This window comes from Botryllus schlosseri, chromosome 13, assembly GCF_051294905.1.
Source record: "Botryllus schlosseri isolate E-star chromosome 13, Bs_hap1, whole genome shotgun sequence".
NCBI lineage: Eukaryota > Metazoa > Chordata > Ascidiacea > Stolidobranchia > Styelidae > Botryllus > Botryllus schlosseri.
The window spans coordinates 8407535-8551713 of NC_137248.1; the positions used below are offsets into that span (position 1 = coordinate 8407535).

General features: G+C 39.9%; 12 protein-coding genes and 1 long non-coding RNA gene across 17 annotated transcripts; 5 read left to right on the top strand and 8 right to left on the bottom strand.

Moving 5' to 3' along the window:
- Positions 1-2075: 2075 nt before the first annotated feature.
- LOC145453852 (dnaJ homolog subfamily B member 13-like) lies at positions 2076-3169 on the bottom strand. The gene has a single exon (XM_080331830.1). It carries the CDS (start codon positions 3093-3095, stop codon positions 2160-2162), a length of 936 nt encoding a protein of 311 aa, XP_080187956.1. The 5' UTR covers positions 3096-3169; the 3' UTR covers positions 2076-2159.
- A 544-nt stretch (positions 3170-3713) lies between these two features.
- On the top strand, positions 3714-9404 carry LOC145453851 (wolframin-like). Its single transcript, XM_080331829.1, has 5 exons — positions 3714-4456; positions 4639-4708; positions 5720-5882; positions 6014-6254; positions 7063-9404. The coding sequence occupies exons 1-5, from the start codon at positions 4288-4290 to the stop codon at positions 8586-8588; spliced, it is 2169 nt and encodes a 722-aa protein (XP_080187955.1). The 5' UTR covers positions 3714-4287; the 3' UTR covers positions 8589-9404.
- A 2639-nt stretch (positions 9405-12043) lies between these two features.
- On the bottom strand, positions 12044-22737 carry LOC145454312 (serine/threonine-protein phosphatase 2A 55 kDa regulatory subunit B delta isoform-like). 2 transcript variants are annotated; one of them, XM_080332306.1, is made up of 10 exons: positions 22577-22737; positions 19671-19763; positions 19360-19457; positions 19134-19299; positions 17485-17766; positions 17262-17426; positions 15273-15442; positions 14060-14151; positions 13832-13955; positions 12044-13122 (listed from the first exon to the last, which is right to left on the bottom strand). In XM_080332306.1, exons 1-10 carry the CDS (start codon positions 22581-22583, stop codon positions 12955-12957), a joined length of 1365 nt encoding a protein of 454 aa, XP_080188432.1. In that variant the 5' UTR covers positions 22584-22737; the 3' UTR covers positions 12044-12954. The 2 variants fall into 2 exon arrangements, with proteins under 2 accessions (XP_080188432.1, XP_080188431.1); XM_080332305.1 differs by lacking the exon at positions 22577-22737 and adding an exon at positions 20452-20608.
- Positions 22738-23510: 773 nt separating this feature from the next.
- On the bottom strand, positions 23511-25117 carry LOC145454314 (LIX1-like protein). The gene has a single exon (XM_080332308.1). The coding sequence runs from the start codon at positions 24834-24836 to the stop codon at positions 23949-23951; it is 888 nt and encodes a 295-aa protein (XP_080188434.1). The 5' UTR covers positions 24837-25117; the 3' UTR covers positions 23511-23948.
- Positions 25118-25599: 482 nt separating this feature from the next.
- On the bottom strand, positions 25600-48715 carry LOC145454308 (Fanconi anemia group I protein-like). The gene is made up of 28 exons (XM_080332301.1): positions 48317-48715; positions 47408-47538; positions 47243-47350; positions 46603-46754; positions 41286-41494; positions 40285-40433; positions 38468-38592; positions 38318-38411; positions 37820-37910; positions 37202-37390; positions 36111-36312; positions 35920-36049; positions 34783-35000; positions 33251-33386; positions 32288-32422; positions 32102-32223; positions 30582-30727; positions 30376-30519; positions 29947-30100; positions 29779-29880; positions 29260-29480; positions 28861-29027; positions 27875-27952; positions 27642-27813; positions 27364-27506; positions 26422-26625; positions 25817-26023; positions 25600-25736 (listed from the first exon to the last, which is right to left on the bottom strand). The coding sequence occupies exons 1-28, from the start codon at positions 48483-48485 to the stop codon at positions 25665-25667; spliced, it is 4170 nt and encodes a 1389-aa protein (XP_080188427.1). The 5' UTR covers positions 48486-48715; the 3' UTR covers positions 25600-25664.
- On the top strand, positions 44203-46512 carry LOC145454313 (uncharacterized). Its single transcript, XM_080332307.1, has 2 exons — positions 44203-44372; positions 45243-46512. The coding sequence occupies exons 1-2, from the start codon at positions 44213-44215 to the stop codon at positions 46013-46015; spliced, it is 933 nt and encodes a 310-aa protein (XP_080188433.1). The 5' UTR covers positions 44203-44212; the 3' UTR covers positions 46016-46512.
- A 3485-nt stretch (positions 48716-52200) lies between the features above and the next one.
- On the bottom strand, positions 52201-77586 carry LOC145454793 (Fanconi anemia group I protein-like). Of its 3 annotated transcripts, XR_013920230.1 has the most exons (10): positions 77046-77329; positions 76127-76257; positions 75962-76069; positions 71541-71692; positions 64714-64922; positions 64183-64331; positions 54192-54302; positions 54050-54128; positions 53103-53218; positions 52201-52957 (listed from the first exon to the last, which is right to left on the bottom strand). XR_013920230.1 is itself a non-coding variant. In XM_080332778.1 (8 exons), exons 2-8 carry the CDS (start codon positions 77212-77214, stop codon positions 63219-63221), a joined length of 1062 nt encoding a protein of 353 aa, XP_080188904.1. In that variant the 5' UTR covers position 77215; positions 77454-77586; the 3' UTR covers positions 63204-63218. The 3 variants fall into 3 exon arrangements, 1 of the variants encoding a protein (XP_080188904.1); XM_080332778.1 differs by lacking the exons at positions 52201-52957; positions 53103-53218; positions 54050-54128; positions 54192-54302 and adding exons at positions 63204-63362; positions 77454-77586 and having other exon boundaries at positions 77046-77215; XR_013920231.1 differs by lacking the exons at positions 64183-64331; positions 64714-64922; positions 71541-71692; ... (1 more) ...; positions 76127-76257; positions 77046-77329 and adding an exon at positions 56008-56196.
- Positions 68882-71534, top strand: LOC145454794 (uncharacterized). The gene is made up of 3 exons (XM_080332779.1): positions 68882-68987; positions 69049-69208; positions 70211-71534. Exons 1-3 carry the CDS (start codon positions 68913-68915, stop codon positions 70981-70983), a joined length of 1008 nt encoding a protein of 335 aa, XP_080188905.1. The 5' UTR covers positions 68882-68912; the 3' UTR covers positions 70984-71534.
- Positions 77587-79778: 2192 nt separating the features above from the next.
- Positions 79779-92810, bottom strand: LOC145454795 (uncharacterized). The gene is made up of 15 exons (XM_080332780.1): positions 92655-92810; positions 91680-91760; positions 88861-89145; positions 87494-87602; positions 87248-87434; positions 85234-85324; positions 84998-85168; positions 83230-83315; positions 83030-83135; positions 82553-82696; positions 82149-82267; positions 81175-81285; positions 81033-81111; positions 80093-80208; positions 79779-79947 (listed from the first exon to the last, which is right to left on the bottom strand). The coding sequence occupies exons 1-15, from the start codon at positions 92709-92711 to the stop codon at positions 79929-79931; spliced, it is 1761 nt and encodes a 586-aa protein (XP_080188906.1). The 5' UTR covers positions 92712-92810; the 3' UTR covers positions 79779-79928.
- A 3411-nt stretch (positions 92811-96221) lies between these two features.
- Positions 96222-113932, bottom strand: LOC145453704 (alpha-adducin-like). 2 transcript variants are annotated; one of them, XM_080331683.1, is made up of 18 exons: positions 113746-113932; positions 111862-112008; positions 111453-111564; positions 110704-110730; positions 109197-109348; positions 107890-107976; positions 106720-106863; positions 106109-106252; positions 105222-105320; positions 104975-105154; positions 102231-102354; positions 101719-101867; positions 101041-101151; positions 100883-100978; positions 99904-100069; positions 99524-99589; positions 98330-98535; positions 96222-97606 (listed from the first exon to the last, which is right to left on the bottom strand). In XM_080331683.1, exons 1-18 carry the CDS (start codon positions 113788-113790, stop codon positions 97400-97402), a joined length of 2262 nt encoding a protein of 753 aa, XP_080187809.1. In that variant the 5' UTR covers positions 113791-113932; the 3' UTR covers positions 96222-97399. The 2 variants fall into 2 exon arrangements, with proteins under 2 accessions (XP_080187809.1, XP_080187810.1); XM_080331684.1 differs by lacking the exon at positions 110704-110730.
- A 4735-nt stretch (positions 113933-118667) lies between these two features.
- On the bottom strand, positions 118668-120927 carry LOC145454600 (uncharacterized). The gene is made up of 3 exons (XR_013920175.1): positions 120663-120927; positions 120150-120194; positions 118668-119185 (listed from the first exon to the last, which is right to left on the bottom strand). It is a non-coding gene; the product is annotated as an uncharacterized LOC145454600 (long non-coding RNA).
- A 9278-nt stretch (positions 120928-130205) lies between these two features.
- On the top strand, positions 130206-133343 carry LOC145454638 (uncharacterized). Its single transcript, XM_080332626.1, has 6 exons — positions 130206-130396; positions 130971-131153; positions 132709-132765; positions 132826-132948; positions 133025-133138; positions 133205-133343. Exons 1-6 carry the CDS (start codon positions 130322-130324, stop codon positions 133265-133267), a joined length of 615 nt encoding a protein of 204 aa, XP_080188752.1. The 5' UTR covers positions 130206-130321; the 3' UTR covers positions 133268-133343.
- Positions 133344-138648: 5305 nt separating this feature from the next.
- LOC145454754 (uncharacterized) lies at positions 138649-140987 on the top strand. Its single transcript, XM_080332739.1, has 6 exons — positions 138649-138861; positions 139399-139581; positions 140338-140394; positions 140459-140581; positions 140659-140772; positions 140838-140987. The coding sequence occupies exons 1-6, from the start codon at positions 138787-138789 to the stop codon at positions 140844-140846; spliced, it is 561 nt and encodes a 186-aa protein (XP_080188865.1). The 5' UTR covers positions 138649-138786; the 3' UTR covers positions 140847-140987.
- Positions 140988-144179: the final 3192 nt, after the last annotated feature.

A 144179-nucleotide genomic window follows, 5' to 3' on the forward strand; every position in this document is an offset into this window, starting at 1 on the left:
CAATCCAATATGACGTCACAATTGAATATTCGTGACGTCATGACTTAAAAAAACACAATAAAAACATATTTTAAATTAGGGCCTTAGGCCTATTGTTTTAAACATGTTTGTTTTAAACTGATTTTGTTTTGAATGCAACCCTAATCACAGGCCTTTTATCAAGATGTGAAATAAGCATTACTTTTCCTTCAGACATGCCTGGAACACGATGTTTGGTCATACCGAAGTGTCGAAATTTGCCACTGTAAATAGGCTATTATTATTTCAAAAAATGGTCGAAATTTCAATTTAAGATGGCACGGATTTTACTGATCGGAATTGACCCAAATTTGGTGTGTAGCGTTTATTTAGGCAACCTGACAATTTTATCACTAAGCAAATGAAATTTGGAGAGAGAGAGAGAGAGAGAGATCAAAAGGGAGAAATTCGGGGCTGTATTCGCGGAGAGTCCAGTATAGTCGTCATGATGTATACTTATATAGTTTCATCACAGTCTATAGACCTCAGCAAAACAGCAAAACGTTTGGAATTATACGATCTATATACCATATTTTCAGTTGCCCTCCTAATCGTGCAAAGTGGTAATATGACATCTGATACAACTTTTTCGTATCGTTCATCGTATTATTAACTGTACGTAGCCTACCTTGCGATGCAAGGGAGCGCTCCATAGGAATTTTCTGGAAGAGGGCATTGGGATGAAACGGCATAGAACTAATGTTCTATAGCAAAGCTATAACGTTATGACATCATATGATAGAATCCTTTTGTCTTTGAAAATATACATCTCCTGCATAGGATGTAACAACGCAATCTCATATCTCTGCACCTTCCCCACATGTTAGCTTCAAGATTTAGACTAGGGGTCTCAAACTCGAATATGATCGAGGGCCAATTTCTTAGTTTTCGATGACGCCGCGGACCGCAACATCAATAGGGTTATTAAATGTATTTCCAAGTAGGCCATTGGTAGAAGCTAGAAAGTAAGAATAAGTGGTGTTTCATGAGTACAGGGCAGGGTTTTTGGGCAATTTTAGAGTGAATTTTAACTTTTCAAATCTGAAAAAAGATATGCGGCACTTAAATATTGTCAAATAAATGAATTCCGTAATTTCAACGCTGAGAGTGAGAGAGTGTATTTATGACTGATTTTCAAAACTACTTACTTACTTGAGTAGCTTTAAAATACCACAATTACTACATTTACTGGAGGTAGTTCTGGACCGCTTCGAAAAGCACTGCCTTCTAGTACTCACTGCTACTCCTATTACTACTTGAGTAGCTTTCTTGACTACTTTGACCAACTCTGGTTTTCGAAGTGAAATGGTCATTAGAACAGCGTCTGTAACACGGTAACTAAACATATTTTCGAATGCTGTCCTTCCATTTGTAGTATCATAGTCATTTTACGCATCTTGCAATTGCTTAAGTATACGACTAATTGCTATGAGCATGCGACACCTTGACCAAATATACCTTTTGAAACTACTTAATTGGGTCATTTACGAACCATTCATTTTCCACTGCCCCTTGAAGTCTTGGAAATTGGTACGTATGCTTGTGATTGTGTAGAATTTTACAGTGTTACTTCTCTGTATATGTATATTGTATATCTTTGATTATATAGCTCAGTGATACTAAGGACCAGGTCCATGCAGCAGCTACGACAGCTATTGGCAAATGAAAATGTCAACAACAAAGCCAATTTGATGATCAGCCTGCATGATCTCAAATTGTATCGTTTCAATTCGTTCACTGATGAGTGAATACGTTCATGTGATGAGTCTTTGCGTTTCTCTCTCAACGCACATGGCTCTATTTGAGAATCCAAGCCGAGAGCCAGCTTGAAAGTTTTGAAAACTATGAAGTTGAATATGGGTGTTGGATTAGAGATTTCAATCAAGTGTTTATACATCATCTTTGGAAAAAATATATGATTTATTTGAAGGATTTAATAGTAAATAACTTACCAACAAGAAAAATAAATCTTCTGAGTTTAATTTTAGAGGGTTGCATGAGACAATGCCAAAGAATCTATCTTAAGTAACTTCCCACTCTCATTAGTTAAGAACAAGTTTTAATAGTATATATATTATCATGGAAAGAATATCAGAAACGTGATGTATGACAAATACAGGATGCCGACGCTAAAATTCACATTACACCAACAACGCTTGTCTGATAAGCTGCTTTTTCTCAGGCGTGAGCTTGTCCGGGAATTGAATATCGAATTCGATGATCATATCGCCTCTTTGAGTTGGGTTTTTCGACGAGGGCATGCCCTCGCTCGGAACGGTTTTCTTATATTTAGGGTGCACAATGTCATTGATTGGTATGTTGAGAAGACGGCCGTCGAGCGTAGGTACTTCGATGCTGCATCCGATAAGAGCTTTTCCTAACGGGATCTTTGCGACATAAACGAGGTCGTTTTCGCTGCGTTTGTATAGGACGTGTGGCTTGTCTCGTACTACGAATACAATATCGGCTGGGATGTTGTTCGGGCCTTGATCGCCTTCTTGCGGAAAAGTAATTTTGGTACCAGCTTTCCATCCCGGTCTAACGTTGATGGTGAGGATTTTGTCACGAATGCTGGATGTGTGGCCGTCTTCATTCATGACTCGTCTCGATATCTTCATTTTCTTTGTGCAGCCGTGGAATATTTCTTCCAGAGTTAAGTGCAGATCCCTTTCAATAGCAGGGTCTTGCTTCTTTCTGCCCCTGCCGTGGATGCCTCCGAATGCACTCATGATGTCATTCTCTCCGAGTAGATCTGCGAACGGGTTCGATCCTCCGAAAAAATCGCGAAACACTTTCTCTGCATTGCCGTGGAAAACGTATCCTTTTGTGAAACCTCCGTTTTCTGACGGGATGCCGCCTTTGAGGCCTTCCTCTCCATACCTGTCGTAGGTTGCGCGTTTCTTTGCGCATGAGAGTACGTCGTATGCTTCGGATATGTGACGGAATTTTTCTACGGCTCCAGGCTCCTTGTTTTTGTCTGGGTGATATTTCAAAGCCAGTTTTCTGTAGGCCTTTTTAATGTCGCTGTCGCCTGCGTTTCGCGTAATTCCAAGGACGGAGTAGTAATCGACTCCCATATTGAAGATGTAAAATACCTACAGTGTACGCTGTTCGAAATTTTGTGTTAAAAGGTTAAATTGAATTTATTATAAACAATTTTATCGTTTAAAATACACCAAGAGATATGAAGGTGTCGAAACGACTTGAAATCAGGCACCCACCAAAGCGCCTAAGCGAGCCTAGATCATGTAAAGAAAATGCATGCACGCTGAATGAAAAGTGGTAAATTAATGGCAAGGAGAGTTATGGTCCATCGAGATTCCCGTAAAGCAAATTAGTTGTCGCTGTTTCAACTCTATCTGATACATCGAATACTTGCACTAACTAGCCTGCGACGATGAAATGTGTCGTTGTTGGCCACACCGCAACGATCAGATTTCCGTGAAATTTACAAACCTTCCCTGTTGTCAAGGAAACGCGACACCTGGCGGTCATTATGATAATTCAAGCTCAGGTTATATCTATATAGTTTAGGGGAAGCGCCATTATATGAACCATTGTAAAATTATAGATCATTTTCATCGATACCGTTAGATAACCTTCAATCATACAAAAGTTACTTACGTTTCAAAATTATATGTGCGGTCAAAGTGACGACGGAGGCTTTGTGAGCGACGACGCCGACGTATTCGACGAACTTAACAGAAGATATTATAGAAAGCACAGTGCGATGAAAATGACAAGGCGTGAAAGTATGGATCACAAAAAATATAACAGAAAGAGATAAGTGCAACAAAAGCAGTAAATGTGTAAGCTGGTTACTAATGGGGTATGCGTTGGCTTCGTCGATCGCGTCAGTCTTCATCTGCGCTGCCGCTGGCTTATAATCATAATAAGTGGTTTTATTATTTTCATCCGATCAAGACACGTAATGAAGAATGCAGTACTGTTTTTGGCGCTTCATAGCTGTTGTAGGTACTCCACAGTTCACATTTTCGCTGCTGTGTTCAAATTTTCTAGCCCTACCTGTGTTCAATTGTTCCAATAATGCTTCCCTAACAGCTTGCAGTATTTCTCATTGGGCCATGTTGAAGCTGACTCAAAGTCAAGTTGCACTTGTCATATTGGAGGCCTGGAGGTGGAGCGTGACTAGTAAGCTTGCACAGTTGATTGAACTACTGTAATATGATTTTTTTTCTTCTTCATCTTATAATATATGCTACTATTGCTGTTCCATGTACTGTACAGAGTGTACACTAAAGTATTGATATGGAGTCAGTTGAGAATATTCCAAAAGGAACAAAATACAACAATATTGGGGATGATGATGCTGAAGCTTTACAAGCCAGCTCGAAAGCTTTGTACAGGGTTATAAATCCTGCAGATAAGACCGAGTTGGATATTAACGAAGTCCTTGGAAACATTTCAAAGGCTCAAGGTAAATTGCACTTCTAAGGATATGACAATGCCTTTTCGAGTGAACCATATTCTGACTATTTACATACAGTTTGGATTTTAATGAATTAGGTATATGATTTTAATATACCTTGGCGTAATCTAATGGAAATTTTTTTTTAAATATACCGTAGTTCAGGATATGATTTACTGCGCTTTATTTAGATGCTGCCAATGAAGACATTTCTTTGAAAAATGTAGCGCTGGTGCATCGTGTTATTGAAAAGCTCTTAAGGCAGGTGAAAACTAAAAGTTATATAAGTTTTCAATACAACATCCATTGTAATGACCAAGCCTATTTTATGAAGACAGAAAGATTTTCTGTATAACTTACAAATTTCCCACTAATTCATGTTTGTCATTGTTTATTTTCAAATTACGCCGTTACAGCACCGTACATTTCAAAGTTTGTTGTTTTCGCCATTGTTACATTACAGACTTCATGGTATGTTATTCTGATTGTTGCACCATACTTTGCCATTTTGGTTTTGCTTTTCATTCTGTTTAAATCCCTTTAGCATACCGTTAACTCTTGAAAAGAGGCACCCGAAAAGTCTTCGAGTTCAATAAATATTTTTTTACAAGGGATGTTGTATTGGAAGCTATCTCCAAGTTCTGTACCACGAACCAGCTATTTAGTTATCTAAGTATAGTATAATAAGATATTTGTGCCAGCTAGTGAAATGTGTTTTGACAAGTGATTCTGACTGCCTCAATATGGAAAAAGTTATGATTAATTGCAATACATGATTCACTGTTTGTGTACAATTGACTGATGTCAGTTCTGCTAGCTGCTACTATGATATGTTTTGCATTGACTTGACCAACAACAATATTCTAATTTAGAAATAAGATTTATTATGACGATACAACTTCTCTGCTGGCGAAGCCTATTTTTCAAAATATACCTGCAGTGCAGACCACCCAAAGCCATCTTGAGGCCCACACATTTACCGACCACAGCTTAAGAATTGAGTAGGCCTCCAACCTGGCTGAATGTTTTCTTGATGCATATGTTAGTAGTGTGTCCACTTGCTTCTCAGTAATGCAGTTCTATGTGAATATCGTCGTAATATTTCTTTCATAGTATTGCCCAAACACAGTTTTTGATGATAATATTCACCCACTATGCTATTGTTGCGATATTCACCAAACAAATACCTGTAGCTTGGTTTTAGGTATCCGTAACTACAGACTGTTACAATACAGAACATGCTAAAAAATTTATTGATGAAATCCAATTTAGAAGCAAAGGTGGGGAAGGAATTAACGAAAATGACTTGCAGAAATGTAACTGGAGATTTCAAAATGGCAAACTGCCAAGACTGAAGGGTATCAAAGGCGTTGACGGCCCTTTTAAACACACGGAAGAACGTCCATCAACACCTCAGAAGGGGATTAAGAATATGGTGAGACACTAAGACAAGGTTCGATTGTGTGTTGCGCTTGTCCTAAACATCGAAGTGAACACAATGAAAACATGATTATATTGATTATTACTGTTCGGTTCAATCAGACCGCTCTATATGTCTTGTTCCAGCTGATAATGCACACTACGTCGAGTGTATCATACGCGTGGAATTTGGCAGAAAAGGCCGTCTCTAGGACGGGAAGAACCTGGATGTGGACGTTACTGCCGACTGGGCAGATTAGTACTTTGCTATCCTTCTTGCTGTTTTCCTATGTCATTCGTGCTTCCTTCCTGACCTGGTTCCTTCCGCTTGCTTTGCTGGGAATGTCAATCATCGTTATGCTCATATCTACTCTTCGACTCGTTCGCGGTAAGTCTCGATGTTGGTTTTCGATTATGCCGATGTCTACCTCATGAGGACTGTAAATTAATCATTTCTCAGCCAAGCTGTAGGAATTCGAGTCAAATGTAGCTCCATTAGTTATTCACAGATTGGCTCTAAGTAGTCAACATTGGTATTCACATAGATGCAGAAGTAATTCTGTAGAAGTAGCAATTTCCAAGAGATGTCTTAACTACATAGGCTTAGAAAATTATGTACACAAATAACCAGTTTTAAAATGTAGGTTTGGTCGCGGGGTAGGATACTTTTAGTAGTAAATTGGATTTGGAGGTGGCTACTTTGGAAACCTCAAAATGCATGTTAGCCACCAACGCAAAATAACTAATGACAATATATATCAAGTCACCGTTATTCAGAGGCCGTTTCTTCAAGTTCTTATGACATATGTGATAGTGATGTAAGCATATCTTAAAACAACTTTCTACTTCACAAAATCCGAAATATGAAAGACCTTTTACCTTAAACTAGTAGTAAATTTCTACTGAAGTAGAAGTAGCGATTTATGGGTAACTGAAAAGTGAATATTCTATGCCTAATTTTGCCTAAAATAGAACAACTTTTAAGTAGCAGTAGTCTTCAAGCGTAACCACTCGAGTGTGTTGGCGAAACCTACTTGCTACCTGAACCTGAGTATTATAAAATGTAGATTGACTTCGTTACTGACCCCCTCTGATTTGCGGTGAGGCCGCTGGTTCAAAATTCACGTCAAAAAACTGCCTTATGCAAGAATTCTCACGGTATCCCCACAGCTAAAGGCTTGTTCGTTCGCACGCAGGGAGGAAACGCTTCAAGGAATTCAAGGCGTGGGGCAAGTTTCTCAAACTGATATCGTCACAAGAGGAGAAGCACATCGACACCAAGAAAGCCGAAGAGAATTACATCATAAAGCACGTCACCCCGGTCATACATTTCTTCCTGGCCGCAGGGTGCTGCATTATGGGTCTCCACATCGGCGACAAACCGTGGATACCAGCTTCAGAATTGGCGATCTTGTCCTTTCTTATGTACGCCACGGTGATGTACGTGTTCCGTTTCTATGCGGTTACGGCACGTCGCAACGTTCTGGTATTTCAAATCTTGTCGTGGGCTGCTAGAGGTTTTCAGTGCGGTGAAGCTAATCAAGTTTTCGGGGTCTTAACTTCGTTTCGCATACCTCTGTCGGAAGCCGAATTCGTAGTCAGTCTCTCGTCCATCTTCAGGGCTCTTATGGTCGCGCACTTGACGAGAATCGCCACGTCTTGTCGGCCTAATATAAAGGCGAACGTGCATTGTATCAAGTACGTGCTACCTTTGCTGGTAGCCGTGGTTTGGTGGGACTGCGGCGAATTGTTCTTGTGTCACAGCAGTTTGCCGGGAGTCGCGCGAGCTGGCGTGGAATTTGTCATGATTTTGTTTGCGATGCCGCTAGTCTCGGTGTTTGCTCTTTACGGATTGCTACGCGGTATTTTGTCAGTCGGATTCTCGAGAGTAGGTATCACCGCAGCGGTTGTTATGGCGACGACTGTGTACTTCATATTGTGGCACCGTCGAGGTAGTATTTTCAAAAAAGTGTCTACGGTACTGGAGAAGTCTTCCTTGAAACGCTCGATATCAATATTCGCCTTTCTCTCGTTAGGTTACGTCATGCTTTACTACAGACCGTCTGGACTCAAAGTGAAACATTCCGGTTTGGCTTGGTCCGATTACAGTGATCTGTGTCTAAATTCCGGGGCTGTCTCCTGTCACGAATTCAGGGGGTACGACGTGACGTGGGAAGGTAAGGTGGATAGCGTGATTGTCGCAGATATCGAGAACAAGTTCGAAGACCTGCTGAGCGTGTTGCCGAAAAGCCTGGCGTTGTGGAGCAGCTGCAGATACGGGATCCCGTATCCGGACTCCGAATTTTGTTCGAAAACTGATTTGCTGTCTCGGACAGATGTTGATCTATGCAAATTGGCGAAAGTCGCTTCGCGGCCTTGCAGCGTTCGCAATCATAACATTTACAAATTTCAAGTGACAGTCAAAATGTCTTCCGTAGGCGACATCGCTACTTACATGAATTTGGACCTTTCTCACGATTTCGCGGCCATGCTTTTTGAAATGGAAAAAGGAATGACGGTGAAATTCCGAGGCATACTGACCGGTGAGAAGGGCGCTATTTCGGTACATGCGCTGTATTACATCGAGGACGGGGAGACAGCTATTAAAGCTGAGAATCGGGTGCGGGGTGTTGCGAAAACATTGGACGAAATGTTGGATGATGCGGTGCACTCGCTGTTCGGCTTCTTGCTATATCCGTTCATTAGTTTGGGCGACAGTTGAAATGCTAGGTCTTCCTCTTATATGTACTTACACGCCTAACATAGATTGCTGCGCGGGCTTGGAGTGTGAATTTATGAGTGTAACATCTCTGCGTTGGTCGACTAGGCTTAGCCATGGCTTCATCTGATGTCGTGGACGCCTAATATAATTATTTGCGCGTGTGGTGCGGTCTGAATTTCTGTATGGTACTTACACCTTTGTTGATTTGATTATACACATGCTTGGCTATGGATTCATATTGTGTTCTGAATATGCACTTGGGTGGCTAGTATAGTTTGCTGCTTGTACGCAACTTCTATATTTTTGCTTTTATCATACACTAGGCTTGACAACGTATTTGCAATATGTAGTAAATATGCACTTCTACGCCTCGTACAGTTGAGTACATGTGTGGTGTGGTTTGAATTTGAGTGAAACTTACATAATTTTGCTTCGATCATACACTGGGCTCGGCTAATACGGATTTAGATTATGTTTTGAATCTTCTTTCTTTCTCGTTATCATAAAAGGTAAATCCCTTATGCACGTAGGCCTATATTATCCTGTCAAATGTTACTGTTTGCTCTTCCGAAAATGACTGTATTTACAAAGCAGATGTGCCATATATGCAAATGTGCCATTGAGTTGTATCGCATTCTATTTCATTGATCCCTGATCGTCCAACCATTTATATTTGCCGTATTCTAGCAAGCTAATATTACATCCTGTCGTAATTTACTTAAAGTAGAAAATGCCACGATTCGAGAGTATCGAGAAGATTCATTGCTAAACCTTCTTGCAATAACGAAATGAAATATATTTGTATGTCTTGAGTGACATCCGTGATCGCCTACGCCCAGGACAGAACATCCAGGTTAGGTAGACAGTCAGCTAAACCTATAATACTTGTTAGCTGTACTTCAACTCCAGGCATCCCTAAAACCCGCATCATTAACAGGACACCGTTATTTTCCGAGATAGCTGATATTCCTGTGCAGTCTGTACCGATGGTTTCTAAGTCGTACAGCCAGAATTCAGAGAAGATTTCAACAAGCTTCTACAATCACGGATGTCACCGACACTGCATCTATAATCTGCCAGACATTGCTTATTGCTTTCTAATTGCGATCCTGACTTGAAGTTCAAATCCCGTAAAACTATAACTCGTCGAAAGTCGGTGCTACCAGCAGGCGTGTTTGTAGTCCCGCTTTTCAGTTTTGGGTGGTTCATGGTGGAGCCTAAACAGTGCTCTTCTATATTAACGCTATTTGGTCCGTCGCAACCACAAATTGCTTCGAACTCGTGCGCAGAACGTTGGTCAGATTGTAGAAAGAAGCTGATGTACGATTTTTGACGTCATCAATTCGTTTCGATAACGGTCGTGCGGTGTTTTAAACAGATAAATATTTTCATTAACGAAAACCCAAATCCGTCGTGATTCATACGCAGAGGCTGCAAACTTATCGCGGCTTGGCAGAAAGTCGTACGAAGAGGCCACAGTTTACCTTACCTCAGTGGATCTCAACCGGGGTCCGCGAAGCATTTCCAGGAAGTCCGCGAGACCTCGAGATTTGAAAAGGGATCGATAGCCTAATTGGCATTTTTTCAATTAGGCAAATCACGAGACAGATTCGCTTCATAACTGGTAAAACTTCACGACTCACATTACAAAAAGGGCCGTCGAAAATGAAATATGCTACTATGAAAACTCATTTTAATTGATGAACCGAGCGAGATAGTGTAATGGTTATGCGTCCGGCTTCTCGAGCGGTAGGTCGTGGGTTAGATCCCCGGCCGGGTCATACCAAAGACTCGAAAAATGGTATTCGCAGCTAACCTGCTAGGCGCTCAGCAATCACGGATAGCATGGAGGAGAAAAAAAACGGGGGCGCAGACTAGATGATCTCATGGGGCCGTATCGCAACTCCGTCGCCAAAGCATCTCGATGGTGCAGGCTAAAAAGAATATCATATCTCTCAATTGACAACAGCCTAATGATACAAACATATGTTGCTAATTGAAGATGTTTTGTCGGGGTTTGTGAAGAAAATAAGGGAGAATCAGGGTGACTGCGAAATGTTTACAAGTTGTCAGTCTCAGCAAACTAGAGGAGCAGTCGCTAGAAATTAATTTTTTATTTTCCATTTTCTTCTGTAGTATACGTATAACCACTACCACTTCTGCTAGATATGCATGGCTAGCCTGGACGTTATTCATTCAAAAATCTGTTTGTCAATTTTGGTGCCTTACGGTGTCGTCGGAAGCGTTACTAGTTAATATTACATTCGCTTTGAATTGATAAAAATAGATGCAATTTCTACATAATGTGTATTATTTATAACATTAGTCATTTTGTTGCTGTTTATCACTATCCTAGAGTTAAATATTGCATGAGTCATATCACAGTTGCACGATAATTGAGCTAAATTTGAACGAAAACTTCAGGGGGTCCCTGACGACCAAAAGGGATCCGCGAAGACAAAAAGGTTGATAACCACTGCCTTACCTGTACCTTCTTATCACTTGGAGGAGCCATGTCGACGATTTTCAGATGCATAATCAGCAGTTACCAATATTTTTATCCCCGCAACATACACAATTTGGCCTATGCGCTGTAATTATAATGAACAGATAGGAGGATTTCGAAACGACCTAGTATGGTCTTTCAATCCACCTTGGCCTAATGACCGATGTTCGACCTTCATCTTCCTTCTTGGCGCTTCTCATTCGCTTCCTTGTATTTGTCATTCATGCACCGGGTCTTTTTTGTAAAAATGCCGTTTGAGGACTGACGATGGGGATACATACCAGGTAAACCGCACTTTCAAATGGGTTACTGCCGAGACTAGAACCACAGTGCCTTACGTGGGATAATAGACCACCCCTCCCCGTGGTTACATTTATTGCTGCGCGGAAATGGCTTCCCTGTAGTACAATATATTTCTTACGTGTCCTTGTGTAGTAGCGCATTGTACTTTCTATGTACATTCTGTTTGTCTTGGCAGATGAAAATATAATCCGACGAGTATTGATAAACTGTTGCCATCTTTACAATCGATGTTCCCTCTAATTTTTTACGAGACTGCGCGCACTCACCAACTCATTGCTCGGTCTCTTGGACAACAGTGCGTAACTACCCCTGGCCTAGACAAATCTATTCTCTGCAACGTCTCAAATGACCTGCGATTTCCAACTACATGGTCCTTTTTGTGACCGGACCTGTATCCATACGAGACAGATACACACAAGTGTGACAAGTCCATTGCATGGCACCAGTGCCACAAGACCATGGGTGGGCGACTGTGTCTGGTACTTATGCAAGTTTCATGAAGTAGTTATATATGTGACACCGGTCACTAAGACTGGTTCATAAGTAACCCGACAGCCACAAGCCGCACTCAAAGAAAACCAACCTGAATCGTTTTACTACCTTAACAACCTTGCAACTAGTGAAATCCACAAGTACTGCGAGCAGATGCGTTCTGCCTGGATAGATTTACTCTCAACATCCATCGACAATGAAGCACGGAGCTCCTGTACGCGATGAAATTGCCTAAAAGGTAGAACAAAAAATACACAGGCAGAGATAGAACAACTTTATAGCATCTGGGCATAAGTGGTCGCCGGAGAAACCCCGGTGTAAACTACGAGTGAATCACATTTCAAACACTGCGCTCAACCAGCAACAACAGAGTTATTGGTCTCGAGATATAGCATCGTCAGGTCACAAGACAAAGTTAGATTCATCTATTCAGTTGTACACAGCTCAGCAAATTAACGCCAGAGCCGAAATGCTTCGTAATGCAAATCAAATAACACTACTATATGACCGATGTTGCAACAACACACATATAACAAATCGACTAGCACAATGAAATTGCAACTTGAAGAAGTACTGCATCTCCACTTGTAGCAGACCAGACAAGGGCTATCACACCCAGTAGTCAGCGTAGGGGTAAAACGTCACCTAGTCAACTAATGGCACTGAAAATTATGGCAATGGTAAGAAGGCTCGGGATAGTAACCAATGACCTTTATAATTGCGTTCCCACAAAAGCTCAATGTTGCTGAAAAACCTAACATAATAGGGCAGGCGCTTGTTTGATGCAAGTATTCCAGCCTAACATCATATAAAAGTATTGAGTTTCCGGAGCGGGATTTCTCGAAAATACCGGACGGCCTCAGAACTACAGAGCAAGGATTTCGACACGAATGGGACCTTCATCGAGAGCGACAAGATATAGACACAAAGAAATTCGTCACAGTTTTCGATTTCCGTTCCGAAGCACTTCTCGCAGCGGGAGGCGCACGCCGTTTTCGCTGACACACTACTTGGCAACGACACACGTCTGGAATTATTTTTGGTCTCGGCCGCGCGCGACGCGTGCTACCCGGAATTGCCCGCGCCGCAATTGTCAAAGATATAAAGGTTGTTGGTGGCGGCGACGGCGACGATACTGTCGTTCGGGTGCCAGGCCGTGTGCAAAATTTTGCGATTGAAGTCCAAGGAGTCGACGCTAATCTCGTCTTTCTTACGCTTTCCGCCCTGCGTGATCTGGCAAAAAAAAGGGCATAAATACGAATCAGATTGCGAAACTGGGATCCGTCACGGGCATCAGGGGATCTCTGTAGGTCAGAGGCTGTCAACTTTTTGAGACAAAAGTACCAAATTTCGCATTCCCTCCCATAAAATTATAAATAGCGAGCAAGGTGTTTGTAATAAGAACGTATAGTTTCATGACGTGGAAGGCTGTAACTCTAAAAAATATTTTATATTAGACTACAAATAGTAATTATTAGGTAAATCGCGCATAAATCGAACTAATCCCGATTTCAAGTATGCACCATTTCTCTCAAAACGCTTTGCTGCACACCTGGGATCTTTACACAACCTCTGAAGCTGTTTAGGGCAAGTTTAAAACCACATCGTTAATAAACTATTTCCAAAGATACTTTTGGAGGTACAGAACTTAACTTCTGTACTAGGTTGATCAATATATTCATATCGAAATAAACCTGAATATTTTCGGCAGGCATTCGTCACGGTTAATCGTCAGCAACTAATCGAAATCTTCCCTACTAGTTGCTGACGATTACCCCTGACGAGTGTCAGCCGAAAATATCCGTGTTCATTTCAATATGAATATATTGTCACACCATTTTTATTTCAAATACAGTGGCGATAATTCCATTGCGACATAGCTTGCAAGACAACAAAATATACATGCGAATGCGTAAAGCAAGGAGAAAGACAATGCGCGTACCTTTTTAGGTTTCAAAAGTGCACGTTGTTTACTGTGTTCCCTGGACGCCTCCAGCGTGACGTCTTTCTTTGAATTGCAGTCAAACACACGAAAGAAGTTATTATATGAACCCGTCATGATGGCGCTGAAATGTAACATAACGTTTTAAAAGCGCCGCAAGCCCGATAAAGAGCACCGGATGATATTCTGAAATCACGTGGCAGAACTCGGCACCAGGCGTTTACTTACGTGTCGGCGCCATTCCAGCAGCATTCAAACTTGTCGAATATACAATCGTTTTCGTACAGAGAGCACAGCTTGCTACGCAAGTAATCATGCACCTGGAGAGACACAAGTCGAGGTTTTATAATCCGAGAAAAATACCAAGTCGAAGTGGTCGACACATAATTTTCAAGAAGCTTTCATTGAAACAGGGCAGTAATGATCAGTACGTCTGAGCACAACGTATCGAGTGTTAACTGTAATGATTGGAGTCGATTATGTCGCGTTGAAATCATATGTCCTTTGTCACTAACAGTTGATATTAACGAGAATTTGTTACAACGGTTCTCGCCAGTCGCCATCGCGTAAGCCTTGAGACCACGTTTGGTCACATCAGAACCTACGAAATAGTATAAGGCCGCGTATATTCATGGAAACTACATTGGTCTGTCGTCCGTGGACATAATATGAGCATATTATGAGCACGCGACACTTCGACATGAGGGCATGCAACACATGAGCATGTGGACTAAATTACGTGTTAGGGGTAAGTCGGGGTTAGATTTAGGGTTGGGTTAGGGTTAAGGCTGGGTTATAGAATATGTAGCTTTAATGTCAGTGTTATGTTTGCGGTTGGAGTGAGTTTTGGGGTTACAAAGTCGCATGCTTACGTGACGCATGCGTAAGCGTTCGTTGCTCAAATGTCGTTTTTCATTGTCGCATGCGCATTTATGTCGGGCATCCACTACATTTCTGTGAGGCAGTGAGTAATGAAGTAGGGCGAAAAAATATCTTTACTGAGGTGTAACTGGCATCTTTTATGACAGAATAAAAGGTAGGTATTACACGTTTCGGAGTCATTTTTGCTGTTGCGAGCTCATGAGTGGTACACAATCGAAGCATGACACCCGATTAGAAATTAAATCACTCGGTCGCTCGATTTTGCCAAGCCATTAACAAATTTATAGTGTGCGCACAGACGGTTCATAGTTCAGGGCATAAGCATTTCCTATTGACAACGCTACGACCTGCGTTCATGACGTATCACCTAGCTTGAAGCTATCGACGCTAGATTATTTTATATAGAAATCTCGAATAATTCGGTTAGATGCTCTCGAACCGACCAATCAAGCATCCTCCACGCGAGGCAGGACAATTTCGCAGCCCGCGACAGATGTCGAAATTCAATTACAGACACGTTCGGCAGAGAGTCGATAAATCAATACCGGCGCGCGCCCACCTGAAAAGACTGCACCGGTCTGCTCTCCATGTTCAAGTCCCACACCTTCACGGTGAGATAGTCGCGAGTGATCATGTACCGCCCGTTGTGACTAAACTTGACGTCGCTGATCGACGAGATGATTTCGGAAAAGAAAGATCGGCTATTCGGATCTTCGGGTTCTTCGAAAACTGGGAAAAGATGATGTAAATGCCAATCAGTTTGACCACTGCTGCCTATACCAGATTTCCTCCAACCACAAGAATTGAGCATCAAAATGATTACAACCTGATTACACCAGGAAAAGTAGATATACTCTCCATATATACCAATTCCAGAACAAAGTTATCACATCAACTTCCTAGGGATGGTGTGAACCCCTGAAAGGTTCAGGTTTGTGTGAACGCGAACCTTCTTGAAAGGTTCTGTGTGAACGCGAACGTGAACCATATGACGTCACGTGACGTCACATCGCTAATTCTAACCCTACCCTACATTTCAGTGAAGTGATATATTAATGTACACCATACCTAGCAACGACTCAGGCCTCATTATGCCACGACGCTGAAGTACATGCTGACTTTTTAAACATCACCAAATGTATTAACTGAAGCAATGAAATTCTATAATAATCCCCCAAAATACTCATAAAGTCCCCATAAAGTCTATATCTTCCGTCGCTTTCACAACAATTTCGACGAGGCCTTGCAAGAGAACATAAGCTTACGCCTTAACGGTCCAGGCCAGACCGGACATGTATTCGGCGTCTAACTATTGCTCCATAGATATTGAGCAGAGTGTAAAACGGGTGTCTACATACTTGCTACCGATATTGCCCCATCAACAAGTTAAGCAGTAGCCTACACACCAATCGCACAGATTTGGTTCTTATCGCACAATAGACATATCAAATCAAGATGGACCCCGTACGCCTGCTGTATTTTTACATTATACAACGACGTATTCCCTACATAAATTTCAATGATTGGTTGAATAAGCATTATTCGCCGACTACCTGCATGTACTGTATTTCGTTATTGATGTTGTGTTATTGCAAGTCAAGCTCACAGCAGAAAGTCACTAAATATTCACAATGGGCAAGCTGAATATTTCGAATTAACCTCTGTAACAAAGCAAGTCAAATTTTTGAGATTGACAATTAAGGTGCACGCTCGTTTAGTGTTGTTTTTTTATGCTCCCAACGCATTCCATGGAGTGGTCCGAAGTTGAAATGCAAATAATTTAAACCAAGATATTAAAATGACATGAAAAAATGTAATACGTGAAGCAGGTTCACAGTGCAGAACCTACCAAGGTTCGTTTGTGAACGTGAACCTCCAAATTTCTGAGGTTCACACAAAGAACGCGAATGTGAACCTCACGTTCACACCATCCCTACAACTCACAACTGTTCTACCAAACAGCTCGGTGAAAAGATGATTACAGTAGGCCAGTAGCTTGTGTGTTCGAGAAAATGATCTCGGAATTAACACGGAAATTGATACAGAGCTATTCGATTGATTACCGTACTAACGTGCGCATATGGAATGAAAACGCTTCAGACATACGCACGTCATTGGCGGCGTCAACCCTGAAACCAGTCTTATAGCGAGATTACACGATTCTATATTTCATGGGTGTAAGTTGGGAGTGGTGTGAAAAAGACACACAGCACTATCAAGCCATCCTTACGCCACACTGATAAAGTAAATAGCAGTCTTTGTGAACAGTGCAGGATCAAGAACAGGATCACATTTATAACACCTGGAATTATGTAATTCTAGAATTTGCTCAAACCGGATATAATTCCTCTACACGTCCAAGTTTGGATCAACTTCGAAACGTCAATAAAATAATGAGAAAATCAAAACTGAACATGGAAACAAAATCGTTTGGTATATTCAAGACAGCGGCACAAAATCAATCGATCAAATATAATTTCCGGCACAATCACAGGAGACACTAACCAACAATAACAACCTACAGAGACAACTCGTGTAGCCCACTTACTTTTTGAGTGTTGGTCGCAGAGCGCGGCCTGCCTCATGTCGCAAAGCCGAATCGTGCCCTTGCTGCTGCTGTAGACGAACATATTACAGTGGGAGGGATGGTACTCGGCCGCCGTGATCACCTCCGTTAAGTCCTCCATGTTGGTCGGCTTGATGTCGACGATGTCTAAACCGCAAACGATCGTGAAAACAAAAACCTCAATACGTTCGCAAGTCAGGCTCACTGAAGCTCCTGTCGGTGATTTCCAAGTGCCACAAGTTGATGCGGAGATCGTCGGCCGACAAGTACGTCTCGTTGTCGCTGTTCACCGAGATGGAGTTGATGTGATACGTGTGCGCGTTTGAGAAGACTTTTTTCGGTGACGCTTCGATCATCAGCTCCATCGGTTCGTAACGAGGGACGACCAGCCGACCGAACTGCCGTGGCCGGCCGTCTTCCTCCTTTAAATTATACCCGAAAGCCTGCTTCTCCCGTTCCGACACCTTCCATAACTTTATAGTTTTATCTGCAATGCGAGACGGTGAAAAACATCAAGACAAGTCGGTCACAGTAGTCATCGACGGTTTACTTTCATAGCATTAGTGGTGGGAGCTCCACACCAGCATAGACAGAGTAATCAGAGAGAATGGTAAGGCTGTACTGTGGCAGTCGAGAGATGTACATTGTATACCATTGCCACAAGTAAGTACATCGAGGACACATGTGTTTACGTCGACTGCCGAGTTTTCTTTGCAGTGTATCAGGTCCTAAGGCCGTGGCACTTCTTACTAACGAAGAGCATTTTTCAGACTCTGCCCTAGCGTGTTAATTGGGACGAGATATCCAACGATCCAGATTAAACTAATAATGTATAACGCACAAATAATAGGATGGACTACAAACAAACGAGCACAATAGACATGATTAAATTGCAGCAAACAGTCTAATGCAATCAGGAAAGTTTGATCAGAACGTTACAAAATGTGTTTTTACTGTAATTGCCAAGCAACAAAGGTTACCACAGCAGGCGTTAAATAGCGTCCGGCAAGACAAATGTGGATCACTACAGCAATTCACAGGTAAAAGAACACAATAACCGGTAACCTATCACTTCGCAGCGGAATTACAAATGAGATCCGCTACAGTAAACGGAACAAAAGTCAGTACCACTTCTCCAATCCAGTTCTATCGATGTGCTATTGTGCTAGTAAAAGTGACGCAAGCTTATGCTGGAGACAAGTCCCAAACCATGCTCCAATCCCAATCTACTCCAGCAAGGTAGAGTTACCGTCAAAGATTTGAAGGATTCGAAGCAACCAAGTACTATGTGTTTTCAGTTCCAAGTATACGAAAAAATTGTCGGTTAATAATTTGTCAAGGAGAAGTCAATAAAGACACTCGTAATAAGTATGAAACTGATGAAAGGTACATATTTTAATAAGAATGGTTCGAAGGATCGAATTTTCAGTTATTAAATATCTAATGACTGTGCCGATATGGCAAGCCCTAAGGGTAGCGAATCACACGATCACACTAACAAGTAACAATGTCACTTTGTTCCTTGAAAAGGTTTTGAAGTTAACAGCAGCGCGAATCAGAGGAAAGAAGTATCTGTATCAGGCCTATGTGCCAGCCCGCATTTATAAAAGCCTTCCAATTTAATTCCCACTCCTACATATGTAGCAGAGAAAGATAAACAAAGGCACGGCAAATGAAACTGGACTTATTTACCGAGCGTAGCCCCAATGGATACACAGTGATAGCAACGCCATTCGCGAAAGAATTCGTCCTAATACGTAACTTATAAAACATGAAGATGAAACACGAAATCGAACAAAACAAATTGCTTGAAACGGGGATATACTTTATCATCGCGCAAGATCTCAACCCTACCATTCGTCGAAAGTAGAAAGTGGGCCGGGTTTTTCCTTTGTAACCAACGGATCTTGTTGATCTTCTCTTCGATTTCCAAGCTTTTCAAGTAATCGAACTCGGGTTCATGACTTTGGAAAGTACTATATACGTTATACTCGCTCCCGCGTACATCGCTGTTTTTTGTCTGTAACATAGAAGGATTCTCACCATGCCGAACGTCGTTTAAACAAAACTATCAACTCACCGCGGGCTCTCTCTGAAAGATGACGACTCTTCCGCCCTTGTCTCCCGTTGCCAGCAACTCCCCATCGTAGTTGAATTCAACCGTTGAGATGATATCCGCTGTTCAAAACAAGTAGTGAATGTCAAACTAGAGGGAACATAATCAACATCATGAACCGCATGTCAACCAATAAAACATAGCTGTATGTCACTGTCACGCCCAAAAACCCAACTTTATCACCGTCAGTGAATTGATTCCGATCGACTTAATCAACGTTACGAAGTCTTTTCATGCTGGTCACAAAATCAGACCGCTAGTATACTCCATCTTACGCTCAGAGACATCTTCGTCCATTGTTCCCTTGACTTGTGAGAAATACCATTGCAGATCGTTGCCTCCAGATGCTGGAGAGCCGCTCGAGGATCCTGAAATTTGAATACATTAATCAAGTGGCTGGCGCCAAACTCAGGAATATTTGAAAGGTTATTGGATATGACACAACGCAGTGTAGGAGGTTGGATCAAGCAGCTGACTGTAGCTGCGAATATGAATCAGAGATTGTCACTATAAAAAAAGTTGCTAAATCGGTTGCAGGTCTGCCATCGAAATATGTTAATGACAAAAAAATAATAACGAGCTACAGACATAGTATGCCACTACATCAACTCGAACAAAATATGTGCCGAACCGCCACTCCCATAAGCGGTGTCAAAATGCTAGATAATTTGTTAGCAGAGTCATGTAGTTTCGCCAAGTACCAAAAAATCTCATGATTACACATTGCAGTTATTAAGAGGGCAACTTGTAACGACAATCCTGTCTGGGTGAAGATCTACCTGTTTGCAACTGAAAAGCAAAAGAGAACCATGCAACGATACAATTATGCAAATTATTGTGAAATTGAACGCTATACCAAATTAGGGACAGCAGCGAATACAACATTTTGACACTGGTTAAAGCTCAACAAGTCAACAACCATGAACAAAATTATTTCACTATCATCAAGTCAATGTTTGAGATTGCATGTTGAACGGGGGACTGATCAAATATTCGCAGAGGTGCTGAGGAGACAATTATGGCTATGAAAACAATGATTATTATAATCATATTTACCATAAAGTTTCCACATTCCTTTTCATATACTCCAATAAATAATATATATTCCGAGTCTTATCTTATGAAGGTTTTCAATCCTCCAAATACAGTGCCGTAATCGTACAACAGAGCATGTTCAACTAACTAGGCTAGAAAGAGACAAGTAGATAGTCATTGTTATGTTATGGCCAACCAGAATAATTCGGTATAAAACAAAGTCCCATGCTTCGCAGAAAGTGATTACACTAGCGAATAATCGCACTCATCACACACTAAAGCCACAACCTTTCATTATAAAAGTCAAAGTTTACATGCTGATCTCAAGGTAGCAGTAACTCACTTCTAAGATCTGAGTAGCATGTTGCTAAATTGAGTAGAATTTTATCCCTTTACCAATTCAACACAACTCGTACACAGGACAGAACACTAATGGTAAAATTTTGTTAAGTTCACTATATATTTTTGCAATCATGCCAACGAGGAAATGTGCCAATATGCAAAATTTCCAGCTATCATTTCCTGCATAATAAGCACTATTGGTTCACAGTACTATTCATAACATCACAGTAAGTGGCAACACCACAGATTAAATAGTTTCAAAGTGAGCCATATTGGAATGGCACAACACACAAGAAATCTCAAAACGTACCGGACAAAATCAATGTTTAAAGCTATAAATATTGGTACTTGCTGGACATTTTTTATTGCTATAATCTGATTCCGAGTACTCATTTCAACCTACAAAACATGAATCAAAAGATGTAATCACAACTTCTCATCATTTTTTTTACAGTAAAATACCACCAATTCATGACAGAATTATTACCACTTTCAGCCTGCTACTTTTATACACAGTGTATCTCATTTCCAATTCCAGTAAAACATTTGGTCTATTGTTGTTTTGTATAGCAATACATGACCTTATTAGTTTAAAAGTAGTTGTACTGCTATCAAACAAAAGTGGATCCGATATTGCCTTCACACCTTATAAGCAACGACGGGCGCACAACCACGGATGACCAAGAAAATAGGGCACGTTTTTTGGAGACCTTTGACATTTCGATTGAGTCACGATCAGCCCCCTATGGAATCTATTCATTTTTTGAAATAAATCCTGCGTGATGAGAGCTTTTCAGCATAGAATAGTTATGTAATTAGGAAAGTTCTGCGTGACATTGCCACCAAATCCACTCTAGCGATCAGCAATTATATTTTATTCACGTCACATGTAGCGATTGTAACGCTTTCCTTATCGCTGTATCCACATATTGACCATGTAAGATATGTCATCACATCACCAATTATTGCATTAAGCATTACATTTTAGCGCTTAATCGGGAGACCCCCCATAGTCATAAAAGGTATCGTAATTTCTTAGACTCATAGAAATGCTATTGTTATCATCCTGTCAAATGTATTAGTTCATAAAAGCCCAATTTTAATTTCTGGTAGTTTTCTAATATTGTATATACCGGTAACCTATAACTACATTAATTATATATAAACATATAGGAGTTCTTGGTTAATACAGGAATCACAATAACAAAGTACGTTTTGGCTGATTACGATTTTGAATATGATGGAATATTAAAATTCAACACTCCATCAACAACTATACGGTGCCAATCAACATACCGTTGGCTTATATGACGCTACAGTGAGGCAAAAGAGGTGCATATCAACGATATGCTACATAAGACAAGAATATTATATGGATGTAACGGATAATATTATCGGTAAAGAAGTAAAGTAGATTAAATTGAGGAAATTCCTGGTTAGATTGCAGGCGACACATGCAACATCCATAGCGGAGCAGCCAAAAACCACTGACAACTGACAATACCATGCTTACACAAGAGCTAGGTAACAGAATTCGCAATAATTGTGGTAACTGCAACAGGTGAAGTTTGGTAGAAAGACATCACAGAAAATTATTCCTCTATGCATCTACACTCTTGCTAATGACAAAGTTTGGATATTGCTCTTTTACATTACTCCCTTGACAATAAGGATATGACACCTGCACAATTAGCACTCATCACGGGAAGTCTATACGATCAGAAGCGAAGCCCAGTATCCAAGAAGCCATCGAGCTTAGAAGCGCAATAGAGTAATCAATGATAAGTATTTAGCGATTGCCTACCAGCCATTGTGAAAAGACGATCCTCGCTGTTGTGCTACTAAATTCTTAACTGATGATGATTCCTTCCAATTATCCGCCGGATTCCTCCAGATACAGCATCACATCCTCAGAGTCTTCATCCCGCCCTTCGCCGAGTAGCCTAGTGGGTCGATTACTCAGAATAAATAATTAAAGGGTAGTCTCAAAGCAGCCTTTACCGGCTTACTAGATCAATCTCGAAAGCGAATGTCGCAATGGCTCGTAATATTGTAGCTGGAATAAAACATATCTGTTCACTTCGTGTTGACAGATTTATTAACTTACGAAATATTTCTGTTATGGAGCAAAACGGATCTGGAAAAGTTTGCATGTAAGTGTCGATCACAACCGAACTTCGACTGAATAAAATTCCTGACTAGGGAATCTTATAGAGGCTATGATAATAGTTTACAACCGATCATTTACTTCTATGGTGAATCGTAAGTGTTTAGTTCATTCGTATTATGTCTTGCAGTCGCGGACACAAATGTCACATCGTCTGGTGAAGCCTCGATCTTGCCCGCTAATTGTTATGCCGGTCATACATTTTACGGCTGACGATTCCGCGTAGCAAGATTTCCCTTGGCGTCTTATCTCACTAGGTGACTTTGTCCGCTTAATAATTTTGTACGTCTACGTTATCACGATTCAATGAGAAGAGTATCGAAACGACTTCATCAGCTGAATCCATCAAACAACAATCCGTTAAACACACACTTATCAAGGTTTATGCCTTGCCAATGAGTGCAGTCGATCAGCTAAGCTACTGATGACAACAATGATTCTCGTCTGACATTCTGTTACAAGTTAAAATACCTACTCTTTCATACAGGACCTTGATTTTATCTAGATATCTCTGACTGTCCAGATGGAAGCACTTGATTGCCAATTTATGCACCTTCATCCACACACACAATGAGCAGCAGATTTCAATATATTCAAATACTAGACAAAAACATCATAGCAAAAGCATGCTGATAGTGGCAAACAGGAAGCTAGAATGAAACACTGAAAAAAAGAGATACAAGCCATCTCACTAGGAAGTTTCGCAAATGCATCAAACTTGAAACGCAATAATACCTTGACCATTCCGTCAACAGTTGGCACTGGGCAACACTTCTCGGAATGCAAAAACAAAACATCAGCAACAATAACACCAGTACATAGTGTGACTTATTGCACGACCGGTACAAAGCTCCACTGTGTAGAAAGGGTATACAAAACTCGGGTGTATTGCAGAGTTGCAGAGACATGGAACGATGAATGCAAGGGGGAACACCGGCGATTAAAACAGTGAAGGCTAAAAACGATCGCAATACACCAGCAACAATGATTTCATGAGCAAACAATACAGTTAGATAGTTACATTGATGTCGTCTTCGACAACATCCATTACAATTGGTGAGTGGGCATGGAACTTTTCCTTCTGCGATGAATGAACGAGGGATAACTCTGACACGACAAGCTGCAGAATTCTACGCTTTTCTTTGTGAAATCTCAAATCGACACCAATTTCACGGCTGTGGCGCATAGCTTCTTCGGCTTCGGCAAGTTCTGTTAGTACGACACCAGGAAGTTTCAACTCTTTCGATTTCCAATTACGCACCATGGAATCTCTCATGTTCTGGTCCATACTTGTACCAGCATACTTTGCTATTACCTCTTCCCTGCTACATTTCCGTCTCTTCATTTCCTTCAGGTCTCCATTCCAGTGCAATAGTTGGAAAATAATCATCATTTCTTGAAACATTAGTACACTTTTACCCTTGCTAGCAACAAGCATACACTTGAACGAATCAAGGCATGAACGGTACATTTTCTGATTAGGATCTGAACGTTTCGACGCGACATTTGACAAAATACGGTTGATTAAGGAGGAGTTGATTTGACGAGATGGGTGTTCATTGAATACTGAATTCATAAGCGCGACTTTTGCGGCATTTTCTTTGGCAGACTTCTCATCTTTGCACCAACCGGACGAACCAAAACAGCTGCCACCCGGCATAGTAACATAACTGACATAATATGTTTGCCCACGGAGTACCTCTGTCTCGATTTCGTACAATATCGTCGGACTTGACTGTTCATGTGTCCATTTCAAATCCCAGAATTCTTGTAAGGCTTCCGACGCCACAACCAGACCATCCAGTGAGTGTTTTGCGAAGCTTTTCAACACAACGTTGATCGTCTGTTCTAGAACGACGCTTGCAGGAGTGTGCGGGCGTCTTTGGTCCGTTGTCATTTTCAATATGATTCACACACAAATAGTATTCTGATAAAACAAAATCAATATACATATATAATATTTATGGTTCATACCTGAGACGGTGAGCGAACGCGCGTAGAAAACAAACTAAACGAACTGGTTCGAGGCAGCGTACGCGAGCCATTGAAAGACAAAGGGAGAACGCACTCGACATTATTCTCTCTCGTTTGTTTTAACGAGCAACCCTCAGCCATTAGCAATGAACCGGCATAAGTGCCGGATGCAACGTCCGTAATACAATTTGCCTTACTGCCAAACGCCATCCGCAGCGGTGTAAATTCGATGAAGAATATTAAGATGGCCGAAACTCCGACCGACAACAACAAAACGGGATCGAGAAAAAGGTAGACATTCCATTGACGTCACGCGGAAAGTGTAAATACGGAGCAGCGAAGCAGAAAACGGCCGTAACTGCAAGCCAGAAGACGTCGTAGGGAGTTTCTCCCTTCATTGACGACAAGAAATAGGATAGCTTCGAGCGATTGTAACAACAGCAAAGATATTCGATTGCTTGACGTAAACTGCCTGAGCCCTATTCAGCCATAATCTACCACGGCTGGAATTGCTTTTCAATCTGAAATAACACATTCGTCCATGCCGCGCGACGATCAAACCTTGCTTAAACTATGTAAGGCTAAAGTCTAACCTTCACGTCAATTCCTAACGCAGGCCAAGTTGCGAAACGCTGCACCAGAGAAAACAAATCCTAATCAGCTCGCAGCAACATTCAAATCACATGCCACATTGAAAATCAGATATATTAATGCAAAGAACTCAAGAATATTGCGAAAATCAATCAATCAATCAAGTTGGTGAGTCAGCCCTAGCCCTCTTTGATGCATTTGGATCTCCTTCATCGGAATCAGAACTGGAGTCCTAAAAAAATACCAATGTATGCCGTTACCAAGTATGAAGCAGCAAAAGAGACCTACAATTGTACAATGCACTGTATATACCTGTGTTTCTTGCGCGTTTTCATCTTTTCTGGCAAGAGCTTCTTTAAGCACGGCACCCCTGATGCGAAAATCTCTGGAGGTTGGCAGTTTGTGTCCACTCAACAAGTTGATTTTGCATTTCTTACCGAGCGTCATCAGGAATCGTTCCAAATTCTCGATCGCATATATCAACGGGGGAATTGATTTGGTCTCACGCAGTACCTTTTGCTGCAACGGTACGATGGAAGTCGATCATCAAAACAGTATAGTGAATGGGCAATTGGACATGCACCCAGAGGCGGCCAGTAACGGAGTGCAACGCCTTTTTGCAGTATGTTTTCAGACTACCTTCACTTCTAATGAAGATTTGTAAACAAAACTACTTTCATGAGTAAAATTGTAATTATGAATAGCTGCTGTATCGCGGTACCTGATTAAACTAAATATGTTCTCGAAAAATGCACCCTGTGCATTAAAAAGTAGTTGGTAGCTGCCAAAAGTATGACTTGAAGTAGTGAAGTTTTGACATGCTTTGGAAATTTCTACTTCCACTCGATATTGAGTAGAAATGTATGGCGTTACTTTTACAGTACTAAGTTGACTACTTTCACCACCACTCTGTGCACCTTTTCCGCGTTGGTAGCATTTTCTTTCACTTCTTTCCTCCTGCGTTTCTTCGCGGCAGATGCGGTCCTACTGGACTGCAGGCTTTCGATGTGATTGATAAAAGGATACACATATCTGGTCAATTCCGTCCCCATCAGCTTCATAAGCGTCTCGAAACGGGGCATTGGAGCTTTCGTCACGCCTTGCGAGATGATCCATGCGTACTGGGGCACAAATGCAATGATCACCAAGAAACCCAACATTTGGCTGTGTTCAAATCGATACCAACAATATCAAGTAAAAGAAGCATGTTTCAAATAAATCTGATGTAGCCTACTACTGTAGAATGGATTATGTGCGTAAATTTGGTCCTAATGGCGAGAGCCTAGCAACTACAAAGCCTACCTGGGCCTAGGGTCGTCTGCTGATTCATTCTCTCACAAAAGTGATTGGAGTGCATTGAAAAAGTTACTTTCCATTTGACAAAATTAGGAATATGACGTTGTATATTTTTGTCCATGATGTTTCTGCAGAATATACACCGACTCATGATATACATACACACGATCTGTGGACATGAGTTCATGATATGCATATGCCACATAAATAGCCTAGTTAGTCTTTTAAAAGTCTTGCACCACCCCTCCGTGCTATCCCGGTAATTCTGAGCGCCAAGCGGGAAGCCATGGATACCAGTTTTACCAATCAGGTCTTTAGTCTGGCGCGGCCGGGAATTGAACCCATGACTCACCGATCAAGAATCAGAACGCTCCACCATTCCGCTATCATGATTACACAAAAATTGATATTTATGCAACAATACCGTTGCCCCATGCTTTTAGGTATGTGACAAAAACATGTGGAACTTGATGAGGGACATTGAGTTGAAAAAAATGCTTTTGCCAATATTAATTCCTCATCACAGATCTGCCAATTAATGATATAGTAGCGTATGTACTTACGTATTTCGTGAAGTTCGTAAGCAAATTAAAGATCTTTGTCAAACCACGAAAGACCGATTCGGAAGGTGCTCCGAGAGGCAATCCTGACTTAACATGCTCTCTGTATGCAAGCAGCAAACTCCCAAGTCGAGTACACACGGCACCTGTAAATAAATTTACCACATGATTCGACTCTCAAACTTGCAATTTGTAAAGCTTATTCGATCAGCAACACAAATATATTTTATTGGAACATTCGAAGCATGCTAAAAAAAGTAAACAATTTTCGAGTGAATTACTTTCAATTTTCTTCCTCTTTATGTGAAATTTACTTTCTTCACTGGTTTCGGAACAGCTCTGCTGTCGGCAAAACTTTTCCTCCGCAAGAAGCAAGGAAACTTGACCTCTCAACCTCTGCAGCAGCCAATCCGTTTCTTCGACCGCAGCGTCGATATGGCTTATGACGAGAGGCTGGTGAACACATCAGCACTCGATAAGTGGGCGTAAAATGAAAATAAACAAAGCATATTACCACTAAGAAAATGACGTTGCCTTGATCTATTATTGGGTAATTGGATCCTGTCTTTTTGTCTCCATCCATTTGGCTGTCCTGTGTGCAATTATATTTTGTAGATTAGCCACCAAAATTTTACCAATCCAAACTAATCGGATTGTGAATAGAATTGAATGAGTGGCAAGTATCAAAAGATTTCTCGACGATAATATACAATCGGTTTTCGAGAACAACATTATTCGAACATCCAAGAAAACTGCAATAATGCTCTGTATCTGAGTTTGAAATCGTGAATAATGCGGCACAGCTTTGCAAATTTGACTTCCGAGAGCCGTGCTTAGGGTCTGTCCTCATTACCTATAACACAATGAAGGCATCGTTAAAACCAGCAGAGAACATTGTTTAAATACGGCTAGAATCTAAATATCTCCAAGTAAGCCGAGGCGGTCAAAGTGGTAATCGTTGGTACTTAAGCAAAAGTAGATATAGTAGAGGTTCCCAATTAAATAGTAAGTATTCTAGGCTTAGCATAGACAAGGGGTCGCCAACTCAAAAAGAACGGGCCACTTTTCAAATTTTGTAAAGGCCTTGTGCCGCAAGAATTCAACATCGAGACAGAATAGACCACACAGTTTAGCCACCACATTTTAGAACGCTTTCCGTCAGTACAACGCCATAGTGTCTAACATGAGCGAGGGTCATATAATTACAACAAAAGAAGTATTATAATTTTATAAGGGAAATACAAATAGAACAAAATGTATCACAATCATTATTTCATTTATTTTGAACCATGAGCTCTTCACGATACTTGACAACGCCTTTCAGCGACTAATGAATCGATATAGTGCATGACCTCGCGGGCCGCGTGTTAAGCAGAAATGAAAGTACTCTAAAATTGTAACCACTCGAGTATGCAGCGCAAGCAGGCAAAACCTACTTGAGTACTCCTACATATTTACAGATGCAAGGCACAATATCATCTCCGTTATTACGCAGCCCACCTCATCACCGGCATCGATATCGCCAGTCACCAAATGTATATCCGTAGCAATGTCCCGAACGGCGCCTTCCGAGCCTTGCGCAGTGCGATGCGCCCCGGTGCTCGGCCCGCACGCCACGCTCAGTTGAAGGTGCAGAGAAACAAGCGACTTAGTCACGGCGTTATCATCTGTACCAGAACACAAATTCAAGTACCGAAAGTGACCTGGTAACATTTTCTTATCCACATTAAGAAGTGTTCACTGGGACCGTCAACAATCAATGTTCCCCAGAATTCATGTTGTTTTGTGCTCTCCATGAAACTTTATAGTTAGTGGCCAGTGGTCAGTTATATCAGTGAGGAAACACAATATAGTTGGTATGTTCACAGGAAACACTTGTCCAACAACAGTTCCACCGACCTATAACCCTCTCTTTGCAGAGTTTTCCGACCCACTCGTTGACTTGAGATATCCCGTGGGGGTAAGGGGTGGCCGACTGGCTGGACACCTCTTCGTTGTCTTGTTCGCATGTCACGAAAGACAGCGTCTCCAGTATCGATATGAGGATTGTCAAGATTTTTTTCTTCCACGCCGACAGTGGCGTGTCCTCGGACAGGTATGTCATCACAATCCGCTGGAATCTGCGCAAAGATAGTTTGTGTTTCGATGAATGAAGTTTCTATCTGAGAGCACATGACAAAATGACCTAATTGTGGTTTTAATATATACCGGTACCGGAATATGTTGTTGGATTTTTAAGCATTTTTGTTGTTATGGCCACTGTAGAGTTAATAATATATGATACTTACTGGTCTAGTGTCAATGTATCAATGCAGCATTACCATACCAGTGATGATATAATCAAAATCCCATGTAGATCAATAATTGTGTACGATTAAGAGGTAGAATGATAGTGTGCGGCATGATAATTGGCGCCACCTTCGTATGTGTTTGTCTTGTACGTTAACTCCAGTTGAAGTTGAGTCGTCGGTCATGGTAGTTGAAGTAGACGTCAAAAATTCTTCCAGCCGTTTGTTTTTCCTGATAAAAAAAACACAGACATAGGTCAACACACAGGTTACATTTCGCGTCGTCAGCTATCTTTACCTGACGACGATGTACTGAAGCGTAGACCGGAATATTTCGAGACAGTATTGACAGACGGCGGAATCGTACGGTTCGTTTCTGCTCATCATGAACTTTTTAAGGCAAGCTCGTCCGACCGTGATGCACATCTCCCGTATGCACGACTTGTCGAGACCTTTATATAATTATATATAACTGAATATGTACTCATTAACGTTTATTAAGCATCATTACTACCGTATCTTGCCTGTGCAGTAGTTGTTTGTTATAATATTACGCCATACAGACAAAATATTTCCTGCATTTCGAATTTGAATCATCCTATTACTGACGTTCATTACTGATGAGAGTCAGTCGAAAAGTTATTGTTTCGCGTAAAGTATTAGCAGCATAAAATCATAACCACTTGATGTACTTTGTCACGGTCCAACTCTGACAGCCGCAGCATACCTCCGATAGACTTGACCACGCCGTGATCCTTAGCGTGCGTCACGGTGTGCAGTACCGCGTCCATGGCAAACCTCACAAAGTCACCGTCCGTTCTCAACACATTGAGGCCCACTTCGTTATCGGGCGAAACGTCAACGAGTAACCCTGCCAAATCACAGAGCGCGTTTTTTTCGACGGGCGAATGTAACGGAGAAATAGAAGATTACTGTTAGCCATCAACTTCACGAATTCTGGTGATGCCGGGAAACGGACCGGTAACACTTTGGTACTGTCCTTTTTTCCCGAACACACAGCATCGTGAATCTTCTTGTACGAAGAGTGTAGCCGTAAGATCTTGTCGGCCGATTCCTCGCTGCAAAACAGTACGCATATATACAACTAGACCAGTTGGATTCAACCTTTACTAACCAGTGGAACACTTACGCTAATCTACAAGCCTTAGCGGAACCCCAAATGTTTGGCCGAGTCATAAAAAGAAAATTCAAAATACACATCTAATACAATACTTTAGACTACTGGTCCATAGAACGACGTGCGCATCAACTGGGTGCTAAAAGAACAAAACCATTACGGTAGGAGATAATTTTTACACAAAAAAATTATAATAAGGGCGAATTTTTTTGACGTGTCAAAAAAAGTCAAAATATTGTCGAAGTTGTGACGTTAGGCTAAAAATAGTCAAATAGTCAAAATTAATTGAAAAGTCAAAAAAATTTTGTTTGTATTGTAGATGTTTGCTCTGTCGGTGAACTTATCATTTGACATTTTACAGCTTGTAGCCTGCTTTATAGGCCCATTGTCTGCTTATTACGAAGCATAAACGCTCAAATGAAACAAATAGACTGACATGGTGTTATGATCAAGGTACCGCAATATCCTAACTGAAGCAAGACTGCGTGGGCATTGGTTCTAATATCAAGAAGCGCATGATGAGAAATTGTGATGCAGAGAACATTATCGGAATGAAGCAACACGCTGTTTCACCAGCAGTCCACGCACAGCTTCAGTGTTGCCAGCCAACAACTGCTGCTGTTGAACGTTCTTTCTCCATTCTTGGCAAGTTACTTAGTAAGGACAGACACTTTCTACCCGAGAATGTAGGAAAGTGTCTTCCGTTGTACTACAACAAATTTTAATTATTGCTACCATAATGCGTGATGTAACTACGGGTACTGGAATTCTTCATAGTTCCAGATTTCAAGTTTTTTCATGTAAAAATTGGTCAGTTTTTGGTCAAAAAAGTTTTTTTCAGGCCGAACTACTTTGTAGGGACAGACAGTTCCAACCAGTAATGAAGATAAGTAGTGCAATTTTAACATTATGTGCGAAAACACCTAACTTGCATACATGGAGTCAAAATTTTGGTAGAATCAAGTTTTTTAATAATTGTCAAAAAATGTCAAAATTTTGATTTATTATGTCAAAATTTCCCGTTTTTTAGGAAAAAAATCCCCCTAATTATAATAAATATATATTGCAAATAGGTCTGACTTCTGCTATCCCCTTTCAGATACCAGTTCAGAAATGTGTGGAATCGTAGCTTGTAGTTTTGGCTCTACTAGTACAATACCACTTGAGTAGCAATTACGAAGGCAACCTCTCCGGGGCTGCGACCCCAACCGCAAATCAATTTGTGAAACGACTCGATCGATAAAAAGAGCGAGAGAGAGAGAGAGAGATGAACTATTCAAACACACACAAAAATCTCCATGACGAGAGTAGATACCTGATTTGTTCTTGCATTAAGTTATATTCAATCACGGCACGGTAGCACCCCAGCACCAGTCCGGCTGTGAGCAAGTTTTTCTTTCCGACACTCGTAGCCGGAGTGAAATCTGCCGATTTGTCCTGCAGCGTTTGTAAATTATTCGATGAGACGCAAGTGGCGAAATTCAACGTCTCAACTACAGACCAATTCGAAATCGTCCATCTCGGACTTGGCGAGACGATTGGTCAACGATTGAAATATGTCGCGAACACTTGAAATGAGATGCTCGTCAATCAGGTCGTCGTCGTCCAAGCCTCCGAGTTTTTGACAATCTTGTCCCTAAAAGTCAAGCACACTCACGATACGGAAATAAGCAACGATCGCTAATAAAAGACAGTAGGGTCACACGAGTGCCATCGAGACTTCGAGGACTTTGCAAAATCGAATAGAGGAGAGATTTAATTTCAAATCTAGTACACGCCTCGGATTCAAACCAATCACTTCATACGCAAGAAAAAAGCACCTACTGTTCTCTATTTTCTACTTTTAATCCCGACACAAAGAATACAACAGCAATTAGACATTGTCACAACATTTAGCTTCATTTGGTGACTTGTTTTATCATACGGTTGAGAACGAGAAAAAGAGTAAAAATGTTTGCAAAAAGACGCTCAATTCTATCGGTCTACAGACTGTTGGAACAATGCACCGTCGATACTACGGATTGAAATCAGGCTAATATCGACACTTGTCGTGGTTTCATGAATCCACCGTCATAGCTTCTGGCGAGCAATAAGGACCATGGTGAATGTCCTTACTCCTTGACCAACTATAAGTTGCACACATTGCTAATGTTATATCAAGACCGTCGGCATAGTACTATAATAACATTTGACACAAACTTGGTCTGTTCTGTACAGTGTTATTGAACAGATTATTATCAGTGCATCCACAGTAAATAACTACAAAAAGGACTAGGTTTTCCTCTTTGATCCTACAAATGCATCATTCTGCGTATCCATAAACACTTGATAACACTTTTCATAATTTATTCCTGTGATTCATCGATTTTAATATCGAGAAGACAGGTTCAGGTTTAGAGTGTTGTGTAAAATAGATTCATTGTGACAAAAATGTCTCGATTTACCAGCAACACTAACGTCTAACCTTTCTCAAGCACAGAAACAACGCAGACATCGTCAGAGGCAGAGGCTCCATCATTACCGGTTCTCCGTTGACCATTTTAATGCAAGAGTTGATTTTCACGGGCGGGATAATACCGTCGTGATCCTCGTAGAATAATCTGCGCGGCAAACAGCAGGCTTAAGATATCAAATGCAGTTGTGTCACGCAAGTAGGCTCAGTGCCTCCAAAGCTGAAGTGACAAATGGTTGATGACTTCTAAAATATTGACAACGATACAGTTTTCCTGTGGCGTTTTCAGGAAAAACCGGAAATTAGTTTGGAATTAGAGCAAAGTAACATTCCACAACATATATTGTAATTAGATTGCTGGTATTTCGCTCTAATTAGTCTAATTAGGCAACTAGAATTATCTAGTTGTTCAAGTTTGCAATGTAGTCCTGAAAGCAATATTCAAGTTTATTACAGCTAGTCACCTTTCCAATGTTTCGAATATTGTAATAGCTTTTGGATAAATTTGCCATATTCAACAGATGATTTCATTACAATTGTAAAAAATAAGAGCCCATGGTGCTACCAACGGATGCTACCAATGTAAAGAGTAGGCTAAATGGCGTACGTGATTTAGGGCGACATGTAAAAAAAAGTCAAAATTTTTTTGCAACCTGCATTTCGTTTGTGTGGTGGATTTTGCACTGTCGGTGAACTTATCATTTGCCATTTTACAGTTGTAGCCTACTTTATAGGCCTACCGTTGTAGACGCCCCATTGTCTGATCATTGCGAATCATAAACATTCAAATGAAACAAATAGGTTGACATGGTGATATGCTGAACGTACCGCAATATCCTAACTGAAGCAAGCCTGCGTGGCATTGCATGGTTCTTATATCACGAAGCGCATGATGAAAAATTGTGATGTAAACACCATTGTCAGAATGTAGCAACAAGGTGTGTCACCAGTGCTGTCAGCCAACAACTGCTGCTGTTGAACGCTCTTTCTTCATTCTTGGCAAGCTACTTAGTAGGATAGACACTGTCTACCCAAAAATGCAGGAAAGTATCTTTCCTTGTACTACAAAAGTTTTCAATTATTTCTACCACAATATGTGATGTAACTACCGGAATTCTTCATAAGGACGGATCTCGTTAAAAAAAAGTTTTTTCATATAAAAGTTTGTCAGTTTTTGAATGAAAAAAGTTTTTCAGGCCGAACTACTTCGTAAGGACAGACAGTTCCAACCAGAAATGAAGATAAGTAGTACAAATCAAACATTACGAGGGGAAATAACCTAATTTGCATACGTTAGGTAAAAATTTGGTCAAAATTACGTTTTTTAGGGTCAAAAAATGTCAAAACCTTTCGTTTTTAGCTGAAAAATAAATTGCCCTGATGATTACTTTGGTTCATGTAAGCATCAACACACTGCGTGCACCTGCAAAATTCCACGAGTTATCAAAGAAACTCTTTTAGAATTAAAGAAGAATACATATCCAATTAACTGCCCACGCACGACTCAAGTTTCTAACCATGATGAGTAGACAATTATTTCCCACCTAAACTGTCCCAGCAGTTTCTCTATTATGGGGCCGGCGAGGTGCGCGTTACGCACAATAACGTTCCAAAGCCCTTGGTACAATATGGTGCGCACTTCCGACTGCTGCGACAGGCATCGCCTCATAGAAGACAACACTTCCAAACACAACGATTGGTTTTTGTCGTCGCCCGGATTTGATTGGTCGGGAAAAGAAGTACGTTCGCCGCCAAGAGATTGCTGAAAAATAATATTCAAATTTGTATTTGTTTTTCATGCTCTGGTTTCTATCGCGGCAACTCATTTAAAGCATGCACTATATTGCGCAGAGGTGTTCAAAGTAGAGCAGCTTACACATCTCTGATTTTCTACTTCCAATATTACTAGTTTTGACACGTCTTGGAAATCGCTACTCCTAAGAAAAAATTTATGGAGTTGCTTTTACTTCTACTGTCAAACTCTGTCGAAAAATTAATCGTGGCGGTTCATCTAGGGTTGTAATGACTCGAGTCACGATTTTCTGATGACTCAAGTCATTTTCTCAAAATATGGAAATGACTTGACTCGACTCGAGTCAATCTGTGTATTGACTCGACTTGGACTCAAGTCATTGCGCATGACTCGAACCACGTCATATGACTCGAGGACTCAGACGGCCAAGACCGACATTTCATTGTAATTTCGAAGAATAGTAAAGTAACCACACTATTGGGATTTCGTCTATCGGTACTGGTACTCGAAAATGCGACCAGAAACTGCTAAAAGTGGGGAAAATAGTATATTATAAATGCGAACATTTGATTCACCAAACAGAGTTATAAAAAGTGGGTTTAACAAGACTTTAACTGGAAACTGAGCAGTCAACACAATGACTTGGACTCGAACTCGAGTCATAATACCATGACTCGGACTCGACCCTCTGCTCAATGACTTGGACTCGGACTTGACTCGGTGGTCAATTGAAAATGACTCGACTTGACTCGAGTCAAACTATAAAAGTGAAATTGAGTTGTGACTAAGAGCCCTGTGACTTGGTTACAACCCTGGATTCATCAACGGCAATTTGAGTCGCAGCCTCATATGGCATTACATCAAAAACAACGCAAGATTCAATCCCTTCTGCACAATTTCATACATTGAAAACACGTCTTTCACTTACAGACGCAAGAGAAAATATCGACATTGACGATTGGCCGGGCGTTTGACTCAGGGAGACGTAACCCTTGACTTTGAAATTTTGCAGCAAAAGCAGAAATCCGTTGCAGGCGATGATTCTGCCAGTCAGCTGTCTAAAGGGGCGGTAAGCGTTAACGATTATCTAGCATAACACCAAAACTCAGTTAATTATACCCCGTGAATAGTGCTCTGCGGAGCACCAGAATGACTGCATTCTTCAATTCCGTGTTCGTTTTTATGAGAGGCAGCAGGGCTTGGAGTACGCAATCGGCGTTGGTCGTGGATAGGAGACAGATATGATCAAGAAATTCCTTCAATTTGTCCTTGCAGTCCAGCAATGTCTCTGGATATCTCTTCGCCACACCCTTCAATACATCTGCGAGGAACGTTTCATAAAAGTTGCTAGGAAGGTAGAAAAGGCAGTTTACTTAGGAGATGGCAAGGTTTAACTCGCGGGGTGCTCGTCAGCCGTCAATACAAATTCATATTCTACAAGAAGTATTCTCAAATATCAACCGTAACAATCAACTCAAAAGAATATTCCATAAGCATCATCAATATATTTAAGCTATTCAACCACAAGCTCTAGTTGCAGTCACAGATTCCTGAATAAGCAACTGACAGTACTAAGCTTGAAAATTACTTTTAGGACTTCATTCGTTGTAGTATAATTATAAATTTAAAATAATTCATTACCTCAAAGAGTTTCAAGAAGTCTATGGCCCAATAAGAAGCATATAAACATAGACTGGAATGAAAATCAATTTAGCCTATGCAATAATATAACGAACTATGCTGTGGTTAGAACAAAGAATCCTAGAGAAAACCAAATAATGCAATACACCACGGTTTCTCAAACTTTTCCCCATCACGTACCACTTATGGCGTACCACTGATTTGTATTGTCTACACGGTGTAGGCCCTACCACACGAATTATTTATATTACTTGAATGTACTGGTGTTTATTGGTTATTCCTATTAGTACTATACCGCAGCACTAATCGATAGCAAGAAGACACCATTTATTGAGATATTTGCAACTGTTTCTTACGCACAAGCTCGTAAATCTGGGATATAACATTACTCACAGCACTCTTCACGTACCACCTAGAACGCTCACGCGTACCACACTTTGAGAACTACTGCAATACATGGAAAACGTTAGGTTGACATGTAGCAGTATATGTTACTGCTTCTTATTGTGCCGTTAACTCTTGATCAGGGGCACACAAAGATTTAGGCATTCACGGCAACACAGACCTACCGATGTAATGATGAATCGGAGTGGTCGCCTTCGTGATGACTCGGTTCAAAATTTGTTCGATGATCTCAGTCCTGGTTTCCTGATGCTCTCGGAACATGCAAGCGACCAGACGTCCGCCCAGATCCCGACAGGCTTGTTGCGGGCTATCCTCCCGCACGGGCTCTTCCTCGAGCGGCTTTCCGAATGCGCCTTATCAGACGCGAAGAAATGTTAACCTTCGACGGTGTGCCAACGAGAGTTATAGAGCCATAAAATCTCAACACGGGGTTAGTAAAATAGGTTTCATTGCTCATTTGTTATATTCTTTTGATGGTAGGGTAAAAAATATTGCCGAATTTGCTAATAAAGGTTGATCAAATTATCGTGAAATTTATGTATGGTTTACATGAAGCATTTCCCACCTATTTTGAACAGTTACAGCCATGAGTAGAAACCGCATTGACAGTCGGCGCAGGAGTCTAACTTTTCAAATGATCAAAGTCGAGACTCAAGTAGAGTCTGTATATACTAGGAATTGCCAGTAGCATTACACATATTTCCTTTTTTTAAATTATTTTTATTTTGGGGCTGCATAATAAACCTTTGTGGCACTACTTCCTAACCTTGCATCTTACTCACCGCCTCTTGGCGCGTATGCGTCCATCAGGGTGAATCCGAGATGGTAAATTCCAGGAATCGTCTGCTGCCAGCCGTGTTCACACGATTTGATCTGTACAAGAAATCACCTTCACAACGGAATATATTTCACAGCTTAACCAGACTCGTTACACTTTGAAAATCTGTGATTTCGAAATGACTCGACTCGAGTCAAAAGCTGCAGTGACTCGAAAGCGGCGACTTGATACCCACATTGGTATAGATATGCTTTAGTGGTTATTAATTCTGACTAATTCGACGAAAACCCATCATAATCGCTTTCAAAATTTTAATATTGTCATAAAGGGCCGTTCTACTTGTATGTGGGTAGAAATCTACTAATTCTACTACGTATAATATCGTAGATGACTATGACCACTTCTGAGTATACATGAAGTAGATTTTACACTTTTTCAAAACATGTTTTCAAGCTACGTTAATTGCTTAAGTTATAAACTGATGACTTGAATAATATCTTACGATCGTGAGAAACATTCTTCGAAGATCTGGAACCGTTACCAGACGTTCCTTCAACCAGTTACTATGAGCCACCTTGTGTTCGTGAGCAAAGCATCTGAATATAAATCACATTAGACGCACACAGTACAGACTAGGTACACGCAAACAAACCTAAACACAATCCCTTTCAGCACATCTAACACCGAGTCTTGATACGCCTGCATCTGCGCTGCGCACAAGGCCAACCCGATCGACAGACTCGTGACCGAACCTTCCGATATTGCTTCTTTTGCAATCTGAAATAAACACTCCAAAGTATAGCCCGACAGATATCAGATTTTTGAGCCGCTACCCATAAAACCGATAACTAGCAACCTCATCGATACATTCAGCCGACGTACCACCTAGCTTAAGACGCATTTCCAAAACTTCATTCATAGTATTTATCTGAATAGCTTTACGGCCACAATTGACGTGAAATAATCCTAAACCAGAAAGGCTGCATCGAGCAGAGTTCGACAGCTAGAATACATTCAGCTTTCATAATTCGATTCGAGATTCATTACAATTATAGCTACACAGTGTTTTCAAAATTGTACTAGAATTAGACTTGCAGCCACACAATTTTGTCAGTCTAATTCAGGGGTGGGCAAACTTTTGAGCTCGCGGGCCGTACTATATAAAATTTGGATTATAAACCAAAACGCAATATTGATATTAGATTTTATAGTGAGGACATGGAGGTAATATGTGCTTATTTAAAACAAGTCCAACATTGCTTTGATGATATCGTATACACGCGTCATAGAAACATATAGTGGCGAGATTTCAAAGGCTGGCGGTCCTCAATAACCAATTTGTCAAAACTATAGAAATGAAAGTCGGTTGGCCCGATTACTAGAACAGGATTGAAATATAAATCTGTGAGAGCGATCTGTACATAGATTTACTAATTCCACTTTTGGTTCAGTTCCAGGACACACAATGCTGACAGCATCATAACCATGTTAGCTTCAAACACGCTTCTACTATGTGTAGATAAAATATAAATACCCCAATTCTACGCATACAGAAAACGAATCTACCTAAGACACACCCGAATCGTTTTTTATAAGCACAACACTGAAATAATTAAAAATGGAGTGGCCAGTCTGAAATCCCACTCGTTGATCCAAATTATGTCAATCTCGTTGCAGCTATCCAGCTGTGATATCAAGTATTTACCTTAGATCAGTGGTTCTAAAACTTTCCAAGACACGCCCCCCCTATGATTGTGAAAGATTTCGCGCTCCCTTATCGTCATATCACAAAACGCAACCAGGATGCTAGCAAACCTAACGGGTAGTATGATGGCATGGAAGGTTACGACTGTGGATGAGAGATTTTTAGTAATTCAGACTAAATACAGAGCAATAACTTAAAATTGGATGTAAATCGCGCCGAGCGCGAAAAAAATTTGCAGTTGAGCTCAGCTTCGCGCCCCCTTCAGATGCTTTCACGCGCCCACCAGTTTGAGAAGGCCTGTCTTAGAATTATCATGGTGAAATATACTAAGAAAAAGTTAATCAAGTCCCTGCATTAATTCGATTTTTAGTACGCATTTCATCAGTATTTAAAAAAAGTTTTTTTAGACTCTCGCGGGCCGCACAGAACGGTGTTGCGAGCCGCATGCGGCCGGCGGGCCGTAGTTTGCCCACCCCTGGTCTAATTAAACAAATAGAATTATCTAATTGTCCAAGTTTGACATCAGGACACCTGTCTGTATGCTATAAGAAACTCTGGCAGTCGCAGTTTAGAGCTCTCTGACTTTCTACTATCATGGTGTGATGTCACAAAAATTGCTGGTATATTTTACCTCTAATGGCCAGCCCAACCGCAATATTTCTTTACAAGTGTGATATCGACTTGATATTATCGGTGAACTGATGACCGTCCAGGCCCTACTCCTACGTGTGGTGACGTGAAAAATCAGCGCTTGGGAATCTCACCTTCAATATCTTCACAAGAGATTTACCGACGGCTTGATCACGCCTAGACGCGTTGAAAAGATGTTCCAAGACTTCACCGAATATCCGTGTAACGGGATTTTCCGTTTCGTTTTCCGAGTCTGCCCGGAACATCTGACTCCATTCATTGTCTGGAAGACGAGGGTGGGATTAATCACGCCTGGCAGTGATGGAGGCGGATTTTTTTGTGAATATAAACCTGGACTTGACAATTTCAGACGGGTTTGGGGAGGACACTGGTAATGTAGGCTACTTGATAAGAACAAATTTATTACTGAGTACACACAGTCCTGGTCAGCAACGAGTGCTTCTACTAATTCGGAGTACTCAAGCGGATTTTGGCTACTTACACTATTGACTCGAGTGGTTATGATTATAGACTAATTGCAACTCTACCTAACATTTTTCAGTTTTTACGAAAAACTAGGTCAAAAATACTTGGGTACTTGGAAATCGATACTTCTACTTAAGATAGCTACTTTGACCTCTTTCAAGTACAAATAAGTACAGTTTTTGCAATTTTAAACATCATCTCAAAATAGGTTTTAAAGTGATGATAACTGTTTCATCAAGCCCTTCGCAATTTGACGTGTTACAGATATGCGAATTGATCCAAAGATAAATTACTATTTGACCAAATCAAAAACTGAAAAATATGTAATTCGTCTTCAAAACTGTCTCAGCCGAAGTAGTGGTGCAACAGCATGACCAGTTGTGTATAACAGATATGGACAGGACCGAATTGTTATGTATACATTCTGATCCCATGACTCGTATCAGAAGTTCACAACCAAAAATACACACAGATTTGAAAATATCAAATCCAAATCACATGAGCTATGTTCTTGTTATTTGTGTGATCAATAAAATCGTTCAAGGAAAGCTGAAAGTATGAGAATTTTAATCCCATATCAACCACTGTCCACCGTGTAACAAGCCAGGAAATAAAAACAAATAAAAAAGAGGCTAAGAAAAAGTCCTACTTTCTACATTGGTCCCATCACTGTGAGCGTTCTGTATCTTTTCCAGTGTGTTAAATATTCCCCGAAGCAGCGTTTCATGGCTCCCGATTTCCACGATCAAAAGCATCTGCTTTATCACCCCTGGGATCTCTTTGAGTTCCATTGTCTCGAGTTGCTTCAGCGCTTTCGTTAGAAAAAAATTCAACTCCTCCCGATTCATTGAAATAACTCTGCAACGCAACAGAATACATGACAAATATCCAAATACAGGAGTATCATGTATCGGCAATTGAGAGTTTAAGATTAAGTCTGTTGATATGATGGAAACCAGCGTTTGCTGAAGTTTACCATTACATGGATTAGCAAATAAATTTGGTTTGGCGACCCATATACCAGCTGATTTTAGCGCCTGACTAAGAGTGGGTTTTGCCATAACTTAACAGCAGACAAGTTCGATTTTTTCATACTCGAATTATGAACCAGATATGGACAATTTCACACACAGGCATTCAAGAATCTGTGTAACTTGGAACCGTGAAAGGAGTTTTTATAGTCAAAAGCATGATAAATCCCCCTGGTGTAAAAGTTATGAAAGGTAACCAAGTGAATCGAAACTCAAGGTATGTGATCGATATTTTAAATGTAGAAAAAGAGTTGCCCCCTTTCAAAATGTTGATTTTGATGCGTTCTGGATTGATTGCATTTATCTCAACCTTTGTGTTTCAAACCAGTCCCTTCAGATTGCTTGAATTGAAGTGTCTCCGTGCTGTGCTGATGCATTTTCTGTTGCTGTTGATCAAAAGGCGGATAATGGAAGAAGTCAAAGGAGACTTGGTTTGTTTATTCGCTGGAATGGTACTCCTAATGACGGATTTGGTTGAAGTAAGCAGTGTCAACCACCCTACCAAAGTATTATGCTCTATTTTTAACTTGAATATTAGATTTGCGTATTCACTTATCACGCCAGAACATACCAGTGATGAGACATTGTCCTCCAACTAATTTCGTTCAAGCAATGCAAATAATACATACTTCAGACACATTAAGAAGAGATGTAGTGTAAACTGCCCCTTCAACAAATTTTATCATTATTCAGTGCTCAATATTACAGTAACGGAATATCATTCAGAAAGTTTTTCCAATTAGATGTTTTGAGTTAGTTGCAGAAATTCTTCACTCCATTGCTGATGACAGCTTTCAAACAAAAAATTGCGCATCCCAAACTAATTCGTAGAAGTACTCGGGTACTTTTCCTCCCATAAATTTTGTCATAGTTTTGGTGTGTCGTGAAAATTATTACTTCTATTTTTAATTAGAATTACAAAATTCCCACATCTACTGAGTAGCATCGAAGACTACTTCAACGCTTGTTTTAAATCCATAGTAACAGCAAGTAACAAATTTGCTAAAATTCTTTGTCAAAATCAACTCATTGTGCTGTGTGAAGGAATATAGTAATGAGGTTTTCTCGAACTTCTACAACCATATATTAGCCATATTAGGTATTGTAGCAGCTGTCCCAGCCGGGTGCCAATAATCTTGATGCGTACCCCTGCACTTAACCTCAATTCCCACGACCTTAAATCTTTATGATAAAGAAGTCTGCGAAGCACATGATTTGAGAGATCACCAGGTGTGGAGGGTGTGCTCGCGCTTCAGTTGCAGAGACGTACATGAACAATTAGATTTATTTCATAGTGTTATTTCTATATTTGCTAATACATTGCAGTATGATTTGATCCTGCTAAATCGACAAATTTCTGACCACTACTTGCTACTATTTGGCTGTTCTGTGTTATCAATCAGTTCTATTAATATTTTCAATATTTTGTCGAAACGAGTTGTCTTTGAGATCAGACATCCATCCTGGTCTAGGCGAAGTAAAGAAGATGCATGCACACGCACAGTGCACACTGGATGAAAAGTAAAACAGAAAATATATAAGGCAAGCGACAAAATGAGGTGGCATGCGGCGTAAGGCGAGATCGATGTTATGTCGTGGTCCGGTATTCCTGAAGGCTGACTAGTATTCATTTAGAAGAAATTGCCTGTATTTCGACTTGAATGCGAACATACTCAACCACCGTCGGATAGCCGGCGAGATGCTGTTCCACAATTGGGGTCCGGCATACTTGACAGAGCAATGCATTTTCTCGTATTCCGCCCTGATCATATGGTAGTTGTTATTCGTTGACACGCGTGTGCCGTCCTTAAACGCTTTTGACTCCGAGGTGAAGTTGTCGTTGAAATTTGAGGGACATTGACCGCAATGGAACTGATACATAAACTTTTCTTTCTGATATCTTCTATGTTTAGAACACTAAATCTTTTGCGTAACGATTTATCAGTTGCACATCCAGGCCCCGTGGGGCTTTGGCAATGATACGAATGATCCGATGTTGCAGTTTTTGCAGTGGGTCAATCGTATTCTTGCAGGCAGCACCCCAACAAAGAATTCCGTATTGCAACTTTGATAGGAATAGAGTGTTGAAGAGTATCAACAGAACCCAAACTGGCACTGTGTAGATAAGGCTAAGAAAGCTCCTTGGATCTGTGTGTGCGATCAAGAATGCAGGGAACTAGAGCGGTCATTAGTCAGTCTGCTAGTACGTACAAAAGGAACTTTAGCATCGACTCCAATCGAGCACTATACCAGCGTGTCTTGCAACAAGTCCTTGCATCGATCGCTACAGGTATCATTAATTCAGCCTTTCATCGGAACTCAATTTGTGGGAGGATATGAGCTGTTTCCTGTTTGTAAGTTCTTATAAATATGCACAGCTACGGAATTGTCTGAAAGTCCAAACGAGGAGTAGTTGAGATAATGAGCTGTCATGACCTCATCTGGTCACAGCCAGGGTCAGATTAGGGCTGGATTATCCACAGCCACACAATACAGTAACCTATGTGTCAGTAGTTTAAACTATCAATTATTATGTTGATTGCAGATGCTGGTATTTCAAAAAAATAGAGGATTAGCTTTTATCAAATCAGTTTTTCAACATGCCGTGATTCGGAATAAAATGGATATAACAACTAATGAAACATCAACCACAATCATATTGAAGCATCTTGACGTCTCCAGTGTCCTGACAGGGGGAGCCACAGGTAATATGCAGTGTTTCTCAACCCTTCGAAATCTACAAATACTGCCGTTCTTGAATCAACGATATGTGCGTTAATGCATCAACTCAATATTGGGTCAAAATGTAAATTTTGAGAGGCAAATGTAAATAACAGATCAATTGTTTCACTATAAACGCTGAAAGGTGAAATAACAAAACATTGTACTTGTTTCAAGTGTGTGTTTCTAACTTGATACAAACCAAGTAGCACCGTACATCCAGACATAGCACTAGTACAGCAATTTGGCCAACATTATGAGTGTATTTTCACTTGAAACAAGTGGTTTAAAAAGACGTTCGTAAGCAACCCCTGACCAGCTTGAGAACCACAGAGGACTAGATTACTCGATTGCAAAGCCGTAAATCAGTGGTTCTTACACTGGGGGTGCAAAGCAGCGGTCAGCTGAAAAAAAAAATTCGCGCACTGCGCCATTTACCTCCGATTCATACTCATTTCTCTATATATAGTCCGAATTTCATATTCTAAAAATTCTCTCATCAACAGTCCTTCCATGCCACCAAACTATCCGTTGGGGTTGCAGGCTTCCCTGATGGATTTTGTGATATGACGGTTAGGGGGACGCGAAATATTTCACTATCATTGCTATAAATGGTTTTCTGAATAGTGAATACACATTTGAAGGAAATCCCGAAAAAAAACATTGGTAATATTAGTATATAGTTGCATCATCAAGGTCATAGTTACCCTATTTTCTGACGCAATATTTCAGCATCCTCGTAAACACTGTCAACAACAGCGGTGTTAAAAAAATCCGAGTTATGGCCTTTTGATCTGCGTTCGATTTATTTTTAAATAATTTGTCACCTTTGACAATGATTATCTTGTATTCAGTCACTCTCAATCCGGCATCAATGCTAACACTCACCTATTTGACTTACTGGAAAAATCAATCATCGATGGAGGATGTTTTGAATCATTCAAAAAGTACTGAATCTCGTCGCTTTGGAAAATGGATACAACTTCAGTGTTATCCGAGCCTATATAAAAAGGCTCAATCACAATCTCCAATGATTGAATTTGTCAACCGAGAAATAAAGATTGCCACCTTTGCGCAGCCTATCAAAGATAAATCGCAGGAAATTTACACCGTCGTGGAAGACTTGGAGACAAGCGGTATTTTGTTTTCCTCGAGGCTACTCACAGTGAATGTTGATATGAGTACAAGGAGGCCAGCACCTTTCAATGATGATTTAAAACAAATATACAGTCCGGAAAACTGCACCAGAGGTCCAGATATTGAGAGCGAAATTGAAAAGCGATGTCTTGATGTTTGCGATCTTCCTCGAAAAATATTCCATGAAAAACGTAGCGTCGTCAACGCCCGGCAAGTTGACTACAATGGACATGTCGCCATGGCGCACTATGTTGATTTTGTATTTGACTGTCTCGCTGAAGGAATTTTCAAAGGCGGCGTTGCAAACTGTTCATCGATATTCTCACGGAACATCAAGCTGGTCTCACTTCTATTTCTGAGAGAATGTCAGTTGGGCGACGAAATTCTCACAACGGCATGTCAGGATGAGTCAAATCCACGAATTTACAGGTTTCATCTGAGTCAGAGGGACAAACTCATATGTCAGGCTGAATTATCGTTCTTTGAATAAGACTATAATGTGTTAAATTTGAGTGTAAATCGATTGCGACTCATTAGCGGATTTGCTAAAGATTTAATGTACTATGTGAACAATTGTAAAACAGACAAGGTTCAATTACTCTTGTAACTGAAACACACCGAGAAAAGGCATGTTAAGTATTCATTGTGTGCTAGTTTGGTACAGGTAGAAGATTGTCAATGCATTTGTCGGTGTGAATATTTGGGCAGAGTTTTTTGCGCCAACTGACATGATGTATCCTATTTATTCATTTATTATATCCAGAAGTGTTTTCAACTTACTGTGGCATCACCATGGTACTTACTAAGCAAGTTGTACAATATTATACATATTCATGCAAAAATAATACAAGATATGTGAATGCCCATTTTTTCGTGTGACCATATTAATTGGACGGTAGGTTACCGAATGATGTACCCTTTTGATGTACCCTTCTTCATAAAAATGATGCTATACAATGCCAATACAATTTGAGCTGGACACTGGCACTACATTTGTCGCGAATAATCACAGGCACGAGTACATGGGTACGTAGCCTACTTACTAAATCACAAGCTATAAATGATACAAAAACATACCTGAAGACTTTAATGAGTTGCAAAACGCTCTTATTAGACCATTTGCCGGAGAAAAGGTTGTTCAAGACGTGTTTCCTATATTCGTATCCCACCATAGAACCTTGACCTGCACCAAGATGAACCTCAGGCTTCTGCTCGATCAAAGAGAGAAGCTGTAATATAATTTTCTTTATATTTAATATGAATTGATACTTAATCGACCATATCAAAGGTTGTAATCAGTATCAGTTTATTAATATTTTCATCATTTCAAAACACCGCAAAAACTGCTATACAATGAAAATATAGGAAGGTGTCGAAACGACTTGCAGTATTCTTTGAGATCAGAAATTCACCTTGGCCTAGGCGAAATAGAGAAGAGGCATGCACACAGAATGAAAAGTAAAGCAGCTAATATAAAAGGCAAGCGACAAAATGAGGTGGCATGTGACATGAGGCAAGATCGATATGTTAGGTCGTGGTCCGATGATCCTGAAGGCTGACTAGTAATCATTTAGAAGAGATTGCTTGTATTTCGACTTGAATAACGCAAGATTTGCTATCAGTTACGATAAACCCTTATTATTTGGAAAGATGCCTTGACTTACAAGGCATAACAACGTTTACTCCAATTGCATATTGCCATTAATATAGTATATACCTTTGGGAAAACTTCAATTGCGTACCCATTCCCAGTATCCCCAGAGCGTATCATCTGAATTAACAACTTTGACATGTCCACAATTCCACCTGTCGACAGCTGAGCTACCTACAAACACATAAAAGTAATCAATAAGAGATCGTATCTCCCAATCCGGGATGATACCTCAAGAAGCAAAACCGCAAGTACTTCTTCGCAAACTTCCTTAGCAATTTCATCACTCGACAACAGCTTCAAGCAATGGGTGTAGGCAGCATGAGCATGACAAGATAAGTTGTTCTTGTCTTCACTACAGCCTGCGAAACAAAAATGAGCGTTGATTATTGGATTGATGTTTTCAGTACACCAGCATTGCATTGGTAGACTAACATCTAGGAGAGATGGGATTATAATGAGCTTTTCAGAAATATTCTGAAGGAATCTAAAAATATATACCAATAATACAAAATTCCATTTCAACTAATAATTAGCCTACTGCATGAATCAGATAGGAATAAGGTAGAAAATTATATTAAGGTTTATCAGTATTAGTGTCATTTTATTATTATTTTCATCGATTCAAGATTCGTTATTTCATTAAAACTTTTATCAAATAAATACACCTCAAGATAGCGATATGATGAAAAGATTGGAGGATGCCGAAACGACTTGAAGTAGTAGTTTAAGTAACTCATTCTCGACCAGTCGCCTTGGAAAGCTAATGTTTGAATTGGATTTGATCGTAAAAATGGAGCCAATCAAACAGTCAACAGTCTTCATCATGAATGGACACTGGATTTTGACGGGTCCCCAAAAAAATACAATTGAAGCGCCTCTACAGATCATCGCATATAGAGTCTGAAAGGATTTGTGAGCTAAAATTGCCTCATCTCATGCAGCTCCGTTACCGCAGTTATGATGGGAGTGAGAGGTGTAAATCAAAACCGCTCTGCCAACAATGTTGTAATTTCTGTTGAGTCGATTCCACATGCCTGATTCAATCCATACAGCATAAAAATAATTCGATTTCAAATCACTAATTCATTCTGCTCATCCCTAATGGCTATAATGATGATACAGTCACTCACGACTCACCTTTGAAGATAGCATTAAGAAGTTGCGTTGCTTCGTCAGATTTGGCTTGTGCCGTGTGGTTGTCGATCCACTCACGAAGCTTATCAAAGCTAGATTGCTTCAACAAACCCACCAATTGTTCCAACTCATCTTTTTCATAGGCATCAATAATGTCTTTGTCACCGGCCATGCTACGAATCAGGTCAGTAGCCAAGCAATAAGTATAGTAGAATTCGAATATCTAGACAATGGAGGATATGAGACGAATGCAAATTTGCATGAAATGCATGTCTGTGACGCGTGACCAAGATCGACTGACAATCCAAAGCCGCAACCAAAGAGCTTTTCGGGATACACTGGCTCTTGGCTATACTTCATTGCTTACTAATACTTCGTTGCTTGCATAATCAAACCGATCGACCGACCCATGCATATATATTATGCCAATTGACAACAAGACATATTCTACCCAGTGTTGGGATGACTCGAGTCATGACTTGACTCGAGTCACTTTGCTAAAATGACTTGACTTGACTTGACTCGGCGTATCAGAAATGCGGATTGACTCGTGACTCGGAGCAAAATTCACGAGTCAATTTCAAGTCATCAAGTAATCGGTGTCGATAAAAACCACTGTATCTTACATATGTTCGGAGTGTTCGCGCAACGCTGGTGTAACAATGATCGTGCGTTTTACTGAGCCTCCATTGTTCTCTCACAAATATATTGATCGCAAACAAAGTGATCGAAGCTGACAGCATACATTATCGTAAAATATAGTATAGTAAAGTAATTTAATAGCACAATGTCTATTTCTGTTCTGTGTTAACAACCAAACCTCTTGTTTTATTGAAATTGAAGTTGCAAATAGTTTATATAGTCCTAGCCATTGGCGCTGGCTCGAATTGTATCATATCAATTTGCAAAAGGCTAATGCATTGCATCTTATCAATTCGTTTCTCTATTCTCTATTTGGCTGGTAACTATAAACTGAGGCTGTGCAATTACTTACGTAGTTTATTAGTTCTACTTATACGTGAGCGATACAGCGCCTTACTTGCGCGTATGTTTAACTCTATATCCGTTCATCGGTTCAAAATCAATGACCACTCAATCTGTATTTCAGACAGCTAGCACAATACAATGGCGTAATCACGCCTCATACCTTGAAAAGGCAATTTGACTTGAATTGTGACTTGACTCGTGACTTGACTTGACTTGACTTGACTCGACTTGACTCGAGTCACCTCCGAAAATCGACTGACTTGACTTGACTCGAGTCACTTTCGAAATCGATTGACTTGACTTGACTCGAGTCAAAATGTGCAATGACTCGAATTGACTCGTGACTCGAAGGTAGTGACTTGATCCCAACACTGATTCTACCTCGTAAATATCTGTCGAATTAAAAGTACTCTAGCAATTTGCAACCAGCAGACGGTCTTCACTCTTCAGCACGCACACCAGATCACAACAAAAAATATCATAGTTATTTTCCCGCCTTGTTTACGTTTTACGCACCGTTGATTGCCCGCAACGGAGATGAATCCTAATCCTGCAAACGTAATGGACGTAAATTATTGTAGACAATCAATTGAAGATGGTCGGAGAAGTGTTCGGGAGCGACTATTTGATATATCATCTCGTATTCATAGTTGTCTTTTTCCACCTCTCACACACAAATGGTTGTGGGTGTCAGGTCTTCAAGTCCACGGCTATCCCTCTTGTCTGAGCAATGATATATATATCTGCATTATGTCATTGGTCCAAGGTTTATCTGAGTTCGTCTTTTATAAAAAGATAAGAGAAAAGAACCGAATATGTACGCAAATGTGAACTATCAAAGATCTCAAATAACCGATGTCAGGATGATTATCACGTGAAAATAATAGAACCGTCGTGTTTTGATTATAATAACATCTATCACTGTTGTGTCGGGCATTTATCAGTGTTGGGATGACTCGAGTCATGACTTGACTCGAGTCAGACTCGAGTCACCTTTTTCGCATGACTTGACTTGACTCGAGTCAGTTTGCCAAAATGACTTGACTTGACTTGACTCGGCGTATCAGAAATGTGGATTGACTCGTGACTCGGAGCAAAATTCACGAGTCAATTTCAAGTCATCAAGTAATCGGTGTCGATAAAAATCACTGTATCTTGGATATGTTCGGATTGTTCGCGAAACGCTTGTGTAATCCGTGAGAGCGACCAATCATTCAATGAGCGTGCATTTTATATAGTTTATATAGCTCAGTGTTTATATAGCTCAGTGGTGTCAGGTCTTCAAGTCCACGGCTATCCCTCTTGTCTGAGCAATGATATCTATCTGCATTATGTCATTGGTCTAAGGTTTATCTGGGTTCGTCTTTTATAAAAAGATAAGAGAAAAGAACCGAATATGTACGCGAATTCTTAAGAGAAGAACAAGAATAAATGTGAACTATCAAAGATCTCAAATAACCGATGTCAGGATGATTATCACGTGAAAATAATAGAACCGTCGTGTTTTGATTATAATAACATCTATCACTGTTGTGTCGGGCATTTACACCAGCACACCAATGTGAATTCACTCTCCTATCTGTTCCTTCTAACACAGGGGTCACCAACCTTTTTGCAACCGAGGGCTACTTTTGCGTAATGATTGAAGCGGCGGGCTACTATTTACTCCCGTCGGTTACCCGTGTCACACTCAATTTCCGCTTTGATATTCATAGCGCTGGACTGGACATCATGTTATATGTTTCTATAGCAGTCAGTGGGAAGCCTGGCATTGTATGATATCAACTAGTGCGCTGTACTCTGGTATTCAACTTGACACTGCAATTCTTAGTGAGTGTTCCAGATGTGCATTAATTAAGCGTGTTTTGTGTTTATTTTTTATGAAGTTCATGTCCGAAAAGGCTGATTCACAATGATAAGTTGAACCATAGACGCTTGCAACCTTCATAGCTGCTGCGCATACACCACTGTACTTTTCCGTGTCAACAATGCACCAAACGTTTGCTGCAGACTGAGGTGGGGGTCATTTTGCAATGTTACAATTTCAATCTCCAACTGTTCAGCATCCAGAAATTACAAGATTTCATTACACCGGACACCAGCAACGATTACAGAAAGTTAGAAACATGGTATATTAAACTGCGTTGAGTGTAACAGAAACAAGCTGTGCCGAAAGATGCAATACGTAATGAGTATACAGATATTGAAAATCTGCTAGTACTTCACGGCTATCTGACTCCGAATAGTAATATTGTTTGCTACTTTGGCATTGTCCTGGTCGTCGAGCTATCGTAAGGGAACCCCCACCATTTCAAGAAGACCGTGAACGGCATTCCGTCATGTCGCCTTTATAGGCAATGCGCCGTATCTTGAATTTCTGGTGATTCTATCACAAACATCTATATATTACTAATTGTAATTGAAGATATTTTCAAGTGTTTACATATGTAAGTTACATGTTAGTGTGTTTTTAACAAGAATAGCTGAATCAATCAATCTGTATATTTAAAAGCTCACTGGTAATAATCTGACGAATATTGGTAAATGCTGCTATTACGCATATTTTTAGAATGGGCTCGGGGGCTACTCATCCAGTCCTCGCGGGCACCGGGTTGGTGACCCCTGTTCTAACACATGTAAATTGCGTCTTGACCCCGTGGAGTTATGGTACACAACAGGATTACCGATAGGGTCTTTTCTTGATGAACCGTTGCATTTTCTCCACTTCAAATAAATATCGCTCAATCCAGAGATTTCATCTTAAGTATATGCCAGTGACCCTTGGAAAGTATAAAATAAAAATACAATCTTTGATTCTGAATGATTGATACTGCTTGCTTAATAACCCCTGGCATTTTCTCTACGTATCCCTCAAACCCAAAGTCCAGACTTGAACCCAATTTCAATGTAGTCACAATCATTTATTTCTCTGTACACTATGCCAATGTTGATCGTCTGATACAATCAATGAAGCAAGACGGTCATCAGAATCGCTTCAGCTAAAATAAACAATCGGACAAAACAACGGAAAGAGTTGGATTACTAAACATTGACTGATCATGAAAATTCGCAACTAAGAGTGACACAATAATAATAGAGGAACAAACGAAGATTAAGGTTACCAGAATGCAATCGCCACTGACGAAGAAACACATACAAGAATCATTCTAAGAGCAACAGCAAATCTGAAATAGTCCGGCGGTTACTTGGAAATAAGGAAATGACATCGCTCCTCATTTCACATATGCCGAAGCCACTCACCAACTGTCGTTATTCTGACAAAAATTTCTTTTCGAAACAGGTCGAATCGGAAATTTGGCACAAAGTAAAAAACACACGGGAACAAGCCCTTCCATGTAGTTTGAAAAAGCCAACGAAATAAACGTGGTGTTAGTGTCGAGTATTGGAAAGCTCTGTTAATCAATTGAAGTCAGCCATCTTTCAGTGCTTGTTCGGTGTGAGACGCGTAGTGTCGTGAATTACTGGTTCTGATGCGTGTGAGAAGCTTTGAAATATTCGTGTAGTAGTAAGAGCGATGAAATTGGTATTAGCGGTACTTGAAAACTACAGTTACGGGGGCAAGCTTCCAAACCGGCCAATGCCGTCGTTAGCAACTTCGACTGCTGATCTTATCCATTTCATGGCGGGATCGGATTCCTGAAATAAACAAGTGTCGTCAGTTTAGCTGCAACATGAAATGCAACTAGTCAGTGCAAGGAGAGTCGAAGGTAAAGCAATGAAATTGGTCAACGCAGTTGATCAGATATCAAATAGATTCCAATAACACAAATCAATGTCTCACTTGTGTGGTTCGTCTTCTACATTCAAGAAGTCCCATATCAAAATCGAATCATCGTGAGAACTGCTGACTATTTGGAATTCATCGAATTGCAGTCGAAAGACTCGCCCGGTGTGTTCCTGGAATAATAAAATCCGAGTTGGTCTAGTTACTGCTAAAACCATGGCACTGTCTTCCCCGGAAGCAAACAGTATCCAAAGTAGAAACCAAAAATCACTTTTAACCCAGAGATATTTAAACCCTCAACCCACAACAACGGTATCAAGACAAGTTGTTGCAGCTAATCCATGATGGTCAATTTAGTTGAATTAGCAACACAAGTGACCATCTCGAAATCAGCTGTCGCGCTATATAATTTGACCTGTAGAGTCGGTATGTTTTATTCAGTAACTGCTCAAGTGGAAGTGCTCCAAACACCAAGAGTCGCACACGTGGAGAGGAGACAATCTATTTGCATCTAGTCGCATTGCTGCATTATTTACCAACTCATAATTAAATCCCCAAAGTTTCCATTGTCGGAATCAATAGGTCTGGATGTTGCAATCAATATTTATGACACAATTCAAGTCAAAAGTTTTGCAGTCAAGCTCTCAGTGTTTAGTATATAGGACTGGGCAAAATCAAATACTTGGGAGATTCGATTCTGAGTCGAGTCAAGGCAATAATTATGGGTTGAAAAGTTTAAACTCGTTTTTGCGCCAAGAAGGAAAACATTGACAGTTCCACGTCGTCACAAATAATTTCCTACTTCTGGACCACAACTATTTCATAGCGCTTTCTGACCATTGTGAGGCTCGATCGCTACAGCACAGAAATTTTGCTCGGTAAATATTCCTAGCCGTGTGCAACATGATTTTTATGTGCTGAGATATGGTAGACCAATTTTCTTTTCGAGACTCCAGCATTGGAGTTGAAGTATTGAAACTATATACTACTACTACTATACTCACGACAAGTGTTCTGAGGCATAGCGAGCCCGCAGGCGATCTCGGATCCAACGCAGCCTGCGAGTCCCACACTTTAATTTTCCTGATCAAAGAAATTCATTGCCGTGTCAAAACTATATTCAGACATAATCGCAAGGTATCGTACCCGTCGTAAGTGCCGATGACAATTCTTTTGTTATCAAACCGTATACAACGCACCAGCTCCTCGTGGCCCTCTAGCACCCGTAGGCAAGCGCCGCATTCGATGTCCCATAGTCTAAGAGAGAGGTGTGCATTATTACTCATAGCAAGCCGACGAAAAAGGCAGTTTACTTAGGAGATGCCACGGTTTAACTCGCGGGATGCTCGTCAGCCATCAATACAAATTCATATTGTACAAGAAGTATTCTCAAATATCAACCGTAACAATCAACTCAAAAGAATATTCCATAAGCATCATCAAGACATTTAAGCTATTCAACCACAAGCTCTAGTTGCAGTCACAGATTCTTGAATTAGCAATTGGCGGTACTAAGCTTGGATATTACTTTTAGGACTTCATTCGTTGTAGTATAATTATTAATTTAAAATAATTCATTACCTCATAGAGTTTCAAGAAGTCTATGGCACAATAAGAAGCATATAAACATAGACTGGAATGAAAATCAATTTATGCAATAATAAAAAGAAGCATGCTGTGGTCAGAACAAAGAATTCCAATAAACCAGTGTTTCTCAAACTTTCCCCATCGCGTACCACTTATTTAGTTTTTGCCACATGGCGTACCACTAATTTGTATCGTCTACACCAGGGGTGAGCAAACTTTTGATCTCGCGGGCCCCATTCAACAGCTTAATCCATTTGCGGGCCGCACTATATAAAATTGGGATTATAAACCAAAACGCAATATTGATATTTGATTATATAGTGAGGACATGGAGATAATAGATGTGGTTATTTTAAACAAGCCCAACATTGCTTTGATGATATCGTACACGCGTCAGAAACATATAGTGGTGAGATTTCATAGGCTGGGGGACCTCAATAACCAATTTGTCAAACCTATAGAGATGGAAGTCGGTTAGCCCGATTCTTAGAGCAAAATCGAAATTTAAATCTGTGAGCAGCGATCTGTTCATGTATTTACTAATTCCACTTTTGCTTCAGTTCCAGGACACACAATGATGACAGCATCATAACCATATTAGCTTCGAACACGTTTTTACTATGTGTAGATAAAATATAAACACCCCCATTGTATGCATACAGACAACGAATCTACCCAAGACGCGTCCGAATCGTTTTTTATAAGCACATCGCTGAAATAATTAAAAATGGAGTGGCCAATCTGAAATCCCACTGGTGATTCAAATTATGTCAATCTCATTGCAGCTATCCCGCTGTGAATTGGACGTAAATTTTTTCAGTTGAGCTCAGCTTCGCGCCCCCTTTCAGATGCTTTCATGGCCTCAAGTTTGAGAACCACTGTCTTAGAATTATCATGGTGAAATAGAATTATCATGGTGAAATATACTAAGAAAAAGTTAATCAAGTCCCTACATTAATTCGATTTTTAGTACACATTTTATTGATAATTTTAAGTTTCATTTCCGCGGGCCATAGTTTGCCCACCCCTGGTCTATACGGTGTAGTCCCTACCACACAAATTACTTATATTACTTGAATGTACCGGTGCTTATTGGTTATTCCTGTTAGTGCTATACCGCAGCACCAATTGCTAGCAAGGAGACACCATTTAATGAGATATTTGCAACAGTTTCTTACGCAAAGCACGTAAATCTAGGGTATGATATTACTCACAGCACTCTTCACGTACCACCTAGAACGCTCTCGCGTACCACAATTTGAGAACCACTGCAACACACGGAAAACCTTAGATAGACATATAGCAGTATATATTAATGCTTCTTATTGATCAGGTGCACACAAAGATTCAGGCATTCACGGCAACACCGACATACCGATGTAATGATGAATTGGAGTGGTCGCCTTCGTGATGACTCGGTTCAAAATTTGTTCGATGATCTCAGTCCTGGTTTCCTGATGCTCCCGGAACATGCAGGCGACCAGACGTCCGCCGAGATCCCGGCAAGCTTGTTGCGGGCTATCCTCCCGCACGGGCTCTTCCTCGAGGGGCTTTCCGAATGCGCCTTATCAGACGCGAAGAAATGTTAACCTTCGACGATTTGACAACGACAGTAACAGAGCCATAAAATCTCAACATAAGGTTAGTATAATAGGTTTAACTGCTCATTTGTTACATTCTTCTCGTCGTAGGGTAAAAAAATATTGACGAATTTGCAGATCAATGTTGATCAAATTATCATATAATATTTGTATGGCTTCCAGGAAGCATTTCCCACCAATTTTGAACAGTTACAGCCATGAGTAGAAACCGCATTGACAGTCGGCACAGGAGTCTAACTTTTCAAATGATCATAGTCAAGACTCAAGTAGAGTCTGCATAAACTGGGAATTGTCATTAGTATTAAATATCTTTTCTTTTTTCGAAATAATTCGACTCGAGTCCAAAGTTGCAGTGACTCGAAAACGGTGACTTGATCCACACATTGGCATAGATATGCTTTCGTGGTTATCAGTTCTTACTAATTCGATAAAAACCCATCATAATCACTTTCAAAATCTCAATATTGTCACTTAGGGCCGTTCTACTTGTATGTGGGTAGAAATCTACTATGTATAGTATCTTATGACTATGATCACTTATGAGTATCAGACATGGGGTAATCGCGATTAGTAATCGTAATCGATTACGACGATTACAGCATTTTCAAATAATCGTAATCGCAATCGATTACATTCGAAAAAATTCCGAAGTAATCGTAAACGTAATCGACTACTTCACATTTCTAATCGATTTCTTTGTGAAACAACGATTACTTTGTGTTTGTACAAGGGCAATGACATAAACTAAACATTCGTGAACAAGAAAGAGATATTATGCCAGGTTAGTGACAGCAGAAACGTGTGATTTTCAAACGCCACTGTTCATTATTACGTCACAAGTATTAGTTTGCTCGTCATTGCGTAAGTCTAAGTATCTACACATAGAAAATAGATATTCGATTTGTACTTTATAGTGTAATTGTATCGAATGTGATCGATGCCGATAGTGATTGTGAGAGCACCCGACATGCTGTATATTTGGTTATCAATACCCTCGAAACGTCACTACCTCGCAGCAGCATAATAATCACCACTCTGCCTGTAGTTTCAAATAGTAACGGATGTATTGATGTTTGGGTATGCGTAGTTAAACGCAGTTTGACCATTGCTGCTTGGGGAGCAGTAGGCATAGGTTTGTACATCTTACAAATATTTGAAATTTGTACTCGTCAAATGAGACATAACATTACGATTTCCACAACGACGGGTGGGTGTCTGATCTTATAGACTTCTCCAAGTCGTTACGACCAGTGGTGGCCTTACGATTGGGGGGGCCCTAGGCGAAACTTCCGGGGGGCCCTCCTTATCTATATTATCGCAACTTCTGGGGGGCTGCGCCCCCCAGACCCCCCCTTACTGACGCTTAACGATACTTTTATTGTTCTACTAAACGTATACACTGTTCCGGTAGTGCTTTGTCTGTACATCATGATAAAACTTTCAGCATATAAAATAATTACAATGTCATGCCACAGTACAATAAACGACTTGGCATACGGTATTCGAAAACAAGTGACTCGAAAGTGAACTATAGCGCGTGTCGAGACCCACCTATTTAGAAGAATTATGGGATGTAGCATGACATCATAGTATAACAAGGCAACTGCACGCCAAATATACCACATAAATCCAGAAAGCTGTAGGCTGACATTAGTAATAAGCCAGCACACCACGTCAAGGTTTCAGCCAGGTGCTGGATTGGGCCTATCTTTTTGCTACAAAGAAGATTTTGTTGCATGATAAGGCATAAAAGCAAAATGTGTGGCAATGTGGTACAACACCAGTAATACCACAGGAACACATCAGTACTGGTATCACCTGTGAAGAGCTAGTTCCACGATCTGTAAGAATATAGCTTTCAATACAACAGCCATTGTAATATAATATTTATTGAACTCGGATAATTTTTAGGTGCCTCTTTTCAAGAGTTAACTGCACATCTAAGGGATTTAAATAGATTTAAAAGCAAAACCAAAACGGCAAAGTATGACGCAACTATCAAAATCACAAACCATGATATTCGCATTGTAACAATGACAACAACAACAAACTTTGAAGTATACGGACATACGGTACTATAGTAGCAGCGCAATTTGTAAATAAACAGTTACACATACGAAACAACACGCACTAATGAAAAAATTGTAGGTTATAGAAAAAATATTTTTGTCTGTAAGAACTTGCCTCGTTGGATTAAACCTAAAACGCCACAACTAGCATAGACAAAAGACCACTACAATCAAATACAATATACGTATTTGAAAGCACTGTTACATCATTCAAGTCTATAAGGCAATATAGTTGGTGGAAAAACAGCATCATCCTCAATTTGTGCAGAACATTCCTGAGCTGAAATAGATGGTTAAATATTTGTGTATGTGTAGCAGTTCAAAATTTGCATTGTTACTTTCTTTCCAAATCTGAACCACTTCCTTTTCTAAAATCCTGACTTACATTTAGCATGTGCTCGCGGCATTGCAGCAGATACTTGACTGCAGTAATTAGGAGGTACTGATGCTACCAATTACAACATAACATATAACTGAGTGATACCAAACTCATCGTAGCTAATGAAATGTACGGTTGTCAACTGATGAGTGCGCCTTACTAAATATGCTGTTTACCGAGTCATATCTATATTGAACTGGTAGCCCATTTCAAGAGTGTAATGGTCAAAATTGTCTTATGCAACACCTGATCTTAGGGCAAATTTTGGTTGCAGTCAAATCCTTGGAAAGTTGCACATATTTTTCATAAAAGTTGCATTTATTTTACATTTATTTTTCACTAAAGTTACACTAAAAAGTTACATTTATGGATAAGTTTCTTGAAATTATTAAGGTATGAGATACTCGAATCGATGCGTATCCAAGGCACTGTCGCAAAACTCAGTGTTGGCGCCTCCAACAAAATCAATAGCCTGAAAAAATTGACCCAGTCGTAATATAATTCACGGCGGTCTAGCCTGAATGTATGTCAAATGAGAAATGACCTCAAATTTAAACGACAGTGATGATAATCAAGTGATCTATTTACATAAAGTACCAAATATTTCCAGTAAAAAGTGAGTTGCATGAAAAATCGAAAAGCTGCAGAAAGTTGCCTGAAAAACTCAAGAAAAGTTGCAATATAAGATTCCTCCAAACAGCTTAAAACACCATACTACATAACTTCCGAGTATGTAGAAAGCTGCCAGAAGCTGTAAAAAAAGTTGCAAAAACTTGCCCTGTGATCATTTAATTCTTTCCTCTGCCTGCTGAAATTGATTCCATTGCTAAATTGTTTGGTCACATTTTGGTCTTTTTCCGTGACATCACATTAAATTATCAACCTCACAACAAAATGAATATATGTAGCCTTTCGTACACCTTTCTCAATGATAGCCATTCAAACCTTTCCAGTATCGACATAGATTTTTGAGACATAAAATATCAAGCATCAGGCCGCTAGAAACTTTCCTGCATGCAAGATCTATTGCATATCTATCTTTAGTACACCACCAATTAAAAGACATCCACCTGTGATAAAAAAACACTTTCTGACAACACTATAAACACTTTCTGACTGACTGTACCAGGTGCACATTTAGCATGGTAAAGCTTTGAAAATACGCTGCCAATCCGTGGACAAGAAATTGACAAATGTGCCATCATGACAACCCTGAGAATGGATTTCCATTCAGAAAAGGCTCAAATCACAACTAATATGTTGAGTCATGAGAATGGCTCAGTAGACAACAATATATAGGCTATAATAGCCTACATGCTTTCATTGGCTTTCAAATGACTATTTCCTTTGATATTTTGGATATTCAGGCTCAGTGTGGACACGGTTCATTATAAATTGGCATACGGTATCATATGAAAACTGGCATCAAGAGCTAGCAAGTAGAATCTCACAAACTTATACTGGAAAATTTTGATGCACTGAAATATACAATGCTGCCACTAGGAAGAATATATTCTTTTAACAAGCACAGAAATTCAATTATCGAACACCGTTTACAGTACAATATTCTACATGGGTAGGCCTACATGTATTTTCACGGTTATTCGCAAAATGATAAACTAAAATTGGCATAAATGTAGGAGGGGGGGGGGCTCATAAAATCAAAGTAAGCTCTTAGCGGGTGCAGCAATTTAATGATCGACTACTGTTTAACGGTACCATATTCTACATGGGTACAAATATTTTCACGTTTACTCGTAAAATGACAACTAAAATTCGCATAAATGTCAAAGTAAGCTCTTTAAGCAGATGCAGAAATTTAATGATCAACTGTTTACGGTACCATATTTTACATTGGTACATATATTTTCACGGTTATTCGCAAAATAATAACTAAAATCCGCATAAATGTAGGGGGAGGGGCTCATAAAATCAAAGTAAGCTCTTTTAGCGGATGCAGAAATTCAATGATCGACTACTGTTTACGGTACCATATGCTACATGGGTACATATCTTTTCGCGGTTATTCGTAAAATGATAACCAAAAATCACGTAACTGAAGAAGGGGGCCCCCCCCCTCATAAAATCAAAGTAAGCTTTCAGCGGGTGCAGTAATTTAATGATTGACTTCTGTGTGCGGTATTACATTCTACATGGGTACATGTATTTTCACAGTTATTTGCAAAATGATAACATTCGCATAAATGTAGGAGGGGGGCCCTTTAGCTAATAGCAAAATAGATAGAGATCATCAAATCAAAGTGAGCTCTTGCAACTAGTGCAGAAATTTAATGATCGACTACTGCTTACGGTACCATATTCTACATTGGTGCATGGATTTTTGTGGTTATTCGTAAAATGATTACTAAAAAATGAGAATTGATGATTGACCTGTTTTACGGTACAATACCATATTCTTTATGGATACAAGGATTCCGCGGTTATTCATAAAATGGTAATACTTGAAAAAAGCGCGTAAACCGGAGAAATAGTTGGAAAAAGCGCGTAAACCGAAGCGGGGGGGCCCTCGAAAGCGCGTAAATCAACCAGGGGGGGCCCTAGGCGACCGCCTACCTCGCCTACCCCAAAAGCCACCACTGGTTACGACACATTCCTATCTTTTCATTGAATCGCAGTCTTGTGGTGTTTTGAAATGATGAAATTTTATTAATGATCTGAACTTAAATATTAAAAATCAACAGCTGCTGATATATATCATAGCCGATCCGTTCTTTGCCGTTTATCGTAACAGCATCAAGCAATATCTGTATCAAGTGAAGGCAGAATTTTATATCACTATATCATATTCTCGTATGACTCTAGTTTAATCGAGCATCAATCGTTATTTCGCAATTCTTTACTCAACATTTGGACCTGCCGCCATAGTAGTCCTCTTATACACCATGTTAGCGTGGGTTGTGGCTAGCATCAGAACCAAAACAGTAATTCGTCCCCCACTCCAAACGTTGATCTTACGCCCCGATAGGGTGGTCAATTTTCAATTTGTTGACAGAAGTTCGTTAATAATATTGGTAATTGCGTGATGCTACAATTTATTTTTCATTCTTTTCCAGCCCCGGTGGTCAGTTTACATGTAGAGCTGGGGGCACGTAATTCATAATAATAACATCTGGACTGTTGTTCCAAGTAGCCTACTTTATTCTGTTGTCAATTCTGGACCTTCCGTCTGTTATATAATCAAAAGATATTGTAGTTGCCCAAACGTAGCAGACTAAAGGAAAAACTTTCGTGAGACGCACACACAAATTATCATGTCTTCATTTCTCCGTGAGTGCCCGGGATGGCATTTGTATTGTGGGGATCATGATTATTGGTCACGCCCACCCACCGCTGCTATTGACAATGGATAGACTACATACCCAATGTTTCGGTAAGCGTCTTGCTTTGGTAGCACACTTTGTGTGGAGTCGCATGTTGGCCGAAACTGCATATATCTTTTGGTGTCTCGTGGTGCGATAATGATTGGGACCGAAATGCCTATGCCTATAATTTATGCATGCTTTTTTCTTGAATGGGAGAGGTATGCATTTCAAAATCAAGCTATCTAGAGACATTCTAGCATCATTCTAGAGACACTCGAAGAAAATTTTAAAAATCATTTAATCTCTCGAAAATACTCTCTGTTCATTTCCGAAATACTTTTGAGTGTCTTTCGAGCTCGCTCCCAACCCATTGGTGAGATTGGGGGCAGCGGTTACGAGCCTGGCAAAAATGCAAATCGTTGGGTGCGGTAAATCGTTCCCTACAAAGAAGGAGTGGGTGGATTGTGACGTAACAACCAAATGACCTATCATTTATAAAGAAAGTTGTAATCTCATTAGGCCTTTTCATCACAACTTTATATTGTCTTCAATATATCTTCCGAGATTAGTTTTAAGAAGCAAAATGAATGTAATCGTGAGTAATCGTGATTACTTTTCCTATGTAATCGTAATTGTAATCGACTACTTCCTGATTTTGCTGTAATCGTAATCGTAATCGCGTGATTCCGAAGTAATCGTAATCGCAATCGATTACATTCATGAAGTAATCACCCCATGTCTGATGAGTATACATGAAGTAGATTTACACTTTCTCAAAACAAGTTTTCAAGCTAAGTTAATTGCATTATCAAGCCTTCCACAATTTCATCTGCGAAGAGATGCTAATCTCTCCAAATACACGTTACTATTTGATCAAATCAAAAACATAAAAGGAACCGTATTCCACTATAAGTCGAAGTACTGTAAAAATGCATTCGGACTAATTTAACATCCAGCCATAATACCTGTAATACCGCGACTCATGGTCGTTTACGGATAGATTGTCATCGGTTTTCCGATCAAGCCAAAAATATAACTTCAAGTTATAAACTAATGACTTGAATAATATCTTACGATCGTGAGAACCATTCTTCGAAGATCTGGAACCGTTACCAGACGTTCCTTCAACCAGTTACTATGAGCCACCTTATGTTTGTGAGCAAAGCATCTGAACATAAAGCACACTAGACACACACAGCACAGACTAGGTAGGCCTACACACACAAAACAAGCCTAAACACAATCCCTTTCAGCACGTCTAACACCGAGTCTTGATACGCCTGCATCTGCGCTGTGCACAAGGCCAACCCGATTGACAGGGTCGTGACCGAGCCCTCCGATATCGCTTCTTTTGCAATCTGAAACAAACACTCCAAAGTATAGCCCGACAGATATTAGATTTTTGAGCCGCTACCCATAAAATCGATAACTAGCAACTTCAACGATACATTCAGCCGGCGTACGAAAGATATAGCACCTAGCTTACGACGCATTTCCAAGTGATATTTATTTGAACAGCTTTAAGGCTATTGATATGCTTGACAATAGACATGAAATGATCCTAAACCAGAAAGGGTGCATCAAGCACAGTGTTTTCTACATTGTACTAGAATTAGAATTACAGCTACACAATTTCGTCCAAATTAGCTTAGAATTAGAATTACTGAATTTGCGAAAATTTGGAAATTGAATAAAGATTAGATCGCGTCAAACCATAGTTCATTTTAATAATTATGACAATTACAAATGTCTGTACAGCAAGCTTGGCTCATCACGGCTCTCGACACAGCTCTCCTTTGGAATGTTCAGGAAAACCGGATATTAAATTACAATTAAAACTAGGGCATAGAAACATTTCACAAATTAAATTAGAATTAGATTACCAACGTTTCGATCGAATTAGTCTAATTATACAATTAGAAATAGCTAGTTGCTCAAGTCTGGCATCAGGACATCTGTCTGTATGCTATTAGAAACCGACGAGCTCTACGACTCACTACTATCATGGTGTGATCACTGTGATGGCACGAAAATTGCTGGTTTATTTTACCTCTAATTGAGAATATCAATATTCCTTTTCAAGTGTGATATCGACTCGATATTGTCGGTGAACTGATAACCAATCAGGCCCTACTCCTATGCGTGGTGACGTGAAAAGGCAGTGTTTGGGAATCTCACCTTCAATATCTTCACAAGTGATTTACCGACGGCTTGATCACGCCTAGACGCGTTGAAAAGATGTTCCAAGACTTCTCCGAATATTCGTGTAACGGGATTTGCCCTTTCGTCTTCTGAATCTGCCCGGAACATCTGACTCCATTCATTGTCTGGAAGACGAGGCTGAGATTAATCACGCCTGGCAGTGAGGGATGCTCATTTTTTTGTGAATATAAACCTGGACTTGAGAATTTCAGACGGGTCAGGGGAGCACACTGGTAATGTAGGCTACTTGATAGGAGCAAATATATTACTGAGTACACACAGTCCTGGTCAGCAACGAGTGCTTCTACTAATTTGAAGTACTCAAACAGGTTTTGGCCACTTACGATATTGACTCAAGTGGTTATGATCTTAGATGTTATTGTCATTTGCGTGACCAATAAAATCATTCAAAGAAAGTTAAAAGTGTGAGAATTTTGATCCCATATCAGCCACTGTCCCCCGTGTAACAAACCAGCAAATAAAAAAGAGGCTGAGATAAATTCCTACTTTCTACATTGGCCCCGTCACTGTGAGCGTTCTGTATCTTTTCCAGTGTGTTAAATATTCCACGGAGCAGCGTTTCATGGCTCCCGATTTCCACGATCAAAAGCATCTGCTTTATCACCCCCGGGATCTCTTTGAGTTCCATTGTCTCGAGTTGCTTCAGCGCTTTCGTTAGAAAAAAATTTAACTCCTCCGGATTCATTGAAATCACTCTGCAACGCCACAGAATACATGACAAATATCCAAATACAGGAGTATCATGCATCGGCATTTGAGAGCTTAAGATTAAGTCTGTTGATATGATGGAAACCAGCGTTTCCTCAAGTTTACCATTACATGGATTAGCAAATAAATTTGGTTTGGCGACCCATATACCAGCTGATTTTAGCGCCTGACTAGGAGCAGAGGTGGTCAAAGTAGTCAAGAAAGCTACTCAAGTAGAAGTAGTAGTGACGCAAAAATCTACTCAAGTATGAGTAGAAGTACTTTTTCCATAAGCAAACTAAAACTACTTGAAGTAGAAGTAGAATTTGCAGGCTTTAAATCTACTCAAGTAAATAAGTAGTTTTAAAAACGGTCATAATACGTTCGCATGGACTCTCAAAAGCTGCAAATTAAGATATGCGCAAGGTGAAGAGAGCTTCATGTACAACGCATATTGATGCATCCCAGGAGGTATAAATTTCCGACAGCATGAACATTTGACCGAATCATGACGAGATGCAAAGATAGTTTTGCTATGGAAATGAGATAGTAATCTGCTGTTAACTCGAACATCCCGCGTTTTAGAAAATGTCATGACATGTTCCCTCACGCCTATTACGACCTTTAGTTTAGTAGAAGAGCAATACGGAGAAGTTGTATGGATACGTTGTTAACACTTTGCGCGATTCGTATACCATGATAACAAAATATGGCATAACGCAAAAATGCCATATAGCGTAATTGTTTAGCAAAATAGACGTCGATGCTACACTTGCTTTTAAACTTAAACATGTATGTTTCCCAGAAAAAAGAACTGAAACCAATTAGAACTGTAAATGATACTGTGAAATGAACGAGAACTACAAATACTACAACAGAAAAGCGGAAAATGTATTTTATGTCTTTTTTAACGGCAGTTTCAACGTTTGTCTGCTACAACACATTCAACACTGAAAACGTCAGAGCCCACATTTCCAGAATAGGACACACCATGGGTTACGATTACGATATGATGGGTAAATGCTAGATTTCGAAACGGTTGTTTCAAACGTTGTGATGGGCCATATTTACTGTGACGAAATATGTCATATGGGCGACAATGCGGTGCAATGCAACGCGCAACCTAAATGATATTCATTTTCGTGAAAACATATTTGTAACTCTATGTATACTTGACGTAAAGCGCGACGGAAATTCTGGTTTTGACTTAAATTTTCTTAAGATTGAAAGTTAAAACTCTGTGAAAACAGCCCAACAATTCCCCAGTTTCTCTTTCTAATTGGGGTTAGACTACTTCTACTTGACAAACTGAAAATAGCAAAAAGCAAGTAAGTAGATCACTAAATATTATGAAGTAGAAGTAGAAGTAGCGAAGATTCTATCTACTTGAGTAAGTACCAGAAGTAGAGGAAAACTACTCGAGTACTTCAAAAAAGTAGAAGTACTTCGTTACTGACCACCTCTGACTAAGAGTGGGTTTTGCCATAACTAGGGCTGGGCACAATGATTCGAGTACTCGAATCTGAATCGAGTATTAATTTTAATGATTCGAGTCGAGTAGTAAAAGACGATTTTTTCGAGTACTGAAATTATACGTTCCTCACCACTGAAAGTTTATCAACGAGGAGTTTATCAACGATCATCTAGTTTATGCTAATTTCACTGTTGAAACCTTGACTGGCCTTATCGTAACATACGAAACATGAAGTACAAAGCTACGAACGTTACTGGAAATAGCGCATTTCCGAAGTCATGATCATCCCACAATATTGTCACCAAGTGCAATGAAATCGGTATGGTCGAAAAAATAACAAAGTATCCTTAATATGATGGATAACAGGCATTACATTATTTGTGGTCGCTTAAAAGGTACATATTTGAACTTTGACAAATATTATTCTGCTATGACGTCATAATGAGTGATACTCGATTACTCGACTCGACTCGAAGCATTTTACGTGCTTCAGAATCGAATCACTCAGGTACTCGATTTTGCCCAGCCCTAGCCATAACTTAACAGCACATAAGTTCGATTTTTTCACACCAGATACCGGTATGGACAACTTCACACACAGGCATTCAAGAATCTGTGTAACTTGGAGCCGCGAAAGGAGTTTTTTATAGTCAGAAGCATGGATAAATCCCCCTGCTGTAAAAGTTATGAAAGGTAACCAAATGAATCGACACTCAAGGTATGTCATCGATATTTTCAATGTAGGAAAAGAGTTGCCCCCGTTCAAAATGTTGATTTGGAGGCGTTCTTGACAGATTGCATTTATTTGTACCTGCATGTTTCAAACCAGTCCCTTCATATTGCCTGGATTGAAGTGTCTCTGTACTGTGAAGATGCGTTTTTCTGTTGCTGTTGATGAGATCAAATGGATGACAATGGAGGAAGTGAGAGGAGACTTGGTTTGTTTATTCGCTGAAATGGTACTCCTAATGAAGGATTTGGTTGAAAGTAAGCAATGTCAACCACCCTACCAAAGTATCATGCTTGATTATCAACTGGAATATTAGATTTGTGTATTCAATTACTACGCCAGATCATACCAGTGAAGAGACATTGTCATCCAACTAATTTCGTTCAAGCAATGCAAATACTACATACTTCAGACACAGTAAGAAGAGATGTGGTGTAAACTGCCCCTTCAACAAATTTTATCACTGTTCAGTGCTCAATATCACAGTAACGGAATATCATTAAGAGAGTTTTTCCAATTAGATGTTTTGCGTTAGTTGCAGAAATTCTCCACGCAAATTAATCCATTGCTGATGACAGCTTTCAAACAAAAAATTGCGCATCCCAACCTAATTTGTAGAAGTACTCCGGTACTTTTCCTCCCATAAATTTTGTCATAGTTTTGGTGTGGAGTGAAAATTATTCCTTCTACTTTTAATGAAATAGGTCATGACAAAATTTCCAGATCTACTGAGTAGCATCAAAGACCACTTCACCGCTTGCTTTGAGTCCATATCAACAGCAAGTAACAAATTAGCTAAAATTCTTTGTCTAAATCAACTCATAGTGCTGTGTGAGGGAATATAGTAATGAGGTTTTCTCGAACTTCTGCTGCCATATAAGGTATTGTAGCAGCTGCCCAAGCAGGGTTCCAATAATCTTCATACGCACCCCTGCACCCAACCTCAATTCCCACAACCTAAATCTTGATGAAAAGTAGTCTGCGAAGAACATGCTTTGAGAGATCACAAAGTGCAGAGAGTGTGCTCTCACGCTTCAGTCGCAAGGACGTAAATAGACAATCAGATTCATTTCACTTCGTTATTTCTATATTTGTTAATATATTGCAGTATGATTTGATCCCGTTAAATCTACAAGTTTCTGACCACTACTTACTGCTATTTGGCTGTTCTGTGTTATTAAAGAAAGCTCCTTGGATCTGCGTGTGTGATCAGTAGGGCACTTTTTTTGACATGTCAAAAAAGTCAAAATTAAGTCAAAATTGTAGCACGAGGTCAAAAAATGTCAAAATTGTAAACAAAATCAAAATTTTTTTACAAACTGCATTTCGTTTGTATCGTAGATTTGCACTGTCGGGGAAATTATCATTTGACATTTTACAGCTACTAGCCTACTTTATAGGGCTACCATTGTAGTCGGCCCATTGTCTGCTCATTGTGAATCATAAACATTCAAAAAAACAAAAAGGTTGACATGGTGTTAAGCTCAACATACCACAAAATGCTAACTGAAGCAAGACTGCATGGTTCTTATATCAAGAAGCAGTCATGAGCAGTCATTAGTCAGTTGGCTAGTGCATACAACAGTAACTTTGGCATAGACTCCCATCAAGCAACATACCAGGTTGAATCAATCGCTACAGCCCTACAGGTATCATTAATTCAGCCTTTTATTGGAACTCAATTTGTGGGAGGAAATGAGTATCCTGTATCCTGTTTCTAAGTTCTTATAAATACGCGCAACTAAGGAATTGTCAGGAAGTCTAGACGAGGACTAGTTGAGATAATGATTTGCCATGACCTCATCTGGTCACAGCCCGGGTCATATTAGGGCTGGATTATCCACAGCCACACAATACAGTAACCTACATGTCAGTTCAGTTACCAGTGCTTTCAATAAATAATTTAAACTATCTATTATGTTGATTGCAGATGCTGGTATTTCAAAAAAATAGAGGATTGGCTTTTATCAAATCAGTTTTTCAACATGCCGTGATTCGGAATAAAATGGATATAACAACTAACGAAACATCAACCACAATCATATTGAAGCATTTTGACGTATCCAGTGTCCTAACAGGGGGAGCCACAGGTAATATGCAGTGTTTCTCGACCCTTTTCCGAGCTCAAATCCCCTCCGAAATCTACAAACACTGCCGTTCTTGGAATTAACGATATGTGTGTTAATGCATGAACTAAATATTGGGTCAAAATGTAAATTTTGAGAGGCAAATGTAAATAACAGATCAATTGTTTCACTATAAAGACTGAAGGGTGAAATAACAAAACATTGTACTTGTTTTCAAGCGTGTTTTGTATAACTTGATACAAACCAAGTAGGGTCCTACATCCAGCCATAGCACTAGTACAGTAATTTGGCCAATATTATGAGTGTATTTTCACTTGAAATGAGTGGCTTAAAAAGACGTTCATAAGCGACCTCTGACCAGCTTGAGCACCACAGAGGACTGAATTACTCGATTGCAAAGCCGTAGATCAGGGGCGCGTGCCCCCCTTGGGGGCATGAAAGCGTCTTAAGGGGGCGCGACTCACCGGTTAACTGGAAAAAATTTCAGGCTCAGCGCCATTCATCTCTGGTTCATACTCATTTCTCTCTATATAGTCCGAATTTCATATTTTAGAATTCACTCATCAACAGTCATAACCTTCCATGCCACCAAACTATCTGTTGGGGTTGCTAGCTTCCCGGTTGGATTTAGTGATACGACGATTAGGGGGCCGCGAAATATTCCACTATCAATAAGGGGGGCATGTCTAAAAAAAGTTTGAGAACCACTGCCATAAATGGTTTCTGAATAGTGAATACACATTTGAAGGAAATCCCAGAAAACATTGGTAATATTAATATATTGTTGCATCATCAAGGTTGATAACAGTAGGCAATTTGGTTGAAAATGCACGGTGAACAAGTCATAGTTACCCTATCTTCTGACGCAATATTTCAGCATCCTCGTAGTCACAGTCAACAACAGCTGCGATATAAAATCCTGAGTTATGCTCTTCTGAATCTGCATTTGATTTATTTCTAAATACGGTAATTTGTCACCTTTGACAATGGTTATCTTGTATTTAGTCACTCTCAATCCGGCATCAATGCTAAAACTCACCAATTTGACTTACTGGATAAATCAATCATCAATGGAGGATGTTCTTAATCATTCAAAGAATATTGAATTTTGTCGCTTCGCTAAATGGACACAGCTTCAGTGTTATCCGAGTCTATATAAAAAGAATCAATCACCATCTCCGATGATTGACTTTGTCAACCGAGAAACAAAGATTGCAACCTTTGCGCAGCCTATCAAGGATAAATCGCAGGAATTTTACACCGCCGTAGAAGACTTGGAGACAAGTGAACTTTTGTTTTCCGCGAGGGTACTCACTGTGAATGTTGATATGAGGACAAGGAGGCCAGCACCTTTCAAAGATGATTTGAAACAAATATTCAGTCCGGGAAATTGCATCAGAGGTCCAGATATTGAGAGCGAAATTGAAAAGCGATGTCTTGTTGTTTGTGATCTTCCTCGAAATATAATCCAGGAAAAAAGTAGCATCGTCAACGCCCGGCAAGTCGACTACAATGGACATGTTTCCCTCGCACACTATGTTGATTTTGTATTTGACTGTCTTGCTGAAGGAATTTTCAAAGGCCGCGTTGCAAACTGTTCATCAATATTCTCGCGGAACATCAAGCTGGTCTCACTTCTATTTCTGAGGGAATGTCAGTTGGGTGACGAAATTCTCACAACCGCATGTCAGGATGAATCAAATCCACGAATTTACAGGTTTCATCTGAGTCAGAGTGACAAACTCGTATGTCAGGCTGAATTATTGTTCTTTGAATAAGACTTTAATGTGTTAAATTTGAGTGTAAATCGATTGCAACTCATTAGCGGATCTGCGTAAGATTTAATGTACTATGTGAGCTATTGTAAAACAGATAAGGTTCAATTACTCTTGTAACTGAAACACACCGAAAAAAGGCATGTTAAGTATTCATTGTGTCTTTGTGTGCTAGTTTGGTACAGGTAGAAGATTGTCAATGAATTTGTCTGTGTGAATATCGGAGCAAAGTTGTTTAAGCCAACTGACATGATGTATCCATTTCCTCAATATATCCAGAAGTGTTTTTAACTTACTGCATCACCATGGTACTTACTAAGCAAGTTGTACAATATTCAGAGTGAGATTCACGCAAAAATAATGCAATGTATGTGAATGCCCTTTTTTCCGAGTGACCATATTGATTGGACCGTAGGCTACCGAATGATGTACCCTTTTGCTTGTTGAATGTATTCTTCATAAAAATGATGCTATACAGAGCTAGAAACTGGCGCTACATGGGTACAGTACATGGGTACGTACCTATTAAATCACAAGCTATAAATGATTCAAGAACCTACCTGATGACCTTATTGAGTTGCAAAACGCTCTTTTTTGACCATTTCCCGGAGAAAAGGTTGTTCAAGACGTGTTTCCGATATTCGTATCCCACCATTGAGCCTTGACCTGCACCAAGATGAACCTCAGGCTTCTGCTCGATCAAGGAGAGAAGCTGTAATATAATTTCATTTATATTTATTATGAATTGATCCTTGATCTACCATATCAAAGGTTGTAATCATATCACTGATATCAGTATCAGTTTATTATTATTTTCATCATTTCAAAACACCACAAAAACTGTGATACAATGAAAAGATAGGAAGGTGTCGAGACGACTTGGAGTAGTCTTTGAGATCAGACACCCACCTTGGCCTAAGCCAGGGGTCACCAACACGCGGCCCGCATCATATTTTGCAGCCCATGGCCCGATTCGGAGAAATTTTGGAAGATTGCTCAGCGAACCATTTCGAAATACCGAAATTGATTTCAGTTTAAACATATTGTTGTTGTTGTTCAAGGTAAGCCATTCTACTGTGCCCAATATCCCTATTCCTTCGGTTCGGCATGGTAATATCATTCTATGGAGGAATAATTTACTGATATGAATGCGCATATTGCCTTGGCGTGCAATGGCCAACCACTGCCAAGACCGGTAGGCTTGATAAACGACTTCGGGCTCTACAAGAGACCATTGCTTTACGAGTAGATATAGTTTTCCAGCGAATAGGCTACCTTGTCTATAACTAACCCCAATATCGATTCTTTAATCCTGGGGCGGCCAATCTACGGCAGTAGAAGCAAATTATGCGGGCGTCGACACTCAATTCAATTAGGATGTGTTGGTGGCTGTCAATATTATGCAAATTGAATTTACGAATTGACTCCCTAATTAATGAGAGGTTTCAATTATTCTTGAAATTTTCTTCGCGCTGCGTGCGCGTCAATGCGAGTTGATTTTTGATATTAATATAGCAGTGTCCATAGTAATCTGAGTCCCACAGTACAGATGCGAACAGCAGAGAAAAATTATGTGCCCCATAAAGAAATACCAATTTTTAATCGTGTTCTCCTCATTCCGAATTAATTCTTTTGGTATTTCCACTATAACGACAATTCTAACGGGAGGTCAAGAAATAACTGCCTGCAACATAGGAGACTAATGAGAATTGGCCCACCCAAAGATGCACCACAGCATTAATAACTTCTCTAAGATTTTGAAGAAACCCCCTGCATAAACTCTACCGGCGAATCTGATCACATGGGCCGAGAAAAGATGAATTTTGTTAGTAATGTGTGAAACAATACTAATAATACAATGACGAAATCCCCTCATGAACATGAAAAAATTTTCGCACTTCGCGCGACTACAGTAGCCTATACGAAACCCTGTTGCCCATCTTCACAACATGACTAATGACTATACTCACGATCTCTTGGCCCTTAGTAAGCCGATATGAGTAAATAGATTTATCCGGAGTGTACCAGCAATGGACATGGTGAGTTTAACGTAGATATTTGGCCCCAGCTTGTTTATTACCACCATGCACCGGAATGCGGCCGCGGGCTACATGAGTAATGGAAATGCAGCCGTGAATAGCAAAAAGGTTGGCCACCCGTTTTGGTTGCTACAGAGTGTTGTCAGGTATCGTGCGCAGCCCATAGTTCAAAATATAATGAAATTGATGAGCCTGATTTTTATTTATTTGTGTTTGTTCAATCAAATATTATTCATTTAGTGGTGACTATGCCCATCGCCCATGTAAGAGAGCACAGCATTGTACTTACGTAGAGTTATCACACGTGATTGATAAGCTGCGTTGGCTATGTTAATCTCGATATTGAAGTCATGCGGCCCGCGGCCCATTTTGAGTTGGCAACCCCTGGCCTAGGCAAAGTAGAGAAGAGGCATGCACACTGAATGAAAAGTACAGCAGAGAATATAAAAGGCAAGCAACAAAATGAGGTGGCATGTGACGGGAGGCGAGATTGATATGTTAGGTCGTGGTCCGATGATCCTGAAGGCTGGCTAGTATTCATTGAGAAGAGATTGCCTGTATTTCGACTTGAATAACGCAAGAGTTGCTATCAGTTACAATAACCCCTTATTATTTGGAAAGATGCCTTGACTCACAAGGAATAACAACGTTTACTCCAATTGCATATTGCCATTAACTCTATCAGAACGGCCGGCCTCGAGTCCAAATTTCAATGCATTTAGAAAAATGTTCATAAAATCCGAACCACGAGACTTGAACCGACACCCAATATATCGCTGTAATCGTGAAACAGCCGCCTAACCAACTGAGCTACTCTCAAAGCGAGAGAGAAACAGGTGATGCCCCTATACCAAGAAGTGTTCTCAACTTTTTGAAAATAAAAGAGAATTTGATTTTTGAATTTGCGACTACGTCATACATAGACGTGCTCGGGATAGAATCATCGCCTGACTGATTTCACAGCAATATCAGGATTCCAAAATGACCTGAGTGAGGTTCTTACGATAATACAATCGAATGTAACGACCGTTGATATACCGATGGCTACAGTTGGCTGTAGCGCGATTGATGCCAGGCGTCTCGCATTCACTGCACATACACGCGCCGCGTGTTATTGTAGTATCGACGGCGTTCAATGATTCATTTCACTGTGCCGATGTATCGCTTTGTACGAGTTACTAAGTACTAGATAGTGCTTTGTCGAAACACACCTTGCTCTTGTACAACAACTAGAACTGAATATATAGTGGTTGGATTGACAGGTAGTCATACCTGCAATATAAAATACAGTGTTTCACTGATATTTTACTGGGCATTTGAAAAAAGAATTGGTCATATTATGTAAGCCTTTTATCGATATTCGTGATGTAGACAATCGCTTTGAGACAAGGGCTGTCTATTGAACCAATAGACAGCCCATCATCATCATGGTAGTATTGATGTATTAGGTATGAAAAGCAGCAATCGATAAGCGTAATCTGCCACAGCAAATCTGCGCTAATCACAACAGCAAATATATTGCCGCGTGTTATTGTTTTGGTAATATCATATTATCGTGGACGTTCAAATGACCGATTCGATTCATTTCATAACGCCATGTAATCGCCTATCCATCCTTTGTACGAGATAGTGGTATGTGCTGAAACGAACCTAACTACTGTACAACAACAAGAACTGAATATTTAGTGGTTGAAATGACAGATAACAACAAATAACAACAAACCACATCTAACACTAACAAACGGAACACGGACATTTATTGCCTCTCTAAGCCGAACAGCGCAATAGTGAGACTGTCGTCTAGTATATCAGGTAGGCTATGCATATCGGCATATGTAGCAATGACATGTCGAGTCGCGTGACACAATATATGAAATAATGCATCACACGGGTAATACAACAGCAAATCGAAATAATAACAAGCCAGCACATCTAGCACCAACACATGGAAAAACGTAAGAAACCATTATAGCATTGGCAACTGAAGTTATTGCAATTATATTCGTTGCCCACACTGCAATGATAATAGGTCAACTGCTTTGACAGAGTTACGCCGAATTTTCTTGCCTCTCTCGTGAATCATGGACGAATAAAATACTTTGAATCAAGAAAGTGCATTGATTAGATGGAACCGGGATTTGATGCCTGGCTTTGCTGGTCGTCAAATTTTCATAAATGACCTGCGCGTTGTGGACAGAAATCTCGAGCAGACACGAAAATACCTTTCAATACCAGAATCGCGACCGGAGCTTTGATGTGCCGGTGCATTTCTTTTTATTCGCTACTACGGGAAAGACGTGAAACATTTCCACCAGAAGTGAAGCCATTTACAGACATAAATTTGCTGTCATATCAATAGCGGAGATCTTGTAGCTCGCTGAAGAACATCATGGCAGTATTGGTGTATTAGTATGAATAGCAAAAATATTCAATATGCGTAATCTTCAACAGCAACAGAAAATACATTGCTAAAACCCGCGCATGTTATTTCGTAACATATTTTTACTTCCAGTTCGAAGAATCTTCTGTGCGACTAATTTTTGATTATAAGTATTCCAATAGATGGACAATGGGCATAACCAACACATGTTAGGAGAAAAGATCTGCAAATGAATTTGATGTCTCGGAGATGCGCTGATTTAGGTCACGGGCGCTGGTTATCTCACGCGCGCACATTCACGCGAACGTCGTGGCGAATTGTATTTTGCGCAAAACGTTTTTATGTATTCAATCTGCATTTTGAACAGGCTATTCGATAGTATAAGATGTTATTTATGGCTCGACGTATGCGTATTGATAATGGCTATCCATCTGTAATAGTTGTAATTGTCTACGACCAGAACAACCCAGGAAATTTTGGATTAAGTGAAGCGTGTTCGTGAAAATACGCTCAGTAATCATTAATGAGTGTGCCGTTTCGATCGGGTTAATATAGTATATACCTTTGGGAAAACTTCAATTGCGTACCCATTCCCATTATCCCCAGAGCGTGTCATCTGAATTAACAACTTCGACATGTCCACAATTCCACCTGTTGACAGCTGAGCTACCTACAAACACACAATAATAATCAATAACAGACCGTATCTTCCAATCTGGGATGATACCTCAAGAAGTAAAACCGCAAGTACTTCTTCGCAAACTTCCTTAGCAATTTCATCACTCGACAGCAGCTTCAAGGAATGGGTGTAGGCAGCATGAGCATGACAAGATAAGTTGTTCTTGTCTTCACTACAACCTGGGCAACAAAGATGTTACATTGATTAATGATCATTGGATTGATGTTTTCAGTACACCAGCATTGTATTACTAGACTAACATCAAGAAGAGATGGGATTATAATGAACTTTTCAGAAATATTCTGAAGGAATCTGAAAATATATACCAATAATACAAAATTCCATTTCAACTAATAATTAGCCTACTGCATGAATCAGATAGGAATAAGGTAGAAAATTACATTAAGGTTTATCAGAATTAGTGTCATTTTATTATTAATTTTATCGATTCAAGATTCGTTATTTCATTAAAACTTTTATCAAATAAATACACCTCAAGATAGCGATATGATGGAAAAGATTGGAGGATGCCGAAACAACTTGAAGTAGTAGTTTAAGTAACTCATTCTCGACCAGTCGCCTTGGAAAGCTAATGTTTGAATTGGATTTGATCGTAAAAATGGAGCCAATCAAACAGTCTAACAGTCTTCATCATGAATAGACACTGGATTTTGATGGGTCCCCAAAAAAATATAATTGAAGTGCCTCTACAGATCATCGCATATAGAGTCTAAAAGGATTTGTGAGCTAAAATTGCCTCATCTCATGCAGCTCAGTTACCGCAGTTATGATGGGAGTGGGAGGTGTAAATCAAAACCGCTCTGCCAACAATGTTATTATTTCTGTTGAGTCGATTCCACATGCCTGATTCAATCCATACAACATAAAAATAATTCGATTTCAAATCACTAATTCATTCTGCTCATCCCTAATGGCTATAATGATGATACAGTCACTCACGACTCACCTTTGAAGATAGCATTAAGAAGTTGCGTTGCTTCGTCAGATTTGGCTTGTGCCGTGTGGTTGTCGATCCACTCACGAAGCTTATCAAAGCTAGATTGCTTCAACAAACCCACCAATTGTTCCAACTCATCCTTTTCATAGGCATCAATAATGTCTCTGTCACCGGCCATGCTACGAATCAGGTCAGTAGCCAAGCAATAAGTATGGTAGAATTCGAATATCTAGACAATGGAGGATATGAGACGAATGCAAATTTGCATGAAATGCATGTCTGTGACGCGTGACCAAGATCGACTGACAATCTTGGCTATACTTCATGGCTTACTCATACTTCGTTGCTTGCATAATCAAACCGATCGACCGACCCATGCATATATATTATGCCAATTGACAACAAGACATATTCTACGTCGTAAATATCTGTCGAATTAAAAGTACTCTAGCAATTTGCAACCCGCAGATGGTCTTCACTCTTCAGCAGTCACACCAGATCACAACAAAACATATCATAGTTATTTTCCCGCCTTGTTTACGTTTTACGCACCGTTGATTGCCCGCAACGGAGATGAATCCTAATCCTGCAAACGTAATGGACGTAAATTATTGTAGACAATCAATTGAAGATGGTCGGAGAAGTGTTCGGGAGCGACTATTTGATATATCATCTCGTATTCATAGTTGTCTTTTTCCACCTCTCACACACAAATGGTTGTGGGTGTCAGGTCTTCAAGTCCACGGCTATCCCTCTTGTCTGAGCAATGATATATATATCTGCATTATGTCATTGGTCTAAGGTTTATCTGAGTTCGTCTTTTATAAAAAGATAAGAGAAAAGAACCGAATATGTACGCAAATTCTTAAGAGAAGACTAAATGTGAACTATCAAAGATCTCAAATAACCGATGTCAGGATGATTATCACGTGAAAATAATAGAACCGTCGTGTTTTGATTATAATAACATCTATCACTGTTGTGTCGGGCATTTATCAGTGTTGGGATGACTCGAGTCATGACTTGACTCGAGTCAGACTCGAGTCACCTTTTTCGCATGACTTGACTTGACTCGAGTCAGTTTGCCAAAATGACTTGACTTGACTTGACTCGGCGTATCAGAAATGTGGATTGACTCGTGACTCGGAGCAAAATTCACGAGTCAATTTCAAGTCATCAAGTAATCGGTGTCGATAAAAATCACTGTATCTTGGATATGTTCGGATTGTTCGCGAAACGCTTGTGTAATCCGTGAGAGCGACCAATCATTCAATGAGCGTGCATTTCACCGAGCCTCGATTGTTCTCTCACAAATAGATTGACTGCAAACGAAGTGATCGAAGCTTAAAGCTTACGTTGTCGTAACACTAGTGGTAAAGTAATAGAATAGCAAAATGTCTATTTCTGTTCTCTGTTCTTATCTTACCTTAACCAAACCGATTGTTTTATTGAAATTGAAGTCGAATATATAGTTTATATAGTCCTCAACCATTGGCGCAGGCTCGAATGGTATCATATCTATTTGTAAATGGGTAACGTATTACATCTTATCAATTCGTTTCCCTATTTTGGCTGGTAACTATAAACTGAGGCTATGCAATTACGTAGTTTAACAGTTCTACGTATATGTGAGCGATACAGCGCCTTCTTGCGTGTATATTTAACTCTATATTCGTTCATCGGTTCGGAATCAATGACCACTCAAACTGTATTTCAGACAGCTAGCAAATTGCAATGACGTGATCATGCCTCATACATACATCGAAAGGCAACTTGACTTGAAATGTGACTTGACTTGACTTGACTCGAGTCACCTCCAAAATTCGAGTGACTTGACTTGATTCGAGTCACCTTTGAAAATCGATTGACTTGACTCGAGTCAAAATGTGCAATGACTCGTGACTCGAAGGTAGTGACTTGATCCCAACACTGGATTACCGATAGGGTCTTTTCTTGATGAACCGTTGCATTTTCTCCACTTCAAATAAATATCGCTCAATCCAGAGATTTCATCTTAAGTATATGCCAGTGACCCTTGGAAAGTATAAAACAAAAATACAATCTTTGATTCTGAATGATTGATACTGCTTGCTTAATAACCCCTGGCATTTTCTCTACGTATCCCTCAAACCCAAAGTCCAGACTTGAACCCAATTTCAATGTAGTCACAATCATTTATTTCTCTGTACACTATGCCAATGTTGATCGTCTGATACAATCAATGAAGCAAGACGGTCATCAGAATCGCTTCAGCTAAAATAAACAATCGGACAAAACAACGGAAAGAGTTGGATTACTAAACATTGACTGATCATGAAAATTCGCAACTAAGAGTGACACAATAATAATAGAGGAACAAACGAAGATTAAGGTTACCAGAATGCAATCGCCACTGACGAAGAAACACATACAAGAATCATTCTAAGAGCAACAGCAAATCTGAAATAGTCCGGCGGTTACTTGGAAATAAGGAAATGACATCGCTCCTCATTTCACATATGCCGAAGCCACTCACCAACTGTCGTTATTCTGACAAAAATTTCTTTTCGAAACAGGTCGAATTGGAAATTTGGCACAAAGTAAAAAACACACGGGAACAAGCCCTTCCATGTAGTTTGAAAAAGATAACGAAATAAACGTGGTGTTAGTGTCGAGTATTGGAAAGCTCTGTTAATCAATTGAAGTCAGCCATCTTTCAGTGCTTGTTCTTTGTGAGACGCGTAGTGTCGTGAATTACTGGTTCTGATGTGTGTGAGAAGCTTTGAAATATTCGTGTAGTAGTAAGAGCGATGAAATTGGTATTAGCGGTACTTGAAAACTACAGTTACGGGGGCAAGCTTCCAAACCGGCCAATGCCGTCGTTAGCAACTTCACCTGCTGATCTTATCCATTTCATGGCGGGATCGGATTCCTGAAATAAACAAGTGCCGTAAGTTTAGCTGCAACATGAAATGCAACTAGTCAGTACAAGGAGAGTCGAAAGTGAAGCAATGAAATTGGTCAACGCAGTTGATCAGATATCAAATAGATTCCAATAACACAAATCAATGTCTCACTTGTGTGGTTCGTCTTCTACGTTCAAGAAGTCCCATATCAAAATCGAATCATCGTGAGAACTGCTGACTATTTGGAATTCATCGAATTGCAGTCGAAAGACTCGCCCGGTGTGTTCCTGGAATAATAAAATCCGAGTTGATCTAGTTACTGCTAAAACCATGGCACTGTCTTCCACGGAAGCAAACAGTATCCAAAGTAGAAACCAAAAATCACTTTTAACCCAGAGATATTTAAACCCTCAACCCACAACAACGGTATCAAGACAAGTTGCTGCAGCTAATCCATGATGGTCAATTTAGTTGAATTAGCAACACAAGTGACCATCTCGAAATCAGCTGTCGCGCTATATAATTTGACCTGTAGAGTCGGTATGTTTTATTCAGTAACTGGGAAGTGCTCCAAACACCAAGAGTCGCACACGTGGAGAGGAGACAATCTATTTGCATCTAGTCGCATTGCTGCATTATTTACCAACTCAAAATTAAATCCCCAAAGTTTCCATTGTCGGAATCAATAGGTCTGGATGTTGCAATCAATATTTATGACACAATTCAAGTCAAAAGTTTTGCAGTCAAGCTCTCAGTGTTTAGTATACAGGACTGGGCAAAATCAAATACTTGGGAGATTCGATTCTGAGTCGAGTCAAGGCAATAATTATGGGTTGAAAAGTTTAAACTCGTTTTTGCGCCAAGAAGGAAAACATTGACAGTTCCACGTCGTCACAAATAATTTCCTATTTCTGGACCACAACTATTTCATAGCGCTTTCTGACCATTGTGAGGCTCGATCGCTACGGCACAGAAATTTTGCTCGGTGAATATTCCTAGCCGTGTGCAACATGATTTTTATGTGCTGAGATATGGTAGACCAATTTTCTTTTTGAGACTCCAGCATTGGAGTTGAAGTATTGAAACTATATACTACTACTACTATACTCACGACAAGTGTTCTGAGGCATAGCGAGCCCGCAGGCGATCTCGGATCCAACGCAGCCTGCAAATCCCACACTTTAATTTTCCTGCGCAAAGAAAATCATTGCCGTGTCAAATCTGTGTTCAAAAATGATCGCAAGGTATCGTACCCGTCATAAGCGCCGCTGACAATTCTTTTGTTATCAAACCGTATACATCGCACAAGCTCCTCGTGGCCCTCTAGCACCCGTAGGCAAGCACCGCATTCGATGTCCCATAGTCTAAGAGAGAGGTGTGCATTATTATTCAAAGCAAGCCGACGAAAACGGTTGTCAAGACAACCTGATACGATAGGCGAGTCTGAAAGGTTCGCTCGGGTAAGTTTATAGATCTACTTGTACTCTATGAATAAGGGTTTACGGCAGTATATAGCGTTGGCGAAATACAGTTATATTAGTAAAATTAAATAGTATATTCATATTGAAATGAACCCGAATATTTTCGGCTGACACTCGTCAGGGGTAATCGTCAGCAACTAGTAGAGAATTGGAAAGAACATTGTATATCAACAATCATATATATACAATACAATATACAATGTTCTTTTCAATTCTCTACTAGTTGCTGACGATTACCCCTGACGAGTGTCAGCCGAAAATATTCGGGTCCATTTCAATATGAATATACATTGAAGTTCTGTACCTCCAAGAAGCTCTTCTTATATTAGTAAACGAAAGAACACGTTCATGTCGCCGATTTCAGGTTGCTAGATCACACTGGACCTTTGCGACCAAACACGCCACTTTCTGACACAAAATGGACTTGACTTCATGGAGGGAATTGTGATTTTGTTTTAGAATTGCTCGAGTAGCCGTAGGGATTCCTACAAGTATTGGTAAACTATTAATATCAGTGGAAACTGAATGAGCATAGCACATAGTACATCACAATAACTCGCAGCTGCATTTGAATTGATGGAGCTCCAAAGTTGTTTTGTATAATTCAGTGCATAATCTGTGTGCTATACTGCCATTCGTGGCCAACACTCAGAGAATACGGTCAGATTTTAATAATAAATGCATGAAAGTATATTTTTGTATCGTGTAAAGACAATAAATATGATTTCACATCTTCCCATTCTTACCTGATTGTATTATCTGAAGAACCGCTGACCACGAGTCTCTCTCTGTACTGCAGACACGCGATTCCTCGTTTGTGACCGTTGAGAGTACGGACAAATTCGCAAGTAGAAGTATTCCACACCTGCAAACACAATGTGTCTTACCAAAAAAGCGGCCTGAAAATTGTCAGTTGCATTCACGCGCATTATCAGCTAAACAATTAAAAACCGTAAATTATCTTGACAACTGTAAATTCTTAACAACCGTACCTAGTTCCATCATTTTCGGTGAGCAAGACACTCTCAGACAGGAAAGGTTCATTCCAAACACGAAGTTACATTTTAGATCGACGACGAGATCTATATATTTTCTACACCGCTCGCATGTCACTATATCACTATAATTTTTTGAAAGAAAACGTACGTACCTTGATTGTACGATCCCCCGAGGCAGACACAATGTATTTGTCATCAAAATCCACCACGTTAACAGCAGCCCTGTGCCCAACTAAAACTCTACGCATGTCGATTTGCGCCGGTGATACCATGTCCCACACGGCGATAGACCGATCCTAAAAAACATATTGGTCAAGTATGCCACAATGCTTAAGATCCATACCACTATGGTACTTTACAATTAGCATGGGTACATTCCTTATTATTGGACTTCCATACCCACGCCTCATCGGACCTTTCACAATTAACGCAACTGTGCTGCATGGCAAACGGGGAAACACGAAATAAATAATTGATTTATCGCATTGTCGAAAAGTCAAAATCCACCCAAAAATACGAAAATCATGCTGTTAAATTATGGATGGGACCAATTCCCTACACGCGATATGCTAAATCTACAACACATCATAGCAGCAGGATACTCCAGATCATGTTGTACATATACATACCTTCGAGCAAGTCACCATAAGGCCGTCTGCAAATCTAAGATGTAAAACCGCTTCACAATGATGGACTAGTGTGTTTACCATGTCTCCCGTGTGAATATCCCATACCCTGTGATAAAAGAAATTGTAAAATCACGACCCATTCTGCCACCATCAAAGCAGATGTACCAACACTGGCGTACAACCGTGATGATTTAACTTACCGCACTGTGGAATCGGAAGATCCCGTTATAATAACTCTTTCGTCATACTGGAGACATAGCACCGAACCCGTGTGGCCCGTTAGAACCTGGAAAAAACGTAAAAAACGTAGATACTTCAGTTCAGAACAAAGAACATCGTCAGGTTTTGGCCCCAGAAATATTCGGAAAGCTAACAAAATAATGTCTGCAGCGTGGTTGAATGAAGGTGTCAAATGCGCTCCGATAATCACTTGTTCACAATGAGATGTGACGCTGATATTTGGATATATCGAGGAGAATACACCAAGCAACAAGTTGTTCACCCGACATTTTCAGGCAGAAAGCATGATCTCTGTCAAATTTTCTTGGTGATTGACAGAATCTGGACTGCCAAAGGTACAGAACCGTTCAACCAGCCAAAACAAAACACTCGATAAATTCATCACCAATAACATTGCGCAATTTATCAACAAGCTACAAAAATAACAGCAGCTTTAAAAAGTAGACAGACAATATCATAGCAACTATCATTCATATCATACAATCATAGTCGGACAGATTCGAAAGTGATCGGATCCTCACAAGAACAAACGACTTATTGCAATTATTTCTTTGTATCGGTACGACCGAACAAATTATTCGTATCAGCATTCATGTAATATCGAAAACAGTCAGAATGCTGCTCCGCATTCTGACGACCAGCCACCATAAACATCCCGAGGCTAACGCGACTCGGTCTCAAAGTTGGTAGATTGTGCATACATCGCACAAGTCTTCAAAATAACCCGATAAATCACGCATATATCAATGTGCATATGGGAACAGACAGAACACAAGCTTCCATGCAATATGTCAACAAATGAATTACCAAGGCCAGAATAACGTAAAAACACCAGATTATTTCTAATTTCGCCTATCTATTATGTTTGTGAAGAAAAACATTTTGAATAAAAACTTCACACAGTTTTCAAGCTAATTCCACCTGATTACAATTAATGACATGTAGCCTACCGGTAATACAACCGAAGCTATTCCCATCACCAGTTAGTTTCCTTGTTATTACAAAAACATTACCATAGTTATTAGCAAAACAGGGACTTATGACAAAAAATGTTACAATTACAGATCATCACAAACGGTATGCGGAAGAGAAAGAGTGAAGAGAAAAGTCCTTTTGACAAATGAATAAGATTTAATTGTATATAAGCATGACACTTTGAACCCCTCAAGGGAGCACGAAATCCACTGGAAATTGAATACATTTCCAAAAGGATCTCCATCCTATAATTGGCAATGATGGCCCAACTCACATGCAATCGATTCATATTAGAAATACCGAATTCGAACAATATAGGATATTGTTATATGTCAAGTCACTAAGGAGGAATGTCAGTCAGCACAAAACCTGTATAGAAAACCAAATATACTCCTGGTTAGGATATTTGCACTAAAGATGAGTGTACCATCAAGTTTCGATATTGGGAACATGAAGAAAATAGGACGAAATAAACTTCATAGTAATTTGTTCATGCTGCGACAACATAGGTCTGGTGGAAAGGGCCAGTGTCCGACAGACAGGTGGGCTGAAATCACAATCACAGTCGATCCCTATCTACCCAGTAAAGTTCAACGGCAGCGCTAAAACAACCAAAGAATCACTAAAAACACATTCAATAGAATTGAATTCCGTTAGCAAATACACAAAGCATTAGAACCATACCAACACGGGCAGCCGGCATATTACAATCAGCAAAGAGAACAATTACAAAGTCGTAATATTTCTTCGTACCTTGACGTTTTCGAGACTTTTCCGGTTCCACATTTTGATCGTGTTATCGCGCAGGCCGGAAACTATTTTGTCGTCGTCGTACTGCAGACAGTAGACGCCCTTGCTATTTTCGCTGCGACACTGGATCTTTTCTAGCCGATGCCGCCCTAGCCGCCAATTGTGTTCGATTTTCTGAATACGATTCCGATGTTTAGAAAACGGATTTGGCAACATTGCACGGCCCAAGGGCGATTTACCTCTATAGCCTGGATTATTTGAGGATACAAGCCTCGAAAATAGGAATCGGGCGCTGGCTGTCCCGGAATGCCTTTGAATAAAAACTGCGACCTGCAAAAGTTTCAAGCAACATTTACAATTACAACCATCCCATTAGCAAATATTTTCAGCATTTCTAAATTAGATTATCATTACAACTAGACAGATTTTTTAAATTACATTAGAATTTGAAATATAGATACAGTTTTTTTTTCAAATTAGATTAAAACCAGAACTATAGTCACACAATTGTTTTCGAAATTACATTAGAACTAGAATCAATGAATTCGCGGAACCTTCCACATTGAATGAAGCTCAGTTCATATCAAATTAGAGTTTCTTCCCATAAGCTTGCATGATAATAGCAAATGCCAGCACAGTAGGGTTTGTTCAAAAATAACTTTTTTCCCAGATCAACTGGATAAATTGTTAGGTTGCCTAAAAACGTTGCACACCAAATTTGGCTCAATTCCAACTAGTCGAAGCCGACGCAGAGCCAAATAATAGTTTTTTATTATAAACAAAATTTACTATTATATTTTTATTTTACTGCAAGCCTCATGAAATTGTCGAGTTGTCTACGAAAACGACGCAAGACATATTTGACGTAATTCCAACCCGTAGATGCGAAGTTGTTTGAGTTTTTCATCAATAATTCTGGGTTTTCCCGCTGTCAATGCTATCCTTGTAAATTTAAAGCTTTCAACCGCAATACCTTCGCTTCTACAAGTTGGAATTGAGCAAAAATTGTAACCATCTATAATAGAATGAGACACAATCACGGAGCATTTTTAAGATTTTCCAAATTTTGGACAACCCTAGTGTACATCGTTCTTTTAGACAGCTTTACAATTTTTTGGAGTCGACAACATAATTTATTTAAATTAAGAATTTCAATTGGCACTGCGTCATCTATTACTGGTTGGAATCATGCCAAATTTGGTGGGCAGCACTTTTTCAGGCAACCTAACAATATAATCCGTGAATCGTCGGAATGCGGAAAAAAAGTTATTTTTGAACAACCCACTAGCATTTTGAATGAAACCAATAGTCAGATCAGAATTTAGATTTGAGCAAAGAAACATTTCAAAAATTGAATTATGATTAGATTACACACATTTTGCCCTAATTAGACGACTCAAAATACTAGAATTATCTAGTCGTTCAAGTCTGGTGGTACCAGTGGCAAGCCTGCGGGATATAGTTTTTAAAGGCATTGTGATAAGTTTTATGTCACATTGGAGCTGCTAAGTCACGTCACTCTTGATAACATTTCAACAACAGGCGTCATTGTCGTTACATTATTACACCAACGTTGCAATGTTGTTATTGTTAACGATATCTGGTTGCATACACGTGTCACTATTCTCACATTACTAAGGCAGTGTGAATGAGCATCAGCAGTTGAGCACAAACGACATTGAAAGGGTGTACGTCAGCAACGCCAGACTTCTGTCAACAAACATCATCATCGATATGGTCAATATCCGAAACACATAAAATCCAATGTTGAAATCATGTTAGGATATGGCATTGATCCGCTAAACAATGTCAAAGGGACTGCAATCAGATATACCGATATCCTCTATGTAATATAAATTTGGTAATTGACCCATGGAAATCAAATTGACACAAAATAACATGCCCAAGTCCTAATCCATATTCACAGTCAGCAAGTCAACATCTTAGCCCTAATATGATTAAATTATCAAATAAATACTGTTTGTTCAAGTTCAAATCCATGCTATCGATTAACTAAACTGGAGGTATGACAGCAATATTATGATATCGGATATTCAAGGGGCAGTAACTTTGCGAGAATAGGAAAATCTTATCAGTTTCACATCTGTAAATAGAACGCCAAAGCGGTTGAAACGGTGACTATCCTATTTCAATGACGCGACTGCCATCAGACGCAGGTGACAGAGGCCTCAAGACACTGACTAAGGAATTGTGTACAAATGTTTCACTTCAAAAGATCCATTGTATTCGTACCAGCCCATTCTTTCCGACAACCCCTTCCATAAAGAATCGGTCCGGACGTTTCTCTCAATTAGCCTTTTCCAAAGCATTCCTTCTTGAATGACCCGATACCATGTGTGACACACAAGCTCCGCGGCGCATAGCGACTTGGCGTCAAGGTAAGTTAAAATATTTTCGGCCACATGCGGCATGCCCCGGCCTGCAAAGCGATATCGGAAAGATGGTATCGTTTCGATCTATGTCACACGGGGTACTGACCTGGAAGTGCGGTTATGAAATCTCTCTGTAGCATGGGCTTCAGAAATGAATTGATTTGGCCGTGCTGGTGATGGCACATACGTGATAATAAATGCGTTACAAAATCAACCTGTCGCAAAACATAAAATCATTCAGCACAATGAAGAGCGTATCAAACAGTAGAGAAAATATCAATAATCGATGCTATAGATATTATAATCATATTGACAGACGACAATAGCAGGCTACTAAAAACTAGAACCAAGTGCATTGAAAATGGCATTGCACCATTCAGTAATGAATTGACTCTCTCATCACCTAATAACTGAAATATAAGTATCAAAATGGACAGATGCGGACCAGGAACGTCGCAATCGGTTCAATTACTTCCGTATATCGCTATTATACGTAAATCGCAACAATTCATGATATTCAATTCGAGCGCGGATCAAACGCATTACGAGATCAAGGGCTTTTGACAGAACCTTACCACAAAACTCTGCGCAAGCGAACAACAGACCACTTTGTAGTACCAAACAAATGCAACAAAATTAACATTGGCGAGAGAAATGAAATGTAATCGCCTCTCTACTGGATAAGCAACTATATTTGAAATGTACTGCTTTGCGAAATATTTCAGTTGTCTTTTCATACCGATATTCAACTAGAGTTGATCTATCAGTCTTTCCAAGATACGAAAACATTCACAACTTAATTCTACTGCATACTTACAGTATAATTATGATACTATTTAAAATTATTCCCGCATATTTATATTAAACTGGGAATGTTGCATTGTGTGTGTAACGTGTATTGGTTTGTGCAGATCTCGTGTTGTATCCAAAATGAACAGTTTTGCGTGCACAGTATTTGTTGTTGGGTTTCTTATTTATTTTACACTGTGATTTTGTGATATGCAAACACTGTACGAGTGTACGACTGTACGTACTCCTACAGGTGCAGACTGTGTACTAAGGCCTAACGACCCCTCGTCGCCATCCTGGCCCATACCGGACTTTTACTGGTGGGACAAACAAATGAATCCATCTATCCTTTCTATTGACATATACTTAAACAAAGTGCGAGCAGACAATGAATGGATTTAGCAGTTCCTAGAAAGACTGCAACTTTTTGGACCAAACTACATGTAAATGGGGTCAAAGGATACTCCTATGACTTCATACAAAAGTTATTTGGTAAATAAGCTGAAGTTGCAGTGTTTGAACAATTAACATTATTAGTGCCATATCCTTCAGCTTATCCCTATGCGATAGAACAGCAATCATAAGCCATAAACCTAAGAGTTATATGTAGATTGTAGGTAGACGCAGCACTTGACTCATTGTGTGCCGAGGAGGTAAAATAAGGAACAGCAGCGCTAAACCAACCTGCTCGTGTTCCGACCACGTATCGAAATGCTTTGTACAGGCGCTTTTTTCTTCTTTATACGCTTCGCTAAAACTTTTCGTTACCGGGATTGGTTCGTCAACCGATATAATGGAGTCGGTCGAATAGCGAATTTTCGAAGTCGGACTGTACATGGACGTCGTGAATCCGGCGGTTCCGAAATAGGCACTTGTGCTGTGGTTTGTTGACATACTCCCAATGTCTTTATTCGTCAAAGTCTCCATCGTAGTGGCTTCAGTCAATCCCGGCTCGAGTGAATCGCTATTCTGTAATGGTGGAAATGATGATGCGTAAATCACAAGTGGCGTTTTTAAAAATGCAACTTCAATAGGGGGTCATTATTGAATACATTTTCACTTTTCATTCCATGTTATGGAGATTGATAGGCTTTGTGAGATACGGATTGATTACGACCATGCTGAATTTGACAACTTGCCATGATTTCATTCCGTAAGCATTACTGGTAGAACTGCAAGTACCTTCAGATCTACTGGCACAGAAAAAGACTGCTGAATTCCTACCAGGCTTTGTGCAAAGTCAAAATCAAATCTCCATACCTATTGTCATGGGTTATGAAACACTGCGCTGTACTATCCGTCAACTTTCCAAATTAGAGAAAAAAATAGATTTGATGCAGCACGAGTCTTTCAAATTATGGGGTGCCCGCTGCCAGCACCATTATTCCTGCGATGCTTAAAATAGCTGTCTTAAAAAATATTGAAATGAAATCGAAAATAAAATGCAGACACCGAAAATGGACATAAATACAATAATATTTTCCACTCTTCCTAGCACAAGAGACACTCATGCCAAAGAACAGCACCTTTCGGGGATCAAGTAATCATCAGATTATAACTGCCAAACATCTTTCCTGGTAGCACAAAAGGTGACAAAACCATAGACCTCTCGGCAATATCCTGCAACCCAGCAACGGCACCAGACAGAGTAGAATCAAGAGACTAATTTTCTAAACTCCATTCTATAAGCTAGGAGCAAAGCCATCCAATCAATCAACATACAGTGTACCATTTAGGAGTCTTATCGATACAAAAAATCAAACCTCATGGCTCATACCTTATACTTGGAATGCGGGGGTTTATTACCATTTGCAAAATGCTATTCTGGAAAGGCAGAGTACAAAATGAACCATAACATTCAGCTTACATCCATGCAATGGCCACCTACTGTGCAGCCAGAATATTGATATGGATTGATCTAGAGACTGAAAACGATTATCACAGCACAAGAAATGCACCAAGATGAACTATAGTTGAAACTAGCCCACACTTAGGTATCCCCTTGTGCGATGTTAACAGAATTGTTTGGGTGTGTTATTCTTCCTATGCTGTATAAGAAGTTTGATGCGCTAATTCAAAAATTCTTGCGGGTACATCTGCTAACACAATCAGTCTAAAGCTAAACTATCGTAGTGTCACTGCATATAAATAGTGTTTGCAGCAATTTGGAAATCCTATAGAAAACAATATTGTACATCCGACTCAAGCTCGGAATACAAGGAATTGAATATTATATGGCTCGTGATTCAAAAGAAATAGCTACAAGTTTCTGAAAGGCTCACATGATAATGGTTTAATATCAGAGTTGTCAGAGGTTTAGTCAACATGGGACAAGGTTTTTAAAAGGGCAAATCTACAATTATTGTACCTATAATGCAGCCGCACCTCCAAAGAACAATATTGTGTAATTCATGCTTTGCAATCACAATGCAATATCGCTCCCAGACCGGCAACTTATTGCCATGGCAGGATGACAGTGATGCAATAGTATTGGTAATGGAGGTAATGAGCATGCCACAATTGGCTGAAACCATACCAAATTCAACAAAATGCAGTGAATTGCAGGAATAGGAAACACATTGCTGAAGACCTATACAGAAATCAAATTACAATGGAAATAATATATTTCCCATGCCATTTAACTCAGGGTTCAAAAGTCAGAATGAGGTCACGACATATCACTAAGCAGTAATTTATAACAATCATATCACATCGGCATACCGTATATCACAACTCACAAGATATATATGTTTGCCTGAATTTGTTAAAATGCCTAACCGGGAACATATGTGTGAATGTTATTGGACTAGCTATGTCACCATCTCAATTTGCATTTGACACCAATCGGGATGAATAACAAAATTATCATCTGGCCAAAACATGACAATTCCATTCTCCCAACCTGCATATGTACAACAACCAAAACACAAAATATACGAGACCATCCGTTCCCTGTATGTATTGTACATAACAAGAATTCCACACAAAATATGGCTAGGCTATAATTGCAATATAATCGAATGCACATATGGTCATTACGTATTTTGAATTCAAATAATTAGTTAACATTATTCAGCTTTACAAGTGAAATCTTTACCCCCATTTTCTGTTACAGTGCATTATTACAGTACATGATTATCGTGCATATTGAGATAATAAACCAATATTTCATACTCTGGGGGTATGTTGACCGTGATGAATTGATGATGTCTCTCAAATTTACATTCTGTTGGAAAATGAAAATGTCTTCAGCAGATCTTTTTCAATTTTTTAAAGCAATTGCCAACGCAAAGCTGAGAAAATTCTATAGTACACTCCACGACTTGTCGATTTAAGAAATCATTGAATTCGTGGAATCTATGAATGGGGTAATGAACATACTTTCAAGGACCCTATTGACATCAGGCTTATTTATTGCATAATACAGAGATTTTAAATTTAGTATCCCCAACCATCACCAATTGTGCAGGATAACTAACGCAAATCATCTTGACATGACTTACTGTTTCGTGTTGAATAGTTTCGTCTTCTGTATCCATGTCTGCCCGGTCCATTACAAACATGTTCCGTTGCGGCGATGTGCTCTGAAAATGGAATGAAACCATGACTGATTTTCAATTTAATTATGATTCGTTCAAATTCACCATACACAACACAGTAATTTGGTCTAGAATGATTTGTGAGCCTTAGATGCGGTATGTCAACCACCACTGGGTGCTCTGGAGTTGAGGTGGTCAGATATTAAACATGTTCTCAAGTGTTCATCATTAGTATTACTTATAAAATTCGACATATTTCTAATTCACTCAATATTTTCTTTTCTGGTCAGAAGTTACATTAGTACTCACATGTCCCCAGTCATAGACAAATATGTAATTGGTGTCCGTACCATACAAAATCCTGCAAACTTGGTCAACTATTATCGCACACGGTCTAGTAGTGTTAAGCTGACAAGCTCAGATGCTCATATTCATATTGTCACTCGCATTTAGCTTGTATTGCTTTATATATAGGAATGATGGGTTGATTTGTATGCCCAATGGAATAGCACCATTCTATCCCACCAAACGTTGCTTAGTTTATATAGTTATGCATGTACGATGGGTTGACTTGTATGCCCAATAGAATAGCAACACTAAAGCCCTCCAAACGTTGCGCAGTTGATCTCTTGCGGCAGATTTCACACATTGAAATACGAACTGCCACGCAGTTCCAGTCTTGTCAAGCAGCAAAATCGGATCCGACACAGGTCAACACAGCCAGTTTGCATGTAACTACTATGTTTGCAACGTAGTTGCAGTGTAATCGATTGGCCTATCACTTCCCTGCAGCTTCATCTCGCAATTTTGTACCTACGCCATGCATCTGTATCTCATCCGTTCATGTATTCCATGTTTGATCTATTTGCAATTCTTAGTTGAAAAACCGGCATACTTTCACATCAATAAATAATAACGTCAGATATGCCATACACTTACCATTCGCGGCATATCAGTTTCGGATTCCGAAAAACAATCATCTCCGTCGCTGTCCATTTTCGGGCGGATATTTTGGAAACTTACAATATAGGACCAAATTGTTTGATGTGTCACTGATAACTAATTTTCTATAAAAATAGGAAAATCGTGATTTTGAGCTCTTGGTGATATTGCACGGTAGAACAAAATGTGGGCCATTATTCAAGATTAGCGGCGAATTGTGACATGAATAGCCGAATACTACAACACTGAGCTATGCAAGCCTGTATCGCTGCCTGTGGTGAACAAATTCATAACATAACATAACACAATAATGAAGGTGTTGAGGCAAGGTGTTCAACTGTTCATATAGCCCTTGATCTCTATATTCTCTATATTGGATCAAATAAATTTATCGAATATTCGTTAAAAGTCGAGTTATCTGGATAGATTTGAGATGTTTATGCATAAACAAAGCACTGTTAACATTTGATCTCTATTAATATAAACAACTATAGTAGAGCAAGTGATGATAATGGCAGTTTTCAAATTCTCAATACACACCCAATTGCTCTAAAACAGTGGTTCTCAAACTTTTTTAGACACGCCCCGCTTTATAATAGTGAAAGATTTCTCGCCCCCTTGTCATATCACAAAACGCAACCAGAATGCTGGCAATCCCAACGGCTAGTATGATGATATGGAAGGTTATTGCAGTTGATCTGATAATTCTCAAATATGAAATTCGGACTATAGACACAGCAATAACAATGAAATGGAGGTAAATCATGCGGAGCGCGAAAAAATATTCAGTTGATGTCAGCCCCAAGGGGGCGCGCCAGACAGTTTAAGAACAGCGGTTCTAAACATTCAAACAAAGTATCATATTATTCGCTTCAAGTACAGCCTACTGGAAAACGGTAGACGGTAGGTCTTGTGTTATTATATACAGCAAATTGTACTGTAGCATACACGAGGAATTCCTGACCATGCGGAGAAATTGGCATGAAACATGTAAAAACATTGTGATTATAGATAATATCATGCAGTCAAACAAGGATGTCCTTGTGATATGGATATGTTACAAAGGAGCAGAATGATGGTGTGAGCATGAATAATTTACCGATATCCATGTCCACATAAGGATACTGTGGAGCAGAGTTACAATGCTGTTTCCAAGGTATTTAGTTTCAAAAAATGAAATTACACAGAATAGCCTATCACAGAGGTAGCCTACATTACAGTCCAATGTATAGCACAATGTTTATGGAATTCAATGCAGCCCTTTCAAATTGCCACGGAGCCTGTGCCATCAGCTCTGACTTTATCTGCTACCATACATATTGGATAATGAGCAAATAATTACAGTTAGGTAAAATTTTGACATACCAAAATAGATTAGAAAGAAGCTGTAAGTAGAGTTTTGTCAGTGTCGGTGAATGATTATTATTAGTGGTACAATCTACTCTCAAATTGATAGATGTTACCATGCTCAGCACAACGAACTATAAAGGCCCAAATATGATACACTGATAGTATACAAATATAAAGATTCATGTGATATCCACAGTCACAGAGAAAGCATTATCGTCATTTATGCAATGAGGTATTTTTACATAGTTTACAATAACCATCACAATCAAAATCTATACATCAGCATTGAACCCAATCAGCAGACCATACCAGCCCTCTAATATTATTGTGACCTTAGCCGCACTGCAGTACATTGTAGATTCTCATACCAATACTGTGAGATGGTGTATTTGGTAGTTAGGGTGGAGTTCATCAGCCCTATACCCATATAAATAGTCCAAGCTCATTCACGTGAGGCAGATTTGAAAAGCCCAAGGTCAAGAAACAAAACAATGTATTTGACTATTTGACAACGTTCAAAGCTCATCTAAGGGGTTAATCTAAACCCATCTCAGTATTATTTCAGAGAAATTTAGACCTTCTGAATAATCCCTAAATGGCAGAAAAACTGCATAAACACTCCATGTCACGTCTACAACAAACAAAAGAATTGTCATTTCACATCAATATGATAGGACGAATTCAATAAAATTAGATTAGACTACAAACTTTCGACTTCTGATTCCATCACTTACTGACCATCTAATTCCAACATGCTATCGAAACAGACTCCCATTAAAATCGAAAACCTCTTTCACGTCAGACCGCGCACCTATGAAGGATATATCCAACTGTCTGTGGCGGTTCCGCATCTTTGTTCCTAATTTACACCTCGCATCTTACTTGAGACGATCTTTCCGGTGTAGAATGATTACACCGCTCATCACAGCACGATACCAAATGGGCGGAATCTACAATTGAACTGAACTAACAACGTCAAAATGACGATATACCAACGATATCATCAATGATGAATTGATATTATGGAAAATTGGAAAATTGATCGCATAAAGTGGTAAGCGGCTGAAATACGTGAGTAGACTTGGGGAACACTGAGGAATGGCGTCACCAAATCTAGAAAAAAACCGCCGTTAGTGGCATTCATTTTCGACTTACGCCCGAATGTCAACTTTTCTGTGCCCGCGAGATGTCGCACCTGTCCGAGCTTTCTTGTTAGGACCGAGTCTTGATTGCCAGAGTCATTCTAATTTGTGATAAGATGTAAGCTATATAAACGAGTATAATGGCCATATCCCTAATCCGATGCGATTGACGAAGCAAGACACTAGCAATTTGACGCCCATTACATTCCGAATTCCCTCAAGTTTCTCAAAACATGGTGGACGATTTTGCGTGTCATCCTCGCGCAGAGCAAATTACTGTCGATCAATATTGCTCAACCAATCAATCAATCAGGTTTATTAATATTTTCATGGTTTCAAAACATCACAAGACTGCGATACAATGAGGTGTCGAAACAAATTGGAGTAGCTTGCAAGATCAGACACCCACCTTGGGCTATCCCTAGGCGAAGTCTACGATGCGCCTGATTTATGGCCAAAATGCTTATCAAAGCTCATTCAACTCGGCTGTATCTAAAAGCAGTTATATTGCATTATATTCGTAGCATCGTAATTCGTAAGAAGGGGACATCTTGAACGATGGTAGGGAGTCGAAAGTCGACCCCCTCCTACCCCAACAATGATAGCTATGCTCTTTGTGGTTGCTCATTACGGCTGTTAGCATTTGTTTTAATCCGCTTGCCAGCGATAACAAGCGACTTGCTACACAGATAACTAATCCCTTAACCCAGAATTATGAATAGTAGATTATCAAAGTGCTCTCTTATAAACCCTGGGTCCACAATCAGTGGTATCACCTCCAGCCTAAACATCACTTAAACGGCCTATGGTTGCTAAATTGCAAGAGATCGAGGGATTAGAGATAGCCTACACGGTATTGCTGCTTCTCACTTGTTTGATTCTGTGATGTGGTTCATAGTTGTAACTGGTTCCCCCCTCAATTTCCCATTCTGGCTCTGTCCCACGGTACCAAAGGTAAAAGTTGGCAGATTTAAAAAAAAACTTGCCTTTAAACCGGTATATTCTCCTTTCTACCGCCGATTGAATTCATTTTCTGCCAGATATCACGACATAATGAATAGATGACAGTAAATCACACAAGCATCGTAGTGATTTATTCCTGTTGATAATTATTACAGCGTGAAAATATTTACTTCACAATGATCACACGTAAAGCATGCAGCCAGTAATCGGGCACAGTCAAAACATAGTCGCAGAAATATCGAAAAACAATAAAAACACGTTCTTGAAAACCACCGCACATTCCAAAAGCATCATTGCACGCGCCAGAAACGGCCCAAAGCACCTTTTTGAAATAATGATTAATTTGAGAGCGATATGAATTGTACTATCTTAGGGCACTGAGTGAAAGTGATCGTTGGACAATGGAACACAATTAGAGATTTGTCGGTAAATGATTTGATCACAATTATTCAACAATGAGAAACTATCGATGGCGTCCTACAAAAATAATGCGTAATATATGACTTCATGGGTGAGGCAATTAAAAAAATAGGGGGGTGAATATTGTCGTGGTCCCGACGGGTGACGTCGTTACCAACACAATGACATGGCGTGTTAAAATCTAAAAGCCTGCTATGTAACTCAGCTATCAACCTTTAAAAACTCTTTGTGGGGTGCAAGGTGGGTTAGTTTAAGTGAGCTGTTGACAGAGTCAAAATAAAATCACCCAGAAATTATCCGGAGAAACATAGGTGAGCACTGAGCATGTTACAAAACATTTTCGCTCCCGACACATTGAAGAATTTCAGTTACATTCACCAGGATCAGCCTTTCTACAAGGTCACGATATCAATCACGTTACAGTTGAATACCACACTAACACTTCGAAGGTACGTTCAAGACCGAGACTCGATAGTCGGCCGTACTCTACATCGGGAAATGACAGAAGAAATTGAAGACACAGCTGGAGTGGATTCGGAAAAAGTAATTAAGTATTGAAGCATCGTGTGACGACAGTTGGATCGAAATCAGAAGCGGCAGACTGTGTGAAACGAAAAAGCGTAAAAACACTAATGTCATAAGCATGTCGGAGTGGGCAAAGCAGCTGTACATTCTCCCGACAAAAATATTTGCAGACCAGCGTGACTGGTAACAAAATCTCGGTCGTAACCGAAACTAGTGGCAGACTGGGATGATCAACAAAATGATTTTGAGGACGTCGCCATAGAGATACACGTGCGGTAGAGGCTTTGGCAGGTCTGTAATTGGCCGTATCTGCGTTCTCGGTACTATTTCGGAAACAAGCCTTCATTCCTTGTCCTTTTTGTCTTTCTTTTTGAGGAAGCTGAGCGAACGACGTTTCTGTTTCTTGCTTTCCTTCGGTTTTCCCTCTTTGTGCTTGCCTTTGGTTTCGGGCTTATGCTCGTCCGGGGTTTTCAGAGGACCCTCGTCTTCGGGCTGTGCTTTCGGGGCTGGGGTGAGAACCTCGCCGCTGCCTTTGCGCTGCGATTTTTTCTAGACGTAACGAAAGACACCAGAATTAGACATCGAAATGTCATGGGTATCAATGTAAACCTACAATCATACATGATCTAATACATGTTAATATCCTCATATGCCGGTGATTGCGTAGACGCAATTATGGTTGGAGTTAACTGTGCGATTTTGGGTGCCCTAATAATATTTTCTGACCACACCATCGCAATTCATCAGGCCAGAGAAGGGTGGAGATCTCGCATCAATCTGACATCAGGTGAAACATGACTTTTCGCGCACTATTAATCGCTGCAAGTGACTTGATCACTAGTGTAAGCATTAAGCAGCCTATAGATTTGTCAATAATGCTGATATACAGTCACTCACAAACACTAACAAAACTCCAAGCAAGTTGCTACAGAGATGAGAATTGAAGTGTGTGGTGAACACGCACAACAAAACATAAGTGCAACAATCGTGTCGTGATTGTGCTAGCCCGCAATCAGATATAAGCATGGATTCGGATTTTCAAGAAAGACATGAAATTTCTTTATTGTTTCAATCTTTATCTGACTATTGAACAAATATTAGTCATTACCGGTTTTAGCCTTGAATGTTCACACGATAAGAAAATATTCTGAACTTGAATTCACTCTAGGATTTGAAAATGTTAAATCCGCTCATAAACGACCCAAAACACCGGACATGACAAAGGACAACAGTATTCAACATGTGGCCTAGTGATTGTGATGTAAAAGCTACCTTTGCTTTCTCCTTCGTAGGAGGAGACGGATCCGTCTGCAATTTGGTTGGTTTCGGCGTCTCTTCCTTGACCTCCACTGGTTTGTCAATGACGACTTGGGGAACAGGCTCGCGCTTCTCAGCCTCCGTCTCCACCGAAAGCGGCTCCGGAGCGATTTCAATTTGTACTTTATGTTCCACCTTTTCTGTTTCCTCCTGTTTGGAATCTGCGAATACACATATTGGCATGTGCGTAAGACAGGGTTCTAACCAAGTCAATTTTACTTTTATAGCTTTGACCTGAATCAAGTCGAGTCATTTTCAATTCACCAAGCGATGTCGAGACTCGGGTCGACTCAAAGTCATATAATTTATTACTGTTCAGCACAGAGTTGTAACCAAGTCACAAGTCTCCGATTGACAAGTCAATCTCAATTTCCGAGTCCAAGTCAGTAAGTGGTATAAGGCCCTGCTAAGCTAAAAATCGCTATGGGGGAATTCATATCAGGCCTATTATATATGCACATGCACCTCTGTAAACAGTAAAACATCGGTACAAACACCATCGTACCCATGAGAGATCATCATCGTCTTTGGTTCATTAGCAATTTTTATCAGTTCAATACACCACAAAAATGCGATACAATGAAAAGACAGGGAGGTGTCGAAGCGACTTGGATTTGTCTATGGAATCAGACACCCACCTTGGCCTAGGCGATTTAAAGAGGAGGCATGCACACTGAATGAAAGTAAAGAAGACAGTATAGAAAAAGAAGGCGACAAGAATAGGGCGGCATGTCATGGGAAGTGAGATCGATAGGTCAGTCGTGGTCCGGTAATCTTGAGGATGGACAGTATTTATTTAATAGTAATTGCTTGAGTAATCTATGCAATCAGACACCCACCTTGGCCTCGGCGATGTAAAGAGGAGGCATGCACACTGAATGAATTGTAAAAGAAGATAGTATAGAAAAAAGCAAGTGACAAAAAATGGGGTGGCATGTCATGGAAGGCGAGATCGATAGGTCAGGTCGTGGTCCCGTAATCTTGAGGATGGACTAGTATTTATTTAGTAGTAATAGACGACACGCACCATTAAAATTATCCCACTACACTCAGAGAGTTGACATGAAAATGAGCGCAACTGAAGTACTGCAGGGCTGGTATAGTTTACAGCGCAGGCGAATGAAACAACTGACGAAAAAGCTTTCTTACCCTCTTTCGGCTGGTCTGGCTCGTTGATTTCACCGACGCCGCTATTTTCTTCCTTCAAGAAAACATCTGAAACGCAATCACAATACATATATTAGTATGCTACTTAAGGTCAGGATGAGGCAGATCAGTGCTGTTAGGTACGGAATATTTTGACAACTTAAGACGAGTGCCACAATTTTCTACTCGGACAGAATGGAAGCCAGCGCTTTCAAAAGCAGATCCAAACAGCCTCAAGTAGAAATGGAATGCCGAAAGCTATGAAAATGCGGCATCGAAAAGAAATTCGAGACAAGATTGCCAGATACATTTTTTTTCTCATAAGCACACGGTAAATTGCAACACTATTCTACAAATAACAAGAACCCGAAGACTGCGCCGACCTTCGGCCTTGTCCGGTTCGGGTCGATCTCTCTGCGTGACTTCCAGCTTGTATTTCTCAATTTCCACATCGCTCACGCTCGCAAACGGATTTGGCGGACCGGTGACAATCGTCTGGCTGTGGTAGTCTCGCTGGATTATACCTTTGCTGGCGGTAAACACGCTGTCCTGTAAAGTAGAGGGATTGATTGACTGCAAGTCGAAACACGTGCTTATGCTGGCCACAACAGAACATTGCAGTTCTGGAGACGTCAATACAACAATTTCACATATAGAAAGTGTTTTAGCTTAAAAGATGATCAGTTAAACTATATAATGTAAACGTGGAATGGCAACGACCGATTTTGCAGCTTCGTTCCGCTTCGCTTAAGCTTTACTCAGACTTATTTTACGGCAGCTACTGTAGGATTTCTGGCAATCCAAAAGTTGTCTTCCAGAGCTCCGAATTTACTGAATCTGGCCTTGATCGAAAGCTACTGTCGCACCGATTCCAAAAATGTAAATGAAAATATGATCAGGCACTGAACCGCTTAGAATTCGCCCTCCAAGGCTGAATTATCGGCATTGTCCGAACAATCGAAGAGCCGCAATGGGTCATTGTTATGGTCATTGTTTTGAGGTCATCCGATTGTTCTGAACAATGCAGATTTTAGATATTGAGGGTGGTTTTTCATCTAAGTACGGTGCTTCACCATATTTTGATTGATATTTTCGAAATCAGTGCAACAGTAGCTTTCGATCAAGACCGGATTCAGTAAATTCTGAGCTTTGGAAGACAACTTTTGGATTGCCAGAAATTCTACAGTAGCTGCCGTAAAATAAGTCTGAGTAAAGCTTCAGCGAAGCGGAACGAAGCTGCAAAATCGGTCGTTGCCATTCCACGTTTACATTCTATAGTTAAGCGAAGGAGAAAATAACAAACGCCAATGACGCACGCAGTGAAATTCTTCGCAACTAGCCATCCCCGAATTTAACGCTAACCTGTAACTGTCCTCTCTTGTCGGCCGGGAGATAGCTGTCCAGCTTCTGCGACTGCGGCCCGGGACCTCGGTCTTCCTGCTTGCCCTGCCCTCGAATCTAAACGAATGCGCTCGGTGAGAGAGAAAAACTTCACAGAAAAAAAAAGAAAACAAAATTACCTTCTTCCTTCTCTCGGCGACCTCTCTCGGATCCGTGTTTTTCGGGACAAACTGATTCGGGTCGGAGATTCTGATCGGCGTGCTTTGTTTTGAGCCGGCGTCCTTGCTCCACTGTAAGCAAACGAAGTTTAAACCTACGGGTATCTACTTTCAAGAGGCTCTCGGCTGTGCAGAATTTCAATATACAATCAAGTAATATATTCATATTGAAATAAACCCGTATATTTTCACCTGGTAGTCATCAGGGTAATCAGGTCAGCAACTGCGAAGAACATTACACATCAACAATCATATCACCACATGTGATGTCACAGGTATAAAAATTTGAACGATAACAGTCAAATAGACAAACAGTACATTGACCTGACATCATCTGTTGAACTTGACCATTTGAATTTTTATGCATGGACATCATATGTGATGATACGTTTATTGAAATACAATGTCCTTTTCAATTCAATAGTACATTGACCTGACGTCATCTGTTGAACTTGACCATTTGAATTTTTATGCATGGACATCATATTTGATGATACGTTTACTGAAATACAATGTCCTTTTCAATTCTCTACTAGTTGCAGAAGATTACCCCTGATGATTGTCAGTCGAAAATATTCGGGTTTATTTCAATATTTAATTATATACCGTATCTACTTTCGGATCATATTGTATCATTACCCTCGCTTTGGACTTGGGGCTCGCGTCACCGTTCACGGAAGCCGGTCCAGACGAGCCTTCTTCGGACACTGCCGACACCCGGGTGTACTGATTGGGCGAGTTGATCCACCTGGACGGTGGCGGGTGGGACTGTAGCCTCGACCTCCCATCTGCCAAAGCAAAGTTGAAATCAGGGATGCAACAATCAGAGCTGGTCAGATAGTATGATTACCGATTAGTAGCTGGATGATTCGAATCTGAGAATTGTATTGACCTTAAATTCTAATTGACTATTCGAGTAGCGAAGCCTGTTATGATGTCGCGACAGACGACCAGTAACACTTTGACGAAATGATTGGAAGGTCTCGATCAAGCTCAGAACAATATGATAGTAACCTGTGATGTAGTCAATATCAGAAATACTTGTCTCTCTAACTCTTTTCTTGGAGTCAGTGTATCAGAAAGCGTTGGTAGTATTTAACAAACTAATTACGCATCATCATCCTTTTTGGCAGCCAAGAGGTTTCACAAACCTTGAATTTCATCGAGAGGAATTGTGTGTCCGTGTGAATTGCCAGGAAGTTCCACGTCGCTTCTCGGCTTCGGTTTTCTGGTGTTCACAATCGGGTTTTTGTACTGATATCCAGTCCTATAGCCCTGAACATTTACATTATCTATCAGAATTCTATTACTAACATTCCGAGGCATAAATTGATAAGTGCTACTTTTCATTTATGACTAGTACAAAGTCATCAAATAATCCATAAATAGTTCCCAGTATGCCGAATACCAGTATGTAATTGTCCACAGAGATGACTGCTTGAGTTAAGGTACTGCTGTATGCAGTATTATAAAATTAGAAGAACACATCATCCGTTGTGGGTAGCTCCAGAAGCATATTGCTAGATTGCAATAAAATATTTCATGTTTGTGAGACTTTGGAGGTCACAACTGGCGATCAGAATCTATTGTAAGCTGGTCCACGGCCTGGCTAAATGGGGAAGGTATAAGAAGGAAGGGCATCTGGTGTGACACTGCAGTCGTATTATGATATGGGGTCAATGAAATACATATATACAAAACAGTTTGGGTGGAATTTGAATCTCAAGTACTAGATAACTTTCTGGTGAACAATCCTAGTGTGTATTGTCCATTCGGGATATCACACACCAAATTATATTTATAACTATCGCAGACGGATTGGGCCTACCAGCAGGATCAGCGTTGATAGTCCATTACATAAGCCAAGGCTCCAATATACAACTCCTTACAATGCGACCCGCCATTGACATGATTAACAACAGGACACATAAAACGTGGCTGGAAGCGCAATAAAAACTTCGACCACTCGACAGCCAGTGTTAAATCTAGTGTTGATCTCAACATCATTATATTTACACAGCAAACACTGAAGGGTTTCGGCAGGAAGCATGGCCGTTCAACCGGAATTAATTCAGTAACATGTAGCACCCTCAGTCTCATACAAGCCAAAATGATCTTGTACTGTGATCTACGGTCATTGGCCATGTACAAATGACAAGCCGGCAGTGTAATAAAACAATATGATTTTCTCAATACCACGTATGAATCATGAAGACACACATAATCTAATGTCTCAGGTCAAGTCGGACTGGAGTGGGTATAAATAGCAACAAAAGATTATTGTTTTTACAAGAACACTTCCAAAAGTCAGACAAGAGGCAGCGACATAACATAGGATTCACATTTTCCAAGCATAGGATTCATAGAAAAAAAACAATAATAAGCTGGCTGCACGGTACATCGATACTGGTATAAAAACATAGGGAGAAGTGACCATCCCACCATTGTCAATGTCAAAATTGGATATAGCAATAGGTGTCGGGGAGGGGGGTTAAGCATTGTTCTGCGGATTGGATGCAAGAATGTAATAGGCAACATTGAATGGTTTACCAGTATCTGACAGTTTATATTTATTCAATTCATGAAATAATGCATAATGATTCAAATCAACTTAAAATTTGATTTTTAACCAAAGAACAAAGCATTCTTGTGACGAGTGAAGTATTGGTTCATTTATTTCAGGATTCTCCAAATTTACAAAAACAGAAGTTTTGCGAATGTTGTATCTATATATGAAATGTGTATTTGGTGGACTAAATGGGCTATCGCGGTGTATGGGATTCAACACAACTGTACACAAAGTCATGGCAAACATACCGATGCCAATGCCTCGTACTGAAAGCTGCATTTCAACTCAAAACTAAGTTATCTTCAAATCTAGTACCATAACTTTCTGTGGTATTCGAATTAAAAATTGTTGCGTTTCGTGAAATGTTGCATCGCAACGTCCAACGTATAAAAACTGTCCGGAGCGCCAATAAAGAGGCCGGTTATGCGGACTTGATGGTACTTGAAACACGGTAGACTTTGCACTGAGAGCCTTGATACAACATTTGAGGCCCGGTGTAGATTTCAAGTAGCCGAAAAACCCAACTAATTCTATCCATCAACCCAGTTCCCTCCGTATTTTAAGTGCCACTACTGTAATTCACGGCTAGAGACTACTTTGTCAAGGGCCTCGCGATCCTAGTTCAAACACCGTCACAAAGTCAGCATTTCGCCAACACCCGCAGACTTTACATACAACCCTACACCGAATAACCGGGATAATTATTAACAAGCAAATCATCGATTATACCTCACGGTTTTGTATCATTTTTAACCAATGTAGCTAAGTTTACAGTGGTCAGACAGATAGCTTTAAAAATCAAATGAGAGATGCGTTACCATTGAGATATTAATCCATTATCTCATTCTTGGAACTGGTCATATCAAATCGAGATTGGTACAGCCGTCGAACACATTGAACGTGACAGACTGTAACATGGTTCAATGTCAAACAAAAGACAACGTTTCGCTTTTCAAATCTACTGGGTGCGTAATATATCACAGAATTTTGAAAAAAAAATGATAAGATCGGGCGTGTGTTATGCTACTGCGTACTGCCTACAATGAAAACCACTTCAATCACTCAGTGTGGTATAGAATTGACATTATCATATTACAGTATATGCCGGGGATAATCTTTTCCATTGTCTGTTGGTAACTCAAAATATTAGAAGTACTTCAAACTTTAACGGTAAGAACAACTGGCATTCAGCTTCTTTGAGTGCATTTAGAAGCGTGCTTAGGTGTAAATACTACTGTGGAGCCACAGATATAAAGTTACATTGAGAAATCCCATAACTAGCTCTATTCACAGGGAATTCTCCACGCTTGGATTAGAATGGCTTACCATATTGTCTAGCATTCTCATGTATGCTTCAAACATCAATTCACCATATCCCCACTGAATCGGGTCGTCTTTATTCACCATTGTCTCCGCCCCAGTTCTGACAGTTTCAGCTACCTTGTTCCTCGTCGCTTTATCGAGAACGATTAGTTTCTCCGGTTTAACACAGGACATGACGCGTATCTTCGATAAAAATTGTGATATTACAACCGTTGTAAATGTGCTCGAAATAGAATCAAGTGAACTCCACCTGAGTTTTGCAAGCTTCGATGGCGGTGCAAAGTAAATGATAGGCTTCCTCAACGGTTTCTCCGCAAGCCAGCATGCCGTGGTTTCTCAGTAACATAACCTGGAATACAAAAAATCTGTAGTATTTCCCAGTTATTAGTCGCCATTTGACCGTTGATGTAAGCTAACAAATTAGCGTCAACATAATAACAGACTAAAAACGCCATTCCACACGTACATACACATAAAGCACTGAGATTATATGGAGAGGTCATAATCTTATGAATACAGTTTCCTAAAACATCATCATACACTTTGCAAGTTTACAAAATGTCTCAAATACACAATGAGCAAAATAGCACTTTCAATATTAAACACTCGTCACTTCAAATAACAAGATATTCTCAAACCGTAAGTGCCATCCAGCTGTACTTACAACCACAAACACTTATAGACCAGTAATCGGTGACATGCTATAGCAATCTAAACCAGAAACCATCCATAAATCATCGATCCAGTCATAACAGATTGGAGAGGCATAAAATTATCTAGTCTACACTTCAATGAACCCACGCCCGTTTGCATGTATAGTACACATTTACGTTGGCCACCGATCTGTCAGAGTGCATACAAATTATTTTGCCATCTAAGATGATGTATTGTTCCGTAATGACCAATTTTCCATATCAATTTAGATCGATGAGGTATCTGATATTGCTAAATCACATTTTCTGAAGCGAAATGGTCTGGAAAATATTCGATTTCAAAATTCACAAACTAGGGAGCTTTGGATAGACATCTGTATATGCAATGCAGAAAATAACTCACATACATGATACATTCCTTACCTGAACACCGCATTAACCTTGAATTCGACGTGAATTAAGCTACACAAACACGGAATCTTACTTTATTATTTGGTCCGAGATGCTTCAAGAGCGACTTTTTCTCTTTTTGGTCCACCACGATCCCATTGTAAGGATGGATCGAAACTTCGCCGAGTATGCAGGCCTCTTGCGATATTGGTAGGATTCCGCCTTCCATCATGGACACCTAAAAGACAACTTCTATGACAAAAGGACTATACGAAGTGACTAAAAGACAACTTCTATGACAAAAGGACTATACGAAGTGAATACAGGGTAAAACATAACTCATATCTCATACACAATTTCCATGTATATATTGTAACTACCTTCTGAACAGCAAAGATTTTTTGAAGATAGGTATGGAATTTGTAAGCAGTGTTGTCATGAATTTGCTGTAAGAATTATGACTTCGACTTGCACAGATATGCACTAAAATAGAACAAAAGGTGCAAAAATTACATGGCTGTGTCACGTTGAGTGTATACCGCAAATACTGGTTAATCATTCCCTTGTGAAATACGATTTGGATTATTATTTGAACAATTTATGACCGGATTTCGTATCACCCGTAAATTTCGATAATTAGCATCAATTGTGAGCAAGGTGATATAGAAAAGAAAAGGGTCCCTTAAAAGATAATGGCTTACGCACCGCTATTACTTCAGGAACATGCACATGAATCACACAATTCAAGTCCGGTCGGCCGGAATGAATGGCAGAATGAATCGTGAAGCCGGCTTTGTTGATTGGAAAATTCGTCGTGCCCTGGTCAATGACGTCGCCTTGCATATTTATCTGTCAAAAGAAGAATTTGTTCAAGAAAAACACTTCAACAGACACTGGTGCAATATTACCAACACAGGTTACAATACCAACCATTCTACTAACAAGCTACTAGCTACATATTTTGAAAAATTCCATGTTTGAAACCATGTTGTCCGACTAGGCTGCAAAGCATTGCAGATTACACGACCGTCGCATACGCAGTCAGAACCGTCATTATAAATATTTCATTACTGTCAATGCGGCGGATAGCATGGCCAAACTCGGGTGTGTAAAACGATAGACTACATCAAGATATCGCGTCTCTAATCAATGGTCGGAGATGATCGATAAAAGTTTCCAGGATCAATGTTGCAGTTTGGGATTGCCCTGATAGTATGTTTGATTTCAACTTGCAACTATCAGTATTTTACAATAAACAGCTGATAGCAGACGTAAATATGAAGTCAAACCCTGTCAAACAGTATTTTACAGAGCATTACCTATCCAAAATATGGTATTACAATATCTCTATGTTCTCCCAGAGCATAGATGGATGCCATTTACAAGGAATTGATTAGGAGCAGGTCTGCGAGAATAGCTCTGCATTTGAAAATAAACAGACCTCTCGATAAGGGACAAGAGCCGTGCTTGTTAAGTGTTTGATCAAGGTATCGGCAAAGTGTGGAGATGAGCGGCTTGTATTAACCTACCATGCCTTTCACTCCGCGCCACACCCTTCTAGGTAAATTTCATCGCCATTCATAGAGCCAACTGTAAAAGTACACTTTACCAGTGGAAAAATATGCGAAATAGTGGAGCTTTAATTAAAATTGAGCATGAAAGTATATTATTTGGCAATATCTGGTCCGATGCAATAATGAATTTAAACAAATATTAACCAAGCTAACATGCAATAGATGCAAAAATCAATTTTTTTCAAGGTATACAGTATCAATTCCGCCAAGTGTGATTTTGCAGAATAAAAAGATATTATGACAGCAAAATAGTGCAGTACTAGTCATCTGTTGACCAACTCTTATCTGGCATCCCACGAACCTTTAGCAGCTTTGAGGCCGACACTTCGTGATACAGAAGACCGAATGGGTTGATAAGAAAGTGTTCTTGCTCTTTCTCGACACGATACTGCAACAAAAGTCAATATTCAATTATTGCCTCTATAGTCAACGCAATAAATTTGCGGATAGAATTTCAACGTAAAGTCTACTTTTCTCGAATCACAGAAAATATACGGCACATCACGACACCGATAATACCCTGAAAGTTACAGCAAGATAGTACAAGATTCGAACTTCATGAATTATTCAAACACGGCAAGGTCTCTGCCGTCTTAGAAAAGCAAGGGTCTTTGAAGTAAGAACCTGAGCAATTCTGTTTGAGTATGACTCTGATGTGTGACTAACTGTATTATAATTTTTTATTAGATTCAAATCAACTTCATATTACAGACACATTCCAGGAACAAGCAATAAGTATCTCAAAATTACACGCAATCATTTTATCAAAAACCTCCCAGCAGGCAATCTCTATTAGGCTATACACTACAAATGGAAACCGTGACGCCTTGAAATCTTTGATCTATAGGATTCAACTTTTTTCCCCAGCAGAACGTTTTAATAAGGCAGATACCGGTATCTATGGTGGGAACAACATTGTCCAGTATACGTCATTCAAAAGTTTAGAGGCGAAAGTTGGTATGGCGATAAAATCATTTAATACAGGATATTATTGACGACAATTGGAACATGGTGCTTGAAACGCATGATATTCTTGTGAGGACTGAGACTTAATTCTATTTGCAAGGATAAATCAGACATAATCTATGCTCAGTAAGAATAGAGTTTACTGTGACACGGATCAGACTTTCCAAAATTAGAGGGAAAGACGCACACAAGATTATTGGGCTCCACTTATCTCGCTTCATTTGAACTTCAGCAATCCCATTCAAATATTCAGATGCTCACAATTTGTTTGTCAAGAAAGATTTTTATTCCAATACCTCACTCCACCTCTCAGACTTATAGCCTGTACTTCATTCCGATTTGGATGTATGTTGGTATTGATTATGCAAAATTTACCCTGATTCAGCCGTGGTCATAGCAAGGAAGGAAAATTCTGTACCGAAAAATACCTGAAGCTGGTGATGGGCCATACCGACGGTGGTTAATCAATCTGTTATACCAATAATGGTAATGAATTAGAAATTGCTATTAGAACTTAGCAGAAATATTGACATGCAAATTGTGGTATTAACCATCTTTGAATTACAAGACCAGCATTTGATTAATCGAAACTAACTTCTTCAAAAGACCAATCCAAATCCTGGAGCTAGGCATATCACTTACACTAATATGATTGTAAATCTGCATCGACCATCCGTTTAAATCAACCAGCCTATAAAGAGCTGCAACTTTGCATCTTGCCAGCTTTTCCCCTTTAGTATATCGTGAACAATCCGAGCCTGTGATATCGTTAATGGGCGAAACGCATCCGATTCCTAAACGCAAATCATTCATTATGCAAGCAAAATAGCGAATTAAACGAAAGATCGCCGGTGTTTAGCATATATAGCATTAAGGCCATGCTCCATGCAATGCAACATACTCCCAGCTTCCGCTTGAGATTGAGAAACAACATTATTCACAAGTTACATTTACAATGACCAGACCAAAGCAAATAGGCCTATGCAGTTTATCAAAGTATATCATAAACCAGTATTTGACTTATTTTATCCCCCATGACCATTTACCACTGCTGATTAGCAGATTGAAGCAGTAACCGCAGTGATTACATGGCCTTATCTAGTTCTTGTGTATACCATGTTCAAAAGAGGCAGCAGATCAAGTCATACTGAGGACCTACCTACCCAGAAGACATTAATAGCTGGGTACAATCTTGACAATGACAGTAACAGATATGCATTTTCACAAACAATCTTCCATGACTCACAGAAATATGAAAAAAGGAACACAAGTTCTTATGGGTAGCAATGTAATTATATTTGTGAGCATAACATATCAAATTTCTAAAAGAAATGACAAACTTGTTGTAGAATGACACATCTAGTCGGTGGTGTTGACTTACAAGTTGGGATGTTAGAAACAGAATTTATTCAGTCTATTTTTGTGTCACCCAGACAATCATGCCATAATGACCATAAAATAACAGGTACCATGGACATGACTCACTTACAAGAGCGAGCAAACAATCTTATTTTGATTCTAAATCGTTTCAACACAGGGGTTAAATGGATTCCTCTGAAACATGTGTTGTAAAACAAAAAGTCATGAGCATGCAATATCTGTATCTGTCTCAATATATAACGGTGGGACGGGAGTCATTCATAGGCATCACAGGCGCCACAGCCTGCTAAACATCCTACATATCTTACAGCATACAGCAGTACACCTACTGTCCTTTGCACCATACCTAGAGAGTATGATCCCATTATTTAATTAAATATTTACAAACAGCTACCATTTTCAGCAGCATTTAATAGTGTTGCAAGCGTCAAATTTAACCGAGCAAAGAGCATGGAAAATTAACTGGATAAGATTTAGATATAAGCTACTCAACAACAGTTTTGCATTTCCATTATTATTATTACCATATTTACCATGCAAGTTTTTGTAGAAGAGATCCTACAGCTAATTACCATTACAGAGTCACATGAATCATTTCCGAATATCTGCCAAATTATCAGGCAAGATTAAGATTGGGTAAGTCCACATAATTGGGGCAGGATCAAATTACTAGTTGATAATCACACCCAATTAGTGCTGTGATAATGAATGTGACAAGGCATCATTATTACAACATGGCATGGCACCAGTGACAATACAAAGCAATCACCTGTCTTCATGCTGAAGCTGCTGGAACCTGTTTTGGTTGAGGAAACAGCAGAGCATAAGGAGTTGTGGAGTAAATCAATAAGAAATCGTAAATTACCAAAACCACAGTAGGCCTACCGGTCACAGCTTTTTAAACAAAAGGCCAATGACATTTGGCTCATAAATTGAACTATTAAAAGACTGTTATGACATATCTTTACTAAACTACATAGGTCTAATCAGGATGGTGAATGCTATTCAAATTATTCGGCACCCTTTTACTGTTCACTTTTTAGACTCGCTCTAGTAGTTACTAGTAATGCTACTTATCAATTCCTGAATGTTATTGCAAAGCAATTGTTTCATAGATTGGCTTGTATTGAGCAATTGGAAAGCAATACTTTTGCTCGTACACCAGCAACCATCATATACCTAACCTTGATAATTTTACCTTGTACAATGTAGATAATTCAACCATTAGCTGCAGTACCGATAATTCACACAAACACAAGCCGCAGATAAATCATATTGAAATAGCCATAGTTTTTCAAAAAGACAGACAATGAGGAGTGAATGCATAAAAAAGGGCACATTTCATCAACTACAGACAGTCAAACACGATGTGTCGGAAATATCAAGAAAATCCAAACCCGTAATGTAACAACATAACGCTAACAAGATTGTAAAGCAAAAATTAAGTGCGGCATCACAAATGTACAGAATTTTCTAGAGAGTACCAACCGGTATTTCACGAATGCAATGAAAACTTACCCATTCTGTGTGGCGACAGCATGTTCGCTATCTCCTCGGCTATGACATGACCGCCTCCATCGCCAGATCGCAACAAATCAGTAACGACGGTCTCAAGCTCTTCTTTGAACATCTAATCATAAAGTAATAAGTCAGCAAAGGACAATCCAATTGAGTAATTAATTGACTGACACTTGAAAGGTCAATTGCATTTGACATGGCAGACCAATATAATACCCAGCGGAGAAGCGTAGCTGTAAATTACATTTACAAGCTATAATGCAGCACTCGCTCCGTTATTGCCGCCATGTATCTCATACTTTTGACGTAGACGGTAGGCCTATGTGAATACAACCTGTAAACGCACATTTGTATATTATCAAGACAGAAAGTAAGCAGATAATATCTAAGGTTAAAAATGCGGCATTACCGGACTTCTTAGAACTGATGACACTCTTTTTTTCTGTCCCAGGTCGGTAACGTCCTGGTCAATAACCATCGGTCGGCGTACTGGTTTCACTCCAAATTCCGCTTCTACATCAGCCCCTGAGCTGCCGTTAGGAGACACTGGCGGGGACTGAAAATAAGTTGATATCAATGTATTTTAACATCAAAATCGGGGATAATAGAATGACCTGGTCGAACAATATATCAAACCCAACACAGCCTACAATATTCTATTAAAACTTTTGCACAGTGGTGCCTGAATAGTTTTGTCGGATAGATCACAACCATGGTAAGCTAACAGAGCCTATATTGAGACATGGATGCACAACAGTGGTTCCCAACCTTTTGCGACTCATCGCCCCCTTATCAAGCTCCACATATATTTATCGCCCCCCCCCCCATATTTTTGGATTGGAAGAGATGGAAAATTGCTGATAAATTGACTGAAAAAATAAAAAGGTCAACTTTTTGCGACAATCCCGGTATCTGAGGATACGTTGTGGCAAGTTGACCTTTCTTTTTTGACAACTTTTTCGTGTGTATTTTGTGCCAGTATCCGTTTGCTAAGTAGTTGAATATATCTGACTGAACATTTCAAGATTTTCTCCCCCTATCGCCACCTTCCTACGTTTTCGACCCCTTTGTTATTCCCCCCGACTCGTTTATTAAAATCGCCCGTGTTGGGAGCCACTGGTTTATAACATCAGAGGTGAGCTTTGACTACTTCTACTTGATATTAGTATGTACATCCAAGAAAAATTATCACAACATGTATATTGCACGCAGTTCATATTTGATTTATAAGGCTATCAAAGAACAAAACCGGTGTCGACTAGAAGATTTGACGTAATCTCGAATCCATGAAAACATTTTAATTTCAAATTAGAACACTTGAACAATATCATGTTACATTCTTTCAAGATATAACTCTTAGGTCACTACAAAAACAAACAGTGAAAAAGAACCATTGATTGGCATAATAACAATTTGAATAATGCAACGCACTCCTAGTAATGTTATTTCAATCAAAAACTGACCGCCATGAATTCTAATGTCAAAAGTTCAACAATTACACACAAACTTTCAGACTAAACGTATTTAACATACCGTACCCAATAGTATTAAAACTAATGCTGTGGTAGACTATTTATGGCATCAAAGTCACCAAGCAGCAGCACATTGTGATTCAAAAGTAACTTGTTCAATGATAATAAGCTATTTGGGTACAGAACTTCAGAATATAGCAAAATAATAACTTCATATTGCTAATTTATTTGGTAAAAGCTTTTTGATCGACCATCATCAGTAGCGAACGTCAGAAATAGGGTGAATCAAATTTGAAAAGTGGGAACTGTTTTGCCTGTATGATATAATAATAACAAAAAGCAAACAACTAGTAGACAGGTCAGATCCATCATATGGCATAGAAAGATTATCTCTTTTATCTGGCGAACCGAGCGCTAAACCAAAAAAATCAAAAGTTGCGGTTGTACTGATTCTGAAAATATATATTATAATTTGGTCACTGCCACTGGAATTCCCCAAAACCAACTTCAACGCTGGAAATCGAAAAGTTCCTTACTGTCTAGAAGTATATTATCTGTCAATGAAAGCAATAGCACATTGTATCAAAGCGCTGGATAGGCCTATCTGATTGCCAACATAGGAAAATGGTGTGAAAATCACCCTCCATGAAACTCCAAATGCATACATTCAACTGACTAACAACCACATATTTCAATATTGATCCCTTTTTCAATTCTTCGGAAGTAATTTGATGATAGTATAAGACTTGGACTGAATTGAAATAAATAATGCAATAAATAGGTAAATGTACCACATTGATACCACATTCGTTTAAACGTACCTGGTGGCGTCCATTTTCTGCCATGTTAGGAGTTTTCATCGCCATGAACTTAGATTCCCTTATTTACACTTTTATAAGATCCAATACTTGCAATACAATCCACTGATATCAAATGTTTAAAAAGCACATTCACTAACGACACAGCTCATGCATAATACGCTGAAAAGAAATTCATGTCATGATAATATATCAATAAATACTTGGTATTTACTATAGGAACCAAGTTTCTTTCCTCAAATCAAACCTATAACTCGCGATTCATCAATTTTATCAAGTTTCAAAGAGACGTCGAAATAAACAAGACACCAAAAGCGTCGCGTATGATTATAATCAAATATCACATTACAAATTCAGGAAAGCATGATCAGTATCATTCTAACGCACACCACACCTGGCTATCTATCTGTCACATTTCTGCGGTGCATTCTGATCAGACTGCATCTTGATTGACGTTCACGCTACTGTCACCATTACACCTACATGCTACATCGCCGCCATCGTCATACAATGATAACCGAATACTACTCAATATGATAAAAGGGCACCGATAAATGTAGTTCGCGTAGCAGGATCACTATAGCGTACGAGTCTATAACAAATTAACCATAAAACGACCAAACAAAATGCAATACGCGAGAAGCGAAGCTGGCCTATTTGCAAAGCTACTACGACCGCATATTACCAAACTGCAGCTGAAACAAAAATATCAAAATGGTCATGGCTCGGTGGAGTTTAGATAAACACGATTTTTGTGTACTACTGACACTTGTCGGCGAGGCAAGATTCAAGTATCCCACCGATAGGTGGCGACATCTCAAGATACCAACTACCAAACTATCTAACCATAGTGTCCTATATGGTGTCGACACAGGCAAATCTCACGCCTCAGTGAAATTGTATCACGTCACAATTTCCATTTGGCTACAGACAATTTGACGGTCATTTTTGACCGGCTTGCCGAGCATTAAATTAGTTAAAACGGGTATCAATCGAAAGCTGACTCTCCACTGATCACGAAAATATAAATTTTATCCCGCTCGTGGCCCTGGAACTCCCACAATCAGCCTCGAATTTTTCATTGTTATGGAGATTGGCATTGGGACGCAACAATGCTGTCTGGCGAAACGAGAGAGTCGCTCAGGACGTAACAATGCTGTCTGGCGAAACGAGAGAGAAAAAGAGCCAGACACCATTGTTACGTCCCAATACCAATCTCCATAACAATGAAAAATTCGAGGCTGATTGTGGAAGTTCCAGGGACACGAGCGGAATAAAATTTATATTTTCGTGATCAGTGGAGAGTCAGCTTTCGATTGATACCCGTTTTAACTAATTTAATGCTCGGCAAGCCGGTCAAAAGTGACTGTCAAATTGCCTGTAGCCAAATGGAAATTGTGACGTGATACAATTTCACTGAGGCGTGAGATTTGCCTGTGTCGACACCATATAGGACACTATGATCTAACTATAGATAACTAACCTACGGATAGATGGGCAGCACGAGAGTCACGGTCGAGTGATGCGACAACGGCAGATTTGTTGTCGCTTCATAGCATGAAACGGGAGCGTAATTGCTAATCCCATAGATGACGACCCGAGCGCTCAAATTAAATAAAGTTGATCTTATTTGAAAGCTACAGTCGCGCTGATTCTGATAATATACATTAAATTTTCATCAAGGCAATGGAACCACCCCGAAATAGCCTTCAAAATATGAAAATCGGCATTGTTCTAAACAATCGCAATCACGCATGGACCGTTGTTATGGCCATTGTGCTGCGCCGTTGCAATTGTTTTAGAACAATGCCGATTTTCATATTTTGAAGGCTATTTCGGGGTGGTTCCATTGCCTTGATGAAAATTTAATGTATATTATCAGAATCAGCGCCACTGTAGCTTTCAAATAAGATCAACTTTATTTAATTTGAGCGCTCGGGTCGTCATCTATGGGATTAGCAATTACGCTCCCGTTTCATGCTATGAAGCGACAACAAATCTGCCGTTGTCGCATCACTCGACCGTGACTCTCGTGCTGCCCATCTATTCGTAGGTTAGTTATCTATAATCTAACTAACTAACTAACAACTAACCTACGGATAGATACGCAACACCCGTCGTCACGCTCTCTTGCCCGGAGGAAATTACTGGTCAGCAATCTCTACATACCCATGTGAATCCGAGAAATCGCGACCAGAATCCGAAAAATTCGAATTGGATAGGTTTTCCTGAAGAATGATAATTGTACGTACACTGTACAAGTACAGTACAGCTGATCTGATATGTAGTTAGAGCAGTGGTGGGCAAACTACGGCCCGCGGGCCGCATGCGGCCCGCAACACCGTTCTGTGCGGCCCGCGAGAGTCTAAAGAAACTTTTTTTAAAATATTGATAAAATGCGTACTAAAAATCGTAATAATGAAGGGACTTGATTAAAGTATTTCTTAGTTTATTTCACCATGATAATTCTAGGACAGTGGTTCTTGAACTGGAGAGCGTGAACGCATCAGAAGTGGGCCGCGAAGCTGAGCTCACTTGAAAAAATTTTTCGCGCTTCGCGCAATTTACCAACAATTTCATAATTGTTGCTCTGTATTTAGTCTGAATTTCACATTTTAAAATCTCTCATCTATAGTCGTCACCTTCCATGCCATCAAACTATCCGTTAGGTTTGCTAGCAACCTAGTTGCGTTTTGTGATATGACGTTAAGGGGGCGCGAAATCTTTCACCATTATAAGTTGGGGGGCGTGTCTTAAAAAGTTCGATAACCACTGTTCCAAGGTATATACTTTCATATATTATTTTTATGTTAAATTTCTGGCGCGACAGCCCGATCTTAAGGCCCACACAGTTTGGAAGGTTTCAACTGCTAAAGATCACAGAAATCCTAAACGATATTGACATAATTCGGATCACGAGTGGGATTTCAGATCGGCCACTCCAGTTTCAATTATTTCAGTGATGCGCTTACCAAAACCGATTCGCTAGTGTCTTAAGTAGATTCGTTCTCTGTATGCGTAGAATTGGGCATTTATATTTCATCTACACATAGTAAAAGCGTGTTTGAAGCTAACATAGTTATGATTCTGTGAGCATTGTGTATCCTTTGTTCTATCATACATTAGCTCCGGCTCCAGCTCCGGAGTCGCATTATTACCACTGCTCCGGCTCCGACTATGAAAACTATTGAAGGTGTCTGTCTATATCAGGGGTGCTGGGCAACCCGCGACCTGCGGACCATATGTGGCCCGCGAGAAGGTTTCAAGTAGCCCGCGAGCAAATTTCCCATTCTGTTATATTATCGAAATTGAATTGTTCAGATTGTGAACTTGCTAGGCCAACCAAAAATATATTTAGTATTGCCGCGACACTTGGGATGATGATGACTAAAATATCAGTACCGACGCATTGGCAGATCCAGGGTCAAGCAGTCACATTTTTAGTAAGGGTGGAGGCCAAAAAGCTGAGTAAAAACATCCTGGATTTTCGCCTAATCTGCGAGTTCCAAGATCTCCCGATTTAGAAGTAGATGATCCGCACGCCAAAACATTGGATGTTCGTGCGAAGTTAGTAGATCTACAAATCCAGGATGTGGGACGCTATTGCGTCAAAATGACGCAAAATGTAGTGATCCGTGAAAGGTTGCTATGTCAACCCACCGACTTCGTAGTAAATATTATGCTTTGGCAATGCTGATTGGAAATGTCGTCGATTTTGGTCATGTGCTATGAATGCCATCGTTTCCTAGGTAGACTTATGAAATTGATTTGAAGCCACTTTGCAGCTTTAATGCATATTACTCTGTAGTTTATTCACAGGTATAAGTTCTAAACACGGCATTGCAAACTGGTACTGTTGTTATTGCTGTCTGTAGTATGGATATTTTGGACATCGTAGATGGCAGTTCGGACGAGTGACGACTAGAATACAATTGTCATGCCCAGGCATTACTTGGCAAACATATCGGACTCATTTGTAAAATACCCAGAAAATGAATTTGTTGACCGCTACAGATTTTACAAGGGAGCTACGGTAATTCTATTGGACTTGATTAAAGACAGCCCATGGTTGGATGTACGGTGCCAAGCTTTGCACCACATGATGCAATTACTCTGTGCTCTCCGATTTTTTGCTACGGTCATTTTCAACAGACAGATGCTGACTTGATTGGTGGCAGCCGGACAACTGCACGCCGAATCATCCACTGCATTTCTTGGGCATTATCAGAGAATAGAGAAAATTTATCCTACGATTGGATGATTTGTTACAAAAAAAGAGTGATTTCTTTGACATAGGTGGAGTTCCAAATGTCATCGGTTGCATTGATGGTACCCATATCCCAATAAAGTCCCCAGGTGACTCTGTACCAGAAAAGCTTATCGTTGCAGGAAAGGATATTTTTCTTCGAACTGTCAAATGGACTGCAATGCCAAGAGAATACCGGTAGTGACTAATGCTGTTGTGAGATGGCCAGGGAGTACTCATGACTCAAGAACTTTTTCAAATTCCAGATTAAAATACAAGTTCGGCCAGAAAAAATACAATGGGATTTTGCTGGGAGACAGAGGCTCTATGCTCTAAAAATGTACCTGGTTACTCCATTAACAAATCCACAGGCTGCACAAGAAAAAAAAATACAGCTATATGCACTCAAAGACACGCGTGCTGATCGAGCAATGATTTGGCGTTCTTAAACTGCGTTTCCAGATGTTGCTAAATCCTATGCGAATGCAAATCGAAAACACCATCCTGGCAATCATTGCAACAATATGTTTGCACAATTTTGCAACAAAAACCAATGAGCCAGTTCCTGATATTGCAGTTACTCCCGAGGAAGCTACGGATATAACATCTGAAGTTCGATACACTGACGCAATAGCCTATCTTGAAAATAAGATGAACACATATTTCTACTAATTATGTTTATTTTAAAATTTTAACGAGCACAGTAAACCGTGCTGGTGTAAAAATAATAAAGAGAATGAAATGTGCATGACTTCGTGGAATGAAAGATTCAACTACAATTGCAATGGAGATAATAAACAAAGAGTAGGTGTCCCATTATTTGTATTCAAATTGACAAATATGAATTGAAAAAATGTACCGAAATATTTGCACCGTCGACAATACCTATAAAGCGAGGAACACTTGGCAGGCAGGCACAATGAAATATTATAAAGAAATGTTGCTTTTCAGAAAATGCGCATTCGGCTATTTACATAACTTGACATAATTGAACAAAGAAATATTGCATTACATATGTCACTAATTCCTCAATTGTCCAAGTTCTAATCTATATTTTTCCATTTTTATCGCATGTTCTTCAATACGCATTTCGAATTCTTGCTCTCTGAAATATCATTCTTCGTCTCTCATGTCTTTTCTTTCTTTGAGCTCCTCAATCTTGGACACCATCAGTTCAATTCTCAGCTTATTGTTTTTCTGAATTAAAAGAAGTTCATATTGACTCTGCGATGAGGAAGTAACCTATGATTAAATTAAAACTTGTATTAGGAAGCCAATCACAAAGAAATCATTTGGAAATTCTCCTTGCCTTGTTGGCTGATATTTTTTCCTCTAATGCCTGATATCAATATCCGTTTCCAACAGTGGTATCCATTCGATATGAGCGGTGAACCAATAATCGGTCAGTCTCTAGTCATTAAAAACTTGTATTCTGCAACCAGCTGATCACAGAGTGCAGAATTGGTAGTTTTCATTGTATTGTATTTGTATACTAGAGCCCGACTGATATTGGAGTTTTGGGCCGATACCTATAAAACTAATATCTAACTCCTTCACCGATAACCACTATAGCCTATATTCAAATTGTGTGGAATACCTTAAAATGCGCATTTGAAAAACTTCAGGGCTTCTATTTGAACAGCCAATGCTATACTTGGACAGGAAATAAACTAGAAAGGCTGTATCAGGACACCTGTAGAGTGTAATATATCAATATTCTCAGTCTAGTGGTCAAAGATTATAGTTTATGGACTTCCTATCACCATGCTGTGACCTCACGAAAACTGCCCATATATATTCATTTCCAATGGCCGATACCAATAATTCTTTCAAAGAGTGATATCGAGTCTATATTATCCACAAAGCGATATAATCAGTCAGGCTCCATTGTACACCATCTTATATCAATTGTTACAGGATTGTAACTATGTGCATTGCTCTGGTAATCAGCAATCTTTCGAGCAGTCAAACACCATTTCCAACTCTATCGTTCGCATATAAAATACAATTTACACTAGAAAACTAAGTAGAAGTGGGAAATTTTTACATAACAATGGTTGGGACAGTGGAGCAAAAGTTTGCCAAACCCTCCGAAACTGCAAGATTGTATATTTTAAAATGTCAACTCGACTTGAAATCCAAATGAGTATAAGCTACATACCAGGTCTTGTCACGCATGTTGACTGCGATTCCATGTAGCTTGTTTCTGAAAAAAATGTGAATGTTTCAGAAGGATTTGAGACTATACGTATGTTTACACATGTACAATGCACAATTGCACATGCATATTTGCTAGTGATGGTGAAAAATACTGAAACCGATCATTTGACGATGAGCAAAAAATCTCATTATAAAATCGCTAAATGTATGACAAGAACGTTTGATATTGTGAATGCGTTCCCTTCAATACACCACCGGGTAAGAAATTGATATAATATACATCTACACTTGTACAATTGATATGTTAGCAAAAAGTAGTGATGAAAATAACGAGAAGAGTTGCCTCTGACAAGAACCGATCTTCATCATGGGGAATACTTCTCGATGTGGTCAATGTATCGAACAAGTTCTCATTACTCTCTCGTAAAATAACTTACATGATTGATTTTCTGCAGTAGCTACAGACAATATGGTGGAATCATATTATGGATATAATTAATGTCTACAATCTTACCTTGCAATAAATAGCACCGTCACCGGGTCAGATACCATTGAATGTTCTGAAGGCCTTCTGTCATTTTCAGTTTTGAGACTTTCTCTTGTTTTGAAGCCACCTTCAATTGGCACAATTGCTGTTCTGTTTTTTGCCATGTTTGGTGATGTGGCATTTCACGGCTTGGTTGATTGTTTCCAATGCAAGAGAACGGCAGAACTCGTTTATTACATAGTTTGTATGCAATTATCATTAAACATTCTGTAATAACATAATCATCAGTCAATAAGTAAGGAGAAGCACAATTGAGTACCGGTAACAAAATATCGCTAACATGCAATATTCACTATCTTTATAATGAGCCTCATATAAGCAATTTCAATCTACAATGTCATAACTATTACAAACCTCGCCAAATTTATATGCTTGTGTACCTTAATCTAGACTTTAATCCTGGTGGCGACCAGGATCAAGAAGCAGCAGTCTATACTCAGTCGGTCCTGGCAGAATCTTACTAATCTACCTTTCTGGTCCGCAGAAAATCCAGCAACGTGCAAAATCCCCCGATCTTTTATTTGATCTATATTTTTGGCCTCCACCCTAAATCGTCGTACATTACAATAAACTAAAAAAGTAGTAAAATTTTTCTTCATGCTTCGCATGTTTAATTGTCACCCGATTTCTTTCTCTGTAGCCTAACCCCACCTGAAAATGAAAAAAATGCCTGACTTAGCCGATTGAGTCTATAACTATATTCGCAATTACGAGAGAAAGTATTTTCGCCTTTACGGTCGCAGAAAGATTGTCGACGATGAAATGTAGGCACAAAATGATTGTCGTATATTAGCGGAAATCTTCGATATCGAGATGTCCAGATGCCGAATAGTCCTGTCCTTGCAAACTGATCCCAGCGGGCGGTATACAGTCAACCCGCAATATACCCAAACAATAATAATATTAACTTGGAAAATTTTACGCGCCTGGTGCGGCTAGTGGGCAACGCACTCGTTCGTCAATTTCATGTGGCCCTTTAGCCGAAAAGGTTGACCTCCTCTGCTCTATATAGATTACTAATTTACCTGTTGGTTAGTTAGCCTATCTATGGTGATCTAGAGTCTGTCAGTCGTTAGTATCATCGGATACAGCAACGAAGACATAGGTGCCGCCGTGCCGGCTTGTGACGACATAATGAATACTTGTTAATTGTCCATAACAACATAGTTGCACTGGAACGCACTTTACTCTGTGCCATTGCTGTGTACAGCATCAAAATTCTGATGCGGCGTTTTAACACTGGCACTGTACTCGTTAACATTAAGCCATACAGCTCAATTCAATCTTTAAATGTGCGATTATTATTCAACTGTAACTGCAGTAAGAGCAATATGGGCGGATATAACGACGTGATCAATAGAAATTCGTTTTGTACCAAATGGCCAATGGTTTGACGTTCGATATTGGTGCACTCGTTACCAGTCCATCCGGTGTCGAACAAGTTTATCGGAATATAATATTTTCCTAAATCGAATAATCGAATTAAACACTGCACCATGCACAATGCACATTGCGCCATGCCTATAACGAATTAAACTATGCAGTATGCACATTGCACATTTACAAGTTTACGAAACAGATGATTACAAATTGGAAATCGCGTATCAAATCAGTAATTTGTCTCCAACATAAAATACCATGGGTTTTGAGCTACTCCTCTGCCATCCCTATTTACGCTCGAAAATCTTTACTGGAGTGAATGACGATAATGCGCAGTATTGAATTCCAAATGGCATGCATAATTGCATACGCAATAACACTGTCCAATTACGCAGCCCGATCACGAAAGAACGAATATTTGCTCATCCAATTCAAAGCAACGATGAGATGGAATTTCTCGGCTCGTGCTCGTCATATCGACATGTGGAACGAAATCACGTTTTTATTAGGGATGGTGTGAACCTCTGAAAGGTTCAGGTTCGTGTGAACGCGAACGTGAACCTCATGACGTCACGTGACGTCATATTGCTAATTTCAACCCTATATTTCAATCATGTGATTGCCTTATTAGCCTATATTAATGTACTGTACATGTACACCAGGGGCGGGCAACATACGGCCCGCGGGCCGGATCCGGCCCGCGAAGGGATTTTGTCGGGCCCGCGGACAGTTTTCCGTCTTACATGATAATGTGGCCCGCAGCCCCTGTCTGCCGAGATTCCCCACTACTTGCTTACTATGTCAAATTTTGTGACTGTATGTTATTATATACGTGAATTCGCAGCGTGCGAGAGTAGAGCTTACGCATAAGTTCGTTGAAGCGAGAAGACTTGCATTATCGGCATTTACGATGTACTCAGCCCTAATGTCGTTTGTGGTAATCATGGTGTTTGTCGATTAAACTGATCATTTACACCGGGCTGATATATCATATTTTTGAATCCGTAACCGCCGACTTGCAGCACGGTACACTTCTAGGCTTTCGTAAGACACTGCTTATGTCAGGGGTCGCCAACTCAAAACGGGCCGCGGGCCACTTTTCAAATTTCGTGGAGGACGGCCCCGCATGAATTCAATATCGAGATTAATTAAGCCACACAGTTGAACAACGGCGCTATCTGGTCACCTACTCAATCCTAATAAATTAATATCTTGGTAAATTTGGGGTACCGGGCTTATCGAACGCGTTGAAATCTTAATTAGGAATTGCACCGTGTGTTCATTGATCAGCTGGAAGCAGACATGACGACGCCTGTATGACAATGCTATTCTCAAATCCACATTGTCTTCGTCGTTATCGGCGAGAAATGGTTTTGAAGTGACATTGCTGTCGTTGAAATACATTCAACAAATACGATTTATTCCTTGTATACGAGGATAAATGGGCGAATAATGCATCGATTCAGCAATCCGGCCCGCCAAGAAATTAATTTTCCTAAATCCGGCCCGCCGACTGGAGAAGTTGCCCGCCCCTGATGTACACGATACCTAGCGACGACTCGGGCCACATAATGACACAGTGCTGAAGTAGGCTACATATTCACGTTTTAATCACATTCAATCAATATCTATTCCGTCGCTTTGCCAACAATTTCGACGACGACTTGCCATAGGGAATATAAGCTGACACCTTAACGGTCTAGGTCTGACCGGACAATGTATTCGGCGTCTGAGTATTGCTACACAGAGTGTAAAACGGGTGTCTATACTTGCTGCCGATATTACCCCATTAACAAGTTATACAGCAGTAGCCAATACCCCAATCGCACGGATTTGGTTTTTATGATACAGTATACATATGAAGTCAAGATTGACCCCGTACGCCTGCTATATTTTTTCATCAGAAAACGATATCAATCTCATTGATTGGTTGAATAATCATCATTCGGTGACTACCTACATGCAGTATATTTCGCTCTTGATGTTATGTGATTGCGGGTCAAGCTCACAGCAAAGAGCCACTAAATATTCACAAACGGCAAGCTGGATATTTCGAGCAAACTTTGGTAACAATGCAAGTATAAAATTTTTGAGATTGCATAGAGTGGCCCGCAGTTGAAATGCAATAAATTTGAACCAAAGATGTTATAATCAGGGCCGTAACAGCACTTCGTCAGGCCCCCCCCAAAACTTTGGTCTTGGGCCCCCCATAGGGTTATAAGCCTAACTTCTGGGGGGCTTCGCCCCCCAGACCCCCCTCCGGCGATTCACTGCTGTTTACACCGATTCAGCATATTCATTGGGAGTTTGTTTAGTGAACCAGGTGTTGTCGCCTAAGAACGCGCGAAGCGCGGAAAATTTTTAGAATTCATGATTGAATCGGTCAGTATGATCGGAAATTACATATATACTGTTATCAATTTTTATCTTCTATCTGCTCACGTAATCAGATTTACCGGTAGAGCTGAGTGAGGTGCGTTTGAAAAGGTAGGACGACTCAATATTAATTAAACATCTTCTGGCGTATACCCGTTGGCAGGAACGAAACAGTACCTCGTCAGGCCCATAGGGTGTAAAACGACCCCCCATCACGTTATTCGCGTTTGTCACGAAATCATCTGTACTGTATTGTGAGGCAGCGCGAAACGCGAAAATTTTCTATAATTTATGATGAAATCGGTTAATCAGATCGGCGATTGCATAAATATTATGCTATCAATTTATTGTCCTCTCTACTCACGTAATTAGATTTACAGGTAGAGCTGAGTGAAGTGTCTTGAAAAGGTAGGACGACTCAATAATAATTAAACATCATCGGGCGTATACCCGTTGGCAGGAACGAAACAGTACCTCGTCAGGCCCATAGGGTGTAAAACGACCCCACATCACGTTGTTCGCGTTTGTCACGAAATCATCTGTACTGTATTATGAGGCAGCGCGAAACGCGAAAATTTTCGATAATTTATGATAAAATCGGTCAATCAGATCGGCGATTGCATATATATTATGCTATCAATTTATTGTCCTCTCTACTCACGTAATTAGATTTACAGGTAGAGCTGAGTGAAGTGTCTTGAAAATGGGAGGGCCTGTAAATAATAATTAAACATCTTCGGGCGGGCGGACCCGTTGATATGACTTCGTTACATGATGTTTGATATGACTTCGTTACGTGATGTTATTTCGTGACTTCCAGTCTGCTACATCAAAAAATATAGAATCACCCAAATAGGTCTCTAAACTAAGAGACGCACACGATTTCAAATTGGTATATCTTCACTGGCATTAAATTTTTTCCAGCGGGATGGTATTTGTCTTGTGAGGTTCAGATTGCAAAGACAGGAACATTCGGCGCCAGTCATTTAGGCGCCTATGGACAATTGAACCTATACGTATTTTGTATATATAACGAAGTCTTCGGTCAGCATACGGGTTTACACCTTTTCGGCCAAGGCTTTCTCGGCTGCCGATCGTTCTGGTACACTTCTTGGAGTCGCATGTTATATTGCCTAAAACTTGATTGTATGTTATGGTGGGTCGTGGCGCGGTAATGGCCCAATACCCGAGTAATAAAGATAAATGACCGCTTGAATTCGCGCATAGCGCGAAAAAATTTTAAAAAGTTGCATAAATTTTAAAAAAATACCCTATGATTTATGCTAATTCACGAAATAATTTTGGGCCCCTTTCGAGCTCGGGCCCCCCCCAATTGGGGGGTTTGGGGTGCGGCAGTTACGGTGCTGGTTATAATGAAGTGAAAATTGCAATATATGAAAAGGGTTCACAGTGCAGAACCTATCCAGGTTCGGTGTGAACGCGAACCTTAAAATTTTCGAGGTTCACACACAGAACTCGAACGCGAACCTCACGCTCACAACATCCCTAGTTTTTATCCTCTCTCCCATTTCGCGTAATACATAGTGATCATTATATTTTCGAACCGTATACAATTGGCCAACAAGGTTGTGCTGATGATGAAATTGCGGGTATGCCGAATACCCACAATATTCACAGGCATCTTTCGCATACCAGGTTTCGGCACTAATGTATGAAAATTGAACATTGAACATGCGACTGCTCTGCTGTTAAATCCCCAGGAACGTGGTTAGTCGGAAAAGGTAGCGCGAAAGAGGAAACGATTCTTAATTTCGCGAAGGCCTGCTGTTGAATTATGTGAACTCAGCAGAAATGGTTGTTGCATATATAATAGCATCTTATGAAATATACGTCGGAGCCGGAGCTACCCCTCAAATAACTGGCTCCAGCTCCGGCTGAATTTTATGTAGAGCTCCGGCTCCGGCTCCAGCTCCGTTAAAATTGCACGGCTCCGGCTCCAAAGCCCTGGTCTTGGAACTGAACCAAAAGTGAAATCAGTAAATCTATGAACAGATCGCTGCTCACAGATTTAAATTTCAATCCTGTTCTAAGAATGGGGACAACCGACTTTCATCTCTGTAGTTTTGACAAATTGGTTATTGAGGTCGACCAGCCTATGAAATCTCGCCAATATCTTTCGGACGCGTGTACGATATCATCAAAGCAATGTTTGTTTTGTTTTAAGTAAGCAGATATATTATATCCATGTCCTCACTATATAATCAAATACCAATATTGCGTTTTGGTGTATGATCCCAATTTTATATAGTGCGGCCCGCGAATGGATTCAGATGTTGGATGCGGCCCACGAGCTCAAAAGTTTGCCCAACCCTGGCCTAGCATGATAGCTGCGGATACCAATTTTCGAGTCTTCGGTGTTACCCGTACGGGGATCGAACTCACGACCTACCGATCGAGAAGCCGGACGCATATAACCATTACCCTATATCCTCAACAGTTACACTATTTCTCTCTATCTCAAACAAGAGTAACAAATTCAATACCAATCAAACACGAATAATTTACTTAAATGACTCAAACCGTCTTTGTAATTATCAGAGAACGATATATTTCGAGTATCACCTGAGGTCGTTCGGATGCTTTAATCTAAGGATGTACAATGCGCATTGTGGATGTGCAATGTGCATTGTGCAAACCTGTTCGTGCGGAAGTATTAGGCACTGGCCATGATAATATACCGTCACATGATTTCGTCGCACATGCTACTTTGCGAAAGAGCATTGACAAAAAGATCGACGGCGACGAAAAAAACTCTAAATGTTTGGGCGAAACCATCCTCGCGGGACCCTAAATTCCCGGTACCGAGTAGCCTATATAGTCCTGACACTAATCCGGTGACGTACGCGGTGATGTTCATTGTTCATGGCAGGTGAGGCACACTTGCCTCCCCTGACCGCTCGTCACATGCGCTAATCCGAGGCATGCGATGCAACTCCGATGTGGAGTGCAAGAGAATATGCTGCCCCGTGTAGAAATGCAAATTTGAAATCGCTCGCGTCGAACGGACGTAGTTTTCTTGTAGTTAGGTCAGGTATAGGCTATGTGTAGGCGATATCAAGATAGTTTGAGTATAGCGACAACCTTTTCCGAAGTTTGCGAAATGCTTCAATAAAGCTCACAAGCGAGAAACTCACGAATAGTCTTATTTGTGTGGTAAGAAAAATTGGAAATGGCCTAAAAAAACGAAGTAGCCTACATGTACTATGTAGAATTGTAGAAGTAGCCTACATTGTTCAAAGTCCTACATTTGCGAAGTCAATACTATTCATCAGGTCTACCGGTAAGTTTGATCACGGGCGCCTAGAGAAGATAAAAAATTAAGAGTAATATATGCAGGTACCAATATCATTGGCTTAAATAATTTTATGACCTCATACAAATTTCACGCTTTGCGCAGGTAAGACAATACATGCGTGGTAGGTCGATGGAAATAAATAGATAAGCGTAAGCATGTGCGACGCACATTGTGCGTTCGTGACTTATGTAATCCCGGACTATATTTGACATGGAAAGAGTGCGGTTGTTCGTGATTCGTGCGTATAAGCTATCAAGGACACGGTGGCCCGCATAAGTTGTCTTGATACCCTATATCAAGACCATCAGCGTATGATGGTGGCCTGACAAAGTGTTGTCCCGATCATGACTCCCAGAAATTCAACGAAATCTCATTCACGATCTAATAGCGGGGGTACTAGCAGTAAGAAGGTTGAAAACACTGCTTATATAAATATTATACATCTCCTCGACAGGCGACAGGAATAAATGCTTCAAAATCGAACGAAACATGTCCTACCTTTATGTATGGTCCGCTAACCACCACCAGATGTAATACGAATACATCTGGTAACCGTGAAACCCGGCCATCAACATAACAGCTTAGCGAAGAATCATATATAAACCGGGTGCTTCTGCAAGTCAGCTCGTAGCTGTCGCGTGACGTCTCTGGACGACTTAAAATCAAACTACAAGTCAAATCGAACTTGTACGCCTAACCAGGATGGAATACTTATATACCTGAATATCTGTTAATTTGCTGTGCCTCTCACTTTTCAACGTGTTTTTGTCAAGTCTTTGGATATATACACACGTAATTACACATAAACAGGTCACGATGATGCCAATGTCATTTCATAGTCCTGATGATGTCAAGGTAATTGACAAACTGAACAGTGCGGTACTATGGGGCCATTGCCAACTCTTACATTTTGGAAATACTAACGTTGTGATGAAATGCGTCATTGGCGTATTATGGTATCTCAATGTGAAATGTGAAATCCACATTGCTACAATCTTCCTTGACGGAAAATCGCTTTTTCAACTATGTGAATTTCATTTCGGCGATCCTCAGGTATGGCGATATAACCTTGGGCGCAGCTCGGGTTTAAAGTGTAGGGCAGTGGTTCTCAACCGGGGGTCCGCGAAGCATTTTCAGGGGGTCCGCGAAGCCTCTAAATTTGCAAAATGATTGATAACCTATTTTTATTTTATTTTTAAAATAGAGGAATTACGAGGAAGTGTCGCTTCATTACTGCTACAACTTCATGACTCACTTCAACAGAATGACCGTCTGAGACGAAATATCGTACTGTGCAAACTCACTTTAATCGCCAAATTGCCAACAGCCTACTCATACAAACACATTGCTGTTTAGAGATGTTTTGTTCGGGTTTGGTGAAAAAATCAAAAAGTAGGTTTAGTAAGGTCAATCAGCGTGACTTCAAAGGTTTGCCAAAATCCATTTTTTCCTGTGAACGACTATTCCAGAACAACTTCGAGGTGAGCAGGATAGAAATGACTGGGATGGACGTTATATGTTCAATAAAAAATATGTGTCTCAATTTTGACGGCCGACATATATGTTGATATCACAACCAAAGGGGTCGTCGGAAGCGTTGCCCGTTGTTATACCACCCACAACCACCCATCTTTATGGAAATATATCTTCGGCAGTCGTTCATATCAAATCAAAGACTCGGATTTTCAAGACACGATCACGTTTTTCAAGAAATGCAGCTGCAGAGTTCGCTACCGTCTACCCAATTTCCACATAAACAGTGTAATGTCATTTTCGAGAATAGTCATTTTGTTGCTGTTTCTCACTAGTCACTATAGCCTACAGTTAATTTGACGAATATATTCGTCAAATGCAGATGACGGTTGCGTGATAATTGAGCTAAATTTGAACCAACACTTGGGGGTCCGCGGGGGTTCTTGACGGTCCAAAAGGGGTCCACGAAGACAAAAACGTTGAGAACAACTGGTTTAGGTCGAGGATCGAGTTTCCGGTTCGGATGCAGGGTCGATCAGGCATCACTCACCAGTTTCCATAGCTGTCACATGAGAATAACAATTGCAGTAATACGTAAAATCATATGGTCAGTATAAGAAACACAAATTTTAAAAAAATCCCCAACTCAGGGTATCATATGGCCTTCTAAAACCTCAAATTTTGATCTGACTTCATATATAGTAGGCCTTGAATACAGCCTATAGTGCGTAATAATGTTCATATCAAGAGACAGGAGTGCCACCCTCTAACAATACCTTTACGTAATTGGCGAATAAAGAAAAAAAAAGTTCGATGATTGGAACTCTTTTATTAGAAATGATAAACATACCGCCTCGATTTATCAAATTTGCTCAGTCACCGAAGTCTTTTGGTGATATATTTGCGATGAATAGTTACCACGTGATGAGACTCTCAGACAATTCTCAAAACGATTGTGACCGATTGTCAAAGGAGAGGTGACTTCTTATATATTTAGATAAGCGATCTCGTGGCAGATAGCACTAAACTGGTTGTGATTGTAACATTAATTCATTCGCTATTCGGGAGTCAGCGCATAAATATGGGAGAGAAGTGGAATTATTTTCAACCGCTGACTGTCTCGAGCCGTTACAAGAATTCATTGGTAGCATTTTCTGTAAGTCAAAGAAAATCTTATAGACCTACTTCAGTAACCACAGACCAGGTATTCTTTTTGCTGTAGGAACCTGACTAATAAGGGAGCCTTTAGCTCGATTCTAATTCGAAATACCATTATTTTGTCACATTTCTACATCATGCAGTCACCCATTGTCTCGTGGCCTCTGATCACAGTATATTGAGAGTCGAGTAGGCCTACCATGCCATACTAATTTCGCATAAGTAAGAAAGATTAGTCGTAGGTCTACACTCTACAATCTACATACATATATTCACACCCGTAAATCACAGGTGCTTTTGCATGATGTCGCGAACTGCTGACTCATTGATTAACTTGACTTAATTTCCTGGTATTCTCAGGTTTTCGTAGTGAAAACAAGAGTGTGCGGTTCGAATTCGAAGATAGCTCATAGCAGCCATATAACAATGACAATATTTAACGTCACATTAATACTATGACGACATGCAACGATCACTACGATTTTGTTACTCCAACTTCAGCATTCGCTATTGCCGAACTGTTCGCGTTTATCTCATTTTCTCTTAATCTACATTACTGATGTTTGTTTTAGGTGATTGAAATCCTGCTCTCGATAAGCAGCATAGGACTCGCGATTCCTACAATATATTTTACACGGCAAACGTACATTGATTGCTACAATTCTCTGACATCGGGATCCCTGACAACGTGTAATTTATACTCCAGGCTTTACATTTATTCTCTTACAAGTCAGGGAATATGGGAGGGCGTGTTGGTAAGGATATTCTAATACATTGTAGGGGTTACAGATATATTTTGATTGAAGTCCGGGAGAAACTTGGCGGATTTAAACTTTAGGAATTTATATTCATATCAGGGATATATAGAATTGATATCCTTGATTCGTATAAACAAAGCATCTGTTATATCAGAGAAATAGCAACGACTAAAATTGTTGTCAAGATGTGTCAACGTATTATAGATCATTTTTTGCCAAAATGAAAATAGGTGAGGTCGATGCCAGATTGAGATACCGCACTTGGTTGGTAGCTTCGGCATTCTGCTATCTGTTCATTACATCGCATATTGTGTCATATGTCTCGCATTCTACATTGTGAGTTTTGGGCGAAGAACAATATAATGGTAGCGCCGATTGATTGATTGATTGATTGAGATAGGCAGGATAGTCTCGAAATTATAAAAGCGGAATGAGCTTAAACGTGAAAAACGAACTGAATGAAACTTATACCGCTGTGTAGCCTACCTAATGCTAGCTGCTAGCATATTGGAGAGTAAATTTTCGAACACATCGCGAGACGCTGGAGCATTGGCTGCGTCTCCAATTCAATGGCCGTTTCGGGTGGCTGGTCAATTTTCTAAATTCAAATTAGGAATGGTTCTAATTTGTAACGTTTGACCCACATTGACAACGAGAGTAAAAGTAGAACGGTGTTTGTGCAAAAATAAATTTGAAAGTCGACCGCGGGCTGTTTTGATTTGGAAATATGGATATAAATCATGCTTGTATGTATAATATATATTAATCGTCGGAACGCAACAATATCGTAGTCAGGAATTCCATTTCACCAAGTCCTATGAAGAGTACAATTTGGATAAGGTTTCGCAAGGTCGCTGTCCTCGAGTTGGAGACGGTGCTGAAATGGTTTTGTCTGATTTATTTACATAATGGCCGAATCCTATGACGTTTTGAAATAACATAATTTAAAATTATGAACGAAGCCTATAGGTAAACTGGTCAGCCTTTGCCGAATCCCACTTTTTAACAAATATTATTCCATTTAGACAGTACACCCTAACCCAATGGTTCCCAACCATTTTCCACCCATGTACCATTTCGATGTTTTATGTAGTGCTAGCGTACCACCTACATAAGTTACGGGCGCCGAAGGCGGTCGAACATTGTTTCCACCGTGGTAAACTGTTGAAGGCAGCGAAACAGAAAATGAACCGCCCATTTTAAGTCCCAGTATGATTTCTGTAGTTGATCCATTTGGGATTCTTATGGTCAAACATATTAAAACGGAATTTGGCTAGGTAAGAATCTCAATGCTTTACGACTAGATCTCTTCCCCGTAGGCCGTCATTGGTGGGATTGCCCTTACGCGTACCGCAGGTTGGGAACCACTGCCCTAGCCTAATACGTATATATTTATATACATATCTCAAATCAGTTTTAAATTTATTCGTATCGTTTTCAACATGGGTAAGTCTAAAAATATATTTTGCATAGATACGATTTGTTTAGCAAGACATTTTACGAGCCTCCGTGGATTTACAGATCTGATAATAATTTCACGTTTTCTATTAAGATGCTAATTTCCGCCGCAGTAGCCATCGATTTCACGAAAATTACTTCCTGGAAAACAGTAAGTAGGCTACTAAAATGGTATGCAGGGAAGTATAGTATAACTTTTCACAATTTACAGTGGTCCTATATGAATGGATTTTCAATTATTGCAAATATGGTCACTGGAGCAATGATTGCATTTGAAGCACTTGCGGTATCGGAATACATCGGCGCTGGATACGTAATTCGCAGTTCTTACGACGTGAGGATATTTAAGATTTAGCAATGTTTTGTAATGTATGTATTAAATTTAACAACATTATCGATCTACTTTGCAGTATATCTTGTGGTGCTTGCATTGTGCGTTGCTGGCGGTTGCTTGTGCATTTTGGTTGATATCAACAATGAAACGTGTAGTCGTATCGAGAGTTAAGGCTTGGGGAAATGTAGCAGTAAGTATATTAAATATCAAGTGCGCTTGTTCGTTTTGTGCTGAATGCAATATATTATGAATTTAGGTCGCCAACTTGGATGGAGATCCATACCCGCCACCCCAGGCAGAGTACAACGTTCCGAGATAAACACGGCTACGACATTACAGAACCTACTTATCTTTGGAAAATATTTCTAATATATATATCAATGGTTTCGCCATAAGTGTAGCTTTTGAGCTGTTTTCTCTGCCTTACGCTGTTGTACAAGTTATTGTCGTGACGTATTACGACCCATATTTTTTCGGTACCGCGTTAGAACTTTATCGCTCTAAATGCGAACGTTGCTACTGGCGTGACGACGCAATGGAAGTTAAGCAATGAAGCTATAAGGCGGCCTCTCTCTATGTGGCCATCAACGGAACGACCCGATGTTAACTATCATTTAAATCACGGATAGGAATCCCACCCATGAATTTGGCAATGCGCTGCCTGACATATTACATCTGGACTTCACTATATCTATGTTAAATATACCGTCGATAACCGAACGGATGGCTTCAGGCAGCAAGCACAACATGTCCGATATGGATAGACGCAGGAATACTGATATATATTACGCTGTTTGCAGCATGTTTGGCCTATTTGACTCTGTATTGAACTTTTTGCGTACAGGATGCAGATATAGGATTCGTAGGGACTCCTGCGGATCATCCAGTCAGCTGCAACCCATTTAATACACATCCATAAGATAAAATTGCATCATGCACCAATTGTAGACGAGCAACGATGGTTGCATTTCTTAGTCATGACGTCAGAAAAATCTTTCATTGACTATTGAAAATGTAGGGTGAATCTAGCTCCTTTGACGAAAAAGGCTTCCGATCCCTGTCTTAAGCGGACCAAAAGATATCTTTAACCAGTACTGCATAATTATGCAGCATTTTTACGATCGGCGGTCATCATCATCAAAACATTCATTCCGTAAGAATGATCTACGTGCTATAACTGCTGTACCAACGACGATTTCGCGGGTACCAAAAACAATTCCACATCGTATACGTCGACTAAACCGAATGCAAATATTCCGTAGGCTCATACTATATGTTTTTTATTACCAAGCCGGTGTCTTTATAGAGATCAGTTTCATTTATAATACATTTAATAACTTTTAAGCTTACTTATATTTTTCAAATTATTTCCATGAAAACTCGTTAAAGCATATTCATATTTTACTTCCGTAGCAGTACTTGAACTATATTTCAAGCATGTTTTGGCACGGTTTGCTGCGTTCTTCACTAAAACATTTAGGCCTCTTTTTCTACAAACAGCTTCTTTGAGGTACAGAACTTCAATATACAGTTGGATAGTATATTCATATTGAAATGAACCCGAATATTTTCGGCTGACACTCGTCAGGGGTAATCGTCAGCAACTAGTAGAGAATTCGAAAGAACAGCGTATATCAACAATCGTAACACAAAATATGACGTCACCAGCACGAAATGTCGAATACAAAAGTAAATTTATCGAGTATTTTTGCATTCTCGAATATGGTAACACCATATTTATGTAGTTGCCGCGTGAACGTGGCTCTCTATTTCTGCCCTAATTTGAGGAAAAAGAGCAGGCTGGTGCTATATACACAAAGGATAGTCGCTTGTCTGGGGATAGGGGGTGAATGACGAAGTACCTCCACATTTTTGAGTAATCAAGTAGGTTTTTCCTATAGTTGCACTGTAGGCCTACTGACCCCAGTCAGCTGTGTTTTTTTTACTCATACTTGAACTTCTACTTGATTGACTACTGAAATAATTTGTCTTGGACTTCTACACTGTTCGTCTATTTATTCCTGAAATATATCAATGTTTGATAACGAATTTTCAAGACACGACCACGTATTAAAGAAATGCAGTTTCAGGATTGGTTTTGAAATATTAAATCTCTACCTAATTTCTATATAAATAGTGTGATGTTATTTTCACGAAAAATCCTTCCGTTCTGTTTGTTCTAGCCTACAGTTAATATTTGCACAAGACAGGTGACGGTTACAGGTTAATTGAACTAAATTTGAACTATAAAAGGTGAGGGGGTCCGCGGGGTCCGTGCCGGTCCAAAAGGGGTGCGCAAAGACAAAGAGGTTGAAAACTGCGGGTGTATGATGACTTTCGAGGAAACCGCCACAATAGCTCAGACATTTTAAACTATGGTATCCTCGAGCCCTGAGTATGGTATTTTGCAATTCATGTACGTTGCAGCCTTAATCATCCTTATTTTGATTAGGCCAGGGGTGGCCAACCAGCGGACGTACGGCAGCATGCAGTCATGAAACAATAATTGTGCGGTCGTCTACACATAATTAAATTGGCGTATGTTGGCGACAGTCAATATGCAATTTGAAATAACGAATTGGTTCACAAATCTTTGAGAGATTTTAATTGAATATAAAAATTTCTTCACGCTTGGCGCGATTCAGAGTCTCTTGGACTCACCTTTTTGATATAATATTTTCCTTGCAATCTGAGCCCCACCGTAGAAATGCAGAGGACAATGAGGCGCCTCATAAAGAAATACCAAGTTGGAATCGTGTGCGTCTCACAAATGAAGGTTTTGCTGTTACGTTTGGCCGATTTATGAAATATTTTCATTATACTAGGGTTACCATATTTTGGGAATCTGAAAAGAGGACACTTGTTTCAAAATTTTCATACTTGCAATACTTGAGTAAAATCCTTAAAAAATGGTGCATTTCTCCCGAGTTAAATTTACAACTTTCCGGCTCAACTCCTGAAATATTGAAATGCCCATTTCTATCAGGTTTTCCGTTGGTTGACTAAAAATATGTCATTTTTTCAGTCCAATTTCCACGTGGACATAAGGTAACCCTAGACTACCGACAGTTCTAATTGGGAGCTCAAGATATAACAACATGTAACAAAGTGAATGATAAAAACCTGGAGATGAATCATCTTAATTTTGTACCCATCAGCTCCACCGGTTAATGTGATTATGGGAGTTGAGAATGGAGAGATATTTTAATGTAGTATGTGTAACTATCGATATTATCGACGAAATTCATTTACGAGGCTGGGAAAATTTTCGCGAACCGCGCGCGACTAAAAACCAAATCCCAATAATTTTCCTAACATTCATACTCGCGATTTTGGTGCAAGCCTGCGGGGACGTTCTGCGTCTACAGTTAGGCATATTTCTCGAAATCAGTCATGGCACAGAATACCGAAAGGGCTATCCGCTTTGTGGAGTTCCTGGCAGCCGATTTAACATGAGTATTTGTCGTCTATGGGCCATGGTGACTCTTCGCTGGAATGCGACCGTAAGCAGCAAGGTTGAACGCCCCTGGATTAGGCTTACTATTGAATCGGTGTATTATCTGGTCAGGGGTGTACGAGTTTTGAGTAAACGCTGAAAGGGTGTACCACGACTAAAAAGGTTGGTGAGCACTGTTCTAGAGGACAGGGAAATGTGAGTCTTTTCAGCTACATCTTTTGATTTTATCCCAATCTTGCGCTGGTTGAACTGATGACATATTACTAAACAATTGAATGAATTGTTGCTGTCCAGGTTAATAAATCTGTGAATATTTTTAAATTTCGTTTTTAATGTCGAAACCTAATAATCTCAACTTCTTACTTTCTCATTGTACATTCCTCGTCGAAGTCATGTGACGGAAATGATTTTCACAGTTTTTTTCTGGACATATTCTAAATTTTGAAAAAAGTCTTTGTCTTTCTAATATCATATCGACGGTTTGCGTCATTATCGTTCCATCTGTAGAGCGCAAATTGCGCACTTTAACAGAATGTGGTACTGTCATATCTCTCACCACGGAAGTGTGCCGTCAAATAATTGTTACATTCGCCATGGGATGGGTATTGCTTGTATCAGCAAATTATGTCGTCGCTCTCAATATGGTGAACCTCATATTTTACGTAGGGGAGATGTGGTACCGATGAATCAAAAATCGCAAAATGATCTCTGACCCTCAAATCTTCAGCCGGGAATAGCAGATCTTTTGCTGTCTCAACACTTCGATACAAGCTCTACCTATCGCGGACATTTACATGAATATCCGCCTTTTCAAAAAATATTTGTAAACGTTTAAAATTTGTTGCTCGAACGTGTCATCGGTCCCCACCCGGTGGGTCCAAAGGCACACGACCATGGGACCAATGAGACATACGCTCAAATTTGTTAACTTGTTTTGTTGTGTACTATAAGCTAAGCTACAGTAAGCCAATGAAGAATGTTTCGTCGCGGCCTTTAAGAATAAAATTGATTATATCAACTCAAATGTTGGCGTAAAATCATGTTTTGATTTACGCCTAAACTTACAAAATTAATGCCACATACATATTACCCGCAAATCGACATTTTGACTTTCAAATACCTCGTAATAGCGATAAGAGAGAGAGAGATATGATATTATTTTTCGCCTGCACCATCGAGATGCTTTGACGACGGAGTTGCAATACGGCCCCATGAGGTCATCTAGTCTGCGCCCCCGGTTTTTTTCTCCATGCTATCCGTGATTGCTGAGCGCCTAGCAGGATAGCTGCGGATACCAATTTTCGAGTCTTTGGTATGACCCGGCCGGGGATCGAACCCACGACCTACTGCTCGAGAAGCCGGACGCATAACCATTACACTATTACACCACATGTAACTATCATTTACAGTCTCTATGTAGGCGAGTTTCTGTTGCTAAGTAATTAGTTGGTCCATCTATTTTGCTTGATTTGGCTATGGTACCATAGGTCCCCCACCCCCTAAATATTGTAATTGACTTGACAATAGTCCACTCGAGGATGGTATTGATTCAAAAAATATGTGTCATTAATCATTATATACGCTGATACAAGCCCTATACTTCACATTAAAAATTATGGCGGGTTTGTTAGTCTGAAAGCTGATATAGAAAAATGAAAATGTCGATCCAAATTTACTTTAGACCCCCTAATACGTAAATCATTCGTCACAGACCCCATAACTCACGGGGTCGAATTTTTTTGCATGTGAGGAAAGATTCTGTCAGCATGTAATTGTAGACAAATTCCCGGAGTGTAATCAAGGAATTATCATGGAGAATTTTTCAAGTATTTTCGGTCCCAGTGATCCATAGGTACCACATCTCCCATATAGTGACAATCGTTTACCAGAGTCTTGCATTGGATCATCCACGAATCGTCTTTCTTACAATGCTTCTTATAGGTTGCACTCTAGAAAGGACACATTCCGAGTTATAGATTCTCATGGTGTCTCAATCCGCTGGAAAAATAGATCAGAAGCATATTGTATCTAGGGCAGGGTAAGACGGGAGTGTCACGCGCTGACAATAATACTCACTCCTCACACGTGATTAGTGAACAAAAAAGAGTTTGTAAAAAACAGATAAACATAGTCGCCCCCATATCTCAAATAAATGTGCTTAGTCACGGAATTCTTTTGACTATTTGTTATGAATAGTTACCATGTGAGACCCGCGGCATATTGTCCAAGCGAGTGCGAATGAGTGATGGTCAAAAGAAACGTGACATCTTCTGTTTACATAAAAGAGCTCGTGCCTTGCTAGGACAGGGGCAACTATAATCGCTGTAATCCAAGAATCGATTCATTCATAATTGTATAAGCTAGGCAGTCAACTTACGAATATGGTAGAAGCCTGGGATTCTTTTCAACGCCTGACAGTCTCAAGCCGCTACAGGAAATCATTAGTAGCACTGTCTGTAAGTGATATCACGTCTGATTGTAGTGACCGCTCATTAGGAGTGCTGTGCAGTAACCACATCAGTGTTTTTGATGGTTATGATTGCAAAGTACCATTCGTAGTGGTAGCTCTATGGCGCCATGACGTGCCATAGAGCTACCACTACACCATTCAGCAGCTATATGTCTCCTGTAGCCTGTTATCTAAAGTCTGCAAGAAGTACCATATGGCGTGCCTTGGTCATGATGCTGGGTAATCATGTCGACACGTTTTCACCAACTATAGTTTGAGTAAAAGGATTGACTATATACATACAATGTTTCAAATATGGCTAATTCGAATTCTTCATAATTTGTACGGAATGTATTGCTGACACGGAGTTTTCGTAGCAAAACATATAGCTCATGGTCATGTCCTACAAACTGATAGCAATAATTCATAATGATGTCATGCGCCACGACGACATATTTTAACTTCTGCAATTACTGGAGATTGTCAAACTTTTACCAATTCTTGTGTCCCGTTTTTTGTTTAATCTGTATCACCCCTGTTACAGGTGATTGAAATTCTGCTGTCGATAAGCAGCATAGGACTCTCAATTCCTACATTATATTTTACGCGTCAAACGTACATTGATTGCTACAATTCTTTGACGTCTGGATCTGCGACTACGTGTAATTTGTACTCCAGGCTCTACACATATTCTCTCACAAGTCAGGGAATATGGGTGGCCAAGCTGGTAAGCCATACTTTTTTGTTACGCAGAACAGCGTTCTCTACAACATATATTTTCTATGGCAATTTTACAAATTGTGCTGTGCACCTTTGGGCAGTGGGCACGGTGTTTGCGTATCAACAAAACTCTTTAAATAGCTTGAAATTTTCGAATTTTCATCCAAATTAAGTCAAGGATAGACATAGATCTGATGTAGCAAGTAGGCCTTCAAGGCAGAGGGGTCGACAGTCAAATAGGATTAAACAGAACTGAATGTGTTACCCTATAATCTACCTAAGCTATAGTTATAGAGGAATAGTTTTCAAAGACTTGAGCATTATGAGGAAGTCCTTCTGTAACCTTTTTAAAAGTGATAAGATGTATAACATTTCAAATAATGAATTAAAGCTGTAGGCGCAGTACAGCAACCTCGCCAAGTCCCCATCATCTGGTTTTAGCATGTGTTTTTAATTCACGTACCTGTGTCTCTAGAATAGGGGTTCTTAACCAGGGGTCAGTGGACCCCTTGAGAGTACGAATATGCACCAAATAAGAAGTAGGAGGTACAGTGTGGAATTAGGCCTATACGCTAAATGGACAAGGGGTAGGAAAAATAATATTGAAAGCTCACGGGTACGAGATCTAACAAGGTTAAGAAACACTACTCTAAGATGACTTCTCAGTCGAGGGGCTACCGCAACATATGATTTATAATCTTTACTATTTTTAATTAGACTTGAATAGGCCAATTATGAGAATAATTTTATATTTTAAATTCAGACGTTAATTTCCGCCGCAGTAACAATAGATTTCACAAAGGTCACTAGCTGGAAAACTGTAAGTATATAGGCAATGTGATTTGTGGCATAAAATGCAGTCTATAACCATTCATAATATTCAGTGGACCTACATGAATGGATTTTCAATTATTGCAAATATGGTCACCGGAGCAATGATTGCGTTTGAAGCGCTTGCTGTTTCGGAATATATCGCCGGTGGATACGCGAACCGTAGCTCCTACGACGTGAGACTTCTAGTCAAAATCGGCGACGGTAGATATATTTACTAACGTTCGACAATATTATTTATCTCATCTTTCAGTACGTAATATGGTGTTTGCATTGTGCATTGCTGGCTGTTGCCTGCGCATTTTGGTTAGTATCAACAATAAAACGTACAATCATATCGAAAGTCAAGTCATGGGGGAAAATGGAGGTAAGTACATAAATGATGGTACACCGTTACTTTTGCACAAAGCTTATAATTTTATACTTGTTTAGATCGCCTAGGAGGAGGATGTTCAACCGACAGAATACAACGTTCCAAGACAGCACGATTACGAAACCACGTATAGCACCTATATATGTATAGGCCTATCAGCTATCATATATGAATATGTAAATATTTCGAATAAATAGCTTGAAAATTGATGAATGAATCTGTGAACCTAATTCAGGGGTGGCCAACCCGTGGCCTGCGGGTCACGTATGCTGGGGCGCGAGAAGGTTATTTTCAGTGGCCCGCAAGGTAATTATCGAAATGAGTTACAATAAAAACAAATACCCAGGAAATTTATTGAGAACTTGCGAGGGCTGCTTGCAAGGGTTGTTGATGACTATTCCGACGCATCGGCGTCACCAGGGTCAGCCACATATTCGTAGATTTTCGTATGTGATCATAGTAGAATATTTCGTGGCAGATTTATTTGACCTGATCTTTCTCTTGCAATTTATTGTCAGTCGATTCTTGCTTGTAGTATTGGTACTACTTCCTGAAAATTAAAAATACGCCTAATTTACAGATTTGAGTCTGACTATATTCGCAATGATTGCAACCATTGCAATTATTCGCAACCATTGCACAAAATGATTCACGCATATTCGCCGAAATCTTCGATATTGATATGTCTGAGCGCCGAATAATCATGTCCTTGCCAAATGAGCCCAGCGGTATACAGAGGCGACCCGCAGTATATGCAAGTGACATTATTATTGACTTTATCATCATTGTTTTCGAAATTATCGTGGTATGGCGCCCTCTACCCCATATTATAAGGCCCGTAGTTTAGTCGAAGAGCAATACGGAGAAGTTGTATCGGACACAGTGTAAACACTTTGCGCGATTAGTAAACGTTGATATAAAAATACGGTGGATCGTAAAAATGTCACATTGAGTAGCTTTATTTCCGGAAACTAAAGGCATTACTACACTTGCTTTTACACTTCAACATGTATGTTCTCCAGACTAAGGAACTGAAACTAATTAGAACTGAAAGTATGATACTGTCAATTGAAAGAGAAATATATGTACTACTTCTAGAAGCAGAACATGTATTTCATGTATTCAGTCCAGAAAGTTTCAGAGATGGCATGATAAAACAGGTATAAAGCTAAAAAAAAAGTCATGGTTCACTTTTCCAGATTAGGACACGCCATGGACTACTAGATTACGATATGATAAGTAAATGCTAGATTGCGAGACATCAGTTTCAAACATTAAGATGCATATACTGCGATGAAATATTTCATATGGGTGACAGGGATATAGCCTATATATAGAAGAGAAGTTCTAGATATCCCTGGGGTGGCAATGCGGTGTGAACGGAGCCACACAACCCGCTACCTAAATATATTCACATATACTACCGTAAAATCATATTGGTCACTCCATATCCACTGTGCGCGAACCGCGACGAAAATTCTGGACTTTACTCAACTTTTATGAAAGTTAAATGTTGAATCTCCGCGAAAACAGCCCGGAATTCCTCAGGCTATCTTTCTGATTGGATTAAACTACTTCTACTGGACGAACTGAAAATAGCGAAAAGTAAGTAAGTAGATCACAAAATATTACGAGGTAGAGCAGGAAATTAGATCTACTTGATTAAGTACCCAAATAGGGGAAAACTACTTGATTACTTCAAAAAAGCACTGACCACCTCTGGGTTTAACCAGTCTCCAGCATTACTTCCAGTTATATATTATATTATCGAAATTATTTTCGTTGCTGTTAAGCCGTAGGTTGTCATGACCGGGGGACAAAGCCTCCATTTATCCTTTCCATTTCCGACTTACATTTGTGACTCGCGATACGTACCAGTACGTTCCGCGAGAGTCGGATGAAAAGCTGTATATTTTCTACATATCATTCGATAATAAATATGAATATATTTTTGAGATTATGACATAGGCAATATAACTAAACTTTCACTAATTTTACAATATTCCATATAGCTCTGTGGCCTACCAGTGGGCAATGGTCCACTGTTTGAGAACTCCTGGTCTATAAGAAGATGCCATGGATATGGAAGAAATAAATAAAAGTATCAGCAGGACGATTTCCGACAGAATGATGGGTCTAAGACTGAATTCGAAAGCTTATTTTGACATATGTGGCACTCTTTCACGATACGTTAAAGTCCAATAGAATGCCTAGGGGGGTCACGCTTTCATCTTTTCCTCCGATTTCAATAGTGATATTGTTGCGAGAATTACTGGCGAGTAACCAAGATCTTTGGCATTGACTCAAAGGTGTTTTGAGCCGCCCACGCATATGTAGGCCTACTCTAGGTAGTTGTTCGCGGGGTATACGGCTTTCAAATTTTCAGAATCGGATACGAGTGGGTGATAAGGTAAGCATCGTCTGCAGATGCAGATGAGAAATCAAAGATTATCATACGGGATTTTCAAGCCTATCTCCCAATTGAATATCGTAGAAATTTGGTACGACTATTTTCTAGTAATATTCTTTTGTATAATAGGGATGAATAGTCCACCACAGAATCGTGTTTTCTTCAATTGAGGATCCGAGGCAACGACAACGTCAGTAAATGTACAGAACTTTGTGCAGCCTCATGCAAGAGTCAAAGAAAAAATGCGCATTACCAACTAACTACACTCATACTCGTTTGGTGTAGTCTATTTGCAGCATTAGGCTACATATTGTATGCCAAGGCCAAGATTGGTTGGCCCGCTGTGTCGTACCACAGGCCTACAATTTACGAATGCCCAGAGGCTATCACTGCATGGTAATTCTCGGCTTCTCTTATTCGGAGTAGGATATGTCTACTTTGACTACTTACACATGGGTCACGTCTTTCGACTGCTTCCCCCTAGGATCTATATATTGCGCACGGCGTATTGCGCTACGGTTAACAAAACTTTTCTTGGTAGCCTAATATAAAAATCTCAAAGAAAGTGGGTCTGGGTATTTCAGCAGTCGAACCGGAAAGATGACCTTTTTTTAGTCAACCAACTACGAACTCGGAGTAAATTTACCACTTTTTCAGGATTTTACACCGGTATTGTAATTATAAAAATTTTGAAAAAGTGTCCTCTCTATTTCCAAAATATGGTAACCGGTTTTCCGAGCACCTACCACCTCGGAAAAATGACCTTTTTCAGTAAATTCACCATAGTGATAACTGATCAGACTTAGGTGAATAATTTTCCCGATTATGTGTCTTCTTTTTCGGATCCGTAAATATGGGGGGGTTTGAGTCGAGGTGGATAAGGGGGTGATTAGTCGAAAAAGGTTGGGAACCACTGGCCTAGGCGATGTAAAGAGGATGCATACACACTGAATGAAAAGTAAAAGAAGACAATAAAAGGATAGGTGACAAA

What these genes read in the sequence shown, in the direction of transcription:
- LOC145454793 (XM_080332778.1), bottom strand. Translation starts at nt 77,214, where the DNA reads ATGGCCGGTGACAGAGACATTATTGATGCCTATGAAAAGGATGAGTTG. An exon ending in TCTTAATGCTATCTTCAAAG is followed by an intron (nt 76,258 to 77,045) that starts GTGAGTCGTGAG and finishes TTTGTTGCCCAG; the next exon opens with GTTGTAGTGAAGACAAGAAC. An exon ending in TGACGGGGCCAATGTAGAAA is followed by an intron (nt 64,332 to 64,713) that starts GTAGGAATTTAT and finishes CTCGTCTTCCAG; the next exon opens with ACAATGAATGGAGTCAGATG.
- LOC145454794 (XM_080332779.1), top strand. Translation starts at nt 68,913, where the DNA reads ATGACCTCATCTGGTCACAGCCCGGGTCATATTAGGGCTGGATTATCC. An exon ending in CACAATACAGTAACCTACAT is followed by an intron (nt 68,988 to 69,048) that starts GTCAGTTCAGTT and finishes TGTTGATTGCAG; the next exon opens with ATGCTGGTATTTCAAAAAAA. An exon ending in CCTAACAGGGGGAGCCACAG is followed by an intron (nt 69,209 to 70,210) that starts GTAATATGCAGT and finishes TCTTGTATTTAG; the next exon opens with TCACTCTCAATCCGGCATCA.
- LOC145454312 (XM_080332305.1), bottom strand. An exon ending in CTTTCTACTTTCGACGAATG is followed by an intron (nt 17,767 to 19,133) that starts GTAGGGTTGAGA and finishes CTCGCATTGCAG; the next exon opens with ATAAAACTATAAAGTTATGG. An exon ending in GACCGGTGCAGTCTTTTCAG is followed by an intron (nt 14,152 to 15,272) that starts GTGGGCGCGCGC and finishes GTGTCTCTCCAG; the next exon opens with GTGCATGATTACTTGCGTAG.
- LOC145454795 (XM_080332780.1), bottom strand. Translation starts at nt 92,711, where the DNA reads ATGGACAGCGACGGAGATGATTGTTTTTCGGAATCCGAAACTGATATG. An exon ending in TTGTCGGAAAGAATGGGCTG is followed by an intron (nt 85,325 to 87,247) that starts GTACGAATACAA and finishes AAACTTTTGCAG; the next exon opens with GTCGCAGTTTTTATTCAAAG. An exon ending in GTCAGCGGCGCTTATGACGG is followed by an intron (nt 81,112 to 81,174) that starts GTACGATACCTT and finishes TTCTTTGCGCAG; the next exon opens with GAAAATTAAAGTGTGGGATT.
- LOC145454308 (XM_080332301.1), bottom strand. Translation starts at nt 48,485, where the DNA reads ATGGCCGGTGACAAAGACATTATTGATGCCTATGAAAAAGATGAGTTG. An exon ending in TCCGATTCATCATTACATCG is followed by an intron (nt 36,313 to 37,201) that starts GTAGGTCTGTGT and finishes CGTTCCTCGCAG; the next exon opens with ATGTATTGAAGGGTGTGGCG. An exon ending in CAAGACAAACACATACGAAG is followed by an intron (nt 29,481 to 29,778) that starts GTGGCGCCAATT and finishes ATCTTTGCGCAG; the next exon opens with ATTCCAGCGGATTGTGATGA.
- LOC145453704 (XM_080331683.1), bottom strand. Translation starts at nt 113,790, where the DNA reads ATGGCGATGAAAACTCCTAACATGGCAGAAAATGGACGCCACCAG. An exon ending in GCCCCAAGTCCAAAGCGAGG is followed by an intron (nt 101,152 to 101,718) that starts GTAATGATACAA and finishes GTTTGCTTACAG; the next exon opens with TGGAGCAAGGACGCCGGCTC. An exon ending in ACAAGAGAGGACAGTTACAG is followed by an intron (nt 100,070 to 100,882) that starts GTTAGCGTTAAA and finishes TCTACTTTACAG; the next exon opens with GACAGCGTGTTTACCGCCAG.
- LOC145454754 (XM_080332739.1), top strand. Translation starts at nt 138,787, where the DNA reads ATGGTAGAAGCCTGGGATTCTTTTCAACGCCTGACAGTCTCAAGCCGC. An exon ending in GAATATGGGTGGCCAAGCTG is followed by an intron (nt 139,582 to 140,337) that starts GTAAGCCATACT and finishes TTTTAAATTCAG; the next exon opens with ACGTTAATTTCCGCCGCAGT. An exon ending in AGGTCACTAGCTGGAAAACT is followed by an intron (nt 140,395 to 140,458) that starts GTAAGTATATAG and finishes CATAATATTCAG; the next exon opens with TGGACCTACATGAATGGATT.
- LOC145454313 (XM_080332307.1), top strand. Translation starts at nt 44,213, where the DNA reads ATGCTGGTATTTCAAAAAAATAGAGGATTAGCTTTTATCAAATCAGTT. An exon ending in CCTGACAGGGGGAGCCACAG is followed by an intron (nt 44,373 to 45,242) that starts GTAATATGCAGT and finishes TCTTGTATTCAG; the next exon opens with TCACTCTCAATCCGGCATCA.
- LOC145453851 (XM_080331829.1), top strand. Translation starts at nt 4,288, where the DNA reads ATGGAGTCAGTTGAGAATATTCCAAAAGGAACAAAATACAACAATATT. An exon ending in GTTATTGAAAAGCTCTTAAG is followed by an intron (nt 4,709 to 5,719) that starts GCAGGTGAAAAC and finishes AATCCAATTTAG; the next exon opens with AAGCAAAGGTGGGGAAGGAA. An exon ending in TACTCTTCGACTCGTTCGCG is followed by an intron (nt 6,255 to 7,062) that starts GTAAGTCTCGAT and finishes GTTCGCACGCAG; the next exon opens with GGAGGAAACGCTTCAAGGAA.
- LOC145454638 (XM_080332626.1), top strand. Translation starts at nt 130,322, where the DNA reads ATGGGAGAGAAGTGGAATTATTTTCAACCGCTGACTGTCTCGAGCCGT. An exon ending in AAATTACTTCCTGGAAAACA is followed by an intron (nt 132,766 to 132,825) that starts GTAAGTAGGCTA and finishes CACAATTTACAG; the next exon opens with TGGTCCTATATGAATGGATT. An exon ending in TAATTCGCAGTTCTTACGAC is followed by an intron (nt 132,949 to 133,024) that starts GTGAGGATATTT and finishes TCTACTTTGCAG; the next exon opens with TATATCTTGTGGTGCTTGCA.
- LOC145454314 (XM_080332308.1), bottom strand. Translation starts at nt 24,836, where the DNA reads ATGACAACGGACCAAAGACGCCCGCACACTCCTGCAAGCGTCGTTCTA.
- LOC145453852 (XM_080331830.1), bottom strand. Translation starts at nt 3,095, where the DNA reads ATGGGAGTCGATTACTACTCCGTCCTTGGAATTACGCGAAACGCAGGC.